This window comes from Dromiciops gliroides, chromosome 4 (genome assembly GCF_019393635.1).
Source record: "Dromiciops gliroides isolate mDroGli1 chromosome 4, mDroGli1.pri, whole genome shotgun sequence".
Taxonomy (NCBI): domain Eukaryota; kingdom Metazoa; phylum Chordata; class Mammalia; order Microbiotheria; family Microbiotheriidae; genus Dromiciops; species Dromiciops gliroides.
The window spans coordinates 223,852,787-223,979,861 of record NC_057864.1 but is presented as its reverse complement, the minus strand read 5'-3'; the positions used below and the strand labels follow the sequence as shown (position 1 = coordinate 223,979,861).

Below are 127,075 nucleotides of genomic sequence, written 5' to 3'. Positions count from 1 at the left end.
TAATTGATATGCTTTCGCTTGCCTTCTCAATAGGTGGGGGAAGGATGAAGGGAGATAAAGAATTCACAACTCAAGTTTAAAAATAATAGTAAAAATAAATAATAAATTGAAAAATTCTAGTCATGAATTTTCAAAAGTTATTTCCGTTATCTTACCCATAGTGTACTTTTTTAGGTCAATGATCAAGCTAAGTCAAAATTATGATTAAGTAAAAATAATTATAATGGTTTTGAAATTTAATTTAGGTATCAAAATCCAGATGGTTCAATTTCTTTAATTTCTCATAATAATAAACCAATATTTGTTACCAAATATATATATATATAAATGTAAATTAAGATAGAAAGCCAAACCTCTACCTAAGTGTTAAGAATTTTATAACTGAGAACTTAGAGCAATTGTGATTGTACTCAACTTTCCATTTTTAATGTAAACACCTTAAAGAAGCAGGGAAGAGAAATATGTAAATCATTATTTTTCCCCCTAATCTTAAAATAAGCTAATATTGTAAGAGTGTTTAAAAGTATGCTGGATTTTATGCCAGATGAACTGTGTTAAAATCTCAGTTTTGCCACTCTCGATCGTTGGTCAAGTTACTTAACATCTCTGACCCTCAATCTCCTTTATTTGTAAAACAGGTATTTTAGGCTAGATCACCTGTGAAGTCCTTTGTAGTTGAGGTTCAGTGCTGGGTTTTTAGGCATCTACTCTTCAGCCAACTATTTCTAGATGTAAATCTTCACATGCTCTTCAAAATTTTCCAGCCAATATAATTTTTTACAAAATGATATGAAAACTTTTGGCTTGAAATTTTTATCTTTATTTTTCATTTCTCCATGAAGGGCTAGGACAAAGAAACGAACTAGTCCAATAGCAGCCTGGAAGTGCAAGGAGGGCAAGGCAATGAGGGACTGAAGGAATGGAAAGCAAGAACATTCATCCTTAGATTTGTCCTCTAACTTTTCATGTGGCTCAGAAGAATGACTTGAATATGCACAGCATTTGACTTCACAGTCATTCTGACATTTGGCTCACATTACATTAGAAGCATGCTTCTCAAGCTGTGCCAGGTATTCACTCCTTTGCATTACTAAGGCTTTGAATGGCATTGCCATCCTTTACTTCAGATAAAAAAGTTCCTCCTTGGGATCTAAAAATACTTCCTATCCTTGGAACACAGCCTTATTTTTGCTTTTTGCCATCACTTGAGCTAGTTGCTTGACATGAAAAAAAAAAAAAACTGAAAAGCAAAACAAAACAATTTTGAGGAAGTGAGGATGTCTTGGAAGAGAGCCATAGAAAGGTCTTTTGAAAATTATCAATTTAAGATAATGGCTAGGAATATATTTGTCTCCTTTCTCCCAGCTAGGATAAGAGCAAAATATTTTGTTTTATAGTTGGAGATAAATAATTTATAGTAATACAATTTGACATTTGTAGCAGCTCTTTTAGTGGTGGTGAAAAATTCAAAATTGCAGGGGGGGGGGCGGTATGTCCATCAATTGGGGAATGGCCGAACAAATATTTATATATGATTGTGATGTAAGAAATGATAAGTGGGATAGATTCAGAAAAACTTGGAAATTATTATATGAATTGGTTCAAAGTGAAATGAGCAGAACCAGGAGAACATTGTATATAGTAAGAGCAATATTATATGATGATCAACTGTGAATGACTCAGCTGTTCTCAGCAATACCATGATGCAAGACTGAAGGACTTATGATGACAAATGCTATCCATCTCCAGAAAAAGAACTGATGAAGTCTGAATACAGATAGAAGCATTCTTTTTCTTTACCTTCTTTATTTTTCTTGTTTTTGTCTGTTTTCTTTCACAACATGACTGACACGGAAATATATTTATATGACTACACATTCATAACCTATATCACATTGCTTGCCTTCTCAATGAGGGAGGGAGGGGAGGGAAGAAGGGAGGGAATTGAAACTAATTTTTTTAAAATGTTACAATTGTTTTTATAAGTAATTGGGGAAAATAAAATATTAATTTTTTTAAATGGAGCTTGAAAGAGGCAGTATGATGTAGTGGAAAGAATATTAAACTTAGAGTCAGAAAATCTAGATTTGAATTTTAGCTCTCTTACTCTAGGATACCTTTTAGGTCCATGGAACCATTCCTTATAAGAAAAAGAGTATAGTTAAATAAAGCCTGAGGCCTTCCTCTATGCATATTAATATTTTTATAGGTACTACTGCAGACTTAGGCTATTTGTTATCTCTCACTCTTACTCCTTCTTTGTAAAAATGTGTTAATGATTTTCTGTCATTTGTTTTGCAAACAAGTCATGCTTGTAGTTGATATGCTGTACCCTACTTGAATTTTTGATGAGTCTCTCTTTTGCTCTTTTCATCCCTCTCAATTATTCTTTGAGATTATGATGTTCCTAAACAATGCTGACTTTCAAAAGATAGAATTTTGTGTAAGGCTTCTACTTATGATATTTTGGCAGTTATTTTGTATCTAGAAATGGGTTGATAAGAAAAAAATAACCCTCTTAAAATCTCTTGAAATAAAATGTCTAATAAGAATGTTAAAAATATTGAATGTCTCCTCAAAAAAAACTGTGAAAGGATTTTAGGGCTTTGTGAAGTAATATTATTTAAATGCAAAGCTAGTAATTGGTATTAATGTCATTATTCCAATAGTTTTACTTAAGAGATTTTATTTTATTTGTAATTTCACCATTTTGGAGAACTCTCTGGTATGAAAATTCCTTTCATTTTTGATAGAATTTTGATAATTTTTGTTCTTAGACAAAAGCAAAATAAAACTATCTTTCAGAGGTATGGAAATATGCATTTAGATTTTTTTCAACTCAAGCAATTTGTACTGGCAGATTTTTAAAATGTATATATAATAAAATGAACATATTATTCTTTTGCTTGGAAGGATGGTTTTGCATTTCATCTGCATTCCCAGTGTTCAGTGAAGTTCCATAATAGTAAGTGTTTGATAAGTGCATAATGTCAGTCTTTCAGTTGAAATCTAATTTAATTCTTACTATGAATCTTATTAAATTAGTTGTATTCATTTCTGGCCATTGAATATCAAAATGACAATGAGCTCATATTCCAATATCAAAGCATCTAATAAATTCCAGTGTGCAAAATTTTAGAAAATATAAATCCACCTGGGATTATATACTTTTTTCCTGAATGTAAGCGTAAATTCAATGCCCTTTAAAAAAATTGCTGCAATGGTGAGCAGATAAAGCATCTGCCCTGGATTCAGGAGGACCTGAGTTCAAATCCAGCCTCAGATACTTGACACTTTAGCTGTGTGACCTGGGGCAAGTCATTTAACCCTCATTGTTCATTGAAAAATAAGCCTATCTCTAGTAGAGAGGTATCTTTCTTTTAACTGTTTGCCTTTAGTCTTTCTTCTCATTCTTCTTTTAATATTAATTTTTACAGCAAAAAAAGGCAAAAGTTTTTTACCTAAGTAAACTTGTTCTTGTATATATTCATTAACTCCTGGAACTTACTTTGATATTGTAATCCATCCACAACTTCTTATCCTGTGCAATGCTTGTCCTTGGCCTTCCCTAAATCCTCCATTGTTGATCTTACCCAACATGATCAAGAGCATCTTATAGGCCTATTAATATTTCAGGGAAATCAATGCAGACTTCGACTATGTATCCTTCACTCTTGCTGATCTTGGTTTGGCTCCTTTTCTGTTCATACATTTCATTAATGATACCCTTTCTGCAATTTCTTGCACACATCATACCTGTAGTTATGTTGTTATTTACTTAAACTTATCATGAGTATCATCATTGACCTTTTGGTCACTTTAAATTTTTATTTTTTGGAGATCATGATGTTCTGTTATTCATGATTCATGCAATGACCAGGAGAATATTTTTTTCAAAAGATGGGACTTTGTATAATTAAACCCCCAACTTTGAAAGTGCTTTAAAAAATGAAATCTAGTCCTCTGTCTTCTTCCTGTGAAATTCTAGACCCAGCTCATCATTTTTCTGTAGTATGTGTGGTGAACTAATTGAGTGGAATGTTCATGTAGCAATTGGGGAAATATAAGGACTTGATCCATTTGGTTTTCCAAATGGTTTTACAATCACTAAGTTTATCTCTTTTGAGTGATTATAGATTTCACTGAGGATTCCCTAAAGTATTCTAGGATTTGATGTCATTATTGTAATGTCATCTGCAAATGGGAACAACTGAAGGGTTTTACCATTTTCTTTTTTTGTTTGGACTTTGCACAAGGCATCCTTGGTCACACTTGGAAAGGCATTTGAATAACAAACATTACCCTTTCTTTACCTTGATTAACACTGATAATCAGTAGATCATTGAACAGCTATCTATAATTGCATCTATCAAGAAATCTTATAAAATCTGAACATATGCATGTTTTGAGTAGCTATTAGCTACCTTGTCTCCTCTCAACATAGTCTTAGAAACCTACATGGAGATATTCTCATTTTTCAGGACAGGCTGGAAATTGCTGGAGTTTGTCAATTCAGCTCCAGGGTCTCAGACATTAAGGAATCGACTCCATGTTGATTTTCTTCCCCCTCTTCCCCACCTCCAATTCTTACTGCAGCCTACAGTTTCCTTCACCATCCCCACTTATTCCTGTCTTTTTCACTGACCATTTCAGATTATAGGCATAAACAAAGACCCATAGGGGCCTGACCTTCTGAATCTTTGATTAAGGAAAAAAACAGCTCCCTTACCCGATCACTGTAGGTCTTTGAAGCCATGCTGTAGGATCCAAATTAATGTCATGGGCATGGAAGACATTTCATTAGAGTAGAACCTTTAGCCTTCATTTTCCCTTACACTTAGTAGGATATTGTTTTCTCTATAAATTTCAGTGAATTATGTGGCTGTGAATATGTAGTGTGTAATGGAGAAGCATTTACAAAAAGCCCGCTTGCTCTTTTTTCAAATTTTCATAGACTACCCTAGTTATATTAATAGGTTATTCTCAAAAACATTTTATGAAGATAAGAAAGCAGGCATATGGAGCTATAGTTGATGAATTTTCTAATTTGCTTTTTAAAAATAATATTGCATGTGTTTTTGTTATTTTTAAATTTTTCCATCTTTGAGAGACATTGAAAATTAATTTCTAAGCACTTAAAAAATTGTTACCATCAGAGCAGATTTCTTCTATAAGTCATTTCTGGCTGCTATTTCAAATTTATTTTCTTAAATGTCACTTCCACTGAGATGTTAGAGACCAAATGTAGTGATTTACTGTAAGTGATGATAACAATATACAGAAATGCTGACAAGCCCATTTATCAGTTAAGAACTTTGAAATTAGGATGACATAATTTCCTACAATGTCTTCTAATCTTTATCCTTTCTGCTGATTTAATTTTGATTTTTATCTTTCCCTAAGTCGTCAATAAGCTGATTGTACATGGATAGATGATTTAGAAGTCACTCATCTCCTTTGCTTTCTGCTTTAACAGCCAAGGTTTTCCTTTTGTGATGTGGTTTGTCATTCATGTCTAGAACCTTTTAATTGTCCTCTAGAAGAAAGCAATCATACACTGGCCTAAAGCTTCTGAGTAGCTGACCACCCTTTTCCTTCTTTCACCTTTTTTTTTTTTGTGAGGCAATTGGGGTTAAGTGACTTGCCCAGGGTCACAGAACTAGTGTCAAGTGTCTGAGTCCAGATTTAAACTCAGGTCCTCCTTAATACGGGGCCAGTGCTCTATCCCCTGTGCCAACTAGCTGCCCCCCTTCTTTCACTTCTTGATCCTAAATCATATGTTTCCCCTTTAAAAAAAATCTGTCTTGCTTTTCCATTGATATCACTCAGTATCAAAGCAGCTGTTGACTTCCTGTCAAATTAATTAAACTCAACAAATATTTCTTTTCAAAATACATTTTATTCATATCTCCTTATTTTTTTTGGCAGGGCAATGAGGGTTAAGTGACTTACCCAGGGTCACACAGCTAGTTAAGTGTCAAATGTCTGAGCCCGGATTTGAACTCAGGTACTCCTGAATCCAGGGCCAGTGCTTTATCGACTATGCCACCTAGCTGCCCTTAATTGCCATATCTCCTTATAATACTTAAGTTTTCTATACATCTCTTCTTCTCTCCCTTTCCAGAGAATCATTCCATACAACAACAACAACAACAACAACAACAACAACAACAACAAATGTAAGAAGAAAGGAGAATAGGAGGAAGAAAAAAAAACAACAGCAAAACTGTTCAATGTGTCAAAAAATCTGAAAACAGGTGTAATAGTCCAGACCCATGTATATACCTTCTCTGCACAGGAGTTTGGGAAGATGAGTTTTCATATCTTTCCTTTGTCCTTTGCAATTTTGGAACATTCATTTTTTAAATTTGTTTTGGTTGTTTAGTCCTTTTATATTGTTGTAGTCACTGCATATGTTGTATTATTGGCTCCACATACTTCGCTCTGCTTCAGTTCATACAAATCTTTCTTTGCTTCTTTGTATTCATCAAACTCATCATTTATGTAGTATTTCATTACTTTAATGTAACATTTTGTTTTGTTATTCCCCAATTAAAGGTCAACTACTTTTTTCCAATTCTTTGCTACCACAAAAAGTGATGCTATAAATATTTTGTTGTGTATGTGAGGATTTTCATTTTATAAGTGACTTTCTTGGGGTATATGCCTAGCACTACAATCAAAGTATTTGGAAATTTTAGTCACTTTGTTTGCAAAATTCCACATTGTTTTCCAGAATGATTGTATGAATAAATAGCTCTACCAGCAATGAGCTATTGTTTCTGTCTGTTCATTACCATCCCAATATTTTGTCATCTTTGCCAAATGTCTGGGTGTGAAGCAAAATCCTCAGATTAACAAATATTTCTTAAGATCCTACTACATTCAAGGTACTATGTATTATAAGATCTGGAAATACAAAGCCAAGAACAAAAAGAGTTCCTGCCTTGAAGGGGCTTATACTCTCCAGGTTTGGGAAGAGCTTATGTGCTCCAAAGATATTTATCTTTATCTCTACTACTGACATTGGTGAATAAGCAAATGTTATTTCCATTGTGGTCCTTTTGCTTATGCTTCTTGTGAGAACTGTGAGATGGCCAAAGATTTCATGAAATGATGTTTCTGGTAGACTTTGGGTACACACCAAAATCAACTTCTTTATTTACCCTTTTGAAGCCATAATTCAATTTAGCTAAATATTCTTTATATCTTCTGGTTTCTTTTAGTTCCTCTAAATATCAGTACTGAAATGGTTTAATAATGTATCAGTTTTTTTAGTCATTGTACAAAGGCCTTATGTTAAAATAATAATAGTAATAATTGATAATAAAGTAATAATTCATGTTTTTAGATGGTCTGAATGCTATGTGATTCTTTCCACCTTCTAATTCTCTTTTTTGCCAGACCACCATCTGCACTATCAAGGTAGAAGGAATCTTAAATAAGACCAAAGTTCATTTAATATTTTTCTTTATTTCAAAGGTAGCCATGTCCAAAAAATTCATTTCCTAGTAGCCAGCCTTCTAGTGATGAGCATTCTGTAATGAGCTAAATTGGTCCCTAAAATATGCCAAAGTTTATATTCCACTGACAGCTTTTAAGAACTTAGGGTTACCTCTATATCCCAGTTAAATTTTAGAGAAAGATGTTAATGAATATGTACTATCCAGTTTTAGACTGCATCATGAAGGTGTCCAGAATAAAGGACAGGATTCTCTACTTTCTGCTTTCATTAGTAAATATCTGAAGGATTATATAAATTTCTGGGCAACATGCTTTTAGATAGATATTGGCAACATTTGGAACATTTCCAAAAAAGGGAAACCAATGAGGAGTCTGAAGACTATGCCATATGAGTATCAGTTCAAGTTGGAGGAAGTGGAGATGTTTAGTTTGAAGACTTATGAGGGACATGATAGAGTGTCATGGACCGCCTTGGAAGGTGATGGATTGCCCCTCACTAGAGATCTTCAAGAAAATGTTGGTTGTCAGTCAATCAATAAATATTTATTAAGTACCCACTACGTGCCAGGTACTGCGTTAAGCACTGAGGATTCAAAAAGAAGCAAAAGATAGTTCTTATTCTCAAGGAGCTTACAATATAATGGGAAAGACAACATGCAAACAAATATATAATATATAAATATAAAAATATATAATATATAAATATATAAAGCAAGACATATACTTAATTAATAGGAAATAATTAACATAGAGAAGGCACTAGAATTAAGAGGAGTTAGGAAATGCAAAGATAGAATGTAAAAGATTGAATTTTAAGTTGTAAATTAAAGGAAGCCAGGGAAGTCAGTAGGCAGAGTTGAGGAGCAAGAGTATTTCAGGTATGGGAAACAGTCAGAGAATATGTCAGGATCCAAGAGATGGAGTGTCTTGTCCATGAACCTCAAGGAAGCCAATGTCACTGGATTGAAGAGTATGTGTCAGGGAGAAAGTTGTAAGAAGACTGAAAAGGCAGGAAGGGGCTAGGTTATGAAAGACTTTAAATGCCACAGGATTTTGTATCTGATCTTGGGGACAATAGGGAGCAGAGGAGAGGAGTGGTTGGACCTGAACTTTAGGAAAATCATTTTGGAGGATGAATGGAGTGTAGATTGGAGTGGAGAGAGACTTGAAGCACTCAAACTCACCAGCAGCATATGCAGTAAACTGAGCATTAGGTGATGAAGGTCTGCATTGGAGTAGTGGCAATGTCAGAAAAGAGAAAGGGGTGTGTATGAGAGATGTTGCAAAGATTAAATCAACATGGCTGAGCAACAGACTAGATATGGAAGGCAACAGATTGTAAAAAGCCAAGGATAACTCCTATGTTGTGAGCCTGAGGTACTGGGATGATGGTGTTGTCTTCTATAGTAATTTGTGGATTGGGGGGAGAGTTTGGGGGAGAGATAATGAACCCTATTTTGAATATGTCTAGTTTAAGACATCCACAAAACATACAGTTATGTTATTAGGTGCAATCCAATTACTGCAGACACCTCCAAAATCATTTGCTTTTAGAAGTCACTCGGGTGCCTTGAACAGGATTGTAACATAAATTTCATTCAAAAGATCCATAACAGCTGTAAGAATTCATAAGCACTCTTAAGTAGTAGTGGTGATATGACATTCTGACCATACATAGCCAACTGTAGGCAGCTGGGTGGTGTGATGGATAGAGTATTGGGCCTGGAGTCAGGAAGATTCATCTTCCTGAGTTCAAATTCTGCTTCAGACATTTACTAGCTGTGTGGCCCTGGGCCTCAGTTTCCTCATCTGTAAATGAGCTTGAGAAGGAAATGGCAAACCATTCCAGTATCTTTGCCAAGAAAACCCAAAAAGGGATAACAAAGAACCTGGATAACCTGGATAACCTGACTGAAAACAACAAAGCAACAACTCTCCTTCACCTTCCGTTTCATATATCCCATACTCTAGCAAAACTCAATCGTTCCCTATTCCTGTTAGATGTTCTGAATTTTCTTGCCTCTATGCCTCTATACTATCCTCTTTGCCTGAAATGCCCTTCCCTCCTTCTCTGCTTGTCTAAATCTTACCTGTTCTTCAAGGTCCCCATCAAATGACAGCCACCTCATGAAGCCCTCCCCTATCTCCCCTAGTCAGAGGCAATCATTCCATCATCTGAATTCTAGTTGCATTTTGTATTCCTATCACAGTTATTTGTGGACTTGTCTTATTTCCACTACTGGAGTGCAAACTCCTTGAGACTGGGAATTATGTCTTAGTTATTTTTTTATCTTCCCTTAGAGTTATCCCTGTATATGGGTTAATGTGGGTATGTAATATATGTATATAATAAAGTATAAATAAAATCTGTATTTAATTATACATGAATTATATAGAAATATGTGTGTATGCATGTGCATGGGTGTGGGCGTGTGTAGGTATGGGTGCGGGGGGTGGGGAAGAGAGAGAGAGAGAATTTCTTTGTTTTTGAGATTGCATCACTCTATCTCATCGAAGCTGGAAGTACAATAACCACTCGTGATCCTAATCCCAATATTGAGTTGTGGAATCTTCACTCCTTCAGCCTCCCCTCTTCCAGGAGCTCCCCCTATTTGTTCCATACATAGTGAGGACACCCAATGGGCTAATAAAACTGAGCTCAGAATTCTCGAGCTCAAGTGATAGAGCAGCTTCAGCCTCCCCTACCTAGTAGAAGACATTATAGACATGTGCCATCATTCCAGGATGGAATGAATGAATGAACCATAGACTGGAGATCAGGGGTGGAGCAAACTTGTGCAGGGACATTCTTGGGAGGCTTGTGAAGGGATGAGAATATTTGGCTTCATTCAAGAGAGAACCAACAAATGGAGGAGTGTTTTTTCTCCCCCAAATCTTGTCCAGCTGTAAACAGGAAGGCAGACTGATAAACATCAATCTTGCAAAGGACATTTAAAAAATACACCTTGCCAACACAATGCTGAAGATGCCAATGTAACACAAATTTAGATTAAATGGCATACCTAAAGAAATCTGGTAAGATAGTAGCAAAATTGTTTATAAAAGCTGGTTATCTTGGTCCCATATTTACTTCTTTACTCACCACACTGCTTCCTCCTTTCATATCATCCTCTCAAATTATTCAGAGGAGATTTATTCACATACCCAATAAGAAAAATATGTCTAATTATATCCAAACATGCTTAATATGAATGGGAATTATGCTTGGACTCTCGATTGCCAAAACAAGCTTTGCCAAACAATTTTTTCGACTTAAGAAAGGACAGGCAGCTGCATTGTTTCCATATCTATCCTTATAAAAGAGTTCTTGGAATAAGACTGACTCGTCTTGCTTTAAAAAGCTCCAAGGTAAGAGTGGCAAGGACCTGGATTTACAGAGAGGGTAAGCAAAGGGACCACACAGCCACACATCCCAGTTTCAGCTGTAGCACTGATAGAATTGCTACCTATCTTGTCTCTAGATTTTTTATTTTGGTTTTATTTTGGCATTCTTGTGTCCTTAGCCACCTTGGATTCATACATGCAAAAAGGAGATTTTATGACAATATAATATAATTCCTTTATCTTTTACAGCATTGCCCTGCTTCAAGTTTGCATCTTCTTTCCTAACATAAGAGGTAAGATCTTGATTTACTAATCACTGGAAGGATATTAAAAGAGACTCCCAGATGGGATTTATGTAACTTAGCAACCTTCTAGAAAGCACTTGTCTCAGTAACTCTGTCTTCCAACTTGTGCTTCAGGCAAGTTACTAGAAAGTGGATCTTTTCTTTCTAGCAGGGCGCTTAGGTGGTTGATGAAACAAGATATCATCTGGGCAAAAAGAGAATAGAATTTGCGGCATATTAGCTAAAGAACAGATGCATGCTAAAATTCTCCTGAGGAAGAATATTCATTTAATTCAAAAGTGCCTTAATCAATTTTACTTCAGATCAGACTGTACTTAGAAACATAATTTTATTTACTTATTCCAGTGAATGGAAGATGACAGTAGAAAATCTATAAAGGATCTTCCAGATTTAAAAATTTATGATCTTGTGATCTTTTGATGAATGCCTGATAAATTTTTGTTGTACACGGTCCATTCATTAATCACAAAAAACTATTAGGACATTGTGAATAATTTTCATATTCAAAAGAAGACGTTATTGGGCAAATGAGTTAAATATGTTTCAAGTACTTCTGTTATAGAAAGGATGTGGTAGTATTCTTCCTCAAAAGACCCATGCTTGAATTTCAGCTCTATCAATTATTAGCTCTGTAATAGTAAGCAAGTCCATTCACTGAGTCAGTCTTCTCAATAATAAAAGGGAGATAGCATTACTTATAATACCTACCTTAGAGTATTGGTCTGAGGATCAAAGAAGATAGATATGTAAAGTATTTTGTAACCACGATGTGTCATATAAAAGTAAGCAATCTTTATTACTAGAAAGCCAAAAGAAGCTTTGGAAGTAGATTGATCTCAGTTCAAATACTGCCTAACTCTGATACAGACCAGTTGTATGACTTAGGATAAGTCATGTAAGTGACTCAGTGTCCAGGTAACTTTCTAGGAATAAATATTTTAGGACCAGTATTGAATTGCATTGGTAGAGGGAATTTCCTCATGATAAAACTCTCTACAATGATGAAATCATAGGTCCAGGGCAAAACAAACAAACAAACAAACCATTATTGTAATTTACAGAGAAATGGAAACCAAAGAACACTGTGAATGTCCTGCTAGGAAGATCCTCTATAGGGGGAATGCTAAGTAGATGAAGGCAGGTTATGTCAAGGAGCAATTCACCTGACATACAACCACCCCAGGGATAAAGCTAAGCTCAATTGTTTCTATGTTGCTGAAGGGCTACAAAAATTGTTAGCACCCTCTAAATTACTGTGCCTTAGGGCAAGGCCCTGGTTGTCCTGTCTTAATAATAGTTCTGCTCACAGGCAGGGGATGTGGGAAGATAAGTTATGTAACATGAAAATGTGAGTTATATTAATTTTTTCCAGTAGTTAGAACAGTATAGTTGACTGTTATTCCCCAGCTGGGAACAAAGCAATTATTGATCACAAACAAAAATTACTGAATGAATAAAAATATGTGTATGTTCATGCAGATCATGAATGATGACTTTTATGTATCTTCTTTCCGTTAAGCCTTGTGGCTAACATACTATAGCCATGAGTTCAGACAATGAAATGGCCGTTTTTGGGGAAGCGGCCCCTTACTTACGAAAGTCTGAAAAGGAACGTATTGAGGCTCAGAACAAGCCTTTTGATGCGAAAACATCAGTCTTTGTGGTGGAACCTAAGGAATCTTTTGTAAAAAGCACCATCCAAAGCCGGGAAGGAGGAAAGGTGACCGTAAAAACAGAATCTGGAGCAGTAAGTAAACATCTTACCACCCTGAATTGACATCCAATATATTCTTTTTCCTAATCTACATGAATCTGTGCCTTTCTTACTTTCCAGACACTAACAGTGCGGGAAGATCAAATCTTCCCCATGAACCCTCCCAAATATGACAAGATCGAGGACATGGCCATGATGACTCACCTGCACGAGCCTGCTGTCCTGTATAACCTCAAAGAGCGTTATGCAGCCTGGATGATCTATGTGAGTATATCTCAAAGTATCTGTAGTTTAGGACACATATTACTTAGCCCCAATTCGAAATTCATTCAAGTGACCTTCCAAATACAGTTTAAAGAAAGGCCTCACTATAGCTCTCAAGATGTTAAGTAGCTGGTAATTAGATCTGTATGTGGAATAATTTTAAAAGAGTCAGCAAGTAAGGATGTAACTTATATCTGGAGATCCCCAAATGGGATAGTTTCCAAATACTCTCTCAAGGTTCTAACTCTGTTCATGATGGCTTTTGGAAGCCCATAACACCACCCTCAACCTGTCCAACACCTCTCCACAACTGTCTCATTAACAAAAGGCAAGAAAGTCTGCTCTGGTTTGCTAAAGATCACATAAATAGGCATTTGAACAGCTGCTAATTGCCAACTGAACTGAACATGAAAGTTGTTTGAGGATTTTTTTCTTCCTCTTTCTAATTAGGGAAACTCAGTGCTTACATCAGTTTCTTAGAGCACTGGATAATGGTATATATTACATGTTTATCAAATTTGCAGATGAAAACTAGCTAGGATCAACAGATGACTTGGTGGCAGACAGTGAAGAGTGGAAAGATCTCAGCAGCTAAAGCATTGGAATGAATCTAATAAGATAAAATCCAATGGAAACAAAAGTAAACTCTTAAATGCATTTTAAAATGCAACTTCAAGAGTATAAGATGTGGTAGGTGTAGCTTGACAGCACATCAACCAGAAAACATTGGTATTTTAGTGGACTACGCATGCAATATAAATTATTAGTATTAGATGATTAGATGAAAACCAAAAAAGCTAATGCAATCTTGGATTGTGTTGAGAGAGGCATAGTATCCAGGACTAGAGAGGAGATAATCCTGCTGTACACACAATACTAACAGATGACATCTGGGGTTTTGCATTCAGTTCTGGTGAGTCATTTTAGGAAGGGCATTGGTTAACTGAAGGGCATCCAGAGAAGAATAATCAGATTGGTGAAGGGCTTTCCTCTAATGCATACATGCATGAGGACTAGCTAAAAGTAGAGGGTGTATTTAACCTGGACAAATTATGGTTTATGGAAGACTGTGAGGTCTGTCTTCTAGTGTTGGAAAGGTTATCATGTAAAAGAGGGATTAAATTTATTTCAGTTGACCCCAGATGGTGATACAAGGATTAATGGATCAATGGATATGTTAAAAAAGGGAAAAATCTAGGCTTGATGTCAGGAAAAACATATTAATGGAGTCATTTAAAAATGGAATGGGCTGCCTCCAGAGGTAACAGAGCTTTTCAGGCTAAGGTTTGATGACCATAGAAGGGATTCTTGTGCATTGAATCATGGGTTTAGAGATGGAATGGACATTTGAGAATACCTAGTCCAGCTCTCTCATTTTAAATATGAGAGACTGAAGCCTATGGAGGTTAAGTAACTCTTCCAAGGTCACATAGGTAGTAAGTAATAGAGCTGATGTTCAGATCTAGGTCCTCCTATTCAAAACCCAGTCCTTATGTGTGAGTTGGGCTTTCCCACTTTGAAAATCTGTAATTCTATGGTTTTTAGGGGCAAAAGGGAGAAGCTACACTTTCTATATATGATGCTTCTACTAAAAGGCATACCCCATCTATTGCCTCAAACATAGTATCAATCTTTAAGTATTTAAGACTTGCAGAGTTCCAAAGGAACTCCAAATATTCTTAACAGGAATTATCGATGGGCAAATACGAACTATATTTAAGGCACAGTGCTGAGAACTATTAGAGATATGAAGATTTTTAAACATGTTCTTTACTCTGTTAGCTCATAATATAGTTAAAATATTCATGCCTTGAAAAACTCTCCTTTTAAAGTTTCATTTAATAAATATTGATAAGATTACTGTCTCTTCTTTCTTCATACAGACCTACTCAGGGCTCTTCTGTGTCACTGTCAATCCCTACAAGTGGCTGCCAGTGTACAACCCAGAGGTCGTGGCTGCCTACAGGGGCAAAAAGCGTCAGGAGGCCCCACCCCATATCTTCTCCATCTCTGACAATGCCTATCAGTTCATGTTAACTGGTGAGTGGGTCAATATTTCTTAAGTACCTATGGAATACCAGGAAATTCCTATTTCAAAAATGATTCAGATTGTGCTCTATGAGCAAAGCAGAATTGCAGTAGCTCAAAAGAATGAGAAATAGCAGATTTAGAGAATCTACCCCCAATATTCACATGGATTATTTGTGCCCAGCTATGGAAGGGCATTCTGAGCTCATATTGATCTCATTAGCCACAGTCAGACACGATGTAACTTGTCTCTAATGTAGTTATGTCATTTTGGTCCTCTCTGAGAGCAAAGGACAACAAGCAGAGCAGAGCCAAGGAGTAAGTGCTTAGAAACAAAACATACCTATGAGGACATGGAAACTGAAGCAATAAATAATGAGGCAATATATCTTCAGTAAAGGACAGCTAGAGAGTTGGGCCTAGAATCAGGAAGCCTCATCTTCCTGAGTTCATATCTCACCTCAGATACTAGCTGTGTGACCCTGGGAAAGTCACTTCACCCTGTTTTCCTCAGTTTCCTCATCTGTAAAATGAGCTGGAGAAGGAAATGGCAAACCACTCCAGTATCTTTGTCAAGAAAATCCCAAATGGGATCACAGGAGTCAGACATGACTGAAAACAACTGAACAGCAAAAAATATTTTCAATAAAATACACCAGCCTCCAAGATTAGGGGAGCTTCACTCAAATTACTGCACTAATGTTTAAATTACTTGGAATAAAATTTATTAATTTACTAGAATAGCAATAGCCCATCAAGATTTTGAAAATCTGGGTTAGAGCCTAGGCTCAAATGCAATAGCCGTTCGTTCCAGAGCACATAAATATTGAATCTCGGTTTTCTAATTTGGAAATTGGGGATAATACCACTTCTCTCATATGGGACTGATAAATGAAGCTCCCTGCAAACCTTAAAACATCTTTGAAAGTGCTTAGCATAGCACCTGGCACATAAATGCCTTATAAAGATTTATTTATTAATTGAAATAGGAGTGGATATTAAAAACAACTCAAAAACATGCTTGAAATCTAACCCCTGAATTTCAATTCTACCAGAAGAGATTAAACACCTAAAATTAAATTTATCCTGTTGAAAAATTAAGACTCTAGGAATTTTGACAATACCACAATACCACCAATTCAAGAAAAACTTCAATGTACCTCTATTACTTGGGGACCTAGGGTAGGCTAATCCTTAGCCTGGCATCTAAAAATCTGGTGCTGGCCTATTTGCCAGATTATTAGTACATGACTCCCTTTCATTTTTTAATATTTTTTAAAATTTTAATTTATGGAATAAAACAAGCCATTCTATAACATAGTATAATAAAACAGATGATTGCATATGAAATAGCAAATCTATTATGTATAACTTGCTATTCCTTTTAAATATATAATAACATTATCATTACTCCTTTTCACATACCTTATGTTCCAGACAAACTTGCTGTTCTACAAATACACTTCATCCACTGTTTCTGTGCCTTTGCATGAGTTGTTCCCCATGCCCAGAATGTACTCCCACCTCACCACCACCTCAGAGAATCCTCTCTTTTCCTTTAAGTCTTACCTCATGTACTATCTCCAACACCCCAGTGTTGTTCCATTAACCACAGGTTATTACATATACTGACATCTTGTATCTTTAGGTAGAATGTGAACTCCTTGTAAGATAGGGACTGTTTTTGTTTGGTTTGGTTTGTTTTTTTTTCATTCTGTCCCCAGTGTCGTCTTCTTCTTCTCCTCCTCCTCCTTCTTCTCCTTCTTCTTCTTCTTTTTTTTTGGGGGGGGGGGCGGGGCAGGGCAATGAGGGTGAAGTGACTTGCCCAGGGTCACACAGGTAATAAGTGTTAAGTGTCTGAGGCTGCATTTGAACTCAGGTCCTCCTGACTCCAGGGCTGGTGCTCTATCCACTGTACCACCTAGCTGCACCCCCACCCAGTGTCTTCTAATATACCTCTAGCAATCTGGTGGGCATGAACTAAATGCTTGTTGGATTGGAGGAAAGCCAAGAGATATGATATAAGGAACCCCAAGCATTGATTGAATTTAATACTAATACATGTTTTAAATAATTAATTTAAAATTTTAATAATTTTAAATAATTAAAATAATAATTAATCACATGATTTATTTGTTAATTACCTTAATGTAGCTCATTAGTATTTTTTAAAATCAGAGTTAACGTTTCAATAAGAGAAACACTTTAAAATGTCCTCTTCACAAGACATTGTTTTGGGTGCTAGTGACACAAAGACTAAAAGGAAAGGGCTCTTGCCCTCAAGTGACTTTACATTTTATTAGTTCAGTAGGTAGTTGAATGAAACATAAAACTATGTTCTTCACTATCATCATTTGTGTCCTATGAATAGTAATAGACTTTTCCTGATGTAGCAGAAATCATGGCACAATCAATAGGTCACATGAGAAGTAAACATGGCCTCTGCCGAGGGATGTATCTTATTGTCTTCCTCCTCTTAAAGGTCATTTTATGAAAGGAAGAACACCACAAAAATTCATGATACCTGTTCTTGGTGGTTTCCTTTTACGGAAATATGCTACTTCATTTTGAAAGTCAAATTTATTTTTAAAACGTTCCTTTGTTTTCTCTTTCACAGATCGGGAGAACCAGTCAATCTTGATCACGTATGTAGATGTCATGCTGGGGGGTGATCATTGAGTTGCTTACAATTGTTTGAGAGTCTGACTATTTTTTTTCTTTGGATTTGGCAGTGGAGAATCTGGTGCTGGAAAGACTGTCAACACCAAGCGTGTCATTCAGTACTTTGCAACAATTGCAGTTACTGGAGAGAAGAAGAAGGAAGAACCTGGAAAGATGCAGGTGGGGCTAGGAATCAAGTCAGAGTCAAGTTTCCTGCTGATGTTCTTTGGTGTTTTTGTGGAATCTCTGATGTGAGGACCAGCTTGTTGTTTTTGCTGTTGTTTTAGGGGACACTAGAAGATCAAATCATCAGTGCAAACCCCCTGTTGGAAGCTTTTGGCAATGCCAAGACTGTGAGGAATGACAACTCTTCTCGCTTTGTAAGTGCCTTTGGGAAAACTAATGAATATTATAAATGTGAGCCCTGTGACTATAGTGCCCAGAACCTTCCATCAATATGGTCCTTAGTTCCATAAATGCATTCCCTCTCCCTCTAATGATGGAATAATATGGGCTGATGGGAGTTACTATCCTGATATTAACATGGGCCAACCAGTAAAACTTTTGTCTTGGTTTTACCCTTGACTTGCTTTATAAGCTCCATAATGTTAGAATATTTAATGTTGTTGTTTAGTCATTCAGTTCTGTCCAACTATTTGTGACTCCAAGGACCATACTGTCCTTGGGATTTTCTTGGCAAAGATACCAGAGTGGTTTGTTATTTCCTTCTCAAATGGATTAAGGCAAACAGAGGTTAAGTAATCTGCCCAAGGTCACAAAGCTAGTAAAGTGTCTGAGGTAAAATTTGAACTCAGGTCTTCCTGACTTTAAACCTAATGCTCTATCTAGTCATTATCTGAGCCACCTAGCTTCTGCTTCACAATGTTTAATACCTATGTTTAAATACAAACTTTCCAAATGGGGGATAGTAAGATTTTTCCTACAGTATGAGGGTATTCATGGAATTGATCACATATATCATGGGTTTTGAGTTACTCAGAGATGAATGCTACATAAAGACAAAGTCATATTCTTTTTCCTTTCCAGGGTAAGTTCATTAGGATCCACTTCAGTACCACAGGGAAACTGGCTTCAGCAGACATTGAAACATGTAAGTGACCAAGATCTACTAATCATAAAGTGATTTTATATATCTATATCTATATCTATATCTTTATCCATCAAAATCTTTTCCATTTGCTATGTCTATGGATTTTTGTTGGAAAATTAAGCTTTGTATCTTACTTTTAAAATCTGACTAATTACATTTTACCTATCTCTTCAGATCTGCTAGAGAAGTCAAGAGTTACTTTCCAGCTAAAGGCTGAAAGAAGCTACCACATTTTTTATCAGATCACATCAAACAAGAAACCAGAACTAATTGGTAAGACATTTCATGATTCCCTTCATTAAATCAAATAACAGAATTGATGAACTTGTTTAGACCAAAGGCCTGTCTGGGTAAAGATTCAGTCTCTTCAGTAGAGAGAAGTGGAGAAGGAGTAATCTTCTTACATCACCCTCAATGTGTTTGGGTTGTCTTCTCAGCCATCCTTATTTTTTCATTAATTGCTTTTTGTGGTTCTGGTTATATCAATTGTGTATATATGTTGGATTTTTTATGAGAAGGGTAATTCTGTCAATTCTTTTTCATCAGAAATGCTTCTAATTACCACCAACCCATATGATTATCCATTTGTCAGTCAAGGAGAGATCACTGTTGCCAGCATTAATGACCAAGAGGAGCTGATGGCTACTGATGTAAGTATTTAAGAAACTAAGTAGTTCCATATTGGGTGAGATCTCCACTCCACCAAATTAAGTATTCTTTCTCTGACTATAACAGCAAGAGATGGCTCAAACATGAGTATTGCTATTCTTCTTATTGTCAGCCTCAAAAGGTTGAGGAAAACATCACCCCCTTCCCCTTGCCAAGCTAATCCCCAAAAGAAAACAAACTAATAGCAGTATTCATTCAGAACCAAATCTGACATTTACCTCATTGATTCTATTGACAGAGTGCAATTGATATTTTGGGCTTCACAGCTGAAGAAAAGGTGGCCATTTACAAGCTGACTGGGGCTGTCATGCATTATGGGAACATGAAATTCAAACAAAAGCAGCGAGAGGAACAAGCTGAACCAGATGGCACCGAAGGTATTCACTGGTTCCTCTTAAGTTGCTTGATTATATAACTGAAATCAAATCTGGTTCTTGTCTCCTATTATCCTTGAGCTTGGAGAGAAGCACCATAGTGTCAGTGCTAATCTTCACTGGTGTGCATACATATATATATGTATATGTATATGTATATTTATATTTATATATATATATATACACAAATATATATTTATATTTATAGATGTGTGTTTGTATGTATACATGGGTATAGGTACATATATATTTACACATATATATTTATACACACAAATATATACATATATATATGCATACATATATATTTATAATTTCCCCTCTTATCTTGTCCCCACAGTGGCTGACAAAGCTGCCTATCTCCAGAGTCTGAATTCCGCAGACCTGCTCAAAGCATTGTGCTATCCTCGGGTGAAAGTTGGCAATGAATATGTCACCAAAGGCCAGACTGTAGAGCAAGTATGTGCCTGACTTAAGTTAATTACAAATGATTTGGGCATCCTTTACATTTTCCCAATAACTACAGGCATTACATTTTTGTACTTTAAGGTAACTAATGCTGTAGGTGCTCTGGCTAAAGCTATGTATGAGAAGATGTTCCTGTGGATGGTTACTCGTATCAACCAGCAGCTGGACACCAAGCAGCCCAGACAGTACTTCATTGGAGTCTTGGACATCGCTGGTTTCGAGATCTTTGATGTGAGTTGGCAGCAAGTTAGTAGAGGGGAATTTTATGGCAATAAATTCAGAAACAGAGACTACTGTGCCCTTCTCTTGTGATTTCCCCAATTATGATTTAAAAGAAAATGATTAGATAATTTCAAGAAATGCTATATTCTACAAGTTCCTATATGTTCAGAAGAAAGCTGAGTAAGGTTTGGTCAGGTACTATAGTTGAATCTGAAACTCTCAGTGCAAGATAAGGCTGACATTTTAAAAATATCCAAGCATACTTTTTTTATAAGACAGCACATCCCAGAATAGATACAGGGAAATACATCATCAGGGAGGTAAGGACTAAGGTGCAACAGGATAATTTTGAGGTCATAGGTCAGAACTACAATCAATTTGTGAATCTGCACTATGGCTAGCAAAAAGATAAAAAGAAAACTGATTTCTAGTTAGTGAAGAAATGCCTGGAATTGTGTGGCCTGTTAACCTGGAAATTAAGGAAATAATCAATATAGGAGAAATAAGGTCTTTAATCCAGGCAGAAGATTTGTGGTATCACAAAGCTTGGAAGCTAGGAATACCCAAAGATGGGAACTGAGGACAGGGTTTTTATGAGGTAACAGAACAGAGGGAGCTATGAAACTACCCTTGGGAAAAGTAAATTTCTCACAGACAGAAACTATTTTATGTAAATGAATCTTTTTACATAATAACCTAAAGTCCAGGAAGTAAGCCTGCGAATCTTTGGGAGGGGATAATTTGTTTGGGGGAAGGTCCATAAGTCCATCAAGAGTCTGGAAATGACAAAGACTGGTCAGCCCAACAAGGCAATTCATTTGTCTGGGAAAAAGGGGACTGGGTGAAGAATCAGTTCACAGTAAATTTTGCAGTTCTGAGGCCCTTTGTAACAAATCAATTCGATGCAATTCACTGAGCATTTCTTACTACGTGCCAAGTACTTTCTAATCACTGGCAATACAGTGAAAAGCATGCTATAGTCCCTGCCTTCAAGGAGTCAGTTGATGGTCGAAAACAAATTGTTGTCCCATTCCTTTTGCACCTCTCTGCCATAGTCACTGTGGAAGTGAAAGGGGGCTACAAAAGACTGAAGGCCATTTAAATTTTTCCTTTGTTTCATGGGTTAGTGTGGATAAAAAAAGTTATATCACCCTGTGGCCAATCTACTGGTGATGTGCCTCCTCTTAATAACAAGACTAATCCTCAGAAAACTGATTCAGCCGCCAAAACAAAACAAAACAACAACAACAACAACAACAACAAAAAATCCCTGATTCAGCCTATTCATGGAGCCCCACTAAAAGCTGTTCTAGTCAGGTAACCTCTCAGTGATCCCAACCACTTTATTTTGTTTTTGTTTTTGTTTTTGTTTTTTTGAGGGGCAATTGGGGTTAAGTGACCCTCCCAGGGTCACACAGCCAGTAAGTGTTAAGTGTCTGAGGCCGGATTTGAACTCAGGTACTCCTGACTCCAGGGCCGGTGCTCTATCCACTGCGCCATCTAGCTGCCCCAATCCCAACCACTTTAAAACTATAAATTTCCTTCAATATGGAAGGGAATCTCAATACTGGGAGGTCCCTCATGTCAATGAAATCATAGGCTATGAAATCATAGGCTTGGACTATATAAATAAGTAGAATTGTATTGACTAAATATCTACTTTATAAATTAGAATACAAGTGCCTATAAGTGGTATAAAGTGCTATAATCAACCCAAGAAGGGTAGAGGGAACACTTTTTGCCATGGGAATCAGGAAAATGATCTTCATGTGGAAGATAGTCTTTGATTTAGTCCTTAAAGGTAGTGTGGGGTTAGTAATAATAATCACTGACATATATGGTGCTTTACATTTTGCAAATTGTTTTGCATACTCTATCCCTTTGCTCCTCCAATCTTCATTATGTAAGTATTATAGGTATTATTGCCCCCATTTTACAATGGAAAAAATAGAAACTCATAGAGGTTAGGCTGCATGCCCATAGTCACATAGCTAGTGAACGTGTAAAGGGAAACCTGATCTCTTTAAACTCCAACTCCAGGGCTCTCTTCACAATCCCATGTAATCCTTCTTACATGATGCTGCTTCTCATATAAAAAAGAGGTCTGAAATCACAAGCTCTGACGTCAAATTCTGATTTGCACGTTTTAAAAAACTTTTGCAAAACCTTTTACATGTTACTTTACCTTTATAATCCTCAGTTTCCTCTTCTATGAAATGTGGGCCTAGGATTAGAGAAGGTCTAATGGTTCTTCTCAGCTTTAAATCTTATGTTTCTACAATTTCTCTATTTAGTTCAATAGCCTGGAGCAGCTGTGTATCAACTTCACTAATGAGAAACTGCAACAGTTCTTCAACCACCACATGTTTGTACTGGAGCAGGAGGAGTACAAGAAGGAAGGCATTGAGTGGGAGTTCATTGACTTTGGGATGGACCTGGCTGCCTGCATTGAGCTCATTGAGAAGGTATGTTTCGATTTTTAGACATTAAAAATAACTTGAAAATTTCCATGATTGAATATCATTTAAATTTTATGGTTAGAATGAATTCTCTATATCACATAATCATTATATATTTGCTGCCTTCCCTTCAGCCAATGGGCATCTTCTCCATCCTTGAAGAAGAGTGTATGTTCCCCAAGGCAACAGACACTTCTTTCAAGAACAAGCTGTATGAGCAGCATCTTGGAAAGTCCGCCAACTTCCAGAAACCCAAGGTTGTCAAAGGGAAAGCTGAGGCCCACTTCTCTCTGATACACTACGCTGGTACTGTGGACTACAACATTGCTGGCTGGCTAGACAAGAATAAGGACCCCCTGAATGAGACTGTGGTTGGGCTGTACCAGAAGTCCTCAATGAAAACTCTAGCTTATCTCTTCTCTGGGACTCAGACTGCTGAAGCAGGTAATGTGTGAAAGATAGTGCACACTCATTACTACAAGCTGGAGAGGGTACTGTTCTTCTGGTGACTTCAGCAATTGTGTCTGGAGGTTTAGAGAGCAAATAGTTGTTCCTTTAGTTTCTCTTCTAATGACCTATTCATGACCTTTTCCAACACTGATATCACCCTGGTGCCAAATGGACATGAGAAAACATAAAATTTTCTACAGACAGTGTGTTCTCATTTGCTATGTTTTATTCCATGGTACATGGTACTAGGTTTTTGTTTGTTTGTTTTTTTGGTTTTTGTGGGGCAATGGGGGTTAATTGACTTGCCCAGGGTCACACAGCTAGTAAGTGTCAAGTGTCTGAGGTCGTATTTGAACTCAGGTCCTCCTGACTCCAGGGTCGGTGCTTTATCCACTGCGCCACCTAGCTGCGCCCCATGGTACTACTAGTAAACAAGGCCTGCTAATAAGGCCAAGAGGACATTGTTGAATTTCCATAGTCAGATGGTCACCCCCATCAGTCCTCTATAAAAGTACCTGCCAGTCTCCTGCTCGAGGAGATTGGTATCTCAGAGCCACGCTCTATGCCTTTCTCCCCATGAGAAGTCCAAGGATTTCTCTCATGGTTTCCCTTCCCTTCCCCCTCCCTTCCCTTGCCCCTAAATTAATTATTATCTTATTCTAACTGCTTTTGTGCGCAAGAGGATGTAATTCTTTGAAGAGGAATTCCTAAGGACCCCAAACCCCTACCCCTACCCCAACCCCTACCCCAAACCCCATACCCCATTTCCCCCATGACAAGAGCAATGTTTCCACAATTTTTCCCCCTTTTGGTATAAGACTATGATTTCATCAAAGTGGGAAGTTCCTGGTGTAAAAACACTCTCCACCTATGTAATCAGCAACTCCCTCAGAGCTTATGGTCTTGGAGAATTACCCGAGGGAATAAGCTGTATCAGAGGAAAGACATGAATGTTTTTCTTTCTGGGTCCTGAATTTTTTATTTACTCTATCCACTATGCCACATTTCCTCACCACAGTTTTAATAGTATATTTAGCATTTCATTCAGTAGGGGGCATTGAGGTCTACTCAAATTTAGTAATGTATTTCTATTGAGACAAAATTCTAACTCTGATGAAAGAGTGAGAAGGACAAATAGCAGTCTTAAATCCATTTGAGAAAGATGAGAAAGGAGCAAAGGGGCAACAAGGAACATGGATGAATCAAAGCTATGTTTAAATTGTGTACTTTCTCTTTTCTTCAGAGGCTAGTGGTGGAGCTGCCAAGAAAGGTTCTAAGAAGAAGGGTTCTTCTTTCCAGACAGTATCGGCTCTTTTCAGGGTAAGGCAAGAAATCAGTTGAGGTTTAAGTACTAAGTACTAGCACTAAATACTAATTTGGTACCTGATTTTTCAAAATAAATCCCCAAACCACTTGGTTAAGGCAATCTTAATCAATGAGACATCCTTCTTCTCCCTTCCAGTATAACTCCTTAACTTTACCTCAGGATGAAGGACTTTAAATTGCCTAGAATCATTCTTATTCTTCATGTCGTGCTAGAGAAAAGAGCCATTTTTTTTTGGAGGGTTTCTAACATGTTATATTCCACAATTTCACTTAAACAAGCAGCAAAGCACGGTCAGGATCTAAAAGAAGTCATAGCAACTAATGAATATAAAGCAGGAGGCCTAAAAGAAACTTAGTCTGGCTCTCATCCATGCTCATAATTCTTGATTATCCATGGTCATTTCACTCATCCTGTAGATAATGTGGAAAACAGCCCACATAGTAAAGAAATCCATGTTTATCAGGCGACCTAGGGAATTCAGCACTGGCAGATGCAAATATTTTCTTAGAGTAATATGAAATTTGGTAGAATGAAGAGTAAATGTGTAGCAGGGGAGTGGAGGGGAAGGCATGATGGAAAGTGAGTGCCTAAAAGAAATGCAGTTTTTTGAGCTGAATGTAATTCTGTTTTCAACTGAGTTTTGACAATTCTACTTGAAATTAATTTGTTTGGGTGCTTCACGTCAGGATAAAAAGAGAAGTGTGTTCTGTGGAGAAAATTCTAGCTTCTGGAAAGATGATATGCTTCAAAGTTCAGCTTAGGTCTCATCTTTTATGTGATGCTTTTCCTGATCCTTCTAGCTAATAGTGCCTCTTTGACCCACCCCAGGAAATCGCCTTATACAATATTCATTTTGTATATGTGTGTGTGTGTGTGTGTGTGTGTGTGTGTGTGTTGTCTCTCCTGATAGATTTTAAGCTACTTGAGGGTAGTCTCTGATTGTATTTTTTGTCTTTACATTCTCAATAACTAGCACATTAGTAGGCACTAAATAAATGTGTGAATTGATTTTAAAATGTCCTTAATCTGACATTCCAATAAAAGTTTCTGCTTAAGTTACACAAGTATCAGTCCTTTGGATTAGGTTTCATACTTTTAATGAGTCTTCTCATGTGTTCTCCTAGGAGAATTTAAACAAGCTGATGACCAACCTGAGGAGCACTCACCCTCATTTTGTAAGGTGTATCATTCCCAATGAAACCAAAACTCCTGGTAAGATATTCTCAGATTAAAATACATGGTAAATTCTTTATTTTGTAATATGGTAACCACTTAACATTTATTGCTTCAGGTGCCATGGAACATGAACTTGTCCTGCACCAGCTGAGGTGTAACGGTGTGCTAGAAGGCATCAGAATCTGCCGGAAAGGATTCCCAAGCAGAATCCTTTATGCTGACTTCAAACAGAGGTCAGCCTCTCTACATTTTTTTTTTGGCTACACTTTACATAATACTTTAAGGTTTGCAAATTTCTATACATATATTATCTCACCGTAATCCTCATAATAATCTTTTGAGGATTTTGGTCTTTGGTTTAATATAATCTCATGAATATTTCTGAATTCATTAGAGCTCTTTGTAAAAGAAAAAGACAAAAATAATATCACAATCTTGAAAATAGGTTAAAAAATTAAAGTTCAATTTTTATGTGACAAAGGCTCTTTTATTTCCTTCTAGTGAGAAGGAGGCACCCTAGTGTGTAGCTAGTGGGTGCCAAGAAAGGGGGTTCATAGGCCCTGTTTTTTCAACAAACATTTATTTTATTTTCCATTTACAAGTAAGGGTAGTTTTCAACATTCATTTTCATAAGATTTAGAGTTCCAAATTTTTCTCCCTCCCTCCCTTTCCTCCCCCCTCCACAAGATCACAATCAGGTTATATATGTACAATCCACAAGTGTTCTTTTTATCAGTTCTTTCTATAGGGTTGCATAGTAAGCTTCCTCATTAGTTCCTTGGGATTGTCTTGGATCATTGCACTGCTGAGAGGTGCACAATTACAATTACTCATTGAATAATACTGCTGTCACTATGCACAATGTCTTCTCAGCTCTGTTCACTTCGCTATACATTGATGTTCATTTGTCTTTCAAGGTTTTTCGGGGATCATCCTGTTTGTCATTTCCTGTAGCACAAGACCATTCCACTACAATCATATAACACATCTTTTTTCCATCATTCCTCAATTGATGGACATTCCCTTGATTCTCAATTCTTAGCCTCCACTAAGAGTTGCTATAAATATTTTTTTGTAAAATTTTTCCCCCTTTTCTCTTTTTCATGATTACTATTGTTAACTGTTTCCCTTTCATGCTATTCCCTTCCCCATGATATTTATTCTATTCTCCATCTTCTTTCATCCTATCACTCTTCAAAGGGGATTTGCTTCTGTCTGTCCCCTCCCCCACTCTGCCCTTCCTTCTTTTGCCCCTCTCTCTTTATCCCTTTCCCCTCCTATTTTCCTGCAGGGTTATAGAGATTACTCCACCCAATTGAGTGTGTACTTTATTCCCTCCTTGAGCCAATTCTAATGAGATTGAGGTCTTTGAGCCAATTCTGATGAGTGTTAGGCTCATTTACTGCCCAGATTAAATAGGTGGCTCCACCCAGTTGGGTGTGCCTTGAGGCAGCTCTGATGAGTTTAAGATCTTTGAGCCTTTTCTGATGAGTGTAAAATTCATTTACTGCCCTGCTCCTCTCCCATCTCTTCCCCCACTCCATAAGCCTTTTCCTGTTACTTTCATGTAGGATTTCACTTCTGCCCTTCCCCCTCCCCCAATGAATTCCCTTCACCCCTCAATTTAACCCTAAAGATGTTATCATCTAGCTAAGTGACACAGTGGACAAATCATCACCCCTGGACCCAGGGGGATCCCAGTCAAAACCCAGCCTCAGACACAAGACAGTCACCCATTGTGCGACCCCAGGTATGTCCCCCAGCTCCAATTTTTTTTTTTAATGGTTCTCTAGGGTCTTGTATTTGAAAGTCAAATTTGCCATTCAGTTCAGGTCTTTTCATCACAAACATCTGAAAGTCTTCTGTTTCATTAAAATCCCATTTTTTCCACTGAAAGATAATGCTGAGTTTTGCTGGGTAGGTGATTCTTGGTTGTAATCCCATTTCCTTTGCCCTTTGGAATATCATATTCCATGCCCTCCGGTCCTTTAATGTAGAAGCTGCTAGATCTTGTGCTATCCTGACTGGGGCTCCACAGTACTTGAATTCTTTCTTTTTGGCAGTTTGCAATATTTTCTCCTTGACCTGAGAGCTCTGGAATTTGGCTATAATATTCCTAGGAGTTTTCTTTTTGGGATCTCTTTCTCGAGGTGATCGGTGGATTCTCTCAATTTCTATTTTAACTTCTTCTTCTAGAATTTCAGGGCAATTTTCCCTGAGAATATCTTGGAAGATGGTATCTAAGCTCTTTCCTTGATCATGGTTTTTAGGTAGACCAATAATTTTTAAATTATCTATCCTGGGTCTATTTTCCAGGTCAGCAGTTTTTCCCAGAAGATATTTCACATTGCCCTCTATTTTTTTATTCATTTGGATTTGCTTTATTGTGTCTTGGTTTCTCATAAAGTCACTGGCTTCCATTTGTTCAATCCTAATTCTTAGGCAATTATTTTCATCAGAGAGCTTTTTTACCTCCTTTTCCATTTGACTTTTCAAGCTGTTGACTTTTTCTCATGTCTTTCCCGCATCACCCTCATTTCTCTTTCCATTTTTTCCTCTACTTCTCTAATCTTATCTTCAACGTCCTTTTTGAGCACCCCTGTGGCCTGAGACCAATTCATATTTTTCTTGGAAGCTTTAGGTATAGGGGCCCTGATGTTGACATCTTCCTCTGAAAGTGGCCCTTGGTCTTCCTTGTTACTGAAGAAACTTTCTTTGGTCCTTACCTTTCTCTGTTGGCTCATCTGGCCTTTCTTTTACTAGACTTTTAGCTCCTTAAAGTGGGGCACTGTTTCCAGGCTACAGTATCCCAAACTTAAGAAGTCTTAGGTGGTATGATTTAAGGAGAATCAGGTTCTTCATTTGCCAGGCCTGTTTCCTGGTCCTAGATGACCCCAGACCAACTTGCCAATCAACCAGCTTTGTGCGTTGTGGTTGTCAGCTCTGATGAGCCGATGCCCCTCCCCGACCTGGGCCACTTCTACTTGAGCCTACCTCCTGGTTCTCAGCAGGGGTGTAAAATCCAAGTTCTGCCTTAGCACCAGCATAGACCCCTGTAGTCTCCCTCCTGCCCAGGGCTCAGCCCACTCACCAGACTGTGAGCTTAGTTCCAGATGACACTGGTGCTTCAGCTGATTCAGAGGCTCTGGGGGTCTCCTTCTCTTTTGAGAACTTCCTGAGACTGGATCTGTGTCAGGGTGACTGTGGGGTTTGGCTTGACTCCTGTATCAGGACAGCAGCTCCCTCCTTTTGACCTTCCAAGCCGTTCTTAGTTAGAAGATGATTTCAGCACATTCTTCTGTGAGTTTTGCTGCTCTGGGCATTTTCCTATGACATTATTTGGATTTTTTTTGGAGCGATCATGTCATGAGTTCGCAAAGTTCAATTTTTAAACACTTTGTAGAATTTGCATTGGACTGCTGACATATAATTAGGCAATTGAACAATCAAACAACAGATATTTATTGAGTACCTAAAATATGAAAGTTTTGTGGGCATTACGGAGAAGCAGAAAATATAATTCTTGCCTTCATGAAACTTGCAGTCTTATAGTTGAGACAGCTATATACATGATGGTAATTAATAATACAAGGCACAAAATGGTAAGACTTTCATCAGAAGGCACAAAATGGCATGACATCATGATGATGTTATGGCTTGCTAGGTGGTGCTGGGTCAATCATTCTGAATAAATAAAGTTGTCTCATTTCACCAAGAATGTGTGTGTGTGTGTGTGTGTGTGTGTGTGTGTGTGTGTGTGTACGTACTGATAGAGAAATAGACAGAGAGGGACAGAGAAAGAGGAATATGCATTGTTTAGGAATGTATAGGAAATTTATATATGTGTATATATACATATATATTCTAAATGTATAGAACATGCATTGTTTCTTCATGGACTTTTATTTTTAGTTACCATTAATAAATCATCAGAAAGATCACTTAAATGGCATTTTTTCTATCTCAATAGATACAAGGTTTTAAATGCAAGTGCTATTCCTGAAGGACAATTTATTGATAGCAAGAAGGCTTCTGAGAAACTTCTGGCATCTATTGATATTGATCACACCCAGTATAAATTTGGCCATACGAAGGTAATGACCTTATCAAAGCCCTACCCATTCATATTTCTGGTAGAATGAAGCCAGTGATCTGTAATCTCTCTCCTATGCAGGTCTTTTTCAAAGCTGGTCTTTTGGGTCTCCTGGAAGAGATGAGAGATGACAAGTTAGCACAGCTTATCACCCGAACTCAAGCCATGTGCCGGGGTTTCTTAGCAAGGGTAGAGTACCAGAAGATGGTAGAAAGAAGGTATGAATCCAATTAAAGAGAGGCTTCAAAATATTTTCATTGGGACCAAAAATGTATCTTGTCTACAAAGTTTATTTTCATTACTTATATAGCTTTAAATGCACATTAATTTAATATGTTAATAGGGAATCCATCTTCTGCATCCAATACAATATTCGGGCCTTCATGAATGTTAAACATTGGCCTTGGATGAAACTATTTTTTAAGATCAAGCCTTTACTGAAAAGTGCTGAGACTGAAAAGGAGATGGCCACAATGAAGGAAGAATTCCAGAAAACTAAAGATGAACTTGCCAAATCTGAAGCGAAAAGGAAAGAATTGGAGGAAAAAATGGTATCCTTGTTGAAAGAGAAAAATGACCTGCAACTCCAAGTCCAATCTGTAAGTAGTATGTATTCTTTCTCTCTTCAGTAGTCAGAGTGGGTAGTTTTTTTTTATTTGCCCCATTATCTACTTTATATTAAATTTATCTTGGCAAATGTCATTCCCATTCCCTGGTAGAATACAGGGTGGATCTTCAGCACATAACAGTGCCTGGGACAGAGTAGGACCTCAAAAATAATTCTTTCCTTCTTATTCAAGGAAGCTGAAAGTTTGGCTGATGCTGAGGAAAGATGTGACCAGCTAATCAAAACCAAAATCCAACTTGAGGCTAAAATCAAAGAGGTGACTGAAAGGGCTGAGGATGAGGAGGAGATCAATGCAGAACTGACAGCCAAGAAGAGGAAACTGGAAGATGAATGTTCAGAGCTCAAGAAAGACATTGATGACCTTGAGCTAACACTGGCCAAAGTAGAAAAGGAGAAACATGCTACTGAGAACAAGGTATGAATATAACCATTATGAAATAGGTTACAAGAGACCTAGGAAACCTATGCCTATACTTCCTTAGAGTATAAATTTAGTGCTCAGTGAACAATAATCTATTTAAGGAAAATAATTTTTACTTATAAAGGTGAAAAACCTCACAGAAGAGATGGCAGGGCTGGATGAAACCATTGCTAAGCTCACCAAAGAGAAGAAAGCCCTCCAAGAGGCCCACCAGCAGACCTTAGATGACCTGCAGGCAGAAGAGGACAAAGTGAATACACTGACCAAAGCTAAAATCAAGCTGGAACAGCAAGTGGATGATGTAAGTGTGAAATTATAAAGGAAATACAGTTCTTTTATGAGAGCAAATTGGAAGTTGTGTTCTTCCTAGAAGTTCATTTATGGTATTGTTAACTTTTAGCTTGAAGGGTCCCTGGAGCAAGAGAAGAAGCTCCGCATGGACCTGGAGAGAGCAAAGAGAAAACTTGAAGGTGACCTGAAGTTGGCTCAAGAATCAATCATGGATCTTGAAAATGAGAAACAACAGCTTGATGAAAAATTTAAAAAGTAAGTACAGGAGAGTTTTTTCTGAAATTAACTATGGATTTTGGTGAACACTAAAATGTCTCCTTATACTTTTAACAAAGGAAAGAGTTTGAAATTAGCAACTTGCAAAGCAAAATTGAAGATGAGCAAGTACTTGGGGTTCAGTTGCAGAAGAAGATCAAGGAGTTGCAGGTAAAGTAATCACTTCTTGGGTTCCAGGCTCTTTGGAAACATTCACTGACAGAAAGGAGCTGATGGATGTGTTTCCCCCTATTCCCAGGCCCGCATTGAGGAACTGGAGGAGGAAATTGAGGCAGAACGTGCCTCTCGGGCGAAAGCAGAGAAACAGCGCTCTGATCTCTCCAGGGAACTTGAGGAGATCAGTGAGCGTCTGGAAGAAGCTGGTGGGGCGACTTCAGCTCAGATTGAGATGAATAAAAAGAGAGAGGCTGAATTCCAGAAGATGCGCAGGGACCTTGAAGAGGCTACCCTGCAGCATGAAGCCACAGCGGCCACTCTGAGGAAGAAGCATGCAGATAGTGTGGCTGAGCTTGGGGAACAGATTGACAACCTGCAGAGGGTCAAACAGAAACTGGAGAAGGAGAAGAGTGAAATGAAGATGGAGATTGATGACCTTGCCAGCAATGTAGAAACTATTTCTAAAGCCAAGGTACTATGAATTGTAGGAAATATCCTGCTTTTAAAACTGTATCATGTACAAGTGATGAAATATCTGTACATTTCTTGTACCATTCTTTTACAAGTTGAATTAAGAAAATATTCACTATTTAAAAGATGGAGGGGGATGGAACTAGGTGGTGCTAAGACAGTTAGGTGGCACAGTGGATAAAGCACAAGCCTTGGATTCAGGAGGACCTGAGTTCAAATCAGGCCTCAGACAATTAACACTTACTAGCTGTGTAACCCTGGGCAAATCACTTAACCCTCATTACCCTGGAAAAAAGAAGAAGAAGAAGAAGAAGAAGAAGAAGAAGAAGAAGAAGAAGAAGAAGAAGAAGAAGAAGAAGAAGAAGAAGAAGAAGAAGAAAGGGTACTTTAAAGGCAGATTTGAATAACACTTTAATGCAAATTAATGCACCTATTGTTTCCACTGATTAGCTTCTGGAGGGAAGGAATTATTTCATTTTTGATTTTGTATCCCTAGTGCTTAGCACACGATGCCTGGCACATAGTAGGTACTTAGTAAATGTTTGTTGATAGCTTAATTCATACTGTTAACAAAAATCACAAAAATGTCCTTTGACAAAGTTTAAGGTGGTTAAGAGAAATATTCTTCTCTGATATATTTTTTGTTTCCATTTTAAAGGTATCTATGCAATTCTGGAATCATGTTTTTAAATGTTATGTTTTCCATGTCTTCCTTTTTACATGTAGGGCAACCTTGAAAAAATGTGTCGCACCCTGGAGGATCAAGTTAGTGAGCTTAAATCAAAGGAAGAGGAACAACAGCGCCTAATCAATGACCTGACAACTCAGAGAGGGCGCTTACAGACTGAATCTGGTAGGTTCTTTTCCCCTGTTTGTGTTAATGATAATAGATTTGCAGTTTCATGTGCAATTGTGTTTTTATTATATTATATTATATTATGGAAATGCTTTTTTTTAATTCCATAAATAAAAATAAAATCTTTTAAAAACCAAGGCATGAGATTTTGGCAAGTAATAGTCAGAGAGCAACCTCTCAGCCCAACTCGAGAGGTCTGTTTGAGACAACCTAGTGATAATAGTTTCATGCTGTACAGAATTGTAGACTGCAATGATTTCGACTAATCCTAGAAAGTATTTAAATACTGGACCTATCTTGAGTCACTTGGGGATTTGGGTACATTTCAAAATATATCTAATAACTCTCAGTTTAGTTTAGTTCTCTTTGTTCAACCCTGGACTAAATGAAAAAAGTCTAAACCCTTAAAATGGCCATGGAACAAACCAAGACTTCCAAATGTCCACTACCTTAGATAAAATTAGAGAAGAAAATCTGACCCTGTCCTAGTTCAGACTCACATATTTTGCATCATGTCACATCAATCTGAAAAGATATAAAGTTTAGATAAAAAGATAGAATGCAAGTTATAGTTTCTTACTCAACTTAATTCATATTAGTTCCTACTGTATCATATAGAAATCTTTTATAGACTATATGGATTTTAATACTGAAAAATTTCATCCTACCTTTAATACAGTTAGATTTGAGGAGAAATAATTGTTACAATTAATTCTCAACATAACCCTTAAAAACACACAAAAAATTGACTTCCAAGATGGTCTTTCAGTACTATTGGTAATTTTCTCTTTTTTGTGTGTTTCTGCATGTGTGTGTACACATCTACCTATATACATATGTATCTATTACAGGTGAATACTCACGTCAGCTGGATGAAAAAGATGCTTTAGTTTCTCAGTTGTCAAGAGGAAAACAAGCATTTACGCAGCAAATTGAGGAATTAAAAAGGCAACTTGAAGAAGAGACCAAGGTATCGCAAAATGTTTCCCCTGACTTCATGATTAAAATTACTTTCAGCCTCATTTCTTCAGGATTTTCTTGCTTTGTATTATTTAATAAATATCACAAAATTAACTCAGATATCTTGATGCCCACAGGCCAAAAATGCACTAGCCCATGCCCTTCAATCATCCCGCCATGACTGTGACTTATTAAGGGAGCAATATGAAGAGGAACAAGAATCTAAGGCTGAGCTACAGAGGGCACTGTCCAAGGCCAATAGTGAGGTTGCCCAATGGAGAACCAAATATGAGACAGATGCCATTCAGCGCACAGAAGAACTGGAAGAGGCCAAGTATGTACGGGGATCTTATTGAGTAAAGGAAAACTATACATATTAAATGGGGGAGAAATAACTAAATTCTGGATAGATTCTAGATGGATTCTAAAAGACCTATAGCAATTGCATATTTTAAGTAGAGCTGAATGAATATTGATACCTAAATAAAATACTGCCTTGTAGGTCCAACATTGGGACATATAAGAGGTTGCCCATAAAGTGATCCCTTTGGCATATGGCATCTATCCATCTATCCATCTATCTATCTACCTATCTATCTCTCTATCTCTCTATCTCTCTATCTTTCTATCTATCATCTATTTATCATCTATCTATCTATTATCCACCCATCTATCTATCAATTTATCATCTATGTATATATGTATATATACATGTCCTTATATACATATGTCACACATCATGGACTCCTTTCAAAGGCATGTGTGTATATATTTGGCAGAGGTGAGGGTGGGTTTCTATTAAACTGCCTTAATGGTCTCCTGTGGCAACAATATTGTTTTGGTTGTTTGAGATTTGTAATTCACTGGTGTGGGAACTCTAAATATGGAAAATTTCTCCACTGATACAGATCAGCAGCTTTCCTATAATATATAATCTTATAGTTACCAGGAGTAAGGAGAAGCTAAGTGATTTGCTCAGTTTTCAGAGACAGAGTTTGAATCCATGTTTTCCTACTTAAAGACTGGAAATTTGTCCATATTGACACACAACATCTCTAAGTATATATGCATGTACATAAAGATGTTTGTGTGTGTATATAAATATATATATTCACCTTATACCAAATTCTACTTTCATTCTATAATGACCAGTTCTAAAAACATGCTTCCTCTTGATAATTATTATTCTTATTTAAATTATTCATTTCCTGAAACATCTATAATCCTTCAGGAAGAAACTGGCCCAGCGTCTACAGGATGCTGAGGAACATGTAGAAGCTGTAAATGCCAAATGTGCTTCCCTTGAAAAGACCAAGCAGCGGCTTCAGAATGAAGTGGAGGACCTCATGCTTGACGTGGAAAGGACAAATGCAGCCTGTGCAGCCCTGGATAAAAAGCAAAGGAATTTTGATAAGGTATCTTATGCTATAGTTTATTTTTTATGCCTTTAATTTCTCTTCATTACTCTATTTGCAGTAGACTGACTGTGTTTGTTCTTTAGATCTTGGCAGAATGGAAACAGAAATATGAGGAAACTCACGCTGAATTGGAAGCTTCCCAGAAAGAGTCTCGCTCCCTCAGCACAGAGCTGTTCAAGATGAAGAATGCCTATGAGGAATCCTTGGACCACCTTGAAACCCTCAAGAGAGAAAACAAGAACTTGCAGCGTGAGTACCCTTCACTTGCTCTATTAACAGTGACTTGGCAGACACTTCCATTTTTCCACCTCTCTCACCTAATCTTTCCCTACCCATCCACCCATAGAGGAGATTTCTGACCTGACTGAGCAGATTGCAGAGGGAGGAAAACGTATCCATGAGCTGGAGAAAATAAAGAAACAAATTGAGCAAGAAAAAAGTGAACTTCAGGCTGCTTTGGAAGAAGCTGAGGTACATACAGCATTGTAGACTAATACATTGAGAAAGGAGTTAGGCTTGACTCTGGGTTAGTAATAAACCTGAAGGAAAGCTCTTCAGGATCTCCAGTTACTAGGGCACAATGTTCTTCCATTCTGTTTCTCACTTAATTGTTGGCTTTCATTAAGGCATCTCTTGAACATGAAGAAGGGAAAATCCTGCGCATCCAACTTGAGTTGAATCAAGTTAAGTCTGAAATTGACAGGAAAATTGCTGAGAAAGATGAAGAAATTGATCAGCTGAAGAGAAACCACATTCGTGTTGTGGAGTCCATGCAGAGCACACTGGATGCTGAGATCAGAAGCAGGAATGATGCTATCAGGATCAAGAAGAAGATGGAGGGAGATCTGAATGAAATGGAAATCCAGCTGAATCATGCCAACAGGATGGCTGCAGAGGCCCTCAGGAACTACAGAAACACCCAAGGAATACTTAAGGTAAATGGAGCCAAGCATTTAGCTCTCCCTGAATGGCTCATTTTAGCTGAGCCCTGACTGAGAACATGCTGTATAATGGTCTTTGTTGGCTGTCCCCAGGACACCCAGATCCACCTGGATGATGCCCTCCGAGGCCAGGAGGACCTGAAAGAGCAGCTGGCAATGGTGGAGCGCAGAGCCAACCTACTGCAGGCTGAGATTGAAGAGCTGAGGGCAACTCTGGAGCAGACTGAGAGGAGCAGGAAGATAGCAGAACAAGAGCTTCTGGATGCCAGCGAGCGTGTACAGCTCCTACACACCCAGGTAAGCACAATTGCAACACAGTGTGTATTGGAGAATGGAAAAAAGGAAAAGTTCAAATCAGATTCTGCATTAAGCTTATCTTGCTACTTGTCAAAAACTCTATTAAGGAACTTCTATAGGGCAATAAAGTTTTAAAAATATTTAGCATTATAATAATAATGGTAGCAAGTGTTTTTATGCACATTGAACATTTTATCTTACATAATTTCTACAACAACCCTGTGAAGTGTGTGTTATTTTCCCCATTTTATTTATGAGGAAACTAAGGCTGATAAAGGCTATTGGCAGCAGTTTAAATGACTTACCATATCACATATTAGTAATTATCTGAGTCAGGATTCACACTCAGTTCCTCCCTGAATACAAGTCTAATGTTGTATTTATGGCACCATCTAGCTACATTATTACTACACAATATCCATATACATGAAGACTATCTCCACTTGGTTATCCTTCAAGTATCTAAACTGTAGCTTGTTTAAAACCAGATTTACTCTCTTCTTCCATCTGTTCTTTTTGACATCCCCATTTTTATATTAATGTTGCCCCCATCTTTCCTGTCACTTTGGCTCAACATCTTGGTGTTATCTTTCCTCTGTTTCACACCTGTCAGAGTCTCATCCATCCTTCAAAGCCTACTTCAAATCCACCTAAAGTCTTTCCTGTTTTCCTTTAATTAAATTGATCCCTTCTTCCTCTCTACCCTTTTAGCATTTTTTACATTTGTCATGAAACTTACACCATTCAGCTTTGTCTTATGCTCTATTAGAATATAAATTCCATGATGAAAATGTCTATCTTCTATTCATCTTTTCCATACCACACAGTGGCCTAGTATAAGTATAATATAAGGCAGCCACACCATAAATATTTATTGAATTGAATTGAATCCCCACTAGGAATGTCACCTTTAATGTTTAAGAATTTATTATATAAACAATAATGGGCTTTATAATTATTTTAGGCATATATTCTCTGAGAGGCAGCATGGCACAGTGGATAGATGGTTAGCCTTGGAGTCAAGAAGATCTAACTTTGAAATTCTCAGTACCTCCACACACACCCCCTAACACTCTAAATTACAGCTGATTTGCATGGATTACAGGGAGTTTCCTCTTGAATTCTTCTCACTGATGAAATCATAGGTCCAGATCTTCTCCTTCTACTCTTTCCCAAAGATTATCATCTCCTGTAGTTATCTGGGAAAGAAGGAAAACTGCTATTTGGTTTTTATTTTTTACCCAGAACACCAGTTTGATCAACACCAAGAAGAAGCTGGAAACAGACATTGCCCAAATCCAGGGTGAGATGGAAGACATGGTTCAGGAAGCCCGGAATGCAGAAGAGAAGGCCAAGAAGGCCATCACTGATGTGAGCAGAAAACACATTGATTTCCCTCCTTGATATATTTGTATGACTACTTGACATTTACAGTTGTCTTGGTTTTCTTGCTCACCAGGCAGCCATGATGGCTGAGGAGCTGAAGAAGGAGCAGGACACCAGTGCCCACTTGGAGCGAATGAAGAAGAACATGGAGCAGACCGTGAAGGATTTGCAGCACCGCCTGGATGAGGCTGAGCAGCTGGCCCTGAAAGGAGGAAAGAAGCAGATCCAGAAACTGGAGGCCAGAGTACGTATCCTAAATCTTTGCTTTGTTGTCTTGTCCTGTTTAGTGGCTGTAGCAAAGATCGTAAAACAAACCTAATGTTTTATGGCAGGTTCGTGAGCTTGAAGGAGAAGTTGAAAGTGAACAGAAACGCAATGTTGACACTGTGAAGAGTCTACGTAAACATGAGAGGAGAGTGAAGGAGCTCACTTACCAGGTAAGAGGAACAGTCTTTCCAGGGTAATCACCTAGAAAAATAAATAAAAAGCAAGGTATGGTAAACAGGGGACTTGGAGTTAAGATTTAAATTCAGATTTTTCCTCTGTCACTTAGTACCCATGTGACCTTATATGACTAATTCTCTGGCCATTATTTTCCTCTTTGGTTAAATGAGGGATTAGCCTGGATGTTTCTAAGATTTCTTCCAGCCCTACATTCGTGATCCCTTTTAGTATCTGGATCAAGTTAATGTTGCTATCAGCAAAGGGTTAGCAGTCATTTATCTTTAATTTGTCTCTACCTATCTACAATATTCCAGACTGAAGAAGATCGTAAGAACGTCCTCAGACTTCAGGACTTAGTGGATAAACTCCAGGCGAAAGTGAAATCTTACAAGAGACAAGCTGAAGAGGCTGTAAGTATCTCTACTATGTTATGGAAATGCTTGTTTTATTTCATAAATTAAAAAGAAAATAGATAATTTATCAGGGCTTGAAATCCTAATAAAAAAATCATAAGGTTTATACCATTGATGGTATCCTGTGTATGTGCCCCTATAACTCTGAGTACTCACATGCCAGTTTTAAAAATCCTTCAGAATGCTGCCATCTTTAAAAATAAAATAATATCCAATAATTTCTTTCTGTTTCTCCAATATTCCCACCTAAGGTACAAAGTAAATGAAGCTTCTTTCTTCCAGGAAAAGACTGGGTGATCTTTGTTTCATGTTAAAAGATTTTGGGCAACAGCAATAAATCTGAGGTCAGAGGACTTGGGTTCAAACTTTGTCTCTGATTCTAACTACTTGTGTAACCTTGGGCAAATCATTTAATCTCCCCAGGCCTTTATCTCCTCATCTATAAAAATGAAGGGGACAAACTAGATGGCTTCTGACACTCCTTCCAGCTTTAGTTCTATCATGCTATAATATACCTGATGGTACTAAAATTTTCCATTGACTTGTAAGTATTTATGCCTTGTGAAGTGGCAGAAAATAGTCACTTTTGTCTAGTTGTAGAAAAGTGACAGTAAGTTACCACCTGAAAGTTTCATAGTGTGAAGAGCTTAGATAAGATTCATTTTCTCTAAGTTTCTTGGGTAAGTTATTTTCTGTCATGTTTTGCTCATAAAAGTAGGTGTACAAATATTTATGAAAAATAAAACTTCACATTACAAAAATTAATCTTAAAGGTAAGAAAACATCTTCATTATTGGTCAACTCACTTTTTTTTTGGTGAGGCAATTGGGGTTAAGTGACTTGCCCAGGGTCACACAGCCAGTAAGTGTTAAGTGTCTGAGGCCGGTTTTGAACTCAGGTACTCCTGACTCCAGGGCCAGTGCTCTATCCACTGCGCCACCTAGCTGCCCCCAAAATTTAATTAATTAATTAATTTCTTTTTGGTGGGGCAATGAGGGTTAAGTGACTTGCCCAGGGTCACACAGCTAGTAAGTGTCAAGTGTCGGAGGCCGGATTTGAACTCAAGTCCTCCTGACTCCAGGGCCAGTGCTTTATCCACTGTGCCACCTAGCTGCCCCTGTCAACTCACTTTTAAAGTTTCCAGTAAATTATTTTAAAGGATCAAAAAATATTAGGGTATTTCCCACCTAGGACCAGAAACACATGTCCTTTGTTACTGACAAATCCCTTCCTTTCATCAGGAGGAACAGTCCAACACAAACCTCTCCAAATTCCGCAAGATCCAGCATGAGCTGGAGGAGGCCGAGGAGCGGGCCGACATTGCTGAGTCTCAGGTCAACAAACTGCGGGTAAAGAGCAGGGAGGTTCACACGAAGATCGTGAGTGAAGAGTAGTCATGGCCTGGTGCTTCAAGGTGGCCGAAGAAATACACATAATGTGAAGTTCCTGGTCACTTTACCCTGTAATTATTGTCAATGATGCCTTTCATGTTAAGGAAATAAAAATTGTAGGATGTTTTGCAAAGAAAATATCCTAGACTGGACATTAATTTTTTAAAATTATTTGTCCTGAAATAGTGTAAAACATGTGTTCTATCATAACAACATTAAGCAGTCAATTTGCTGTTGAGTAGGAAATACACTATCCATTTTAGTGCCATTGTTAATATAACAAGATAGTAAGGGCAAAATTTAAGAGAATGTAAAGTATGCCTGACTGACCTCAAACCTTAATTGGAATTTGTTTTACTTCTCTTCATCTTTTTTTCACATAATTCAGTTTAGCTGATAAACGGAACTGGGGCTTCCCATCCATCATGGATGCCCAGAACTCCAAATCTATACATAGTCTGGCTGTATTTAAGTGCACACAGAGGTTGATCTATATCCATTCTTCACAATGATTCTCTCTTCTCTTGATAACTTTCATTAAGTACGCAAATCCAAGGCATTCTCATTTGGATAATAAACAGTTTTGTCATAATTAAACATTAGCTGCATGGCCACCATGGTTGCCTAGATCCTACTACCCAGCTTCATTAGAATATGTAGGATCTGTCTGCTTCCAGAGGTTAGAATTAAGCAGTGAGGGAAACTAATGAATGTCAACCTCAACTATAAACTCAAAAAACCAGTAGTATGAAAGTACTCATTCAACCTGGATATAGATTAATCAGTGATGTTTTTAGAAGAAAGAAGATTTTAAACTGTATTCAATAGAGCTACAGGTCTAGGGAGTTGAAGGAGTGAGCTAACTTCAACTTTTCCACGTCCATATATAAAAGGAAAGAGGAATTTGGGTTTAGTTGGCACCATTTAAGATAAAGATAAACTTATAATAGACTACTGAACCAGACAACAAAATACCTATTTCTAAACTTGCAAGTGGTATAGGGGGTGGGAAATGGAAAGTCATGTTGTGCCGAAGTTGGTGGTGCTGTTATTAATTCACTATGTGACCTTGGGCAAGTCACTTTTACTCTATGTAGTTGGACTAGAATAGTATCTACATTCTATTACTAACATTCTATGGCTTACATTTGCAACCAGTGTTTCCAGGCATCTAATTTCAGATGTCATCAGGATGTATAACCTATGAAGAATAGGTCTGATTATATTTCCCAGGACTTTATTTCTCATGAGACTGTGTGTCTGTATACAGGGTGATTATGTCATGAAGCATCAACTTTCATTTGTATGTAGAGACTTTACAAAAGGAGGGGGAGCTATGATCATGTTAGTACCTTGTATAGAAGGGAGTACAGCAGCAGTGCAGCCAAACTAATGGTTATTGAGATAAAATAAGGAGAGTTGTAAGAGTATTTCCATCTTTGGAAGAAATGGAAGAAAACAGCAGATGTTAGTGGAGAGATCCAGATGCTGCATCAACTCCATATCCTCCCCCTGACCAACCTTCATTCCAGCTACTATAGCTATGTAAGCAGCAAGGTAGCACAGTGGTAAAACATTGGACCTGAGTTCAAATCTTACCTCAGACACTTCCTAACTGTGAAACCTGATAAGTCACTTAATCTCAGCTTTCTCATTTGTAAATTAGTGATAACAACATCTACTTTTCTGGGCTTTTTGTGAGGATAAAATTGGATAATATTTATAAAGCACTTTACAAACCTTAAAGCACTATATAAATGCTAGCTATTATGTATACACACAATGCTCTTTCCCATACCTGAGCATGAGACTTAGAAAAGATCCTTTCTCCTTTGATAGGTGTTTCAGTCCTGATTAAATGATTTACTTTAAGATGCATGTTTTTTGTGTAGACTGTTAGCTTGATACAAAGTGAGTTTAGATGATCTTGGAGGTTTCCAGAAAAGTCAAATGAGGTACATTTATTATTCCATATTCAACCAAGAGCTATGCACTGTATTAAGTAATTAAATGGGTGCTCTATTCTAATCAAGTTAAGCAGACGTGGTCCCTACTTTAGACAGACAACACTAACATGAGCAGTCATAATGAATATATAAACAATACAACAAACATTTTAAAAATTAAATGCAGATATCAATTACATATAAAAATAAATAACCAATAAATTTAACCACAGTAGTAATAAGATGGAGAAAGCATATTATTTGATGTAGGGAGAAGGGAGGGAGGGTCATGGATATTGCACACTTCAACAAAGAAATATAGAAGTAAATTCTAACTCAGGGCTTATACAAGTCATATTTTTCAAGCTACTTGGTTGATGAAAAGCAAACAGCAATTGGTGATCTTACTGGGAGAGCACTGCAAGCATCGAAGACAACTCTAAAGAAAGACTGCAAATGGGAATGAAATGATTATACAATAGGGTTAGGCAACTTTGTCTAAAAAGAATCAGGGACAGGCTTAGGGGTAGGAGATGAAAGAAATGAGGTCTATATTAACTAATTTTTTTTCTGAAACTTCTATGAATCTTATAAATAAGCAAAATAATTTTTATAAAGTCTATGCCTTCAAGGGAAAATTATATATTTTACCAGTAAAGAATACAAGCTTTCCCCTCAAATATATTTGCAATTATTTAGAAAGTTTTGGTCTGAAAAAGAGAACACAGTGAGTTGAGAACAGTAGGCAACAAAATCCAGAGAGCTTAATCCTTGACCAAGTTCTCTGTTAGACAACACCTACATTATAACAACATACTCTCAGATCACTTTCAGATTGCTCCCTTCCCAAATTATTTATAGGAGATTGATTCACATACTTACTCAATATGGGATATAATATTTCTAATTATATCCAAACATCTTTAATATGAATGAGAATTATGCTAGGAGACTAGATTGCCAAAAAAAGTTTTGCCAACAATGTTTTGACTTAAGAAAGAGGAGGAGGTTACATATTTTCCATATTTGATCCTATAAAAGTGCCTTGTGAAATGAGAATGACTTGTCCTTCCACATCAAGCTTCAAGGTAAGTGTGTCTGAGGGAGGATAGCTCTGTGTCTGCAAGGGATGGGAATCAGGGGAGGCATGTCTGGCTGTCCACTTGCATGCCACTCATCCTTGTTCCTGCTCCTTCTGGCAGTCCTTTCACCACAATATCAACTTGATCTGTAGGGATTTTAATTAGGCATTTTAATGTTCCCAGTCATTTTCAAAGGTTCTCATTTGAAAGTTAGGCAATTGCTGGAGCCCGAATAAGTCATTCAAAAAGAACTTCTTTCTCTCACAGTTCTGTTCCCCTTGAAGCTTGCATCTTCTTCAACTGTGAAACAAAAGGTAAGATCCTATTTCTATTTCCTGGGTTCAGAGAGGTTGGCTTTTTTTTTTTTTGAGGTTGGCTTTTTAATGTGTTTTATTATGCCCCTTCTACACATGTGGAAACTAGGAGTGGGATCCCCTACAGTGGAATGTAAAGGGGGTAACTTGTTCATAGTAAATGCATTTTCTTCTGCATCCTTTAGTGCCTGATGCTGCTGCATCTAAACACACGGATTTTTATTATGAATATGTACTAGTTATAACTTGAAAAGGCAACTATTGCCTCTGGCAAAGTTTCTCATCCAACCCCAAATTTTTCCCCATGAGCAAACATTTTCTTAGATCTTTAGATAGCATGCATTTTTGTTCCTATCATGAAGGCAACACTTGATACAATATTCTCTTGAGGTTCAAATTACAATGAGCAGGAAACTGCTGTATTCCGGAATGCTGTTCTTTACTTGTAGAGGAAATGTTCGTATAACTGGCATTTTATATAGTTTTGGTCAAAAGTGCATTATGTCAAAATATATAATTTGAACTTAAATTTCTAGAGATAAAGTCTAGCAGATGAGCACACAATGCCGAATTATCTCCAGCAATCTTGCAAAATATAAATTAAACCTATTTATTCTCTGCCACTAAAATGTAGCTAAACATATTTGTTAAGTTTAAGTAGGTGACAAACCATTTTAATCTTATTATCATCCTCACAGTAATCTGTTTAGCATCAATGAGATGACATTATCAAGTCCTTAAGAAAATTACTCTGGAGAAATAATTGCAATATTACTTTTCTATTATTACCAAATCTATAGTGATGTTTAAAAAAAAAAGAATTGATGAATGGTACTCAAAGTTGAAAGGGAGAGGAGTCTTTTTAAGAAAATGGGCATACTGGAAGCAATAGCAGGATAGTGAATCCTGGAACAAAGTATTGTAATAATTCTTTAAGTAACTAGTATAAAGGACATCGAAAGAAGAGGCAGTGGAGTTCAGTAGAAAGGATGCTGTTCTTGGAGTCAAAGCTTGAGGTACCAGCCTGGATTTCCATACTTGCTGGCTATCTTACTAGTCATTTAAGATTTTCTGAACCTATTTCCACACCTGTAACATGGGAGTAATAACACATTCAACAACAACAACAATAATAACAATAACCACCACCTCTCTGAGTCCTACTTTCTTTCTTTGCCTTCCCAAATTTTCCTAGAAAGCTTTGTCTGGATCTTTTCCTTACTCATATTACATTCTACCTTAGACCTTAGCATATAGATTTAGACCTAGATGGAACCATGTAGTCCAGTATATATTTATAAAAATGCCGAATAAACCCATATATCCATGTGTACATGTATATTTACATATATATTCTAAACATATCACTTCATGAGGTTATTGTGAGGCAAATGCTTTAAAAAGTATAATGTGCTACATAAAAGTGAGCTATCCAAACATGAGAAAACTACTTAATAAAGTTTTCTAAACAATGGAAAAAACATAGTAATCTTTCTGTAAACATTATACCCTTTCACAAACAATTATTTTAATGAAAGAGCTTTCATTTGTTACAAAATAACTGCTATTTTTATTTTTTTTAATTTTCAATTCACAAAATATATATTGAGAGTATAGTAGGTACCCAGCACTATGCTGTGATCTATGGAAGATAGAAAAAAAGAAAAGAAAGAAAATGGAAAGCATAGCCCCTGCCCTCAAGGAACTTACAGTCTACCTGAGAACACAAGCAAACTTGAAAAAGCTAGAGAAAGAGAACTTAGAGAAATATCTTGTTTTTTTTTTTTTCAATATAAGTTCCTGAAAAAGCAGCTGCTCCCATGCTGGGGCACCCCATGCAACCACAGTTATGAAGTGATGCTGTGACAAATGAGGCAGGGAAGGCAGTTTAAAAATGTCACAGTAGGTGAGCCAAAATTCACTGTCTCATTCCAAAGGCATGACTGGTTTCTGACCCCATATGCAAATGGCACCTGGGATTAGCATTTCATCTGAAACAAAACCAGGGGATTGCACATGAACAACATTATGATTAGAGATAAATTGGTAAAGAGAATAAAGTCCAAATCCTGAATTTTCACTGTTTTCACTGTTGTCTTTTTTTTTTTTTTTTACCCCCCCTCTCAAAGTCCTCTTTTGTGGAATCACAAATCATCCGCAACCATGAGTTCGGATTCTGAAATGGCCATCTTTGGGGAGGCTGCTCCTTTCCTCCGGAAGTCTGAAAAGGAAAGGATCGAGGCCCAGAACAAGCCTTTTGATGCTAAGTCATCTGTCTTTGTGGCGGATCCTAAAGAGTCATTTGTAAAGGCTGTGGTTCAGAGCCGAGAATCTGGAAAGGTGACGGCAAAGACGGAAGGAGGAGCGGTGAGTGAGCTCTCTGTAAGGTTATCCGACCTGTTTTGTATTTGTTTCATTTATTTCATACTTATGTTTCTATTTTCCCTAACAGACCGTGACTGTCAAAGATGATCAGGTGTATCCCATGAACCCTCCCAAATATGACAAGATCGAGGACATGGCTATGATGACTCACCTGCACGAGCCTGCTGTCCTGTATAACCTCAAAGAGCGTTATGCAGCCTGGATGATCTATGTGAGTAAATTTTCGAGTTACTTTTCATTTATATCCTTGGGGGGGGGGGGAAATCATTTTGTTTAGTTACTTAATTGGTCGTTTGTTATGTGTTTCTAATCCCCTCCTTTTTTTTTTTTTTCATGAAGACCTATTCAGGGCTCTTCTGTGTCACTGTCAATCCCTACAAGTGGCTACCAGTGTATAATGCAGAAGTGGTGGCTGCCTACAGGGGCAAAAAGCGTCAGGAGGCACCTCCCCACATCTTCTCCATCTCTGACAATGCCTATCAGTTCATGTTAACTGGTGAGTGATTCAGGTCTCTGTAATACTGGTTATGGCATCAATTACCACATAGTAGATATTTGAGGCTTTTATTTCTTATTCGTAGTGTCTCTAAAATTGTCTCTGCAAAGAAATTTAAACAATGGATTCGGAGTAAGAAGAAACCCATACTATTAGAGTAGAATCAGTTTTATTTAAGCCAAATCTCTTGAGAGTCTGTCACTTATTTGTCATCAATTTTCAGAAATTTAAGAGTTCTTAAAGGGTGCTACATGCTATATTACATGAATTTTCAAAAGGGCATAATCTTTTCATTGCTTTCCAATAGTGGTGATGCATAGTACTAATCCATCCTTTACCTCTCATTTGCTCTTCTTTTTGACCCAAAGACTTTTGTGAAATGATTGACCAGGGCCTGGGTTATATAGTCTGTAGCTAGGGAATAGAATTTCCTCCCACTTCCTCTGGGAAGCTAATTGGTCTATGTGGAAATAAAATTCCCAATCTTAGTCTCATGAATTAGCGCCACATTTTGCTGAGCACCAGCAACTAAGCTAACTAGCTCAAACACGTCTTAGTTATCTTATCACCTAATTAGTCAAGGACATGTAGTAGAAAGAGCCCTAGATTTTCAGTCAGAGTCCGGGATTCCAATTTCCATTCTGCCATTCATCACACAGTTCTACCTGCATGATCTTGGGAGAATAATTTCTTTTCTCTAGGTTTTACTTTCTACATCCATAAAATATAGAGGTTAAATAAGATTATCTCTAAGGACTTTTTTCTTTTAGCTCTGATGCCTAGGGTCTTCCTAATATTCTTAACTGTCCATATTAACTGGGGAGTGGAGAAGAATGTGTAATTTAAGCTTGCAAGTGACAACTAGGGAACAATTCTGATGATCTCATATGTAATTACACACAATTAAACTGAAGTGAACTAGTTTGTGTATGTGTGTGTGTAAGGAGATAACTGTTTTATACTTTTTTCACCATAAACACACGAGCGTGTGTAGATTTGTGAGAGGGTAGAAGTAAAATTAATTACATCATAGGCTTCCATCTATTAAAAGAAAAAGATAATTTAAACTCTCTCCAAGAGCCTGAAATATTCATATTGATGAGAGCAGATTAATACTTTCAATTAAATTCATAGAATGATAGAATCAAAGAATTTTTGAGTTGGAAGGGAAACTCAGTAACCATCTGGTCCAACCCATATACCCCAAAGAATCATTACTATAACATGCCTATCAAATCTTTGAGGCAATTCCTTCTACTTTTGGACAGTTCTAATTATCAGGAAGGTTTCTCTGATATCAGTTTTAAATTTCTCTTTTTTTTTTGTACTTCCTTTTGTTGTTTGGTCTGATTCTTTGTGACCCCATTTGGGGTTTTCTTGGCAAAGATTCTGGAGTGGTTTACTATTTTCTTCTCCAGCTCATTTTACAGATGAGGAAACTGAGGCAAACAGGCTGAAGTGACTTATCCAGGGTCACACTGCTAGGAAGTAAGTGTCTGAGGCTGGTTTTGAACTTAGATCTTCCTGACTCTGGGCCTAGCACTCTCTCTGCTGGGCCACCAAGCTTCCCCTTTTGTACTTCCATTGCACCTTAAATATGTGACTGGGAAGTTTGTATTTTTGAGGAAGGAAGAGATATGGTTAAATACATGACTGGTAGATTATTTTCACATGTACATGGTGAGGCAACAAGAGTAAGATCAAGAAGTCTAATTAAAAAGAAGGCTAGAGGGCAGCTAGGTGGCACAGTGGATAAAACACTGGCCTTGGATTCAGGAGGACCTGAGTTCAAATCCGGCCTCAGACACTTGACACTTACTAGCCATGTGACCCTGGGCAAATCACTTAACCCTCATTGCCCTGAAAAAAAGGTTACCTCAGAATCTCTGATAGAAAAAGAATTAGGGTATGAAATAGAACTAGGGTCAGAAACAGAACCATGCTTAAGGAGCTCCTGCAGCTTCCTATCACATCTAGGTCTAAATACAAGCTGCTTTATTCTGCTCTTTATGACTCAACCCTTTCCTCCCCTGTTTGTCTTCATAGACTGTGCTCTAGCAACTCTAGCCCATTTGCTATTCCTAAAACAACACCCCCATCTCTTCTCTGCAGCTGTCTTGCTTGCTTAGAAGGTTCTAATTTCCTAACTCCTACCCCTTAGTTCCCCTGACTTCCTTCAAGACTCATCTCAAATCTCACCTACCCCAGGAGGCCTTCCTTTGGTTCATCATGCTCCTCCACCTAAGCTTCTAATACTGTCTTCTCTCAGAGTGCCTTCTATCTACTCTGTTTAGATCTTGTATATACCAAGCTACCAAGAAACATAAGCTTCCTGAGTAAGGGGCTGTGTTTTTGCCTTTCTTTGTAGTTCCAACACTTAGTGGTGTCTGGCATATAGCCAGTGCTTAATAGATGCTTGTTGACTAACTACTACAATAGTCCAGGAGAATAACTCAAAGGTATGAGTGTTTTCAAATTTAGATATTCAGATGCTAACACTGAGATCCAATACACCACTTAATTGGCAGTCAAAAATCTCTGTTTGCCAGCCTCTTAGTATATGTGGGTTATGCACTTACTAAATGTCTCTCACTTTCTTGTATCTTTCAGATAGGGAGAATCAGTCTATCTTAATCACGTAAGTATTTTAACACCAATGAGGCATTTCAGCAATTATGAAAATGAGATAGAAGAGAAGTAGCAAATTTCTCCAGTTGTTTAAGCAAAGCAGAGGCAGAATCAGAACAGGTCTACACAGCAATTTTTGTTTTCATCGAAGTTGTAGACTTTATCTGAATGTAAAATTGTGGTCAGAGGGCAGAGAGAGAGAGAGAGAGAATTTCACATGCTGACACAGAACATAGTCAATAACCCGGAGAACTCCCAGCCTAATGTCTTGGCCCATTGGCTGCTAAGAACAAGGGGAGAAGCTGAGTTTGATCTGAAATAATAATAACAACAACTTGCATTTATATAGCACTTAACTGTCTACTAAATACTTTCCTCACAAAAGCCTGGTAAGGTAGGTAGTTCAAATATTAAGAGCTGCATTTTACTGAGGCTGAACAATTAATGGTCATGCTGCCATCACCAAAGCTAGGATTTGAAACCAGAGCTCCTAAGTTCTAAGTCCTTAGACCATGAGTCTTCTCCTAAAGGCACAGGCATAAAAAGAGACTGTGAGTACTAGAAGGACAGAAGTTTTAAGTCACATGAAACCTGTGTTTTTGTTTTTGTTTTAGCCTGTCTATTCCAGAGAGGGGACTCTCTTACCTCTCACAGCACTTACTAGTGACTAGAAGGCATCACATTTTTTAAGCATTCCCAGATCAATGTACAATACAGAAAACTTCTTGCTGCTTTCTGAACACATAGATATATGAAAATACCATCAAAGACAGTAAGGAAAGTTATTATCAGGCTCTACTCAAGGTATCCTCATCCCTCTATTTCATCCCTAGATTCTAAGCTTCATGGGAACAAGAAATGTCTTGTTTAAATCTTCCTATCTCTCAGCACCTAGAACAGTGCTGTGGACAGAGGTGCCCAAGTTTTGAAAAATTGTTAAAGTGGCTTAATTTCCTCTCTCAGAAAAAGTTCCCAGTGCATAGCACAATGCCTCCAGAGCTTAGCCCTTAGTAGATACTTTTAAAATGCTAGTTGACTGAATTATTGACCAGAATTTAGCTTTATATTTAACTTTAATATTCTGGTTTCTTTTTCAACAATAATTTATTGAATGGTATATATATTATAGAAGCTTGTGAAAAATGGGATGGAGAAAGGTAGAGAAGAGAAAATAAAGGAAATAAAAGGCATGGTGGCCTCTGCTCTTTGGAAGCTTATAGGCTTGTTAGAAAGATAAGAATATATATATATATATGTATATAAACTAACAATTTTTTAACAATGTAAAGCAGTATATGAACTAGGTCTAAAATGACAGCAAGGTAGCACGGTGGATAGAGATTTGGAGGCAGGAAGATCGGAGTTCAAATACTGCTTCAGACACTTTACCTGGGCAAGTTACCTCATCTTTGTATGCCTCTGATTTTTTCAGTAAAATGGGGATAATTATATTTGCTTCCTAGGGTTGTTGTGAGGATAAAACAAGACAATGCTTGTTAAGCACTTTGCACTCCCTTAAGTGCTACATAAATGCTAGCTATTTTTATTATGAGTGGCACAGATAAATTCTATGGGAATTTTGTGAAAGGAGAGAATATGACATACTTAAGGACCATAAGCAGGGTAAGTGACACATATCTCATACATCTCTCTTTCCCTCCTTGGCCAAAACCACCACTAGTTCCACATTTTCTACTTCCAATAAGCATGAAGCTGGAAGAATGTCAGGTGCTCAGGCAGCAAGTCCTGGGGAAAGTAGGATCATAGGTTTAGAGTTGGAATCCAACGTTTCTGGTTTTGTCCACTAGTAGGAAGATGAATAAAATGTTGGTTCTAGTATAGGGTGACTCTATTGTTTCTCTCACTGAAGTTCTTGAAGGCCTTATATTTACCATGATTCCTATTTGGCAGTGGAGAATCTGGTGCTGGAAAGACTGTCAACACCAAGCGTGTCATTCAGTACTTTGCAACAATTGCAGTGACTGGAGAGAAGAAGAAGGAAGAATCTGGAAAGATGAAAGTGAGTCCATCACCAGAGTTAGAATGAACCCTCTTCTTTTGGTGTATGTACAAAGTCCCCTAATATAATAATTTGTTCCTATATAGGGGACGCTAGAAGATCAAATCATTAGTGCCAATCCACTGCTAGAGGCTTTTGGCAATGCCAAGACCGTGAGGAATGACAACTCTTCTCGATTTGTAAGTTTTTTGGTCCCTTATAAATTACTATAGATCTAGCTTTGGTATTTATTACCACTGGCATAGATAAACAATTTGATAAATACATTTGTTTGCCTTCCGTGTTTTCATGGCTATATATTTTTTTCATTTCAAGGGTAAATTTATTAGGATCCATTTTGGTACTACTGGGAAACTGGCTTCAGCTGACATTGAAACATGTAAGTAATTAGAATGAATAAAAGTATATTTTAACAACTGTGCACTAGGTTAGGTGAATTTCAGCCAATGACAACTGTTTGCTTGAATTCCCTGACAGATTCTACTGCTTTAAATAATGAAATTTGCAAATTTGTGTGATCTGAACTTCTTTATTAATTTCTGATTTTGTTAATTACACTTTCTCTTTCAGATCTGCTTGAGAAGTCTAGGGTTACCTTCCAGCTAAAGGCTGAAAGAAGCTACCACATATTTTATCAGATCATGTCAAACAAGAAACCAGAACTGATTGGTAATTAATAAGGGAGAAAGAGAAGGTTTTTTTAACAACATTTTAATGTTTTCCAGTGTTTTAAGACAAAGATTCTTCCTTTCCTACAGAGATGCTACTGATCACCACCAACCCATATGACTATGCTTTTGTCAGTCAAGGGGAGATCACCGTTCCTAGCATCGATGACCAAGAAGAGCTAATCGCTACTGATGTGAGTAAATGACATGGAGCAAAATGAACTAATTTTCTAGTATATGGTCTTCACAGAATTCAATGTCTTGCAGAGTGCTGTTGATATCCTGGGCTTCTCTGCTGATGAAAAAGTATCCATTTACAAGCTGACGGGGGCTGTCATGCATTATGGAAACATGAAATTCAAGCAAAAGCAACGAGAGGAGCAAGCTGAGCCAGATGGCACTGAAGGTAATAACTAAATCCTCATCTACTTTTTTTTGGTAAGGCAATTGGGGTTAAGTGACTTGCCCAGGCTCACACAGCTAGTAAGTGTCAAGTATCTGAGGCCAGATTTGAACTCAGGTCCTCTTGAATCCAGGGCCAGTGCTCTATCCACTGTGCCCCTTAGCTGTCCCTTCATCTACTTTTAAGTGACTGTAAATATAATTTTAAAAAAGAATATTATCGTTAACTTATGTTACCCTTGAGATTGTACACTTAAAATTTCCCCTAGGGCAAAGAAAGACATAATCAAAAAACACTAATTATCTAGTCTATGGAGAACTCTATGATGGAAACTGGTAGATAATAGAAAATATAATACATGGTATCTAATCCCAAGGAGTTTTCAATCTAGTTAGAGAGACAGAATAAACATAGATAAAAACATAGGTTCAAAGTAATGTGCTTAATTAGTGATACTACCAACTACTAGAAAAGCTCAGAGGGTTAAAGACATCATGGAGGATGTCAAACTTCCAGCCTTAAAATTGGTGTTTAATAATTTAAAATTCAAGTATTTAAGAATTATTGATGAATTTGTTATCCCCCAGATGACATGAACTCAAAAGGTACATCATATTATATTAGAAAGAGCAGTGAATTTGGAACCTGGATTCAAATCTTGGCTCTGCCCTTACTCCTTGTGTGACCTTGAACATGTCTTCATCTATAAAATAAGGAGTTTAGAGTAGATGTTCTTTTTTTTCTTGGAGGCAATCAAGGTTAAGTGACTTGCCCAGGGTCACAGAGCTAGTAAGCATCTGAGGCCAGATTTGAACTCATCCTCCTGACTCCAAGACTAATGTTCTATCCACTGTGCCACCTAGCTTCTTCAGACTAAAGGTTCTTTAAGATTTCTTCCAACTCTAAAATCCTGTGATTCCCATGAAAATCCATCTGTGCAAGTATATTTGAATTAGTGACAAAATTGGTCAGTTTTTGAAAGGCTCTATTTAAACCATTGCAGGCCTTGTTATGATGTTTTAAAAGACCAATACTTCAATGACTCAGGTAATCTAAAACTGCATTGGTATGAGTGCTCCCTCATATCACACAGATCTAATAATAATTAACTATTATTTTTTGGCTGGACTTGCCAAGGGTATATGTGTGGGACTTGAACCAAGATCTTTTTGACTCTGATACCAGCTATCTACCATGTGAAACAACCTCCCAGTATTAACAATAACAAAAAATTAAATAGTACTTCAATAATTACATAACTCTTTATATTATCTCATTTGACTTAGTAGATATTCATAAAGTCAATAAGCTTTTATTAAGGACCTACTATGTGCCAAGCACTCTAATAAACACTGGGGAAAAAAAGAAAAGTAAAAACAGTTCCTGGGGGCAGCTAGGTGGCACAATGGTAAAGTCCTGGATTCAGGAAGACCTGAGTTCAAATCAGACCTCAGTTACCTGACACTTACTAGCTGTGTGACCCTGGGCAAGTCACTTAACCCTCATTGCCCTGCCAAAAAACAAAACAAACAAAAAAACTTAAACAAACAAAAAAACCAGTTCCTGCCCTGAAGGAGCTTACAATTTAATGGGGGAGATAATTATGTACAAGAGAGATATAAAGGATAAATTGGAAAGAAACTTAGAGCAAAGGCACTAGCATAAGGGGACCAGGAAATACTTCTTCCAGAAAGTAAGATTTTCACTGGGACTTGAAGGAAGCCAGGGAAGCCAGGGAAGATTAGGAGTAAGAATTTCAGGCTTGGGGAACAGCCAGTGAAAATGTAGAGCTGGAAAATAGAATGTCTTGTGCCATGAAATACAAGGGGGGCAGAGTCACTGGATCATGGCGTACATGGAGGAGAGTAAGGCATAGGAATACTGGAATGGTACAAGGGGACTACTCTATGAAGGACTTTAAAAGGAAGCACTTATGATTATAAATATTGAATAAATTGTAGTATATGATTTTGATGGAATAGTACTCTGCTATAAGAAATGATGATCTTGATACTCTTTGAAAAGTATGGATAGATACATGAAATAATGAAGAGCAAAAGGAGCAGAATGAAGAGAATATTACATCCAATAACAACAACATTGTTTCAAGAATGACTTTGAGTGATTAAGTCATTTTGACTATTATAAATACCCAAATTAACTACAAAGGACCTATGAAGGAAGACATTATCTTCATTCAGAGAAAGAATTGATAAATAGAAGTATATATAGAATGGTTTAACATCTATTTGTGTGTTACGGTAGCCATCTCTGGGGCAGGGGGGATGGGTAGGGAAGGGAAGAAAAAAAGAAACTTTATTATATATTTAAAAGGAATAGCAAGTTGTTCAGAATAAATTCATGTACAATCACCTTTTTTCTATTCTATTATGTTATGTAAATGCTTGTTTTATTTCTTAAGTTCAGAATAAAATTAAACAATTTAAAAGAAAATAGAGGGATTTATATTTGACCCTAGAGTTAATAAGGATTTAAGCAAATAGGTTAGTGACATGGTCAGACCTGGACTTTAGGAAGGTCACTTTAGCAGCTGAATGGAGAATGGACTGGAGTGAGAAGAGACTTAAAGAAGAGAGACCAACTAGAAGTCTATTATAATAATCCAGGCATGGGTGGTGGCAATGTCAGAGGAGAGAAGGTGGCATCTATGAGAGATGTTACAAAGGTAGAATCCAAGGTACTTAGCAATGAATTGTATAAGGAGAATGAAAGAGAATAAGAAGTCAAGGATGATACAAAAGCCTAGATGACAGAGAGAATGGCAGTGTTCTAAACAGTAAAAGGGAAGTTAGGAAGAAAGGAGGGTTTGGGGAAAAATATAGAGCTCAGTCTTGGATATGTTGAGTCTACACAAGAATTCTACAGAACATCCAGTTCAAGATATTCAATAGGCAGTTGGAAATGCAAGGCTGGAGGTCAGAAGAGAGATAAGTTAGATAACTAGTTCTTTGTATCATATACATAGAGATGATAATTGAGTCTAAGGATGTTGATAAGATTACCAAGAAAAATAGTTGGGAGGGAAATGAAAAGAGATCCCAGGACACAGCCTTGGGGGATACCCATTCCTAACAAGGGTAACCTGGATGAAAAAAAGGGATACCAAGAAGAAATGGTCAAACAGGTAGGAAAAGAACCAGGAGAGAGCAGTATCATGAAAACTTAGAGAGAAGTGAATATCAAGAGGTAAAATATGACTGGGTATTGAAGGCTACAGAAAGGTTAAGAAGGAGGAGGATTTATAAAAAGCCATGATATTTGGCAATTTAGAGATCACTGGAAAGTTTGCCCAATGAGTTCAGAAACCAGAATACAGAGAATTAATAAAAGAGTGAGAATAAAGGAAGTGGAGGCTCAAATCATAAATGATTTTCTAAAGTTTAGCCACAAAATATATACGATGATACCTGGTAGGGACTGATTGATCACATGAGGGTTTTTGAGGATGGGCAAACATGGGCACATGCATAGGCAGCTGGGAAGCAGCTAATAGAAAAAGATTGAAGATTAGTGAGAGTAGAGGCAATCTCCTAGATGTAGAGAGTTTCCTTTAGTAAAAAGAAGATAGTGGAGAAGGAAAAGATAGTGGCAAAAGACATTTGGATAATATGAGATTAGGAGGAGGGGTAAAGAGGATGCTCTCAGTGAATTTTTTTCAGCGAATTATGATACAAGAGTCTAAACTGAGATGGTTGGGGGAGGGGAGCTACAAGAAGCTTGAAGAGCAATGAACAAGTTCAGGAAAGTGATTGTGGTGAGTGGTTAGTGAGTCATTTAGAAAGATGTTAAAGTGTTGCCTTGCTGCAATGAGGGACTAGTTGAGATTATGTAAAAAAGTAATGTGACAGATCCAGTCAGCACAGTTTAATGTTTTTCTCCAGCCATGTTCAGAAACATGCGAATAGGAGCAAAAGCAGCACAGTGTAGAAGTAATCTAAGCCTTGGGTTTTGGCAGGGCAAATTGGTGGTCAGATAAGGAAGTAAAAACTGAGGAGAAAAGGATAGTGTGTAGAGTTGAAATGGTTCACCAACTGGTCAAAATGGGGAAGGAGGGAAGAGTATAAGCATTGCAGGAGAGATGGACTGAGAGGTGGAGACATTGGAGGTGGTTGTGGTATGAACAAAGAAGTTAGTTATGCTGGTTTTCAAATAAAAGATATGAAACTTTATATATATGTATCCATATATAATACAATACATGCAATATACCATATACCTTGTATTTGAAGTTTGGTCAGACCCACCAGATCTTGGCATACATAGACTTTGATAGTCATAGTTATACTGTGATAAGGATTTAGAGGTCTAAAAAGTTTGTTTTAATAAATGAGTTTCTTTGGCATGTCATATTTCTCATTACTGTCTTTTTTCACCCACAGTGGCTGACAAGGCTGCCTATCTCCAAAATCTAAATTCTGCTGACCTCCTCAAAGCTCTATGCTATCCCAGAGTGAAGGTCGGCAATGAATATGTCACCAAAGGCCAAACTGTGCAGCAGGTAAAATAGTTTCTTATCTAGAGATATGTTATCAATCAGTTAATACATACTTATTAATCCCCTACTATATATCAGGCAGGGAAGTGGATAGAGTGCCTGGCCTAGAGTCAGGCACCACCTCACTACCTCAGTGAAATTCCTCCTCAGTGAAAATCTTGCCTCAGAAACATACTAGCTGTGTCACCCTGGGAAAATTGCTTAACCCTGTTTGCCTAAGTTTCAGTAAAATGATCTGGAGAAGGAAATGGCAAACCAGTCTAGTACCTTTGCCAAGAAAACCCCAAATGGGGTCACAAAGAGTTGGACGTGACTGAAAAATGACTGAACAACTGCAAATATATCAGACACTTTACTAGGTGCTGAAAAGGATGAAAATGAGAACTTATAAACTATTGTTAGAGATAATGTGCACATATATTGAGAGATAAAAAATAAATCTTGATTGACTTATCTGTACTTCAGGTGGTCAATTCTGTGGGTGCTCTGGCTAAAGCTGTCTATGAGAAGATGTTCCTGTGGATGGTCACCCGTATCAATCAGCAGCTGGACACCAAGCAGCCCAGACAATACTTCATTGGAGTCTTGGACATTGCCGGCTTTGAGATCTTTGATGTGAGTTAGGAATAATTTAGAAATTTATAGATTATGGAGATTGTTCTCCACAAGATGACTGTGCCCTAAACTAAACTGGGATTGAGAAAGGATGGAAAGTGACACAGGTATTGGCCATACGTTTTAGTGACAAATCTAGTTTCAAATCTTGTCTGGGTAGAAGAAAGTTGAGCAATAATTGGCTGAGATTTGATGAAATCTGAGAAGCCATCTGGTTAGGCAGGATGGTGACATAACAAAACCATCCAAGCACATTGGTAGAAGAAATAAAAGTAATGTAGAATGACTTCAGAAGAAAGATTTCAATAGTTCTTGTTGTATTTTTTAAGAAAAGTGTTGAGCACCTGAGTTCACATCCGGCCTCAGACACTTGAGACTGACTAGCTGTGTGACCCTGGGCAAGTCACTTAACCCCAATTGCCTCACCAAAAAAAATTTTTAGTTGATTCAAAGATTTCAGGAGTTGAAAGTGTAATTCAGAGGGCAGATAATATAACTGAGAAAGCTATCACATTACTTAAAAATAATTCACTGACAGTGAGTGAGAAGCTAAGGGAAAAGTTCCCTGAGTTGTTTGAACACATGTTAGTGAAAGTTTCTAAGCAGTGGAAAATGAGTGACCAGTCAATGACCAGAGGAATGCTACAGGGTGAGCAATCCTGATTTTGCATCATCTGGGAGAAATGCAGCAGTGGATCCTTTATTAAAGTATATTTGGGCATAACCAAAAATGACAAATATTATTTTGACTTTTCCCCACTGGGATATGGCTCAATCATGGTAATAAAGCTATGTCATCATTTTTAACTTTAGGGATGTTGACTACAAAACGAAAGCTGTTTTGTAATTGAGAAATTATAGTAGCACTTACCTCACTTATAAATAGGTTATTAATCAGAGAACTTCAGTTATCTACAAAACAAAGCCTTTGATATTGAGAGCTGGAAGGTACCTCATCCAAACTCCTATTCCATTTTACAGATTAAGAAACTGAGGACCCTGGAGATTAAGGAAGTTGACAAATGTATCTAGGTGGTAACTAAGTAGGAATTCCTCAAAGCTCATATCCTAAAGTTCATATATAAGAAAATCTCTCACTCTTATTCATGTTCTACTTTTACTTAAAAATAATTACAATAACTTTGGTTATCTGGTTCCAAACACATAATGGATTAGAAGGATAGGTTTATTAGAATCAGGCATGGTAACAGAAACAAGAAATGACAGCTGAGGGCCTGACAGACAGGAAAAACTAAAAAACAGGTGCAAGAGCTCAAGAAGCATAGTAGTCGTTGAGCATGAAGATTGACAGCCTTGCATATTTCAAAGGCATAAATGGGCATCACAGTATAGTTATGATATATTAGAACTCATGTTGCACATGATTTTGAATTCATGTTCCATTTTATCTTCATAATGATGAATAAATTATCAAGAAGAAGTTGAACTATGTTCAATTTGTTCTGTTTAAGAAGTCAGGGAAGTGCTGATACAATTTAGAATTATTTCTATCCCAAAGAGTTAAAATACATAAGTTTTGATCTGCAGGTTAATGTGGAAAATGGCACCTATGTGTATGGGTGGAAAACATTCTCTAATGATACCAAATAAACGAGATATTTCTATGCATCTCTTCATTCAGTTCAACAGCCTGGAGCAACTCTGTATCAACTTCACCAATGAGAAACTGCAACAGTTCTTCAACCACCACATGTTCGTGCTGGAGCAGGAAGAGTACAAGAAAGAAGGCATTGAGTGGGAGTTCATTGACTTTGGGATGGACCTGGCTGCCTGCATCGAGCTCATTGAGAAGGTGTGCTTGGCCATTGATTAAACTGAAGACTTAAAGGCCTTCCATTCAAAACTGCCTATGGCCTTTGAAAGAGAAACATGTGGTTAAAGTTTTGCTTTTTTCCCTTGACAAAGGAAATATAAATGAAAACAGCGAAAAAATCTTTATTCTAGTGATCCCTAGATTTGAATATCACAGACAAGCTAGGTATCTATAAAGATACATAGATATAGGGGGCAGCTAAGTGGATAAAGCACTGGCCCTGGATTCAGGAGGACCCGAGTTCAAATCTGACCTCAGATACTTGACACTTACTAGCTGTGTGACCCTGGGCAAGTCACTTAACCCTCATTGCCCTGCAAAAAAAGAAGATACATAGATATACACATATACATAATATTTTACATATGTACATACATATACAATATATGTGTGTGTATGTAGATATATTTAGACTTAAACTGTGCTTAAACTGTGACATAGTATGCAGAATTCCCAGTTGAGGGAACTCCCTGTACTAAAAGACATTTATACCTCCTCTATTTTAGAGAGCTCTCTAGAGCCCTAAGAGGTTAAATGACTTGTCCAGGGTCCTGTAGTATTGTAATAGGAGCGATGACTCGAACCCAAGTTTTCCTGACTCTCAGACCAGCTCTCCATCATTTACACTACAATACCTCACATATATAACATGGGTTCGAGTCGTGGATCTGCCACTTGGTCTAGGTGACCTAGAGAAATTTGTTTTTCTAAACCTTGGTTATTTATAAACAAATTCATACTTTCTAGGTATGTATATATGTGTATATGCGTGTATGTGTGTATGTATGTATATACATACATTGTATAAATGTGTATTCTAGAGGAAGCTAGGTGGCAATGTGGGTAGAGAAATGGGCCAGGAGTCAGGAAGACCTGAGTTCAAATCCAGCTTCAGACATCTATTAGATGTGTGAACCTGAGCAAGTCATTTAACCTCTGTTTGTCTCAGTTTCTTCAGCTGTAAAATGAAGAAAAGAATAGCCTTTACTTACCAGGGTTGTGAGGATCAAATGAGATAATAACTGTAAAGTGCTTAGCACAGTGCCTGGCACATATTAAGCACTAAATAAATGTAAACATTTATTTTTAGCTATTAATGTAATCTTCAAATACTTAAATGTATGTGTATGTGTTGATAGACAGACTTTCTTTTCTCTAATATTAGGCTTTACTGTATTTTTGGGCAGATAAGAAGTTTTTTTAATATTAGGTCAACTTTTAATGGAAATTAGGGGATGTAGACCTTGTACTCTGAGGCATTTCAATAAGTTTATAATAAGCAGATCCTTGGAACCTCACCCAAACACATTAAGGAAAAAATACATTGATTAACATCATTGAACTTACAATAATATTTTCATATACATACCAAATCAGAGATTTAGGACTAGAAGGGACATCGAAGATCAGAGGCCACATAGTCCAACAGATGAGATAAGGAAACTGAAGTGCAGCAAAGTTGAATGGTCTATCAAAGGTCATACAGCATAAAAATACAAGAGGTAGGATTTGAACTAAGGTCTTCTCAATACAAGCGTAGTGTTCTTGACATTGTACCATGCTGTCTGTATCTTTTACCTCAACTTTAACTCAGACCATAATCATGTCCCTAATTGTCCTCCTTTCAGCCAATGGGCATTTTCTCCATCCTAGAAGAAGAGTGTATGTTCCCCAAGGCAACAGATACTTCTTTCAAGAACAAGCTGTATGAGCAGCATCTTGGCAAGTCCGCCAACTTCCAGAAACCCAAGGTTGTCAAAGGGAAGGTTGAGGCTCATTTCTCCCTGGTGCACTATGCTGGCACTGTGGACTACAACATTTCTGGTTGGCTAGAGAAGAACAAGGACCCCCTGAATGAGACTGTGGTGGGGTTGTACCAGAAATCCTCAATGAAAACTTTGGCCTACCTCTTTTCTGGGGCAGCTGCTGCTGCTGAAGGTAATTTTCTGTGTCATTAATATTTTTTTAATTTATATGATCTGAACTATAATTACCTAGGAAGAAGAAGTACGCTTTAATTACCTGTATTTTCTTTTTCCTCAGAGGCCAGTGGAGGAAAGAAAGCTAGCAAGAAAAAGGGTTCATCTTTCCAGACTGTGTCAGCTCTTTTCAGGGTATATAATCTTCATTTGCTCTATATAATGTTTCAAAGAATTAAAAATTACCACATAGTTGGTGGGAAAATAAATTCCTTGAAAGGAGTATTTAGAGGACAAGAATATATGTAGATATAGGTAGTGTATGGGAGTATGTGTGTTAAGTATCTACACAGTGTCTAGTACATGATAGGCAGCTAATGAATGACTTTTAATTGACTAATTAGGTAAAAAGACTGGATGCAGTGGAAGTCAGAAGAGAGGTCAACAGATAAAGATAATAGGGTTAACATACTTTATAAAGTATTGATACTTAATCAAGAGTAGGATTCTGTGGAAATTTGGGGAGAATAGAGCTCTGCAGATACAAGAATAGGTTGAAGTCACAAGGAAATGGAAAGAGAATATTTCAGGAGGAGCAGCTAGGTGGCACAGTGGATAAAGCACAAGCACTGGAATCAGGAGGACCTGAGTTCAAATTTACCCTTAGACACTTGACACGTACTGGCTGTGTGACCCTGGACAAGTCACTTAACCGTCATTGCCCCACCCCACCCCCCAAAAAAGAGAATATTTCAGCAGTGAGAAATAAAAGATGGGAAATCATTGAAGAACTAGCAGTCAGTAAATGAACAAAGGTGATTATATTCTTTATAATTCAATAGACATTGATAAAGCTCCCAGTATACATCCCTGCACCACTGGGATACAAAGCATTTTTTAAATAGCATAATCCATACTCACAAGGAGGTTTACATTTCATAAGAAATTTGATATAGTGCTAAAATTTGGTTGTTGCAGGAATGTTAAGTGGTATAGTAACATCTTACCTTAAGAGCTTCAATGGGTCTTAAATATCATTATCCCCTCATTTTTCAAATGAGAGAACTGAGACCCAGAAAGATGATTATTAAAAAAATTGAAATTATTCGAAAACAAGATTGTATAATTCTTAGTAAATGTGGGGATAGAAAAGGAATATAGAGAATACAAGATTCATAGGATCAGACTTAGAGATGTAAGGAATCTTACAGGCTACTGATCCAACTTCCTTATTTTCAGATGAGGAGACAGACCCAGAGATATAAAGTGACTTGTCAAATGGGTTTTATAGGTAGAAAATGATGGAAGTCATATTGAATTGAATCACTTTGGACACAATTTTTGGACATTTTTCTTCATATTAATCTATGTCACAGGTCATGATAACTACTTATGATAATTGCATATAAATAAAATGATATATTAATTGTGTTGATTCAATTATCCTTATTATATGGCATCCTAGGAGAATTTAAACAAGCTGATGAGCAACCTGAGGAGCACTCACCCTCATTTTGTACGGTGTATCATTCCCAATGAAACCAAAACTCCTGGTAAGGGACTCTACAACTAAAATGCACAGCTTGACTTTTAGTTTTTTTCTTTTGTGGTTTGGTAACCACATGAGTTTGGATTGTTTCAGGTGCCATGGAACATGAACTTGTCCTGCATCAGCTGAGGTGTAACGGTGTGCTAGAAGGCATCAGAATCTGCCGGAAAGGATTCCCAAGCAGAATCATTTATGCTGACTTCAAACAGAGGTCAGCCTCTTTCCATTCTGAATTACCCTAAAGTACTTTTTATTTACCAATATACTTTTACTGTTTAAAGAAAAACATAGTACTGAAAACACTGGCTTTGGCTTCAGAGGAGCTAGATTTGAGTCTTGACTACCTTTGTGACTTTTTGTTAAGTCATTTTTCAGTCATGTCTGAAAGTTCGTGACCCTTTTTAGGATTTTCTTGGGAAAGATACTGGAGTGGTTTGCCATTTTCTTCTTCAGTTCATTTTGCAGATGAGGAAACTGAGGCAAACAGTGTTAGTTAAGTGACTTATCCAGGGTCACACAGCTTTTTAATAAATGTCTGAAGCTGGATTTGAACTCTGAGAGATGAGTCTTCCTGGCATTCTACCCACTGTACCATCTAGCTGCCTCTTTTTGTGACTATGGATAGGCCATTTTCTCTCTGGGCTTTACTTTCCCTTCTAGTTCTAAATTTAGAACTAGAAAAAGGCCATGGCTTTCTGATTTTATGGCAGAAGAGAGAACTCAAAATAATATGATAACAAATGTCACTCAGTAAATCTAGAGATCTAAAGTAACTTTTATATGTAACAAAAACCGTAAGTAGGAGAATACTATTATTGTATAACCATACTGCCTAACATCTGCTCCATCTTTTACAGTGGGATGGGGAAAGAACATCCATCAGTTAATGACAACAGCTTATTTTTTTTTTTACTTCATCAGATACAAAGTTTTAAATGCAAGTGCTATTCCTGAAGGACAATTCATTGACAGCAAGAAGGCTTCTGAGAAGCTTCTTGGGTCTATAGACATTGACCATACCCAGTACAAATTTGGCCACACCAAGGTAGTAACTCTGTTAAATCTACCTGAGTCAGATCCAGTCAAATTCTACCTTTTATTGAATGAAACAAATGATCTGTAATGACTCCTTCATGCAGGTCTTTTTCAAGGCTGGTCTTCTGGGTCTCCTAGAGGAGATGAGAGATGAAAAGTTGGCACAGCTTATTACCCGAACTCAAGCCATGTGCCGTGGTTTCTTAGCAAGAGTGGAATACCAGAAGATGGTGGAAAGAAGGTAAATGAGTTTATTGATTTAACCCAATGGGCACAAGTCTTAAAATTGGTCTGCTGCTCTATTTTAACCTTGGGCTTAATATGCATTTTATTTTTAAAATATACTTTATTGACTTTTTTACATCACCCCAATTTTTCCCTGTCTGCCTTTCATGTGTCATCTCAGAAAGCTATTCCATCTAACAAAAACCATATGCATTTTCATCATATCACAGAGAATCCATCTTCTGCATCCAGTACAATGTCCGTTCCTTCATGAATGTCAAGCACTGGCCCTGGATGAAGCTTTATTTCAAAATCAAACCCCTGCTCAAGAGTGCTGAGACAGAGAAGGAGATGGCCAACATGAAAGAAGAGTTTGAGAAAACAAAAGAAAACCTTGCAAAGGCAGAGGCAAAAAGGAAAGAGCTCGAAGAAAAACTGGTAGCTCTGATGCAAGAGAAAAATGATTTGCAGCTACAAGTTCAATCTGTGAGTGTTCAGTTTTCAATTCAGGAATCTTTAAAAAAGAAATCTAATGTTTCTTTCTGTATTGCTACTTCTTAAATATTTAATTGTCAAATCTCCTGCAGTCATAATTCTTCTCATATTCAGCACCATTTCTTTCCTTAAAGAAAAAGTGGGCTAGTATTTTTGTTCAGAAGGATCTGGTTTAACCATGATTCTCAGAGACAACATGATGTGCTGTAAAAGATATTGGAGTTTGGCTCCACCACTTACTACCACTGACAACCCTATCACTGAGTTTGGTCTCTCTGAGTCTCCATTTCTGAGGGAGCTAGGTGGAACTGTGGATAGAGCACTGAATCTGAAAAGAGGATATACCTGAGTTCAAATTCATCCTCAGACACCAACTGTGTGACCTTGGGCAAGTCACTTAACCTCTGCCTTAATTTCTTCTTTTGTAAAATAGAAATAATAATACTACCTACCTCCCAGGGTTACTATGAGGATAAAATGAAACAGTATTTGTAATGTGCTTTGTGAGCACTTTATCGAGAGTTAAAGCTTATAGTTATATAAGATTTTAATATTTGCAAAGGGTTTTACATATATTATCTCATTTCATTAGCACAATAGCCCTTTAAGGTAGATGCTATTATTATTATTCCTATTTTTCCAGATTAGGAAATCATCTTAGAGGGATTAGGTGGTTTGCTGATATCACATAACTGGTAAATTCCTGAAACAGAATTTGATCCTAGGTCAACCTAATTCCAAAACCATGAAGCAAATTCTTATGCTTCTTAGCCCACAGGGTTGTTGTGTGGAAGGCACTTTGTAAACTTTAATGAGCCATAGAAATATTGACTTTCATTAATGCTGTCTACATTCACAGAAGTTCTTATGGGAATCAAATGAGATAATGTATAGGAATATTCTTAAGCTCAGCTTTACCCCTTTTGTTTTACCCAGAGGTGAGTACAGGCAATGCACTCTCAATAAATTTACAATTGACAAGTTTGTTTAACAAAAAATTATGGCTAATAGAGCTGAAGGGAGAAGATCTTGTTAACAAGTGAGTTCTCTGGCTAGATAGTTGTTTTTAATTCTGGTCTCACATAATAATGATTATGATAATTAAAAAAGAAGTGTACATTTACATGGTGCTTTAAATACATATTCTAATTTGATCTTCAGAACAATCGAGTCCCTTCACTTTAACTCTATGCAAGCAGATTTTAGCATGCTTCTCCTCCACAATAACACACATACTATTTGTCCCAAACCTTTATCCCTCTTCCTGAGTAACAAGTAGACTATTTTCAGTGTGACCTTGCTGGTTCTATTCCTTCTCTCTTGGGTACCCATATGCCATTTCCAGAAAACACATTCTAATACAAACCTCCCCTGTCCCTTAGTTGTATCAATCACCTCGTCTGATACTTGCTTGTTGCTTTACCCCACCCTAGAGAAAAATAAAGACATCTGCACAATCCCAATGTCAAAGAAAGTCATCTGCTACTTTTTTTCTAAAAATAAATATGAAACAAGGAGAGATGTTGCTAATGATTTAAAAAAACTTTTGTTGTTGTTGTTAATGATTAAATTTAAGAACACTGAAATAAAGTTCTAGAATTTTTAATAATTCCTAATCTAAGTTGCCCATGAACAGTTCAGAAATGGATCATGCTTAGGGAAATAATGTGAGATTATATGTTTCTCTGTCTCCACTCCCCAATGCCTTGTAAATAGTAAGGATTTAATTTATTTGTATGTGTATAAACTGAGGCAAAATCAAGTAAACTAATGAACAGAAAATATATTATTGGCATAATCTTAAACATCAAAAAAAATCTAATATCCTTTTCAGGAAGCAGATAGTTTGGCTGATGCTGAGGAAAGATGTGACCAGCTAATCAAAACCAAAATCCAACTTGAGGCTAAAATCAAAGAAGTGACTGAAAGAGCTGAAGATGAGGAGGAAATCAATGCAGAACTGACAGCCAAGAAGAGGAAACTGGAGGATGAATGTTCAGAGCTCAAGAAAGACATTGATGACCTTGAGCTGACACTGGCCAAAGTAGAAAAGGAGAAACATGCCACTGAGAACAAGGTACAAATAATACCCTTTAAAATGAAATAATTTATATCATGCATATGGTATGTGTAAGTATAATACAAAATTCACAATAATACAAAAGGATTTTCCCTCACAAAGGTAAAAAACCTCACAGAGGAGATGGCAGGGCTGGATGAAACCATTGCTAAGCTCACCAAAGAGAAGAAAGCCCTCCAAGAGGCGCACCAGCAGACCCTGGATGACCTGCAGGCAGAGGAGGACAAAGTGAATACATTGACTAAAGCTAAAATCAAGCTGGAACAGCAAGTGGATGATGTAAGCCTGAAATTATAAAGAAAAAAGTTCTTTTTTGAGACAAACAGTATGAAATTGTGCTTACTTGACAATGTTTATCCATTGTCTACTGGTCCTCAGAAGTATTTTATACTTTTAATAATAAATTGTCAAATGAGAAAAATATATTGGGAGATCATATAGTTCTATCTTCTACCCAGAGGGTTTTTTTAAACTTTCTTATTGGGTTGTTATCCAGAACTGAAAGAGATTTGAGAGCTTATTTAGTCCAACTACTCCCCAAACTGTTCTACTGAAGGATGAGTAACTTGCTCAGAGTCACAGGACAGGTCATTTGTAAAGCTTGGACATTCTTGATATTTCTTCCATTGCACATCCAACAATGGTAGACATTTTGAGAAGCCTATAAAAGAAGCATAAAATAAATACCCACCCCCAAGGAATTTTTAATATTACAGAGGTAAGAAAGAAAGTATGTTATCAACTGTAAACTCCATGTCACAAATAGTAAGCTTAGAGCCAACGGAAGTTAAAGAAGTAAGAATCATTTATTTGTTATAGACCTTATCAGTTCTATCTCTCTATATAATCTTTCTCTTGTGAATCCCCTTCTCTTTACCATACAGTTGCCACCCTAGACCAGGACTTTGTCACTCTTGCCTGGACTATTGTAACAGTTCCTAATTAGCCTCAATGCTTCCAGTGTCTCTCCTCTGCAATTGATCTACCAAAATAATTTTGCTAAGGGATTGGGCTGACCTTGTCACTCCTTTGTGCAAAGACCTCTGGTGGTTTTACATTACCTATAAGTCCAAATACAAACTCCTAACCCTGACATTAAAGGTCTTTGTCATCTAGTTCCTTATAGCCTCATTTTATATGATTTCCCTTCCTGTACTCTATGGTTCAGACAAGCTGTACTACTAGATCTTCCCCAAACTTAACCCTTCATCTTAAGCCTCTATATAGTAAATACATTCCAGAATTGGCCATCCTTATATTTCTGGAATACACTTCTTTTTCATCTTCATCTTTCACAATGATAGTCCTTCAAGGTTCAGTTCACTTGCCACCTCCTCCATGAAACCTTCTTTGATCATCAACTCAATCCCATTTTTAGTGCTTTCTCCAGCCTTGATTTTATTGAGTTTATGCCTATTTGTGTATGAGTCAAAACCCAGATCTCATGAATAGAAGATCCTTGCAGTCAAGAGCACTATTTTGTTTTTGTCTCTCTATCCTCTGTATCTAGCTCAGTACCTTGAACATAATGGATATTTAGTATTAAAAATTATGGAATTGGTGCTCGCTTCAGCAGCACATATACTAAAATTGAAACAATACAGAGAAGATTAGCATGGCCCCTGAGCAAGGATGACACGCAAATTCATGAAGTGTTCCATATTTTTTTAATGGGAAAAAAATAAATAAAATACTTTATTAAAAAAAATTATGGAATTGAAGAGCTATTGTACACGTAAGGTGAGAGATAGTGCAAAGGATGAATCAGTAGAACTTGGTGAATGACTGCACAGGAAGGAACCAAAAAATGCAAGAAAGAGGAAAAGATGACTCCAGAACTTTTAGACTAAGGCTAGAGGACTTAGAAGTTAGGAGAATGGAGCAATTAGCAGGAATTACCACATATTCTTTAATTATTCACCTTTAGCTTGAAGGCTCTTTGGAGCAAGAAAAGAAAATTCGCATGGATCTGGAGAGAGCAAAGAGAAAACTTGAAGGAGACTTAAAATTGGCCCAGGAATCCATCATGGATGTAGAAAATGACAAACTGCAGCTTGATGAAAAGTTCAAAAAGTAAATGGTTGAGGAACATTGTTTCTTGGGTGGGGGGGAGAAACTTCTAAAACTTTAGTTTTCAGTATCAATGCAAAATACAAAACATGTATTGCTTTTCTAAAAGGAAAGAGTTTGAAATGAGCAACCTGCAAAGCAAGATCGAAGATGAACAAGCACTGGGTATGCAGTTGCAGAAGAAGATCAAGGAGTTGCAGGTAAAGTCATCACTTCCTTGGGTTCCAGGCCCCATGGGAACATTCATTGACAGGAAGGGGCTGAAGGATGTGTTTCCCCCTATTCCCAGGCCCGCATTGAGGAACTGGAGGAGGAAATTGAGGCAGAACGTGCCTCTCGGGCGAAAGCAGAGAAACAGCGCTCTGATCTCTCCAGGGAACTTGAGGAGATCAGTGAGCGCCTGGAAGAAGCTGGTGGGGCAACTTCAGCTCAGATTGAGATGAACAAGAAGAGAGAGGCTGAATTCCAGAAGATGCGCAGGGACCTTGAAGAGGCCACCCTGCAGCATGAAGCCACAGCGGCCACCCTGAGGAAGAAGCATGCAGATAGTGTGGCTGAGCTTGGGGAACAGATTGACAACCTGCAGAGGGTCAAACAGAAACTGGAGAAGGAGAAGAGTGAAATGAAGATGGAGATTGATGACCTGGCTAGTAACATGGAGACTGTCTCCAAAGCTAAGGTAGGTCCCTGAATTTACTTTAAGCTTTAAAATAAGCAATGCAAGGTCTCACAATACCCGTAGTTCTATAATTTAAAATCATTCCTTTGGGGATAAATAATGCTACTTAGCCCCTGGGGGAAAGTAAATTTTACAGTGAATTAATTTATTGTTTGTTTTTCCCTGACAGGGAGATTTTAGCTATCTATGAAGACGAGGGAAACACTGGGGAAGTCACTTCAATTTCCTGAGCCTCAGTTTCCTTATCTGTAAAATGAAGGATTTTGCTGAGTTCCCTCTCAATTCTAAGTAAATGTGCAATTTCCTGAATAGTAGATTCATCATGTTTTTAAAATACAATTCTACTCAATTTCTATTAATTGTTTCTATTTACAAAGTACTAATAGGCTACATTTTATGAAATTTTAAAATTGTAAAGCTATTTCCTTACAATTATGTCTTTGATCTTAACAACATCTCTGTTAGAGATGCAAGGCCATATTATAATCTCTATTTTTCAGATAAGAAAACCAAGACAGTGAGAGATGAGTTAGGAAGGAAACCATAGGAGAAGCTAGGTGGTACAGTGGATAGAGCACTGGCATTAGAATCTGGAGAACCCAAGTTCAAATCAAGTCTCAGACATTTACTAGTTGTGTGACCCTGGACAAGTCACTTAACCCTGATTGCCTCAAAAAAAAAAAAGGTGAAAAAAAGAGAGAAGGATGCCTTGTCCATCTATTTCCCGGTTGCTGAGTTTAGTTCTCTTTCAACCTACGCTGGCTCCCTTGTCACAGTGCCACAGTGTGATTGGGCCTGCAATTTCCCTATTTTAGGGAACTCCTACAACAACCTTCATTAGGGTCAAGAAACTCCCTGTAGAGATTTGGCATATTCTCTTCAACTTACAGGGTTGCATAGAGCCCTGTGAATTTAAGGGACTTGCCCAGTGTCAGAGACAGAATTGACCTCAGGTTTTCCTGACTTCAAGGTATGCTATCTATTTATACCATATTTTATTCTTCCAACAAATAAATGCTGTGTCTGCTCCAAAAATTGTAGATAAGCATACTTTTATTTTATTTAAATGTTTTTAAGATGCAGCCCAATCCCCTTATTTTTATAGATGAGGAAACTGAGGCCCAGAGATGAAATGGCTTTTCCAAGTTAGTAAGTAGTAGAGCTGGTCATCAAACCCAAGTCCTTAGACTCAAAAGTCCATCCCTCTACTACATCACAATTCCTTCTATAATTTTGCATCCAGGGCAACCTTGAAAAAATGTGCCGTACTCTAGAAGATCAACTTAGTGAACTTAAATCAAAAGAAGAGGAACAGCAGCGCCTGATCAATGACCTGACTACTCAGAAAGGGCGCTTACAGACAGAATCTGGTAGGTCATTTACTAGTGCCCACCTTGGACTATTTGTTCCAGATTGTTTTAAAAGTTTGATACTTTAAATTAATTGAATAAATATTAGCAGTTAAAATGTGCAATATACATTGTGCTAGGCACTGGCAATAAATAGATGAAACAAGGAGCTTACAATCTAGTGGAGTGTGTTGGGGGAGTGGAACAAAATCTATGATAAGTGATATGAGAAGGAAAGATGACACGTCTAGAAGGATCAAATTCTATTAATAAAAACCCTTACATATTTTTTCACAAGAACTTCTAGCTGTGCCTTTCCCATCTTTAACTTTGGTAACTGATTTTTTGAACCCAAGTACAGGACTTTACCTTTATTACTATGCAGTTTCATCTTTCAGGTGGCCTACCATTCTAGGCCATTGAGAACTTTGAAATTCTGACTCTGAGCAATATTTGGGAAGTTCTTCTTCCTATCTGTACAAATTTGATAAACTTTCATATCTTTATCCAAGTTACAATGTCATAAATTAAAATTAAACACACACACACACACACACAGCCAAGCACAGAGCCCTGTGACTCCACTAGAAACTGCTAAGATATCATTAAAGAAATGACTATTCATTGTTTGGTCATTCAGATCTGTAACCATTCAATTGTACTCTCATCTTGCCTATATCTCCATCATGTTCGTAAGTATAGCATGAAAGATTTTTGTCAAAAATGCAAGTAGGATTAGTCTGTTATGGCCTATATTCTTAATGAAATCATACTTTATGATCACTAGTTCCTTTTCTTCATTGATCAGAATTTTGGTAAAAACCAAAGTCAAGTCCATTATCGTAGACTCCATTATTTTCCTATTTTTGGAAAATTGGGACAACAATCCAGTAACCCTTAGGATAGGTGCTAGTGATATAAATACCAAAACTTAAATAAACCCTATTCTCAGAGAGCTTGTGGTCTTAAGTGTGATCTCCAGACTACTAGTGTACCTAAATTAAGCAGATTTTGGTTTCAGTCTTTCTCTACCAATTATTCACATAATGTCCTATCAAAAATCAGATGTTGTATGGGCCACATTTAGTATGGGGAGAGTTCATTGGGTGGCTTGCCATTATGTTGGGGTTCAGGAAATAATGGGAGACTTTTATGTCCAGAGTTTCCTGTCTTCCAAACTGCCTTTTTTAAGTTATTTTACTAAGACTGATGAGAAAGGAAATTAACAGCCTCTTTTCCACAAACAAATCAGGTTTTATTAATGGGAACAAATCTACAACACAGGTGAAATTAATAGAGCCAGGGACAATGAGAAAGGGAATAGGGGAAGGGAAAGATACAACCTACTTCCCAGATGATTAGAATCTAAATCTCTAGGGTAAAAAGGCCCCCAGGTACCTTAAACAAGCTCTGCTGGAGCAGCTAGGTGGCGCAGTGGATAGAGCACCAGCCCTGGACTCAGGAGTACCTGAGTTCAAATCCAGCCTCAGACACTCAACACTTACTAGCTGTGTGACCCTGGGCAAGTGACTTAATCCCAATTGCCTCACTAAAAAATTAATTAATTAATTAAAAAAGAAAAAACAAGCTCTGCTTCCTCAGCTACCCAGAACAGCCAGCCTCACTTCAATAACAAACTCACTACCACCTGGAATCTGTAGTTCCAAGGAGAATCCGCTGTGCAGTGTCTCCCTATTCAGTCCAAAGGTCAACCACCACCAGTTCCTCTCCCTTTCTCTTCCTTTTCTTTCCCCATCCCTCTCTGAGTTCTCTCTTCCCCTTCCTACCTCTTCCACAAGAAGGGGAGGTTCTTAGCCATGCTGAGTCTCCAATTAGTTCAACATACCCCCTGGGCTGTCCCCATTATAATGTGGCCAGGCCCATGTAGGTGTGCGGGTATCCAGCATGAGGTCAGCGTGCACAGGCATGCCAGGGTTTCTAATTTTAGCCAAGATGCCATCATAGAAACCCCAAATCACAATTAATTTCTTACAGAGCTCAGTAGATGTCCATAGGCCAGAGTTTGAGAACCACTATACTTCCTTGTATAGGATCCCATGATCCACAGCTGTCAGACAACTTGAAGGTCATTTAGTACAAACTGCTCATTTTACAAAAGACAAAAACTAAGTCCTAATGAGGTAAAAGAGCACAGGTAGTAAGTACTAAGATCTGAATCTGCATTTTACTAATTCCAAATCTCATGTTCTTTTTTACTACATCACTACTACCTCCCAATAGAAAGAAACTCAATGCAAAATCTTCCCCTTTAAAATGTTATGTGGGTAGTCCATGTAGATTGTGAAAAAATAGTTATGTGAATGACATTGGCATAGTGCTTTAAACATTGTAGGGACTTAATAAGATTTTACTCCTAAAACCACATCTACCTCCATTAATTTGATATATATGGGAAGTAAGAATGAGATTTATGATTCACAAATCCTTGTGGACCATGTTGCTCATTCAAAAAAAGGGGCATTAAAAGGTGTTTTTATTCTGTTATCTGGTTTTTAATTTAAAATGTAAATATTGCCAGGCTGTTTAAATTGTTCCCTCCCCTCACTCCCCCAGGTGAATATTCCCGTCAGCTTGATGAAAAAGAATCATTAGTTTCTCAGCTATCGAGAGGCAAACAAGCATTTACTCAACAAATTGAGGAACTGAAGAGGCAGCTTGAAGAGGAGATAAAGGTAGGCTAAGTTTAGGGATTGTCTTTATTGCTGAGGAATCAGTAATCTTGATTCAAATATCCAATAAGCAAATGCAATAATGGCATTAAATTCACTATTTCCACAGGCCAAGAATGCTCTGGCCCACGCCCTGCAGTCATCCCGCCATGACTGTGACTTACTACGGGAACAATATGAAGAGGAGCAGGAAGCCAAGGCAGAGCTACAAAGGGCAATGTCTAAGGCCAACAGTGAGGTTGCCCAGTGGAGGACCAAATATGAGACAGATGCTATTCAGCGCACAGAAGAACTGGAAGAAGCCAAGTATGATTGCTAGAATTAGTGGGAAGGAGAAAATGGTGTTTTGTTTTGTTTTGTTTTGTTTTATTTTGAGGGTAGTGAGGGTTAAGTGACTTGTCCAGGGTCACACAGCTAGTATCAAGTGTCTGAGGCCGGATTTGAACTCAGGTCCTCCTGAATCCAGCACTGGCACCCTAACCACCTAGCTGCCCCATAATTTTTTTTTGAGAAAACATTAATAAATAGTGAAGATCTAATGACCTAATCCAGTTTATGGGTCAGGAAAGTAGCCTTCCACAGATTGACTGGCATCCCCTGGACAAAATAGAGTGGACATTCTATACTTTCACAGAGCCATAACTAGGAATTTTGACTTTTAGGACAAGCCACATAGAACACATCCCCAAATCAGTTTTGTAATTCATAACATGAAGATAATACAAGCAGTAAATAATACAGATTCAGTTTATTTAGAGTAGGAATTATGAGTATTATAGTATTAGAATTTTATAAGGGGAATTAATATAGCCTCTTAGATGGATGTTATTAATTAGTCCCATCTGATAGCTTCCTATTTTAACTATTTTTATTGTTTCTACTTTACTAAAGCAGTGAACTGTCAACATATAAATGAAAGAAACCCCCCCAAAATGTACAGTATCTTAAAATCTTTAGTATTCATTTTTGTGCTGCCTATATCTTAAAGCCTCATTGACCCATCTACCCAATCAATCACCCAATCAATCAATAAGCACTTGTTGAATATCAACTATATACCAGGTAATGTGCTAAATAGTAGGGATACAAATACAGAAGTCAGATAGTCCCTGCCCTTAAGTTACTTACATTCTACCCTAATTAGAACCCTTCCCTAGTTTTATATTAGGTGTGATAATGATAACTATCATTTGCATAATGCTTTTACATTTGCAAAGTTCTGTAAATATATTATCTTAATTGATTCTCATGATGATCCTGTGAGGTAAGTTCTATTTAACTGATGAAGAAATTAAGGCTAAGGGAAATTGTGACTTGCCCAGCATCACATAGTAAATGTCCAAGGGAAGATTTGAATTTAAGTCTTTTTATTATAATTCTGATATAATTATATCAACTATATCATGCTACCACTTTAATAAAATCTGATTCTTAACTTGTTATGGCTTTAAAGTAGATGTAGTCCTTGGGGAATTGAAAAATTATTATTCTTACATTTTTCTTCATTTCTTCTATTTTTTTTCTTCAAATCATGTCCACACATTTGTCCTAATTTATACAACTATTCTTGCTACTGAATGCATGACCACTCCAAACAACTCCAAGTTTGGTAGTCAAGTACAGTTCTTGTGAGACAGAAGATAGATAGATGATAGATAGATAGATAGATAGATAGATAGATAGATAGATAGATAGATAGATAGATAGATAGATAGATAAATAGATAGATAGATAGATAGATAAACTTTCCATAATTCCCCAATATTCCAAAACATATAGTTCTGCTTATGGTCATTAATAAGAACTGCAAACTTCCCTTTCCAGGAAGAAGCTGGCCCAGCGTCTACAGGATGCTGAGGAACATGTAGAAGCTGTGAATGCCAAATGTGCTTCCCTTGAAAAAACCAAGCAGCGGCTGCAGAATGAAGTGGAGGACCTCATGATTGATGTGGAGAGGACAAATGCAGCCTGTGCAGCCCTAGATAAAAAACAAAGGAATTTTGATAAGGTATTTCCCACTAAGTTTTGTGCTTCTTCATATAGTCAATTTCCTATTATCCACATCAAGATTATGTGTTTGGGTTCCAGGGGTATGCTGGATTTCTGTTCCTATGGGCTCTTGAGCAATGATTATTAAATTTTCAGTGGGAACATTTATACCTTGGAAATCTACAAACCTACAAACCAGGCCTTAATTTATGGTTCTTTTTTATTGTCAAGAGAAAGTGATGGGGAAAATGTTAATAATATAAGTTAAACATTAAAGTATGTTATGTGTACTCCTTTTTGCCCACCCCTCACTAGTTCTTCTGCATTTACAAGCACATACCTGTTTATATACTTATGAGCTATCCTTAAGGCTGATTGAGGTGGTTCATGGCTACAGAGCTATTTGAGTTTGGACCATCTACTTCCATAAATACAAAACACGTGGATGGTAGGGAATGCCGCGCTCTCTCTCTGTGTTCATTTAAGAAATGTGCAAGGAACAGATGAGATTGATAACACCAGGTGACATAGCAGCGAGAAATCCTAAAATCGTGTATTACTCCACACAACTTAAAGGGGAGAACTGTAGGTTTCTATTATCGAATGTTGTTTACTATATATATCTTTCCAAGTCAATTGGAGTTGTTTATATAAATGAACCCAGGATCCTTCTAACCTCCTCCCTTGAATTGGCTGATAATTCTTTATTCTTCTTTAGATCTTGGCAGAATGGAAACAGAAATATGAGGAAACTCACGCTGAATTGGAAGCTTCCCAGAAAGAGTCTCGCTCCCTCAGCACAGAGCTGTTCAAGATTAAGAATGCCTATGAGGAATCCTTGGACCACCTTGAAACCCTCAAGAGAGAAAACAAGAACTTGCAGCGTGAGTACCCTTCACTTGCTCTATTAACAGTGACTTGGCAGACACTTCCATTTTTCCACCTTTCTCACCTAATCTTTCCCTACCCATCCACCCATAGAGGAGATTTCTGACCTGACTGAGCAGATTGCCGAGGGAGGAAAACGTATCCATGAGCTGGAGAAAATAAAGAAACAAATTGAGCAAGAAAAAAGTGAACTTCAGGCTGCTTTGGAAGAAGCTGAGGTACATACAGCATTGTAGACTAATACATTGAGAAAGGAGTTAGGCTTGACTCTGGGTTAGTAATAAACCTGAAGAAAAGCTCTTCAGGATCTCCAGTTACTAGGGTACAATGTTCTTCCATTCTGTTTCTCACTTAATTGTTGGCTTTCATTAAGGCATCTCTTGAACATGAAGAAGGGAAAATCCTGCGCATCCAACTTGAGTTGAATCAAGTTAAGTCTGAAATTGACAGGAAAATTGCTGAGAAAGATGAAGAAATTGATCAGCTGAAGAGAAACCACATTCGTGTTGTGGAGTCCATGCAGAGCACACTGGATGCTGAGATCAGAAGCAGGAATGATGCTATCAGGATCAAGAAGAAGATGGAGGGAGATCTGAATGAAATGGAAATCCAGCTGAACCATGCCAATAGGATGGCTGCAGAGGCCCTCAGGAACTACAGAAACACCCAAGGAATACTTAAGGTAAATGGAGCCAAGCATTTAGCTCTCCCTGAATGGTTCATTTTAGCTGAGCCCTGACTGAGAACATGCTGTATAATGGTCTTTGTTGGCTGTCCCCAGGACACCCAGATCCACCTGGATGATGCCCTCCGAGGCCAGGAGGACCTGAAAGAGCAGCTGGCAATGGTGGAGCGCAGAGCCAACCTACTGCAGGCTGAGATTGAGGAGCTGAGGGCAACTCTGGAGCAGACTGAGAGGAGCAGGAAGATAGCAGAACAAGAGCTTCTGGATGCCAGCGAGCGTGTACAGCTCCTACACACCCAGGTAAGCACAATTGCAACACAGTGTGTATTGGGATCTATCCATTGGTAGGTAAAATACTGGAACTGAAATTTAAATATAATATTGATGGTATTAATTGGAAAATACCCCAATGTTGCAAAAGATTGAAGGCAAAAAGAAAAGGGAACAGCAGAGGATGAGATGGATAGATAGTGTCATGGAAGGAAAGAATATGAGCTTGGACAGACTTCGGGAGATAGTGGAGGGCTTGGCAGGCTATGTTCCATGGAGTCACAAAGAATGCAATGTGACCAAACAACTGAAAAACAACAACAATCTACTGGAAAAAGAAACAAAAGAGGAAAAATTAAAATTAAATCCTGCTTAAATATATCTAGATGGGTCAAAACTTAGATTTTTTATTATCAGTATCTAATCACCAAATATCTAACCGACATCTCCACTTCTATGTCCTTCAAGTACCTAAAACTCAACATGTTCAAAATCAAACTCATTCTTGTCACCTACATCTATATTCTTATTTCCCCATTTCTGTTCATGTCTCTATCATCTTTCCAGAAACCTTGGCTCAACATCTCATGACACCTTTGACTCTTTCTTCTGCCTTATCCTCTCAGTATTATTTAATCCCTTCTTGTAGTGCCTCTATGTATCTGACTTTAATAATCAATAACTGACTTTATGAAGTATCTTAAGCATTGTAATTATAGTATCTGAGAGGTAGCATGGCATAGTAATAGATGGCCAGTCTTGGAGTCAGGAAGACCTGACTTTAACACTGAGAGGCTATGTGACCCTGGGCAAGGTGCTTAACCTTCTCAATAGCCCCAGGCTCCCTGCTACAGCTGATTTTCTAATATGCATGGATATAGGGAGTTTGCCCTTGAAGTTCTTCTCACTGATGAAATCACTGATGAAACCTCTTCCTTTCCCTCTTCCCAAAGATTATGATCTCCTGTAGTTATTTGGGAAAGAAGGAAAACTGCTATTTGGTTTTCATTTTTTACTCAGAACACCAGCTTGATCAACACCAAGAAGAAGCTGGAAACAGACATTTCCCAGATCCAGGGTGAGATGGAAGACATGGTTCAGGAAGCCCGGAATGCAGAAGAGAAGGCCAAGAAGGCTATCACTGATGTGAGCAGAAAACACATTGATTTCCCTCCTTGATATATTTGTATGACTACTTGACATTTACAGTTGTCTTGATTTTCTTGATAACCAGGCAGCCATGATGGCTGAGGAGCTGAAGAAGGAGCAGGACACCAGTGCCCACTTGGAGAGAATGAAGAAGAACCTGGATCAGACTGTAAAGGACTTGCAGCACCGCCTGGATGAGGCTGAGCAGCTTGCCCTGAAGGGAGGAAAGAAGCAGATCCAGAAACTGGAGGCCAGAGTACGTATTCCTGATTCCTGGACTTTTTGTGTGCTGTTTCAATCACAGCAAAAGATTTTTTTTAAAGACATCCCTGGGGCAGCTAGGTGGCACAGTGAATAGAGCACCAGCCCTGGATTCAAGAGGACCTGAGTTCAAATCTGGCCTCAGACCAGACCCTTGACACTTACTGTGTGACCCTGGGCAAGTCAACCCCAATTGCCTCACCAAAAAAAAAAAAAAAAGACATCCCCAAAACAAAACAAAATGGAACAAAGAGCACCTGGCAATGGTTGAACACTGAGCCAAGATCCTCTCTCCCTTCTCAGGTGCGTGAGCTTGAAGGGGAGGTTGAAAGTGAACAGAAACGCAATGTTGAAACTGTGAAGAGTCTACGCAAGCATGAAAGGAGAGTGAAGGAGCTCACTTACCAGGTAAGAGGAAGAGACTTTTGGGGCTCCAACACAGTCTACAATGCAATTCCAAATATTTCAACTTGTAAAAATAAACCACTTATTTACAAAATCTTTCAGACTGAAGAAGACCGTAAGAATGTTCTCAGGCTTCAGGATCTGGTGGACAAACTGCAGTCTAAAGTGAAAGCCTACAAGAGACAAGCAGAGGAAGCTGTGAGTACAGATTTGCTTATAATAATGATGTCTTTTATTTGTACAGTTCTAAGTTTTATCAAGGATTTTATATAAGCCATCTTATTTGAGCTTCACAATAACCTTGTGAGAGAGGGATAGTTATTATTAAACCTCCCCCTCCCATTTTATAGATGAAAAAACGGGAGCACAAAAAATATCAATGACTTGTCCAAAGTCACCCATCTATTAAGTGGAAGGGCCAGGACTGAAAACTTAGTCTTCTGACATTAAATTCAATACCGGGGCAGCTAGGTGGCAAAAATCCACCAACCCTGGATTCAGGACCACTTGAGTTCAAATCAGGCCTCAGACATGACACTGACTAGTTGTGTGACTCTGGGCAAGTCACTTAATCCTCATTGCCCTACCCCCCAAAAGTCAATACCAATTCAATAATGCCACACAACTTTTCAGATTGAGGATATGTACAAAGCCCCCTGTTCCCCTGTACTTCCAGGCTCAGTTCAATTCCAGAGTTAAACAAAAAGAAAGAAGAAATAAAGGAGGTCAAGGAAGGAAGGGAAAGAAATAGACAAAGGGAGAAAGGGAAGACTATTGCCAGCAAAGCAGTCACATCAAAAAGCCAAAAAGTCCTCCCATTGCCCCGCAAAAAAAAAAAAAAAAGCCAAAAAGTGATTTGATCCCTGGCTTAGAACTCTTATCCTCAAGGTTTCCACTCAGACGTAATATAAATCTAACTTTTTTTGTAGATGTCACAAAGCAATTTCTCTACTTGCCATATTTTTTTTCTGAACTCATACTATCTTATGGACAATTTTAGGAAATTCACGCAAAAATTTTCATTTGAGGATAACTATGGATGAATAGAATAGTTACTGTCTTGCATATAGTAAATATTTGTTAAGTTAAACTGTTGTATTCACAGATGTAGACAGTGTAAAGTGGCAGTAATGTATAATCAAGACTTAAATGAGATAAGAAAAATCAGATCACGTAGCTAGTAAGCATTTTTTATTTTTTTTCCTTTAGCTGGTTCCCATTTTGCATCTCATAAAAACAAGTGTAGGGACTTGGAATTATTTACTTGGATGTCAAATTTACATCCTGTTAAATTTTTCCTTTAATGAAAATTGCCAATTGGTGGCTTAAAAATCAAATAAGATAATAGATGGAGAACTGAAGGTACCTTAAAGGTCAACTATTCCTTATTTTATAAATGACAAGGTGGCACAGGGGATAGAATGTTGGATCTGGAGTTAGGAAAACCTGAGTTCAAATCCAGTCTCAGAAACTTACTAGCTGTGTGACCCTGAACAAGTCCCTTAACCTCTATCTGCCTCAATATTTTCATCTATAAAATGAGGGTAATAATTGCACCTATCGGGGGCAGCTAGGTGGCGCAGTAGATAGAGCACTGGCCCTGGATTCAGGAGGACCTGAGTTCAAATCCAGCCTCCGACACTTGACACTTACTAGCTGTATGACCCTGGGCAAGTCACTTAACCCAATTGCCTCACCAAAAAAAAATAATAATAATAATAATTGCACCTATCTCCCAGAGTTGTTGTGAGGATAAAATGAGAAATGTATAAGGTACTTTGTAAACCTTAAAACACTACATAAACTATTATTATTATTATTATTTTAGACAAGTTACCTAAGGACATAGATATCAGTGTCTGAGATGGACTTCAAAGCCTTGTTCCTCTGACTCCAGAGGAGTCCCTTATGCCAATCATTATTACATGTTGAGTCAGTTTGAAAAGTATCATGGAAATCAATCATAATATTTTAAAGATGAGTGCTATAGAAGACTTAATGGTTCTTCTAAAACGCAAAACATAAAAATGAGGTAAACTGAGAGGTTCAGGCCCTATCTGATTTTGGATTCAAGAAGAATCAGAATATCAAGAGTTCTAGATCTAGAATTTATCTCGCCTCATTTTATACTTTCAAAACCTGAGGTCCAGAGGGGTTAGATGACTTCCTCATGGTCACATGGGTCATAAGTTACAGAGCTAGATCTGAGTCCACATCCTCAGGCTCCAAATCAGAGTCTTTCTTTTTTTTTCTTTTTTTTTTTTTTTAGTGAGGCAATTGGGGGTAAGTGACTTGCCCAGGGTCACACAGCTAGTAAGTGTTAAGTGTCTGAGGCCGGATTTGAACTCAGGTACTCCTGACTCCAGGGCCGGTGCTCTATCCACTGTGCCACCTAGCTGCCCCTCAAATCAGAGTCTTTCATTCTCTCACAAATTCTTTTCTATTCTCAGGAGGAACAGTCTAATGTCAACCTCTCCAAATTCCGCAAGATCCAGCATGAGCTGGAGGAAGCTGAGGAGCGTGCTGATATTGCTGAGTCCCAGGTCAACAAGCTCCGGGTGAAGAGTAGGGAGGTCCATACTAAGATTATAAGTGAGGAATAATCCTGATTCTTCTGGGTGACTGAAGAAACACAGAATGTGAAAATCTTTGTCACTCTGTTTTGTACAAATTTTTCTAGAAGATAAAGACTCTAGGGAAACTGCAGAGAACTCTCTTGTCTGTCTTTTTCTTTTACTACACCTACTCATCAGTTATGTGCTTTGAGAAAGGACTATGGATGTCTTATGCAAAATTCACAATATTCATAATCTTAGTCACTCAGGGATCGATAAAGAATAATTGATCTCCTAGGCCCAGTCTCCAGAGGGTATAAGTGTGGGGAGAGGGGGGGGTGTAGGATAGTTTGTTTTTCTGGTACATTTACATCTGTTCTTTGTTCCATATGCACCTCAGTGTTCTTATGTATAGGCTGCTCAGAACCTGTAGAACCCCCATGACGGTCCTCCACAATCCTAAATTATCTTCTTTCCATGTATAACAGAGCTCACTTTGGCCTCCACTATCTAGAAGATAAGTGTGTTACATTTTACCTCTCTCCCATGGTTTTCCAGTATCCTTAAGAAGGTTGCAGGTAAGGGGCAGCTAGGTGGCACAGTGAATAGAGCACTGATCCTGGAGTCAGGAGGACCTGAGTTCAAATCCAGCCTCAGAGAGCTGTGTGACCCTGGGCAATTCACTTAACCCCAATTGCCACACACACACACACACACACACACACACACAAGAAGTTTGGAGGTATCTAGTCTCTCTGCCATTGGCTGTAGCCGCTACAAATTTTGTCTCCCAATTTTAAGGGGTAAGTCTTGTACCTCAATTCCATTTAAAAGTCAGATTAGGTTTTATAAAATAATATTTACTTCAAAATAATAGGAAGAGGAAACATATAAATGTTTGCAGCCACCCACCATATGGGTTCTTAATCCCCCCAACCCCATACACATACAAGTACCACCTCTCTTCAAAGAGGAGGCCAATTAGGTTCACAGTTTAACTTAGTTCCTATAAAGCCTAGTCCTACCAAATTCTAAATCTAAAGCCACCGTTGGACTTAAGTCCTGGGTATCTTGATTTCTAAGGACTTCCCTGATATACTGGTTATGAATCTGGATTGAAATCTTGACTCCTTTAAGATCACTATGGCTCAAGTTGAGGTATGCTTATGCCCAGAACAGAAAAGAGCAAATGAAATGGACTAGACCAAAACCCCAAGCCTGATTCTCAAAAATAGAGTCTAAATAAGAGGAGGGAAGGTAGTTCATCCCCTCAATTAGCTCAATTCATGGTGCCCATGCCTTCACCCTTTGGATAGAGCCAGAAAGAGAGAGACTGAGTCGGGTAGTTATAAAATGTAGTTTTTTCTGGTTATGCAGGCAGTGCTCCTACCCATGTGATAGAGGAACACAATGTCTTCCCCCAGAAGCAGGTCCCTGTCATCTCACATTGTTAGATAATCTAGATACCACTTACTCAAACTCCCATTCTCACTGTACTTTAATCTTGACTGGTTGTCAAGAGAAAAGTACTTGATAGTGTCAATTTGTACTAGAGGGTTAATGACTTATCTTAAACTTCCTGAGGGAGTTTGTATTTCAACATGTAGCTTAATTACCCAAACCAATTGATTTCCAATGGAAGAAAAATGTAATTAGATCAATTTTACAGAAAGTATCCTTTCAGATATTGACCATTGACCGAAGTTGACCATCTTTTATGGGTATACCTAAGGTCTATCATGCAGAATAATAATTAGAATGGGAAAAAAAAAACATTTGTAGGTGCTTGCTTGTGCTACACCCTGGGATCAAAACAGAAAAGTGAGTCTGTCTCTGTTCTTGAACTCATTCTAATTGGAAGAGGCAACATACATAAGAAAGTTCAGCTTCAGTCCAGGTACTAGACCCATGGATTCTTGGTCTATGCAGTTGGGAATGAGAGAGCCTGGCTAGGATATGAGGTAGGGCTGTTTGTGTAATATTTCTGATCTCCATCACCTTGTGGTGGTCTCAAGTTGTTAAGCTTGGTTCTCCCTACTGTCTCCAGAAGAGCAGTTTATATGAAATTCATCAAATGGTGTCTGCAGGCACAGAAAGGATAGCCACTATGGATTTACCTAACTTTACAAAACATTGAAAAGTTGGCCTAAAATTAATTTCTGGTCAAAGGATTATATTTTCCTATTGACTTTTATTACAGAATTGGAGATAACCCTCCTACAAGAAAACTTTTGTCCTCAAGACTAAATAAAAATTGGTTAACCTTAGGAAGCTATAAACACAAAATGAAGACAATTTTCCAGGAAAACATTATTTATAAGATTCACAATACAAATTCTGCCCCCAAACCACAAGTACTATGTAAGATATTACATTCTCTTGGAATCTGATCTCCATTGAAAGAGAGGTACCCTTTAAGTGTGGGAATATGTTTAGCTCTTCATTTCCTGATGGATCTCAAGGGATAATTTGATTTAATTAAATTCTATAGAACTTATTAAGTTCCAGCTGTTTGTAAAGCAACTGTGCTAGGCACTAGGGACACAAAGACTACACCAAACCAGTGCTTGCCTTCAAAACATTGACATTCTAATTTATGATTTGAATTCCTACATGTTAGCTTTCATGATACTGTCATAAGTTCACAAATCCTGCATATTGTGAATGGCCCCTTGTCTCCTAACAAAGAGAAGTATATGAAAGTGACCTACAACCCTGTAATATGCATGTTACCATCTAGCTCCAAGTCTTACTTTTGTTAACAGATAATAAAAAATGGGCGCTAACAGAATAAGACAGAGCCTTTGAGAAGCTGATGGGTATGTTGGTTGAGAGTAAACTGCTGAGGCAGCTGGAACTCTTTGCTTCTTCCCTTTCTACTAATGGAAACCACTTAAAAACTTTATCTCCGTTATCATCTAAGAGATGATTACTTCTTGTTCCTTCCAGGAATAGAAGGATGAGAGAGAGGAAGAGAGACAAGCTATTTGTCCCTCCCAGGCTGCTAGTCAAAAATGGCCCATATCTACATGTTCCTTATTATCCCTTTAGATTCTTATATCTTTACATTTGTATGGCTTAAAAAGTGATGATTGCTTAAATCCTCCTGGGTTAATGTGTTTTATTTCCTGGGGTGTGGGGGTACTGCAGCAAAGAGGTTTTTGTCCTCACAGAGATGGTAGGGATGGCCCTCTGCCCAAAGGAGAGAGAGAGAAGTTTATGTATTAATACCTTCCTCTAGACCCATTTAGAGAAATATCTTAAGCAAACATGAAATAAAACCCAAAGCTAGGTGAAGGTTAGGTAATCTGTGATTGAAGCTGATGGAGTTTTCTGCTATTTGGGCCTAAGACATAATTTCCACGGCTGTTGATTCAGCACTGAGGATACTTGGCTGTGGTACTGCTGAGTCCATGTGGTGCCTTCTGCTTTCCCCCTGGTATTGGAAGGATTATTGCCACTAAACTAAATTCAAAACCAGAGAATGTGTGTGTGTGTGTGTGTGTTCATCTCACTTCCATAAAGACATTTGATAGTTTCTTTTTATTGTTGTTGTTGTTTTTTGTTTTTTGTTTGTTTGTTTCTTTTAATAAAGTTTCCAATGATATGTTTTTCTCCAAGACAGATAAATGTAGACTGGCTTGGAATTCTCATTCTGCTACTTACTGTGTTAAATTGGGCAGAATACTTCTCTCTTTCTCTCATACTTCATTTTCCCATCTGTAAAATGAGGGGATTCCATATATGTAAATATGTAGATAGAGATATATACATGCACATATAAAGATATATACATATCTATACACATGTATTGTTATCATTAATTATATCATTATTATTCCTAGGGTCATAATCATTACAAATGAACCCTATTATAAGTAGGAGGGTTTTTTAATATTAAAAAGGAAGTAGCAATAAACCATACGGTCTCAAATATCTATCAAAAATACACAAAATTTGGGTAACAAATTATGTGAACTAAAGAAGATAAGGAAAAAAGGTATCACTCGGATTTGATGGGATGGGACTCATGATTGAATAGGGTTATGGAAAGGTATGCCTTATTCAAAAAGAAGAGGATAGGAAAAAGGAAGAGCAACAAATAGCAATATTTATAAAGAAGATAGATACATGGGGAAATGCAAGAACCAAAGAGGAAGGCAGGTTAGATAGCATTCATTTAAGAATCAAGAGAGATACAGATTGAACAGATAATGCAGTGTACTAAGTAATATGCTGAAGTCCACTTGTACTAAAAGTGGAAATGAATGAGAAGTACAGAAAAAGAGTTCATTAATCTGACAAGGAAGCATGATATAGTAATGACTGGAGACTTCAAGTATCCAAACATCAACTGGATCTCTCCCTCTTTGTCAAAATAATAGCTTATAATTTTTTGCCCCACTTAAATTATACTTTTGTATTTCAAAAGTAAACAAATCAGGGAGCAACTAGGTGGCACAGTGGATAAAACACAAGCCCTGGATTCAGGAGGACCTGAGTTCAAATCCAACCTCAGACACTTGACACTTACTAGCTGTGTGACCCTGGGCAAGTCACTTAACCCTCATTGCCCCACCAAAACAAAAAACAAAAGTTTAAAAAAAGTCAACAAAGGGGAGAGTTTCTATTCTGGTCCTGACTTTCATAAACAAAGAGGAACTGTTGGCTGAATTTTTTCTTAGGGAAAAGTGACCTCATCATTAGAAAATTTATGATAGATGAGAAGAAAGCCAGAGATAGTTTGGCATGCACTTTAGCTATGGAGAGAATACATTTCAAAGAAATACACAAAATATGGGTTCAGAGAAAGACTAGATAACATCTCATGGCCTAAAATGCTACAGGGAAAGATTAAAATAAGTGATAACAAACTTATATTTTCTTTTTCAATGCAATTAAAAAGAATTATAAATTACTTAATTATAAACAAAAATTATGTCTATATAAATTATTAAAATTCCACAATGATGCTTCATTGTGGCATAGAGGTGACCTTGGGATCTTGAAGTACTAGTGGATTATAAGCTCTGATAGGATTTACCAATTTGGAAAGGATTTAACTATGGCCCCAGTAATTAACATGTCTAGCACTGTTCAGTATGTCTGTCATCCACAGATTAGTATAGCCAAATCTGAACAAGTTGACTAACAAGTTTGCCACCGAGTGATGATTTTTTTTCAGTCACAGAAAGTCTCAAAGACTATTTATAAAATTGTAGAAGGATTGCAATCTGCATCAGAGTATTACTCAGAGTAATAAAATCATAGACCCTTGAAGAGATGATAGGAGAAGAGGAATATATATATATATATATATATATATATATATATATATATATATATATATATATATATATAGACATTTCATAAAGATACTTGATAAACTTTTCCTCAAAACAGAGGACCTAGGTTGGGATTGTGGGTCTGTGTGACATTGGGCAAAATATTTCCCCCTCTCTGGTTCTTAGTTTTCTCACCTGTAAAATGAGGGGGTTGCATTCGATGATTTCTAAGTTCCTGTCTAGTCCTAAATTCTACAAGAATATGATCCTACCCCACAACCTGAAACTTGGCTCTAGATTGCCTCAAAATTTACTTTCTTTGCTCTGTCTCCCATGCTTTTCAATCCTACTGAAGAAAGTCAGGCAACAAGGCTAACAGGAGCCAATACAAATTTCTGTTACCTAATCTTGATAGTGCCCTTAGTGCTACATAAGAGTTCTTTTATTGTTCTCTGCTTGACTTTCTCTCATACTCCCCACAGGGATTGTTGCAAGTCTTCTCTCTCTTCAAGTTCATTGTTGAACACCTAAGACTTAAATTATGGGAATTAGGAACAATGGATGGAAGCTGGAGGGGAGAAAATTTCTACTCAACCTAAGAAAGAGCTATTTAATACTTACTATGCATCAGACTTTGTCTTAAGCACCAGGGAAACAAGAGAAAAAGAGAATGTCTTCACTCAAAGAATTTCACCTTCTAATAAGGGAGATAATAATATGAAAATTGCCATGTATATATAAGATATATAGAGCTGATTAAAGGTAATCTCAGTGGGATGGCCTTAACAGAGAGGAGGATCTGAGGAAGGACCATCAGGGAGTCTCCTGCAGAAGACAGAGTTTGATCTGAGCGTTGAAGGAAGTCAAAGAAATAGAAGTAAGGAAAAGAAGCATTCTAGGCCTGGGAGGCCAGTCAACAAAAAGGCAAAGTTAGGAGGTCAAGTCCTACTAGAGAAGGCCAGTGCTGGGGCAGCTAGATGGCGCAGTGGATAGAGCACTGGCCCTGGAGTCAGGAGTACCTGAGTTCAAATCCAGTCTCAGACACTTAATACTTAACTAGCTGTGTGACCCTGGGCAAGTCACTTAACCCCAATTGCCTCACTAAAAAAAAAAAATGAAAGAGAAGGCCACTGTTGCTGGATGATGGAAAGTGTTGAAGGGAGTCAAGTATAAAAAGACTACGAAAATGGGGCAGCTAGGTGGCGCAGTGGATAGAGCACCAGCCCTGGATTCAGGAGGACCTGAGTTCAAATATGATTTCAGATACTTGACACTTACTAACTGTGTGACCCTGGGCAAGTCACTTAACCCTCATTGCCCTGCCCAAGGGGGAAAAAAACTAGAAAAACAAGAAAGGTCAAGGTCATGAAGGGCTTTAAATGCTGAACAGCGGATTTAATATTTGATCTGGCAAGTAATGAAAAATTACTAGAGTTTGTTGTTGAGGGGGAGGGTGATACAATCAAACGAGCAGGTGAGTAGAGAATGAAAAATGATGAGTACAAGGAAGATCTTGATGAAGGATTCCAGGTCAAAAAAAAAAAGAATAGTAATAATTACAATTATAAGAACAATAATAATAAGTATTAGAATTTGTAATATTTATTGTAATTAATAATAATAGCTATCTTTAAGGTTTGCAAGTCTCCTTACAAATATTATCTCATTTATCATTGCAATCACCCTGAGAACTGCCTCATAGCCATTAGATTGATATTTCCCTATTACTTTCTTAGGCCCAGACAATCAACAAAAACAATCAATCGAGCCCTGATTTGTAATATTTGTCATTTCCAAGATGTAAATGCTCACACTGAAAATTTAACAATGGCACTCACTCAAGCCTGTATCAACTGGCTCCAGCACACCTCTGAGTGAAACCTCAGGTTTGTTTTGATGGAAATTTATCTTGTTATTAGTCATCTGATCGGAGTATTCTTTCATATAGATGTTAATAGTTTGCAATTGTTCTTTTAAAAAACATTTGTTCCCATTTTTTGACCAATTTACCACTGGGGAATGGCTTTCAGCTTAATATTTAAATAAATAAAGAAGAAAAAACTCCCTGAGTTGTACAGATTAAGAAAACCAATTTTTCTTCTTTGCCTCAGAACAAATTACTTGTCCTAATGTATTAATCATAAAATCCCAATAAACAATATCTGAGTTAATGGGTATCTTAAGACTGTGGACTATAGGTCAAAATGCAGTGGTACATCTGATATACATATTTAGTTTAGGTGTATTCTCTTTGTCTTATTACAGCTGTATATTACAGGTGTCTGTAAAGAAGCCCGCAGTTTATACTAATAACTTGCAGTTCTATATGCCTTTCAGGTTTAAGAAATATTTCTGTAGGGGGACGCTAGGTGGCACAGTAGATAAAGCACCGGCCCTGGATTAAGGAGGACCTGAGTTCAAATCGGGCGTCAGACACTTGACACTTACTAGCTGTGTGACCCTGGGCAAATCACTTAACCCTCATTGCCCCACAAAAACAAAACAAAACAAAACAAAACAAAATACCAATAACCTTCTGTTAACCCTGTGAGGTAAATTTTGTGAATATTTTCCCTATTTTGAATATGTAGAAACCAAAGCTCAGAAGCAATTTCTCCAGTCATATGGAGAATGAACATTGAAGCTGGAGCTCAAATCCAGGTCTCCTGACTGCAGAACTCATTCCACTCTATTGCATTGAGTATGTATAAGTGGCCTGCCTCCTTATACGTCAGTGACCTGCGAGACTTGTCACTTCCTATAAATATTGGGTGAAAAGTCAAGGTGTGCTCCCTAATAGGTTTTTACCTACTCACAGGGATTTGCCATCTACTCATAGGCATTTGTTGTGGATCACATAGAGTATTCTTGAGTATCATAAGCTATATATAGTACAAGTTATATGTTATATAACATATAGGTTATATACTATAATATATAACAATATATGTTATGTATAACATAATGTAGGGGAAACTAGGTGGCACAGTGGATAGAGTGCTGGCCCTGAAGTCAGGAGGACCTGAGTTCAAATCTGGCCTCAGATGTGTGAGCCTGGGCAAATCACTTAAACCTGTTTGCCTCAGTTCCTTATCTGTAAAATGAGCTGGAAAAGAAATTGGCAAACCACTCCAGTATCTTTGCCAAGAAAACTCCAGGGGAAGCTAGGTGGCTCAGTGGATAGAACACCAGCCCTGGATTCAGGAGGACTTGAGTTCAAATCTGGCCTCAGACACTTGACACCTATTAGCTGTGTAATCCTGGGCAAGTCACTTAACCCCAACTGCCTCACCAAAAAGAAAAAAAAAAGAAAAGCCCAAATGGGGTCACAAAGAGTCAGACACAACTGAAAATGATTGAACACACATAATACAAGCTATATAATATTACATATAATCTGAACTCATCTCTCCTTTCTTTGGCCCTAATACAATAACTCTCCTCTCCATCATTCTCTACTCCCTTACACTTTCCAAGTTTCTGTCATTATCCTTATAAATTGAAAGCTCCAGGAGAGAATTTTTGCCTTATAATCATCAGTGAAACAGTTTTGTCTGATGCAAGTGCTCTCATCCTGGTGTCTGTGAACTTAAAAAAAATAATTTCCATAATGATTTCTAAAATCAGTTTCCTTGGTCATCTTATATATTTTATTTTATGTTTATAAAACATTATTCTGACATTTCCTGTTTATTTGAGGTTATTTGATCTCTCTCTCTTGGTTTATAAGAAGAGACCTCATCAATCAATCAATCAAACGCAAAATAACCCCCAGTTTAGAGGATAAAGAGCTGACCTTGGAGTCAGGAAAAGCTGATGTATATAGGCTATATGACTGTAAGAAAGTTACTTAAGCTTTCTTAAAGTCTCCTTGGCAAGTCACAGAACAGATGCTGATCTGCATCTGTAAAGCAGAATGCCATCACCCTTTACCAATGAAATCAGAAATCCAATTTCCATCCCTCCCCCCAAAAGTGCATAACTCCGTACCCCCAAGTGAATTACTTGAAGCCATTCTACAATGAAACATTTGAATCCTTTTAAGAGCTAATAAATGACATTGTAAAATCCTCCATGCAATTAGCTGGTCTTTTTCTATCTATTTTAGAGGTGCTAATCTAATAAGAAACTGGTTGAGAATTGCAGGATGAGTTGATACAATAGGAGAGCTGGGAAAAAAAACATCTAGAAGCCCTGAATCCCCCACCTCTTATTTAATGCCTATACAGAGCCCCAGATCACCCCCTGTCAGATTATTTATAGGAGATTGATTCACTTGCTTAATGTGACAAGAAATATTTCTAATTATATCCATTCACAGCTACAGTCGTTGCATATTAAGCCAGGAGATTGCCAGAAATGTTTTGCCAAAAATGTTTTGAGCAACGAAAGCAGAGGAGGCTGCTGTGTTTGCAGATTGGTCTCTATAAAAGTGCTGCTGGGGCAGCTCAGTCCTGTCCTTCCTCAAAATCTTTCCAGGTATGTGCCCACATGCATTTGCATGTCTAGAAGTGTCCATACTTGTGGGAACAGGGGAAAATGAGATATTAACTTCCCATGAAGCATCCTCCCCCATCTGAGAGTTATAATCCCTGTGGATACTGTACTGACACATCACTGAATTGCAACAGTTATTTCCTGGAATTTTAATGTTGCATTCCTAATGATCCTGGTGCTTTAATGATCTAGCTAGCTCCTAACTGACAATCACAGCATCACTAGGTAGCATCTTGTGATTAAAATAAACCATGTTTTCTTTCTCCCTGCCCATCCCCTGTAGTGATCTGCCTTGAACCTGCATCTTCTTCATCTGGTAACACAAGAGGTAAGAGCCTAATTTAATCATACCGTATAATAATAGTAATAAGAATAACAATAATAATGTTTTGCATTGGAAGAATATTGTTCATAGCGTTTTCACATTCTTCGTCTTATTTGACCTTTGCAATAGCTCTTTGAGGTAGGCAGGGCCAGAATTACTCTCCTATCTTATAGATGAAAACACTGAGACCCACAGAACTGAAGTGGCTTGTCGAACATATCCCAGCTCTCTGAATAAAAGAGCAATGATACTGTTGTTTATTAATGAGTAACTTTTTATATAGTAGCATTAAAAATATATAAAGATATCAGAAGCAAATGATCTTTTGAAATAGCTACTCTGATTTACTTTAGGGATAAGCCGTTTGGGGAGAATAAGAAATCATGAAAGAACTCTCATATTTATTATCACTTCAGAAAGGATATAGTCTTTCACATTTTTATCCACAGCAAAGTTCTTGACCTTTTTGCATCGTAGACTCTTTTGGCAGTCTTTGGCAGACCTAGACCCCTCCAGAATGTGTTTTTAAATGCATGACATAAAATACATTGGATTACAAAGGAAACCAATTCTAGTGGATTTCATTTATTAAAATGTTTTTAAATTCAGAAACTACAGGTTAAAGATTCCTGAATTCTAGAGGCTTACCCTAATTGTTGTAGCAATTAATAGAAGTAATAAAGTATTTATGGAATGATCAATCATAATAATAATAATTCAATTTTTTAAAGTGCTGTCAGATTCACAAAGTGTTTTCCTCACAACAAACCTATGACTAAAATTATTTTCCTTTCAAATAGGCTAAAAGCTTCTTGAGGACAGGGACTATTTCAGCTTGGTCTTTGTGTCCTGAGTGCCTGACACAGTGTCTGGCACACAGTAGGTACTTTATAGATGTTTATTGATGAGGAAACTAGCAGTCAAGATCACTGAGTGCTAATCCTTACATTTTTATTAACTGGCTACTTAAGGATCAGTTGACCTCTCTCTTGGTTTACTAGTCATAAAATGGGAACTGTATATATCTCTTTCCTATTCCCCAAAGTAGTTGGGAAGCTGTATTAGTAATGGAATTCATAATTGCCAAGCAGCCAAAAACATTAGCAACAGACAGAATGGCCCTTTCTTTTCTAGAGAAAGCCACTAGCCCCTACATAGGTTCAAAAAATCTGCCTTCTGTCAGTTTTTCAAATTTGTTTGCCATCATATCAATGAGTTGCTTTGAGATCTACAGAGTAATCCAGGGTACACTTGATGTGCTGTGAGAAATTTGGGGTCTGGTGACACATAAGTAAAGTCATTGGACACTTTGCAGAGATGTTGATTATTCTAACATAGGAAGGAGAAACAAGAAATTGGCTTTAAGAGTCAATCTCTGTTTCACTTATCACTTAATGCCCCTGCAGTCCTTAAATCTTTGTGAAACATGCTTAGGTAGGTAAATTGAAGGCTTAATTTGCTTTGATACTTTAGACCAGCTATACTTTTCAGGTCAGGGGAGAGAAAGGTAATTCTATTTAGAGAACTAAAAAAATAAGCTAAACAATAAATAAATAAAAACATGAACACAAAATAATTTTAATGTAATCAAAAGAGAAAGCCAAAATCTAAATTAAGTTAAAAAGCTCTGGGCTAGGATTTAGAAGTCTTAGGTTCCACTTGCAATTCTGCTGACATGTGTCCTTGGGTAAAGCACTTTCCCTAATTAGGCCTCCCCTATAAAATGAGAAAATTGGACTAGATGTTCACAAAAGTCACTTTCCTCTCTAAAAATTTATGAACCTACCCCAGACAACTCTCTAAATCTACAAGTTGCTAAATGCCCAACCACATTGATAGGGGGAGTTTACTCACCAGGAGTTCTCCATACTGAATCACAGCTACAGACCAAAAAGAAAAAAAAAATCATATTCAAAACTCCACAGGCACCATGAAAATGGGTAAAAATTTCTGATGGTAGTAATCTTTTCTTCACCCATGAGCCAACTCAAGAAACATAATTATGCCAAACAGAAAATAATTATAGTCTTGGCACTATTGACTGAATTTTCACATTGAGTAAAATGAACTAAGCCTTCATTAATCATTTTCTTCCCTTTATCCAGATTGTACTCTGTCTGTATTCAAGGTAGTTTCTATAAGTTAGCTATTTCTTAGAAATAATTAGAAGCATGAATATACCGTTAGTTATATAGTTAACTTATGATAATGCCCCAGAATGGCTTGGGTCACAAGAGAATCCACTTCATTTGGGTTCTTTGAACGTTCCCCTTTTAGACTCATTAGCTTCTTGAAGGCAATGAGTTTTTAGTTTTTATCCCTGTAGTGTCTGTTTCATGGTTTTGCATATACCAGGTGCTCAAAAAGTTGTGTTGACTGAAATTTCAATTCCCTTGCACTTTCAACTGAGAGCTCAAAATACACAACATGGGTTGGGACTTAACATGTCATAAAAAACTAAGCTGTTAAAATATGAGGCTCCAAAATCAGTGATCTGATCTCCTTGTCAAGCATATCTAGTAGTATACAGGAGTCATCGCTGAACTAAAGCCAGTAAGGGGAAGGAAACCTGACAAATGGTCAGCCTGAGGCTAACTCAGCAAGACTATTTTCCATACCAAATGGAATCACCCTTTCAACAACTGGCATGAGCTACGCAATGAACTTGCTGTATCACCTTTCACATTTTTGTTGTTGTTGCTTTTTTTTTTTTAAGTCTTCCTCTTTTTCTCCTCCTCCTATTGTTTCATCTGTGTAAGGTACTCCTGGTATAGAAATTTCCTCCACCAATGCAGATTGGCAAAGTTATCTGCAACCATCTTAGAGAGTTATGGAAGTACTGAAAGATTAAGTGATTTGTCCATGGACACACTATCAACCCCTTGTCAGAGGAAGACTGAGGTTATAAAGATATAAATCAAATAATGACTGCCTTCAAGAAACTTATGTTCTACATATAAGTCCATATAAAAATATGTATATTATGGACCAGACCTGTGGTATCATTGTTATAGGGAACTCCCAGTTAGAAAACTCCCTCTTCCAAGCAAATCAATGCCTGTTCTGCAGTTTATGGTTTTCAAGAATTGGCTAGGTCCCTGAGACTTTAAATGACTTGCCCAGGGTCACATAGCCAATATAGATCAAAGGTAACAGGTTTTGTGGCTCCAAGGCAATGTCTCAAATAGCTATGCCATTCTATCTCTCATATATCTACAAAATAAATCCAATGAAAAATATTCAAAGTGGTACAGAGGCCTTGGGGAGATATTTGCACGGACAGGGGTCATCTTAAGAAAGACCTTCTATAGGAGGTGGAAAGTCATTTTCTGACTCTACCCTTCAGGTTTCTTCTCTGGAAAATGAAGGGGTTCAGTGACAAAGTTAAGTGATCTTGAAGTTTCCCCCTCACCTCAAAAATCTCCTGATTCTATATTTATTCTTCTTCAGGTCTCTGAACTGTGCTGTCATCAATAAACAGCAGCCATGAGTTCAGACGCTGAGATGGCTGTTTTTGGGGAGGCCGCTCCTTACCTCAGGAAGTCTGAGAAGGAGCGGATTGAGGCCCAGAACAAGCCTTTTGATGCGAAGAACTCTGTCTTCGTTGTGGAGCCCAAGGAATCCTATGTGAAAAGTACTGTTCAGAGTAGGGAAGGAGGGAAGGTGACAGTGAAGACTGAAGCTGGAGCGGTGAGTAAGAGGAGATAGAAAGAGAGACAGAGACACAGACAGAGGGGAGGTAAGGGGAAAGGAAAGAAGGAAGGAAGGAAGGAAGGAAGGAAGGAAGGAAGGAAGGAAGGAAGGAAGGAAGGAAGGAAGGAAGGAAGGAAGGAAGGAAGGAAGGAAGGAAGGAAGGAAGGAAGAAAGGAAGGGAGGGAGGGAGGAAGGAAGAAAGGAAGGAAGGAAGGAAGGAAGGAAGGAAGGAAGGAAGGAAGGAAGGAAGGAAGGAAGGAAGGAAGGAAGGAAGGAAGGAAGGAAAGAAGATGAACAGACAGTAGACAGAGACAGAAATGGAGACAAGAGACAAGAGACTGAAACAGAAATAGAGATATACAGAAAGAGATACAACAGAGACAGAGACAACAGAGAGAAAGACATAGAGGAAAAGAAGGAAAAGAGGAGGAGGAGGAGGGAGGGAGAGGGGGGGAAGAGATTTTTTTCATCAGCTTAGTTGATACAAATTTGTTTTCTGTTTTAAGAGTTGGGTTTTTTTTTAATTTTTGGACAGACTCTGACAGTAAAGGAAGATCAAGTTTTCTCCATGAACCCTCCCAAATATGACAAAATTGAGGACATGGCCATGATGACTCACCTGCACGAGCCTGCTGTCCTGTATAACCTCAAAGAGCGTTATGCAGCCTGGATGATCTATGTGAGTGTGCACCTGTATTCTGTAGCAATTCATTCAAGAGTGGCATTAACTGAAATTTAAAGGACCTTTATTTTAAAATACTAATAATAGGTTCTAGGGATATAAATACAACATTAAAATCAGCCCTGACTTCAAGGAACTTACAGTCTTAGTGTGAAAGCATAAACAAAATTATATATTCAAGTTACTGAAGTTTATGAAACATGCCACCAGGTCACCCAGATCAGTAATATCCTGGTTAATTAAAGAGGGGAAACTGATGAGCTAAAAATGCATTGTGTAATTATTTCCTTTCTTCATACAGACCTACTCAGGGCTCTTCTGTGTCACTGTCAATCCCTACAAGTGGCTGCCAGTGTACAACCCAGAGGTAGTGGCTGCCTACAGGGGCAAAAAGCGTCAGGAGGCCCCACCCCACATCTTCTCCATCTCTGACAACGCCTATCAGTTCATGTTAACTGGTGAGTGATTCAATGTTAACCAATCACCCTAAATTATACAAGAAATTTAATAAAAACAACAGCAATAATAACAATATTCTAGCAATGAAGAGCACAGCCACGGCCAGTCCCTTGGAAGTAAAACATCCCTGCAAAAGGAGAATAAATCAACAATTAACCCTTGGGAAATGTGTTCAGGATAAAATTCAGTTCCAAAGATGAATAAAGAGAACATTTCTTAAATAACTCTCCTAATGCTCTAGTCAACTATAGCTTAACTCAATTTAGCTAACTTAATTGAACCTGCAATCTGCTTTTCAATTATGCCAAAATATATGAAATACCTATGATAAGCTTTACCTTTGCCAAAAGTAAAGTTTCAAGAAAGCCGATAGATGGATTATAGAGACAATTTTACTTAAGAACTTTCAAGTATTATAGAATGAGATTGGCAGGTGGTTGAATGAAATATGAAACTGGCATTTTTTACTACGGTCATTTGGATTTCCATTACATATCACAAATTATGCCACACTCAATAGTTTATATGAGTATAAACTTCACCCACTGAGGAATGTTTTATGATCTAGTCACTCTTAGAATTTTGTGAAACAAAGAAAACTCAAAATCACATGACATAGGCTGTCATTTTAAGGAAACAACTATTTTGGCTCAAGTTTAAAACTCTTGTTTTCTTTTTCACAGACCGGGAGAACCAGTCAATCTTGATCACGTATGTAGATATCATACCGGGAGCACAGGGGATGTTAAACATTGCGTTGCTTATAATCGTTTGAGAGTCTGACCATTTTTTTCTATGGATTTGGCAGTGGAGAATCTGGTGCTGGAAAGACTGTCAACACCAAGCGTGTCATCCAGTACTTTGCAACAATTGCAGTGACTGGGGAAAAGAAGAAGGAAGAACAAACTTCAGGAAAGATGCAGGTAAGCCCTTCCTGACACCAAAACCAACAATGATATGAAACTAGCATTGTAGAGTATAAGCAAAGGTCTGAGGATGATCTTTCAAAAATGTAGCCATTAGTTGCAGCAGCCAGGGTAGCAGAAGGAAAAAACTAAAACTGTAAGGCTAGGACCAGTAAATAGACATATTCAACAGAAAGGGTCCCACTTCTAGTATTCTTTTATTTACTCATTCATAAAATTAAATTTATTCAATAAACATTTATTTATAATATTTTCTTGTGTAAAACATTGTTCTCATCTCAGAAAAGATATAAAATTTAGTTAAAATACTTTCCTTAACCACACTGACATTACAATCTAGTAATGGGATAGACAGCAATCCAGATAACACAAGGTAGAATGATAAATGAAGTAGCAAGATAAAGGGCAGTACTGGCAGAAGGTATCAGTGAGTAAGACAAAAATGTAGCCCAGTTAAGAGTTTCCCTTCCCACTCCTTCTTAGAATCATTAGAAACATTAAGCTAGATTAGAAGGCTAAAGTAAGAGACCAGGTGAGTCATTTCAGCAGATTACCAAAGTTTTCCCCTAAAGACACTCATCTGTTACTCTATTTATTTTAAGGGGACCCTTGAAGATCAAATCATCAGCGCCAATCCCCTGCTGGAGGCCTTTGGCAATGCCAAGACAGTGAGGAATGACAATTCTTCTCGCTTTGTAAGTTTTCACCTGTTCTTTCTCACTTATCAAGTATTAGGACTTGCATCTATGTGACATGTCAGTATCCTTTAATATAGCTCTCAAGCATAAATACATTCTATATTCCCATTGATACGTACAACAACAACAAATCTCTTATTTTTCCCTTCAAAGGGTAAATTCATTAGGATTCATTTTGGCACCACAGGGAAACTGGCTTCTGCTGATATTGAAACATGTAAGTGCTTTGAAAAGCAGAATCTAGTCCTTTTTTTTTCTTTAAAGCATTAAATTAAAAAATCAGTTTCTTGTCTATTTTTAATATCTTTTTGTTTTCAATATTTATATTGACATTTTAATTTTTTTCCTTTCAAACACACTTTAGATCTATTAGAGAAGTCCAGAGTTACCTTCCAGCTCAAGGCTGAAAGAAGTTATCATATCTTTTATCAGATCATGTCCAACAAGAAGCCAGAGCTTATTGGTGAATAAATCTTTTTTGATCTATATGCTAGAAGTGAATAACTGTTCAAATAATTTCTCATGTGATGTTTTATATGAAGAAAATAATTCTGTATACATGTGTCCATTTGTGCAGAGATGCTTTTGATCACCACCAACCCATATGACTTTGCATTTGTCAGTCAAGGGGAGATCACTGTTCCTAGCATTGATGACCAAGAAGAGTTAATGGCTACTGATGTAAGTAACACAATGTGGAAAACAAAAGAATCGTTTCTATGCAATATGCTCAACTTTCATTTGTCAACCTATTTAAAAGGAATAACAAGTTATATATAATAGCTCTGAAGTTTCATGCAAAATTATTATTATTGATGTTGTTGTTGTTATGCTATGTTATGGAAATGCTTGTTTTACCCAATAAATTTAAAATAAAGAAAAAAGTTTAAAATAGTAAAACAGTTAATTGGCCTCACACTCAGGGACACCTAGGTTCAAGGTCCACTTCTGACACCTACTATAGCTATGTGGAGGTGGGGAAGTTGCTTAACAGAGGTTAACTCTTAACCCAGGCAATTCTTTAAATGCATAATGTTATAGAGGAAGAGCTGATCTTCGTTGTTCACTGGAGTTTCCTCATAAGTTCACAATATCAACGAAATCACCGGAATGGGACAAAACCAAAAATAAACAATAGGCATTTTTTTTTCTTTTTCTTTACCAGACCAGTAATTTCATCAGTATAGGGAATATCACTTGAGGAAACTCCCTATTCCAATATAAGATGTTATCTACTTTACAATTTTCAATCTTAGAGAGTTTCCTGAGGCACAAAAAGATTAGGTTGGCTCAAGTTAAGTGGAGTCACTGAGCTAAACCCTGGGGAGACAAAGGAAGACAAATATATAGTCTCTGCCTTCAGAGAGCTTACATTGGGGCTACGTAATGAAGAGCTTTGAATGCCTTAGAGTGGGATAATAGAGAGGAAGAAAAACTAAACAACAGGAGGTTTTTTGTTTGTTTGTTTGTTTGTTTTTTTAGTGAAGCAATTGGGGTTAAGTGACTTGCCCAGGCTCACACAACTAGTAAGTGTCAAGTGTCTGAGGCCGGATTTGAACTCAGGTACTCCTGACTCCAAGGCCGGTGCTCTATCCACTGCGCCACCTAGCTGCCCCACAACAGGAGATTTTTATGAATGAAAGAGAGAAGCAAGGAAAATAATGGGGAAACAGAGAAGCATTGTCTGTCATTATTCAAGGAATCTTCAGGATTAGTTAGGTGATGGAGTGATCCTTCCACCACAGCAATGAGGAGCATCTACAACTTTGACAATTTCCTTCATACATATCACAATAACCTTGTTTTACAGTTATTTGGGTTACATGTTCAGCCCCCTTATTTAATTGTAGGTGCTTTGAATATGGGTCTGTCTTATTCATCTGGTGCCTAGCCCAGTGCCTCACCTGCTTAATAAATGTTTGTTAAATAGGTTTGAAGACAATTTGCTTGTGGATAAATGAGATTAGGGAATTTATTGTATTAAATTTTTTGTCAGAGTGCTGTTGATATCCTGGGTTTCAGTAATGATGAAAAGGTGGCCATTTACAAGCTAACAGGAGCTGTCATGCATTATGGTAACATGAAATTCAAGCAAAAACAACGAGAGGAACAGGCTGAGCCAGATGGCACAGAAGGTATCAATAATCCTAAATTGCATTTTTGAATGATAAACTTGTCTAATAATAATCTAATTGTGTCATAGAAATATATCTTGTCTTTGTATACACTGTAGTGATAAGTATAGAGAAGTCATAATAAATATCTGTTAATGGAATAACAGTGTTCCAGCGCCATAGCCAAGGATCAGTCCTTATAATACATATCACATAGAGTGAATGATGTATCCAGACACATTCAATTCTCTCCACTGTCCTTTAATTTCCCTCTGACTCTAGCCTTGTATATAGCAATATGGTCCAAACTAGTTATCTCCCCAGACATCATATTGCTCACCTATAAAATGAGGGTATCAGACTTGATTATTTCTAAAGCACTTTCTAGTTATATAAAATTTTATGAGTCTATGATTAGAATGGAAAACAATCATAGGGCATCTGACAAAAGGGAGGTATGCCCATTCAGACCCCAAAATATGGCATACACCCTCCTCTGAGCACTGAAGATCCAGATATGCAGGCATTGAACCTGTCAACTGTACATGCCTACTATTTTTCATGCAGTTGAGTCTTTTTCTGGAGTATGTGGGTATAAAGTACACAAGACATAACAAGTCACTTCCATGATGTCACATTAGTATTTCTCAAAATATGTCCATTTCTTCATGTTGTAAAAGTGTACAGTAAGTTAGGAAAGGAGCAGGAATAAATAAATTTCCCATTATAATAACTCTCCCTCTAATTTATAAGGTCATCTTCTATGTCATTAGGGGAAAACATATCAGAAAGGGGTTGGGGAAAAGGAGGAAAGCTATGCATCATTTTTTCATAGTCTTTATAGTGCAAGTGAGCACTTTATCCTATGTACTATGTTCGTGTGTGTGTGTGTGTGTGGTACATGTATGTGTATACACGTGTTAATGTGCAAAATTCCCATGTACTGGTTGCTATTACTGTTAATTGGTGGTCAAGCATTAACCAATCTAGATTAATTTGATTAAAACACTCAAGACGGGGGCAGCTAGGTGGCGCAGTGGATAGAGCACCGGCCCTGGAGTCAGAAGTACATGAGTTCAAATCCAGCCTCCGACACTTAACACTTACTAGCTGTGTGACCCTGGGCAAGTCACTTAACCCAAATTGCCTCACCAAAAAAACAAAAAAAAACAAAACAAAACCACTCAAGACATCCCCTTTAACAAATGAGTTTTAAAAATGAACTAAACAAATTTGCCTGAGAGCTAGTTCATTAAAATCAAAATCCCCTGAACTTTTATGTCACTCAATGTTCACAATGACAACAACAGCAAACATATACTGTGTTTATTGCACAAAAAGCAGTATGCTAGGTGTTGGAGGAAATACAAAAATTGGATTAGACACTGTAACAGTTCTGGCCCTCATTGCCTCTAATATGGATTATTTAAATCAATAGCCCCTGAATTGATCTGGCTTCAACTACTTCTCTAGTCCACTCAATCCATCCTCTACATTGCTACCATTTTGTTTTGTTTTGTTTTTAAGAATAGAGATGACCACATCACTTCCATGTGAAATACCTTTAGAATAGAATTTTTTTTTTTTGGCGGGGTAATGGGGGTTAAGTGACTTGCCCAGGGTCACACAGCTAGTAAGTGTCAAGTGTCTGAGGCTGGATTTGAACTCAGGTACTCCTGAATCCAGGGCCAGCGCTTTAACCACTGTGCCATCTAGCTGCCCTTAGAATAGAATTTGAAGTCCTCTGTTTAGCTCTTATCATTCTTTTTTTTTTTTTTTTTTGGTGAGGCAATTGAGGTGAAGTGACTTGCCCAAGGTCACACAGCTGGTAAGGGTTAAGTGTCTGAGGCTGGCTTTGAACACAGGTCCTCCTGACTCCAGGGCCAGTGCTCTATCCACTGCGCCACCTAGCTGCCCCCTCTCATCATTCTTTACAACCTTGTCCCAACCTGTCTTTCCACACACTGAAAATGACTCCCCTTCTACACTCTACTATCCAATCCAACTGACTTCCTCTCTGTTCCTCACACACTGCACTCCATGTCCTATCTTTGCATATTTGCCTCCCATTCTGGAATGTATTACCTGTTAGACTTTCTACCTTCCTTCCAAGTTCAGTTTAAGTACCACTTTCTACATAAGGCTTTCTATGGTCCCTAGCTGTTGGCTCTACTCCCAACTCCCCACCCCCATCTAAAATGACCAAATGTATAAGTATTTTGTGTACTCATGCATGTGCGTAAAATATTCATTGTTTCCTCTAATATACAAGTTCTTAAAGGGCTGGGATGATTTCATTTCTATCTTTGCATCTTCAGTGTTTAGCAAATTGCTTGTCAGATAATAAGTTCTTTTAGGCAACTAAGTGGCACAATGGATAGAAGGCCAGCCCTGGAGTCAGGAATACCTGAATTCAAATGTGGCCTCAGACACTTATTAGCTGTGTGACCTTGGGCAAGTCGCTTAACCTGTTTCCCTCAGTTACCTCATCTGTAAAATGAGCTGAAGAAGGAAATGGTAAACTACTCCAGTATCTTTGCCAAACCACCACAAAAAAAACAAATGGGGTCATGAAGACTCAGACATGACTAATCAACTAAACAACAACAAGAAAAGGTGCTTTAAAAATGCTTGTTAATTGACCGATAGATATAGTTCCTTTCCTGTGAAACTTACAAGCTAGTAAGGGAACAAGACACTAACAAAGCTAATGTATCATAGTAGAACACCCACATTTTTGGTCTATAGATCACATTCATAGGTAAAAAGAATTTTCAAACCACATGCTCCAAATTTCCACTGCAAAAATTAATCAATAAAATTCATAATACTAAATTGTTAATGAGAAAACATCTTTGTAAATGAAATTCTTGTCAGAATCAAAAGGATAGGGATTCTGAAATTAGAAACATCAATATCACAAGATATCATGTTGTAAGCTACTCTTGGAGAGTCACGGTTTGTAAGCCCCATATTTCTCTCAAAAATTTTAGATCAGTTTGGTTTTTCCGAGCTCTAACTCCCTTGTTCTTCTCTCTGTTATAGTTGCTGACAAGGCTGCCTACCTCCAAAGTCTGAATTCTGCCGACCTCCTTAAAGCTCTTTGCTACCCTAGAGTAAAGGTCGGCAATGAATATGTCACCAAAGGCCAGACTGTGCAGCAGGTAAATATGGTTAAAAGTCACTTAATTCAAATCAACCAAAGGAAACTCAAGGGTTTGTTCTTTTCTCTGACTTCAGGAACTGTACTCTTTTTCTTAAAGGTATATAATTCTGTGGGTGCTCTGGCAAAAGCTATCTATGAGAAGATGTTCTTGTGGATGGTCACTCGTATCAATCAGCAGCTGGACACCAAGCAGCCCAGACAGTACTTCATTGGCGTCTTGGACATTGCTGGCTTTGAGATCTTCGATGTAAGTTGTTAAAGGAAACCAAACACTAAATGGAGAAGTCAACATAATTTGCTTTTCTTCAACTTCCATTGTTTTTCCAATCACTCAGAGTATTTTGTATTTGGCACACTCAGTTCAACAGCCTGGAGCAGCTATGCATCAACTTCACCAATGAGAAATTGCAACAGTTTTTCAACCACCACATGTTTGTACTGGAGCAGGAAGAGTACAAGAAGGAAGGCATTGAGTGGGAGTTCATTGACTTTGGAATGGACCTGGCTGCCTGCATTGAGCTCATTGAGAAGGTGTGTATACATTTTCTGCTACTTGAAATGCTACAGAAAAGTTTAATTTTTGTTCAAGAATTTTCAACACTCCTAAAATTAATTGATTCCTCCCCTCTTGGAGTAAGAAACCTTTATATTTTACTCTCTGTGTGAGTTTATTATTATATTTAAAGCATTCATGCCTTTAGGTCATTTACAAATAAATTGATCTCAGCATTGATGGCTAGGAAATCTTTCATTCATACATCTAAGAAAATGCCCTTTTATTCCTTTTTTAATTCAAAGAAGTACCCTCAGTTTCCTATTTCTAAGTTTATATATAACTAAGCAAAATAAAACATTTTCTCAATTTGAAAAAAGCCTTTGGTGTAGGATATTGCCAATTTTCTTAAAAATCTAAATAAATTAAAAATTTCCCCTTTTGTAAAAATGTTATTACTCCTCAAAATATTGATTACATTAGTAAAGAATCACTTCTCCTCACCTAAACAATGCTGTCGTTCTCCCAAAGAGTATATTCAATGATCTCTCCTTTGTATATATTCTAACAACTAGTATGGAATTGACATTTACCACTTAACAATTCTCAGATTCCTTTATGAAACTACTTTTAGATGAGAATCATTCCTAATAATTAATATCTCGAACCAGGGACTGTTAATAATGAAAGGTTATGTATTTTAGCTGTCATAATTTTATCCTTGGATTCCTTGGGTATTATCTATTTCTGTTTCATTATCTTAAAAGAATTGACTATATTTGCATGAGTTTTTTGTTTCATTTTGTTTTTTGGTGAGAAAATTGGGGTTAAATGACTTGCCCAGGGTCACACAGCTAGTAGGTGTCAAGAGTCTGAGGCCAGATTTGAACTCAGGTTCTCCTGAATCCAGGGCCGGTGCTCTATCCACTGTGCCACCTAGCTGCCCCTGTATGAGTTTTTTACCTGTTGAAATGGATTAAATTAAATTACATTGTGTACACACACACACACACACACACACACACATATATATATATATATATATATATATATATTTATTTTCCTTTTTTTACCTTGATAAAATGAGAGTATCAGAGTACCTGTAAAAACTCAAGCACAAACAGTATTCTGAGGTGAAACCTCTCTTCTCTGCTTAAGCACTATTGTTGTAGGTATTTGTTCTAAATTCAGTACCCTCTAGTTTAGGTTTGATGTTGAGACAAAATGATATATTCACAAGTCATTGAATACCTAATAAAGGAGGAAGTTTACTTTGCCATAACACAGCAAGGATATGCAAAGAGAATACAATGGCAGTTATCTTCTGTAGAAGTTAAGCAGCCCCCATTATCTCCACTTGGAAACGAGTCAGGTCACTTAGTCATTGGTGCATAGACTGGTGGATGATACCATAGCTGTGTACTTTGGTAATATAAGAACATCAATTTTCATGAATTAAGTAATGTTTTATATCTTTCTTTTTTTTTTTTGGTGGGATAATGAGGGTTAAGTGACTTGTCCAGGGTCACACAGCTAGTACATGTCAAGTGTTTGAGGCTGGATTTGAACTCAGGTTCTCCTGAATCCAAGGCTGGTGCTTTATCCACTGCACCACCTAGCTGCCCTGTTTTATATCTTTTTGAAGACCCTCCTGGTTTTTAAAACCAAAAGAGAGATAATTTTATTATAACCATTAACATATGTTTCTTTTGATATCGTATTTTCAATCTGTCATGTAGTTTAATATTTTAATTTGAAGAGAAAACTAAAAAACAAGACAAATCACAATCATATGTTTCACAATGTGGAGTCATAGTTCCATAGGCATATTTTTTTTCAATAGCATAAGATGTACTTTCATATTAGAAAAGGTAGCTATCACCATATAATTTCTTTTTCTTTTATGATTTTGGCATCTCACTATTGTTATTATGGCCAGAATGGAACATGGTATTTATATATATATAAATTTGCATAATAATGAGAGTTTCACTAGGAAACAGTATTTACATCATCCCAACTTCATTTCGAATGTGAAGTTTGTTGTATGAGAATATATTACATATCTCTTTGTAACACCAAAAAATCTTTAGAGAAAACATATTTCCAGCATATCCCTAGCATCTATAGTGATTATTTCATGTTTCAGCATTTAAAGTTTCAAAGTAAAGACAGTTTCATTTATTTATTATTACATATATACTTCTGAAAATTGTATTTTCTGGGCTGTAAAATTTCCATATACACTTGTAGTACCATTTCCTGGGAGACTATAACTATATATCTTTTCCCTATCTTCAGCCAATGGGCATTTTCTCCATCCTGGAAGAAGAGTGCATGTTCCCCAAGGCAACTGACACTTCTTTCAAGAACAAACTGTATGAGCAACATTTGGGCAAATCCAACAACTTCCAGAAACCCAAGCCTGCCAAAGGAAAGGCTGAGGCCCACTTTTCTCTGGTGCACTACGCTGGCACTGTGGACTACAACATTGCAGGCTGGCTAGACAAGAACAAGGATCCCCTAAATGAAACTGTCGTTGGGCTATACCAGAAATCTGCAATGAAAACTCTGGCCTTCCTCTTTGCTGGAGGAGCTGCCGCTGAAGCAGGTAATTTTTCCTAGTGTCAGAGATTCTTAACTGTTTCTTTGGCAGTCTGGTGAAATATATGGTCCCTTTTGAGAATATTTTAAGTCCACAGAATACATAGAACTACAATGGAAACTATATTTAAATAATTATCAAAATATTTTCAGCAGCAACAAGTTCATGAACTCTAATTAAGAACCCCTTATGTGGGGAGTTGGGTATCTGCACACTATCCCTAAATACTACCTCCAAGAAACAGGACTATTTTGCTCAGGGTAGGGAGGTCCATCCCTTCTCTATGCCTCTTCTTCTTATAATTGTGTTTCAATTTATTTATCTTAGGAATCTCTTTTGGGTGAAATTGTATTCTCTTGGCCTACTGATATGAATAATAATTGAAAGACATGGGGCATGAATACTAAAAGTCAGAGTGGCGGTGCAAATAAGGACAGATTTTAAGGGCAAAAATGACTTTGTACAGGAATAATTTTTTAAATTATAAACGATAATATGTAATTAATTTTATTTTTTTTTATTTCTCAGAGAGTGGTGGCGGTGGAAAGAAGGGTGGAAAGAAGAAGGGTTCTTCTTTCCAGACAGTGTCAGCTCTTTTTAGGGTAAGATATAATTTTTATATCTATAGTAAGATGCAAAACCAGTTACGCATTAACAGATCTAGAAAGTCTCTAAGGGAAAATGTTACTTAAATATATCCCAAAGAATTAATCAATCCACAAATATTTATTGTTACCTTCTCAGTATATCCTACAAATATAATATAACAAAAGACAAATTAACGTAAAACTTCAAGTACCTTCTCATCTCATAGTTATTGAAGGAATTCAAGATTAAACTAGGGGCAGCTAGGTGGCACAGTGGATAGAGCACTGGCCCTGAAGTCTGGAGGACCTGAGTTCAGATCCAGCCTCAGACACTTAACACTTACTAGCTGTGTGACCCTAGGCAAGTCACTTGACCCCAATTGCCTCACCAAAAAACAAAAAACAACAACAACAACAACAACAACAACAAAAAAGATTAAACTAAAACCTACTTTCAGACCAAACTTCTTCACTTAGTTATGTCAGTTACAAACAATCAAAGGCTTAATTCAAATTTTCTCCAGATGACAGTACTTGGGATAAACTTCACCTAGAGACTTAAAGAAGGAACACATTATTAAACTGCAGCCTGTCTGTTTTCATTTCCTTATTTTTTAATTTTTTTAAGGTTAGTTATCTTTATTATCAACAAGCCTAAAAGTCTAAACAGAGTCCCAAATTCCTTTTCACATTTTTGCTTCCTCTTGCTTAATAGCTTTTCTTGCCAACATGGATGCAATAAATTTTCAAATAGTTCTATAAAGTTACAGTGTGTGGGGGGGCAGCTAGGTGGCGCAGTCGATAGAGCACCGGCCCTGGAGTCAGGAGGACCTGAGTTCAAATCCAGCCTCAGACACTTAACACTTACTAGCTGTGTGACCCTAGGCAAGTCACTTGACCCCAATTGCCTCACCAAAAAACAAACAAACAAACAAAAAGTTACAGTGAGGGGTCATCAAAAATATTTACTGCCTTCTGAACATCTACAAGTGGATGGTCCTGTTGGCATCATAAACTTACAATGTCTAAAACCAAACTTGATATCTTTTACCCCAAACCATCCCCTCTTCCAAACTTCCCCACTATTCCACTTATAACCAAGGCTCAGAACCTTGATATCATCTGCAACTCCTCACAGTCATTCCACACATCAATCCATTGATAAATCTTATTTCTACCTTTACATCTCTCTTTTGTTTCTCCTCTCCACTCACATAGACATTATCCTAGTTCAGATACTTATCACCTTACTATTGCAATAGGTTTCTAACTGATCTTCTGAACTCATATTTCTTCTCACTCCTATCCATTCTCCAAATAGCTGCCAAAGTGATTTTCGAAAGTGTAGGTCTGACTATGTCACTTATCTACTTTAAAAAAAGGCTCCTTATCAGCTCCAGTATCAAATATAAAATTCTCTGATAAAAGTTCTTCAAAACTCGTCTTCTTGCTATACTTCCAGTCTTCTTAGACTTTACTTCCTTCCATGCACTCCATGTTCCAAAGACACTGATGTACTTGCTATTTCTAGCATATGACAGATCTATCTCTCATCTTCATGTCTTTTCACTGGCTGTCCCCCCATGCCTGGAGCTCTCTCCCTCCATATCTGTCTCTTGGTTTCTTTTACATATTACTTAACATCTTCTGCAAGAAGCCTTTTCCAGTTCCCTCCAATATTAGTATCTTCCCTCTGATATTTGCTCAAATTTACTCCATATTTTTCTTGTTTGTACATAGTTGTTTGTGTGTTGCTTCTCCCATTAGACCATAATTTCCTTTGGAACAAAGACTGGTTTTGTCTCTTTGTATCCCTAGCATAGGGCCTAGCACATAGTAATGGCTTAATAAATGCTTGTTGAATGACTGATACATTGATATTACATCCTAGCATAGAGGTGATCCCCTTCTCTAGAAGACTATGCCAATAAAGCTCAAGCTCTGTCAGGTCCTATCTAACATAAAAAAGGACTATGTACCTGTTGCTTGAGGACCAGTCTATGTAAATTTAATGATTCTCATTAGTAGAAGATTGGCTCCCATCTGATTCTTTGGCCTCTAACTCATAAAGACCTTCCACTAAAGCATGGAAGCATTGAAATCTACTTTGGTAGAGGAAGAATCCACACCAAATAGAATCCCAGACTTTGTGAGGTATTGAAATAAAATAGGACACTGATAAAGTTTTCAAGTAGCAACAAGAGGCAATTATTAACATCTTTTCATATGGTTTTATAGGAGAATTTAAATAAGCTGATGACCAACCTTAGAAGCACTCACCCTCATTTTGTACGCTGCCTCATTCCCAATGAAACCAAAACACCTGGTAAGAAACTGGTGAAGTTCAAGTAGGTGCCACTGTTTTTACCTTGATTTTTAAGTACAATTTATGAGCTTTGGTATTGTTTTTTTCAGGTGCCATGGAACATGAACTTGTCCTGCATCAGCTGAGGTGTAACGGTGTGCTAGAAGGCATCAGAATCTGCCGGAAAGGATTCCCAAGCAGAATCATTTATGCTGACTTCAAACAACGGTAAAGCCCTCCCTATTATCATCATTTTCACCTTTAAATATGATATCATCTCTCTTCTACACAACTATTATTTTCAATGCTTCAATAACAAAGCATTAAATATTATCAGTTGAAAAGTCATCTGAAAAGAGTCTGGGTAATAGCAGAAGAAATTTATCCTTCTTGCTACTTGGTACACCATTTGATGGGAAATCATACTAGGTTTGTTCATTCATTGATTCATTTATTCAGTTATCTCTTTATCCACATATTCATTTGTTCACTAGTTTATTTATTTATTTTTGAGACTGAGTCTCCCTATCTTGGACAGTCTGTAAGTGCAGCAGCTATCACAAGCTCAATTTCACTACTGATTGGCATAGGACTTTTGACATTCTCTATTTCTAGCCTACACTGGTTCACCCTGCCTTTTAAACAGCCTGGTGGCTCTGTGCCAGAATCCTGATTAGCTTAGCCAAATTCTGATCAGAAATCCTGAACTCAAGTAATCTACCAGTCTCAGCCTCTACCAATACCAGAGCCTAGCCTGGCTTAATTTTTGTAATCAGTATCTTTTGTTTATATGCTGTCTCCATTTCCCAGTATATCCCTTTCTCCTCCAAAACACAGAGAGCCATTAATTATAACAAAGAATAAAAAAGAGGAAGAAGTAGTTTATCAAATCTAGCATATCAACTAAGTCCAATAATATATGCAGTGTTCTCTGCCCACAGCCTTTCACCTCTGCAAAGAGGGCAGGGGATGCATTCTTAGATCTCTTCTTTAGGGTTGAGCTTGGTTATTGCAATTAAAATGTTTAGTTTTTATTTTCTTGTATTCATATAATTTGTGATCTTTTTGATGAGGCTGAAATTGTTATATCGCCTTTTTAATGAAGAAAATTTCTTGATATTATTTTATTCTAATAGATACAAGGTTTTAAATGCCAGCGCTATTCCAGAGGGACAGTTTATTGACAGCAAGAAGGCTTCTGAGAAACTTCTTGGGTCCATTGACATTGACCACACCCAGTATAAATTTGGGCACACAAAGGTACGACTAACCACAATTTCCACCCTGGACAATTACTTTCCATTTGAAATTTCTACTGAAAATCATCAAATTTGACTTTTCCTTTGCTAAGGTCTTCTTTAAAGCTGGTCTGCTGGGTACCCTAGAGGAGATGCGAGATGAAAAACTAGCTCAACTCATCACACGCACTCAAGCCATATGCCGAGGCTACCTGATGAGAGTAGAATTCAGGAAAATGATGGAGAGGAGGTGAGGCCTGATTAGTATTTCACAGTGTCTATATTTCCTTTCCTTTTAACTGAATGCTATTATTCAATCTGTTAACTATATCTTTAACCAATCTATAGGTATTTATTAAATGTCTATTTTTTTCCAGGAACTATAGTAGGTACTGAGGATACAACTACAGAAGTGAGACAGTCTCTATGTTCAAGGCAATTACATTCTATTTTTCATAAACCTCATTACTTTTTAATGCACTTTCATTTACAGAGAATCCATCTTCTGCATCCAGTACAACATCCGTGCCTTCATGAATGTCAAGCACTGGCCCTGGATGAATCTATTCTTCAAGATCAAGCCCCTGCTCAAGAGTGCAGAGACAGAAAAGGAAATGGCCAACATGAAGGAAGAGTTTGAGAAAGCTAAGGAAGATCTTGCCAAGTCTGAGGCTAAGAGAAAGGAGCTGGAAGAGAAGATGGTGGCTCTGACACAAGAGAAAAATGACCTCCTCCTGCAAGTGCAATCTGTGAGTATCCTGCAATAGTCATTCTGCAACAATCGGTTTAATAATAACAATTATTTAGTCTTTGCCAAATGTTCAGTATCGGTTGTTATCCTACCACTACCATCTAAGATATGAGATGGTTTTTTTAATTTAGAAAGCTATAAACTTTATTGTATAGTGTACAGGAAAATGCATTGGTTATAGAATCAGAAGGTGTGAGTTTGGTCCCAGTCTCTGGTATTTACTAATTTGTTACTCTGACAAAAAAAAAAAATCACCCCATGACTCAGTTTTCTCATCTGTAAAATGGAGATAATAATTGCATTACCTACCTCACAAAGATTTCTGTGGAAAAAATTTTGTAAACCTTACAGTTTTACGTGAATTATTAGTAATATTAATTATTATTTCAGTCCCATTTTCTTTTTTTGTTTGTTTTGTTTTGTTTTATGGGGCAATGGCAGTTAAGTGACTTGCCTAGGGTCGTCAAACAGCTAGTAAGTGTCAGGTGTCTGAGGCCAGATTTGAACTCAGGTCCTCCTGAATCCAGGGCCAGTGCTTTATGCACTGTGCCACCTAGCTGCCCCCTTCAGTCCCATCTTCAAAAACACCTGGAATGACCCTAAAAAGCAAAAGATAGACATTTCCTAAATCATTTTTACACACCTGTATACTGTTCATTCAATGTAAATTAACAATGTCAATTTACTAATACATCTACATATCCATAAAAATCTATTTAAAAATCAAGGTATATGTGTGTGTGTGTGCATATATATGTATATGCATACAAAAATTTATACATATACCACAATCAAGGAATGTATATATGTGTATATACATACATACATATATATGTATGGGTTTTTTTCATCCTATCTTCCTAGAACCTGCTGTTAGGCTGAACTGAAGTTTTCTTAGGGATTTTTTTTTTTGTAGTTTGTACTTTATCCTCATCAGGACAAAAAATGAGCTAAAAGAAGAACTACAGGACAGCTAGGTGACACAGTAGATAAAGCACCAGCCCTGGATTCTGGAGGTCCTGAGTTCAAATTTGACCTCAGACACTTGATAATAATTATCTCTGTGACCCTGCACAAGTCACTTAACCCTCATTGCCCCACAACACAAAAGCAAAATAAAACAAGAACTACACATATCACTCTTAACACTGACTAATTGGAGAAGAGGGAATTAGTATCTGTTCTTCTATAGCCACTGAGTTTTCTTTCTTACCCCTTTTCATCTCCTTTCCAGTTTCTTAGGGTATTGTCATTGATGTTCCATCAATAGTTAACGGTTAGGGCAGCTAGGTGGCACAGTGGATAAAGCATGGGCCCTGGATTCAGTAGTACCTGAGTTCCAATTCAGCCTCAGACACTTACTAGCTGTTTGACCCTGGGCAAGTCACTTAACCCTCATTGCCCCGCCAAAAAAATTAGTTAATGGTGGTATCCACAATATAATAAGTTTAACTTATATACAAGGTGCCTCCAACATACAAGGAATTGCTGGATCTGGATCAATAGTTGCTGCCTGCTTCTTCTTCCCTTTTAATAGATATACTTAAAGCCTAAATCCTAGACTTGAAGAGAAAAGAAAACACCTAGAGTTTCCAATGCATTCTCCCTGCAAATTAAGGATGCTAGGAGCCAGATGACAGAAAGGATCATATATTGTTTACATTTCCTAAGGACCTAATTCATATTTAAAATATTTGGGGAAATGTGAATAAATATGGTAGCTTATGTGTTCCTCAAAAATCTATATTCTTTATTTAGGGCCTATTTTGAGGAAAACTTTAAAATAAGTGAATTTTGGTTTTGTTATACACCTGCTTTACTGTCTGGCTGCTTTTCCCCCTCCCAGGTCATATCTTCCACAAACCAAGGCTGTCATGAGACTAATACCAGATAACTGACATTAAAGGAATTTTAAAATAATAAAAGCATAATAGAACTGCAGGGTCCTATTACACAAAATGAACTGGTAGATTAATTTTTAACCAGTTAACTGGATGAATCAGTCAATCTACTTAGCACATATAAGTCCCAAAATTGGTTCATTTTTGGCCTTCTCTAACTTTTGGACAAGTTGCTCTGTGTAGAAGTATAGACAGCTTTAGAAAATGGATTTTTTTTGTATCATAGGAAGCAGAAGGTTTGGCTGATGCTGAGGAGAGATGTGACCAGCTAATCAAAACCAAAATCCAACTTGAGGCTAAAATCAAAGAGGTGACTGAAAGGGCTGAGGATGAGGAGGAGATCAATGCAGAACTGACAGCCAAGAAGAGGAAACTGGAAGATGAATGTTCAGAGCTCAAGAAAGACATTGATGACCTTGAGCTGACACTGGCCAAAGTGGAAAAGGAGAAACATGCCACTGAGAACAAGGTACAACTAGCACCCATGAAAATGAAATAATTTATAGTATGCATACGTTATATACAAGTTTGACACAATGTAAAATAATACAAAATCATTTTCTCTCATAAAGGTGAAAAACCTCACAGAAGAGATGGCAGGGCTGGATGAAAGCATTGCTAAGCTCACCAAAGAGAAGAAAGCTCTCCAAGAGGCCCACCAGCAGACCCTGGATGACCTACAGGCAGAGGAGGACAAAGTGAATACATTGACAAAAGCCAAAACCAAGCTAGAACAACAAGTAGATGATGTAAGTGTAAAAACACATAAACTCATAGGTTTTGGGGTATTCATTGACTCATAGAATTTTAAAACTAGAAATTAAAAAAATATCATTTCCTTCTTTAACACAAAATAAACTGGTTTTTATATTAAAGTAATAATGGTACCATATTTATGGAATTTTTAACATAACTGATTTTTCGACTAATGATTTCTATTATTATAAAAATCAGTGTCAGGGCGGCTAGGTGGCGCAGTGGATAAAGCACCGGCCCTGGATTCAGGAGTACCTGAGTTCAAATCCAGCCTCAGACACTTAACACTTACTAGCTGTGTGACCCTGGGCAAGTCACTTAACCCCAATTGCCTCACTAAAAAAAAAAAAAATCGGTGTCACTTAAAATTTTCCATCTCACTACCTATGGATTGGTGACAAAGGATTCATGCTTTAAGAAATCAGATTAATTAAATGCATTTAAAAATTCAGCTTGAAGGATCTTTGGAACAAGAAAAGAAACTCCGCATGGACCTAGAGAGAGCAAAGAGGAAACTAGAAGGTGACCTAAAGTTGGCCCAAGAATCCACAATGGATATAGAAAATGACAAAGCACAGCTTGATGAAAAATTTAAAAAGTAAGTACACCATGATTCCATTACTAAGTTGGTTGAGATAAAACATTGGTGAAAAAAATCAATTTATCAATTTATTAATATTATTAATTATTAATATTTAATTAAAATATTAGAATTAAAATAGACACTAGAAAAGGGTTATAGGGCACAACTGGCTTAGAAGGTATATTAACCTTGTTTTCCAAAATCAGAATTACAGAGGGATTCTAATGTTTAATTTTTTAAAAAGGGAAACTTCTGGAATTATGGTTTCTAACATGTATTACTTTTCTAAAAGGAAAGAGTTTGAAATGAGCAACCTGCAAAGCAAGATTGAAGATGAACAAGCACTGGGTATGCAGTTGCAGAAGAAGATCAAGGAGTTGCAGGTAAAGTCATCACTTCCTTGGGTTCCAGGCCCCATGGGAACATTCATTGACAGGAAGGGGCTGAAGGATGTGTTTCCCCTATTCCCAGGCCCGCATTGAGGAACTGGAGGAGGAAATTGAGGCAGAACGTGCCTCTCGGGCGAAAGCAGAGAAACAGCGCTCTGATCTCTCCAGGGAACTTGAGGAGATCAGTGAGCGTCTGGAAGAAGCTGGTGGAGCAACTTCAGCTCAGATTGAGATGAATAAAAAGAGAGAGGCTGAATTCCAGAAGATGCGCAGGGACCTTGAAGAGGCCACCCTGCAGCATGAATCCACTGCTGCTGCCCTCCGCAAGAAGCATGCAGATAGTGTGGCTGAGCTTGGGGAACAGATTGACAACCTGCAGAGGGTCAAACAAAAACTGGAGAAAGAGAAGAGTGAATTGAAGATGGAGATTGATGACCTGGCTAGTAACATGGAGACTGTCTCCAAAGCCAAGGTACTATGGTGTGCTGTAAAATCATCCATTTACTTTTGTTTGCAAGGAAAAAAATGAAAACAAAAGTCTATTTTCGACAATACTGACTATTAAAACTTTAGGAATATAAGAGACCCTAGAGAGCATCTAGACCAACCTACTCATTTGATACACAGGAAAATGTGATTTCGCTGACTATGCAATGCCGGTATGAAGAAGAAAAACCTAAGGCTGAACTCCAGCCAAAACTCACAGTTGACTAGTGTTTGACAGAAGATAAAGCATTATCTCTAATAGCAGCCATTGTCTATGTATCTTAATTGGAATTACTTTATTAGAAAGGATTACAGTCTTCTCACTTATTCAGTTTAATGATACAAAATTACTTTAAGTTTTTTTTTACCTATGTATAAGGTATGATAGCAAAATAAGTCTCATGGGAAAATAAGCCTCATGACTTTAGGCCCACCCCTTCTAGTACATTTTTTAGTGATGCAAAAAAGCCTAAACCAGCTTTGAATTTTCTTTGCTTTCAGACACACAAACTAAATTATAATTCTTTTTTTTTTTTGGCTTCCTTATTTCACAGGCAAATTTTGAAAAAATGTGCCGTACCCTGGAAGACCAGCTTAGTGAAGTAAAAACCAAGGAGGAAGAGCAACAGCGTCTAATAAATGACCTCTCTACTCAAAGGGCACGTTTACAGACAGAGTCAGGTAATCACATACCAAAACCTGTGCAAAGTGTGTTGGACTTCTTGTAGTCAGCAGGACTGGAATCAAATCCTGGCTCAGCCACTTACCCCTTATATCGTATTGGGCAAATTATTTGATTTCTCTGGACCTCAGTTTCTTCAACTCTTCAATAAGAGGGTTGAACTGTTTGCCATGACTACTCATGTATAATTTATGTTGAATTGTTTGAGTTCTTGGGGTAGGGGTGGGAGGGGAGGGAGGAAGAGAAGTTGGAACACAAAGTTTTAAAAAAAATTGATGTCAAAATTTGCTTTTACATGCAATTTGGAAAATAAAAGTCTTAAAAAAAAGGTTGAATAAGACAACCTCCTAAATTCTAACTGTGATCTTTCTTTAGATGTACAGAAGGGGAAGAAAATATCTTCTCTCTTTGCTATTTCTATCAAATGCCAAATACCACTCAGTCAGCTCTGTACCTATTTCCTCCATATTCTTCTTCAAGTTAATTGGGAATGGTAAAATATGAAGCTTATAAGTGACAAATATTCTCTATAATCAATCAATTAAAAGCATTTAGTAAGCGCCTACTATGTGTCAGATATTGTACTTGGTGTACAACTACAAAAGTGAAACAGTCCTTGTACCCAGGGAGTTCATATTCCCCTAGAAGGATATGATATGCTCATAGATAAAATAAATACAGCATATAAATAAAATAAATACATAAGTAATTAGGAATAGGAAGGTATCACTAACTGAGAGATCAAGAAAAGCTTCTTGAAGAAGGTAGAGCTTGTCTTTTTTCTTTTTTTTTCTTTTTTTGCAGGGCAATGAGGGTTAAGTCACTTGCCCAGGGTCACACAGCTAGTAAGTGTCAAGTGTCTGAGGCCAGATTTGACCTCAGGTCCTCCTGAATCCAGGGCCGGTGCTTTATCCACTGCACCACTTAGTTGTCACCTAGCTGCCCCCTAAGAAAGTAGAACTTGAGGTGAATCTTAAAAGGGGATTAAGGTTCCAAAGGCTGCATGGAACAAAAGCTCTGGAAAGGCACAGAGATGTGTGAACAGTATTTGTGATATGTAACTTATTATCTCAGTGCAAGGTAAAAAAACAGACCTCTAGAAATTAAATAAGCACAGTAGACCTTTTAAGAACTAAGTCTATTATTCCAAATCTCCCAACATCAAAGCAAAATTTCTCATATGTCGGGTTTCTGCAGGTGAATTTTCACGTCAGCTTGATGAGAAAGACTCATTAGTTTCTCAGCTGTCAAGAGGCAAACAAGCATTTACCCAACAAATTGAGGAACTGAAGAGGCAGCTTGAAGAGGAGACTAAGGTGAAAATTTCATAGCTGAGGTTTTAAAATAAGCCATCTCATTGAAGCAAATGATGGAAATAGCATTGTTCAGGGTAAACATCACAAATCTTTTTGTTTGCATAGGCCAAGAATGCTCTGGCCCACGCCCTGCAGTCATCCCGCCATGACTGTGACTTACTACGGGAACAATATGAAGAAGAGCAAGAAGCCAAGGCAGAGCTACAGAGGGCAATGTCCAAGGCCAACAGCGAGGTCGCCCAGTGGAGGACCAAATATGAGACAGATGCCATTCAGCGCACAGAGGAACTGGAGGAAGCCAAGTATGGGCTCTTGGTTAAGGGGCAAGAAATGGCAAAGATTAGGAAAGCATAAGGGAAAAATAAATGATTTAGAATTTAGAAGAGCTCAAAATGCTTTAATATTCATGACTTTGAGCAATTCATATAATTTCTGTAGGTCCCAGTTTCCTCATCTCTAGAATAGGGGATTGGACTAGATCAATTCTAAAACCTCTTTCAATGTTACATCCTAGGGTCTTACATACTTTTTAGTGGGACAAAATCAGAGGTCATTAACAGGTCTCATTCACAATGGAATTACAGGAAGACCACATTACTCTCTCACAGACATTTCTAAAAGGGAAGAGGGTATATCTAGATCCGGATCACTCCCTCCCACTCAACAATTTCTTCCTCCTTCAGATCACAATTAAAGGTTTTATCCTCCACATGCACACACACACACACACACACACACACATGTATATGGGCACTCAAATATCCACACAAATACAAAGATCTCAGGGCTTTGAAGAAATAAAAGCTTAGCCCTCATAATATTGGATTCCCTGGTACTATATATGAAGAAAGAAGTACAATGGTAAGAAAGGAATTCTGAGGGACAGATTGTCTTGAGGGAAATTGTTTTAAAAATCTATTCATTTTGAGAAAATTATAGGAAAATAAATATTTTAAGAATAGCCTTGTAAAATTAAATTTCATAACTCACTCTTTTCTTGATCATTCACCTTATTAAAACATGGATCTTTTCAGAAAGAAATTGGCCCAGCGTCTACAGGACGCTGAGGAACATGTGGAAGCTGTGAATTCCAAATGCGCTTCCCTTGAAAAGACCAAGCAGCGGCTACAGAATGAAGTAGAGGACCTGATGATTGACGTAGAGCGGTCCAATGCTGCCTGCGCAGCTCTCGATAAAAAGCAAAGGAATTTTGACAAGGTATTTCATAGAGAATTTTCTATCTTTGGGGAAAGGGGCAAAACGCATTTTTCTTGACAACAGAGAATAATTATTGATTGCTCTTTCAGATATTGTCAGAATGGAAACAGAAATATGAGGAAACTCAGGCTGAGCTTGAAGCTTCCCAGAAGGAGTCCCGGGCTCTCAGCACAGAGCTATTCAAGATGAAGAATGCCTATGAGGAATCCTTGGATCATCTGGAAACCCTGAAGCGAGAGAACAAGAATTTGCAGCGTGTGTGCCTTTCGTATCTTTTACCACTAAAATGCTACAGTGAAATCCTTTTCCTTTTTAAAATTCTTACTCAATTGAATTTCTGTTTTATTAACCAACAGAGGAGATTTCCGACTTAACTGAGCAGATCGCCACAGGTGGGAAGCAGATCCATGAACTGGAGAAAATAAAGAAACAAATTGAGCAAGAAAAGGGGGAACTCCAGGCTGCTCTGGAAGAAGCCGAGGTACGTGTCAATCAATTAAGCAAACAAGCAATTATTAAACACCTACTTTGTACCAGTTGCTGTGTGATACAAATATAAAAATGAGCTGATCCCTTTTTTATTATGCTATGTTATGGAAATGTTTCTTTTATTCCATAAATTAAAAATAAAATGTTTTTTTAAAGAAACTTGCATTATACTAGAATAGAGAAATACAACAAATGTTGTTTTCCCCCATCTATTTAATAATCAACTAAAAAAGTCAGTGAAATTTAGCTCTACCATATATTTTTCCCTTTTAAAAAGAAAAAAGTGGCAATGAGAGTTAAGTGACTTGCTCAAGGTAACACAGCTAGTACATACATGTTTAGTGTTTGAATCCAGATTTGAACTCCGGTCCTCCTGAATCCAGGCCCGGTGCTTTATTCACTGTGCACCTAGCTGCCCCTCTATCATATATTTTTTAAAAATACCTTTAAGGGGTGCTTCATATATGTCAGAAGCATGGTCACAAAACTCTCCAGAATAATAAAAATAAAATCACTACATTAAGATATATAGAGGTAATAACTGTTTCTTTTTCAAAAACCATTACAATGTTTAGAGAATAACTTTTTGCTCAACTAATTGCTTTTCCCATTAAGGCTTCACTTGAACATGAAGAAGGAAAAATTCTGCGCATCCAACTTGAGTTAAACCAGGTGAAATCTGAAATTGATAGGAAGATTGCTGAGAAGGATGAGGAAATTGATCAGCTAAAGAGGAACCATCTCAGAGTTGTGGAGTCTATGCAGAGCACACTGGATGCTGAGATCAGAAGCAGGAATGATGCCCTGAGGATAAAGAAGAAAATGGAAGGGGATCTGAATGAAATGGAGATCCAGTTGAACCATGCCAACCGCCAAGCTGCAGAGGCCCTAAGGAATCTGAGGAACACACAAGGTATCCTGAAGGTAAGTTGGGTTAAGTGTATGAGATCTTTCATAAAGTCCTCTGTGCAGTTTTAAAATGTTAAGTTTTAATTTTTTAATTTTATAAAGTTAATGTGTAAATATGATCTTTAATGCAGTAATGATGGGTGGTTTTAAGACACAATCTATTTGACTATAGTTTTCCTTTTTCTGTGGTCCTAGGGCCTGAAGGAAAACCATTGAGTCCATTTTGTACAATGTGGTTGTCCTAACCAGATTTAATTTCAAATTGGATTTGTAACTCATTTCTTTCATACTTGGAATCTAGGTTAGAAAAGATTCTATGTACATGAGATTCTAAGTACATAAAGTAAAAAATGCTACATTTGCCTTAGCTTCACTTTGATATGCAAATACAACCTGGATGAGATGTCTAAAAGTGATTTTCCTTTGACATCCAGGACACCCAACTGCATTTGGATGATGCCATTAGAGGCCAAGATGACCTTAAGGAGCAGTTGGCAATGGTTGAGCGGAGAGCTAACTTGATGCAGGCTGAGATTGAAGAGTTAAGAGCTTCTCTGGAGCAGACTGAGAGGAGCAGGAAGGTGGCTGAACAAGAACTTCTGGATGCCAGTGAAAGAGTGCAACTTCTACACACGCAGGTGAGATTCATTGTTATCAATTGATCGACAAACATTTATTAAGCACCTAGTACCTAACAGACTCTGTTCAAGGCATTGGAGATAAAAAGACAATAATTAAATGGCCCCCACCTTTAAGGGCCTAACATTATATTAGAGATTAGAAACATTTCCTCAAGACTGCAACAATTTTAGAAGTTATATCTAGGGGCAGCTAGGTTGTGCAGTGGATAGAGCACCGGCCCTGGAGTCAGGAGTACCTGAGTTCAAATCCGGCCTCAGACACTTAACACTTACTAGCTGTGTGACCCTGGGCAAGTCACTTAACCCCAATTGCCTCACTAAAAAAAAAAGAAGTTATATCTAGCACCTGGTAGGACACAACCTTTGACTTTTCTAAAGTTCTAGAAAGAATGCAGAACTGATGTAATGATACTTACCTGAGTTTCAGGTGCATTTAGTCACCCCTTATGATTTCAAACTACATGACAGGTAATTTAATTAGAATCTGGAGTGTTGACTGATTCTAGGAATTATTTAGTTTTAGAAACAAGCCAAAGAAAACCTTTGCCAACCACTTTAAAATTCTCAAATAATTTTTTAAAATATATTTTAAAATATAGACCCAGGTGACTGAAGATGCTAAGAGGCAAACTGAGAATTTAGTCCTACTTTGGTCTACATTCCAAAATGTATGCCTATTATCTCTGTTATGAATATTTATCGGGGGCAGCTGGGTGGCACAGTGAATAAAGCATCAGCCCCAGATTCAGGAGAACCTGAGTTCAAATCCTGCCTCAGACACTTGACACTTACTAGTTATGTGACACTGGGCAGGTCACTCAACCCTCATTGCCCCACAAAAACAAAAACAAACAAAAAAAGGAATATTTATCAACTATATATGCACAGACTAATTTTAATTATGTTATCAAAATCACTAATTGTGCTATATTTTTAAAATATTATAACCAGAACACTAGCCTGATCAACACCAAGAAGAAGCTGGAAACAGACATTTCCCAGATCCAGGGTGAGATGGAAGACATGGTTCAGGAAGCCCGGAATGCAGAAGAGAAGGCCAAGAAGGCTATCACTGATGTGAGCAGAAAATACATTGATTTCCCTCCTTGATATATTTACATGACAACTTGACATTTACAGTTATCTTGGTTTTCTTGCTAACCAGGCAGCCATGATGGCTGAGGAGCTGAAGAAGGAGCAGGACACCAGTGCCCACTTGGAGAGAATGAAGAAGAACATGGAGCAGACTGTGAAGGACTTGCAGCACCGCCTGGATGAGGCCGAGCAACTGGCCCTGAAAGGGGGAAAGAAGCAGATCCAGAAACTGGAGGCCAGAGTATGTATCCTAAATATTAGATCTTTTCCAGCCTATTCTTCTGATTGGTTTCAGCAAAAACTGTTGAAAACTGAATCAAATTAAACTGTCTTTTTCTAGGTCCGTGAGCTTGAAAATGAGGTTGAAAATGAACAGAAACGTAACGCTGAAGTTGTGAAGGGCCTGCGCAAACATGAAAGACGAGTGAAGGAGCTCACTTATCAGGTGAAGATATCTACCATTGCATATAACTATCTTCTCCCTTCTCTTCCCCCTCACCATGGAAATGAAAGAGAAAAATAGCTACTGAGGTTCAAATAATGAAATTATCTACTCATCAACTCTTTCAGACTGAGGAAGATCGCAAGAATGTTCTCAGGCTTCAGGACCTGGTGGACAAATTACAAACCAAAGTGAAAGCATACAAGAGACAAGCCGAAGAGGCGGTGAGTATAGATCCTTGGCCATCATTTGACTAAAGAAAATGTTCCTTTTTTTTTCTTCTACTATCCTCCAGTGGTTGCCACATGATAATTCCCCATACTCAACACATTGCTTCCAAGAAACTAAGCAGGATTTAGGTCTGTGCTCCTTTTCTTGCCCTGATGGAAATATAACAGATCTTAAATTTGGGAAGGAAGAGAGAAAAATAACAAGATGAGGGGGACGTAGTCATCTGAATTGGTCCATAACCCCACACTCTTTATTGCCAACAACCAGCAATATTTTCCTTCTTCCCCAAGAAAGAGAACCTGACCAATATTTTGTATCCTCAGGAGGAGCAGTCCAATGTCAACCTTGCCAAATTCCGCAAGATCCAGCACGAGCTGGAGGAGGCTGAAGAACGGGCTGACATTGCAGAGTCCCAGGTCAACAAACTTCGGGTTAAGAGTCGGGAAGTTCACACAAAGATTATAAGTGAAGAGTGAGCACATCCTGATGCTTCAATGTGACTGAAGAAATGAACATAATGTGAAATTCTTGGTCACTTGACTCTGTAATTATTGTCTACCCTGTCTTTAATGTCAAGGTAATAAAACCTAAAGAGAAATTTGCAAACCAAAGTTGTTTTGGTCTTCTTATAATAATATCACTCCAGTAATATTAGGGATAATAATAGCTCTCATTTATTTGGTGCCTTAAATTTGGAAAGCATTTCAATATTATATCATTTGAACCAATGACCTTACAATATAAGGGCTATTATTATTCCCATTTTTATAGATTAAGATACTAAGGCTCAGAGAGATTAAGTGACTTGTGTTGCGAATATTTGAAGTTTCAAATCCAAGTCTTCCTGACTCCAACTCTAACACTATCAAATATGCTATAGTGTTTTGGTTAAATCTCCATATTTCTGTGTCATGTTTTAGCTCCTTCTCTGGGGAATTATTTACCGACTCTCTCTCCTCCTAAGAAGATAATATAGTTTTTATTAAACTAGGTCTTACTGTCATCCTGAGGGGTTTTTCCCTTACTTTTTATTACCACTCAGAATTATAAGACTCAGAATTGAAAGAGACTTTAGTCAGGCAATAAACATTTATCAAGTGCCTTCTATAAAAGACACAAAAGACAGTTATTGCCCTTAAGGAGGTTGCAATTTAATGGGGAAGACAGCAAGTAAACAAATATGTACAAATAAGCTATAAACAGGAAAACCAGAAAATAATTGAAAGAAGGCACTAGAATTAAGAGGGGTTGGGAAAGGTTTCCCATAGAAGATGGGATTCCATTTGAGACTTGAAGGAAGCCAGGAAAGCCAGCAGGTAAAGATGAAGAGAGAAAGTATTCCCGACATGGAGGACAGCCAGAGAAAATGCCTACAGCCAAGAAATGGAGTATCTTGTTCATGGAATAGCAAGGAAGATAATGTCACTGGATCTAAGAGTAGGGAGTGGGAAATAAAGAATAAGAATCCTGGAAAGGTATGAGGGGGTTAGGTTATGAAGATCTTTGAATGCAAAGTAGAGTTTTTTGTTTCTTATCCTGGAGGCAATAGGGAACCATTGGAGTACATGGGGGTGGGGAACATGATCACACCTATGCTTTAGAAACATCACTTTGGTGGATGAATGAAGGATTGGAGTAGAGAGAGACTTAAGGCAGGAAGGCCCATCTGAAGTCTATTGCAATAGTCCAAATATGAGGTGATGAAGGCCTACACCAAAATGTTGGTATCAGAGGAGAGAAAGGGGCATATGCAAGAGATGTTGCAAAGATAAAATAGACAGCCCTTGGCTACAGATTAGATATTGGGGGTGGGTCGAAGAGATGTAAAGATTGACATCTAAGTTGCAAGCCTGAGGGACTGGAATGTGGGACTATAGTTTTGTTTTGTTTTGGTTTTGTTTTGTTTTGTGTTTTGTGGGGCAATGAGTGACGTGCCCAGGATCACACAGCTAGTATGTGTCAAGTGTCTGAGGCTGGATTTGAACTCAGGTCCTCCTGAATCCAGGGCCAGTGCTCTATCCACTGCACCACCTAGCTTCCCCTGAGGCTGTTGTTTTGCCTGACAATAATAGGGAAGTTAGGAGCAGGAGAGGATTTAGAGGTAAAAAAAAATTCCATTTTGGATGTGTTTAAAATGTCTACTGGATATTCAGCTCAAGATATTGGAAAGGCAGTTGAAATTTTGAGACTGGCAGTCAGGAGAGAGAATTGGGCAGGATAGGTGGATGTGAGAATCAATGATATAGAGATGATATTTAAATCCATGGGAGTTGATGAGATTACAAAGTGAATTATTAGATAGAAAGAAGAGGGCCCAAGACAGAACCTTGTGGGACACCTATAGCTAGAGGACATGATCCAGAAGAAAATGTAGTAAAGGTGACTGAGAAGGAGAAGTCTAATAAGTAGAAGTAGGAGAGAGTAGTGTTCTGAAAACCTAGAGGGAAGAGAATGTCAAGAAGAAGAGGGTGATTAACAGAGGGTACAGAGAGGTCAAGAAATATGAGGATTGAGGAAAAGCCACTGGATTTGTCAACTAAGAGATGACTGGTAACATTAGAGAGAAGCGTCTTGGTGGAATGATGAGATCAGAAGTCAGGATTATAAGAGGGTGAGAGAAAATGGAGTTTAGCCACAAAGATCAGAAGAGATATAAGATGAAAGTATAGATGGAAGGATAAAATAAGGATTTTTTTTTTTTTAGTATGGGAGAGAGATTGGAATGTTTGTAGGCAATAGGGAAAGAACAAGTAGACAGGGAGAGATTGAAGATAAGATAAGAGTCGGGTATCAGAGGGAGCAGTCTGTTAGAGGAGACAGAATGAAATAAGATCACTTTAGGGATCATCTAATTCAACTCCCAACTTTGAAACATCCATTCAAATAGCTCAGAATTATTCCAAAGTCATGAGAAATCAGAAAAAGAAATGGTATAGTATATCCAAAGGACAAAAAAGCTCAAGATAAAACCCAAAATAACATACTCTGCCTGACTTTGCCTAATAATAACTGAAAAAAAGACTGACCTTCAGAAGAAGAGAAGTATTTTGAGAGTCTCCTAGAAAAAACAAATAAAACATAGTTTATAGAACTAAACTTTAAAATAAAATTGCCAAGGGGAAAAAACTAATCAAATAAATTCCCTCGTTTTTCTAAGTAATTAAAAATAGAAATCAGATTGAGGAGTAAAAAAAATGAACCAAGAGGGACTATTAAGAAAGAATAAATATCTAATGGGATCTTAAAGAGTTAAGAGAAAAGGAGGAAAAGTTAATTTAAAAATCTATAGATTAGGTTTTACATTCACCCAGAAGAGGACAGAAAGATGGGAAATATTCAATTAATCATAGCTATAAATGTGAATGGGATGAAAAAATCTATTAAATAAGAAGATAGTAGAATAGATTAGAAAACAATGCAACAATATTTTGCTTATGAGAAATGTACTGGAAACACAATGATTCACAAAGGGCAAAATGACAGACTGAAGCACAGTCTATTATGCATCAGAATGAACTCAAAAAAGCAGGGGCAGCAGTCATAATTTCAGATAATAGATAAGATAAAAAGAGATAAGCAAGGAACTGCATTATACTTAAAGACATTTATATAATTAGTAAACATCAATACTTAACACATATGCACCAAAAACTGAGGTAAAGAACAAAGAGGACCTAACCGCCTTATCCAAGAGTACATGACTAAAGAAACCCTGACCCTCACACAAAACCCAAATCAAGAACCAAGTTGCATATATGGATAAATAAATAGAAAACAACACATACTACAAAGAAATTTGTCCAAAAATACCTAAGAAGTAAATCTAGGGGCAGCTAGATGGCGCATTGGATAGAGCACTGGCCCCGGAGTCAGGAGTACCTGAGTACAAATCCGGCCTTAGACACTTAACACTTACTAGCTGTGTGACCCTGGGCAAGTCACTTAACCCCAATTGCCTCACTGAAAAAAAAAAAAAGGAAGTAAATCTAGAAGAAGGGAGCAACTCCAGCACAACTCCAAACACAGCCTCAGAGAAAAATATGGCTTAGCAGAAGCAGAAGCAGCAGCAGAAGAAGAAGAAGAGGAGGAGGAGGAAGGGGGAGGAGGAGGAAAAGGAGGAAGAAGGAGGAGGGGGAATATGAAGAAGTGAAGGAGGAGGAGGATGAAGGAGAAGAAGGAGAAGAAAGAGAAGAAGGAGAAGAAGAAGAAGGAGAAGAAGAAGAAGGAGAAGAAGAAGAAGAAGAAGAAGAAGAAGAAGAAGAAGAAGAAGAAGAAGAAGAAGAAGAAGAAGAAGAAGAAGAAGAAGAAGAAGAAGAAGGAGAAGAAGAATTCAAATACCTAGAAACCACAATCAGGAATCCATAAAACTTGGCAGTGACCACTGTAAAAGAGAAAATCTTTGAATACAATATTCCGAAAGGTAATAGATAGTTT

At 37.5% G+C, this 127,075-nt stretch overlaps 3 protein-coding genes and 1 non-coding gene across 4 annotated transcripts; all 4 read left to right on the top strand.

The window, feature by feature from the left end:
• Positions 1-10,818: 10,818 nt before the first annotated feature.
• LOC122754400 (myosin-2) lies at positions 10,819-40,619 on the top strand. Its single transcript, XM_044002794.1, has 40 exons — positions 10,819-10,867; positions 11,059-11,102; positions 12,634-12,861; positions 12,949-13,092; positions 14,976-15,132; positions 17,738-17,765; positions 17,853-17,961; positions 18,069-18,161; positions 18,829-18,892; positions 19,067-19,165; positions 19,439-19,542; positions 19,800-19,938; positions 20,276-20,394; positions 20,485-20,634; positions 22,920-23,090; positions 23,219-23,528; positions 24,778-24,854; positions 25,986-26,073; positions 26,153-26,270; positions 30,008-30,131; positions 30,212-30,348; positions 30,474-30,729; positions 30,931-31,173; positions 31,304-31,480; positions 31,580-31,725; positions 31,806-31,896; positions 31,985-32,374; positions 33,100-33,226; positions 34,081-34,199; positions 34,327-34,523; positions 35,421-35,604; positions 35,691-35,856; positions 35,954-36,078; positions 36,234-36,542; positions 36,642-36,845; positions 38,091-38,216; positions 38,305-38,475; positions 38,564-38,668; positions 38,990-39,085; positions 40,330-40,619. The coding sequence occupies exons 3-40, from the start codon at positions 12,658-12,660 to the stop codon at positions 40,480-40,482; spliced, it is 5,820 nt and encodes a 1,939-aa protein (XP_043858729.1). The 5' UTR covers positions 10,819-10,867; positions 11,059-11,102; positions 12,634-12,657; the 3' UTR covers positions 40,483-40,619.
• A 2,814-nt stretch (positions 40,620-43,433) lies between these two features.
• LOC122754401 (myosin-1) lies at positions 43,434-81,835 on the top strand. Its single transcript, XM_044002795.1, has 40 exons — positions 43,434-43,513; positions 43,775-43,821; positions 45,951-46,188; positions 46,274-46,417; positions 46,546-46,702; positions 49,313-49,340; positions 51,242-51,350; positions 51,437-51,529; positions 51,666-51,729; positions 51,921-52,019; positions 52,109-52,212; positions 52,286-52,424; positions 56,822-56,940; positions 57,403-57,552; positions 59,195-59,365; positions 61,015-61,324; positions 61,430-61,500; positions 62,771-62,858; positions 62,948-63,065; positions 63,776-63,899; positions 63,994-64,130; positions 64,345-64,600; positions 66,444-66,686; positions 66,792-66,968; positions 68,617-68,762; positions 68,869-68,959; positions 69,049-69,438; positions 70,682-70,808; positions 73,362-73,480; positions 73,587-73,783; positions 75,302-75,485; positions 76,185-76,350; positions 76,448-76,572; positions 76,728-77,036; positions 77,136-77,339; positions 78,330-78,455; positions 78,544-78,714; positions 79,023-79,127; positions 79,227-79,322; positions 81,575-81,835. The coding sequence occupies exons 3-40, from the start codon at positions 45,985-45,987 to the stop codon at positions 81,725-81,727; spliced, it is 5,814 nt and encodes a 1,937-aa protein (XP_043858730.1). The 5' UTR covers positions 43,434-43,513; positions 43,775-43,821; positions 45,951-45,984; the 3' UTR covers positions 81,728-81,835.
• On the top strand, positions 68,250-68,356 carry LOC122726859. Its single transcript, XR_006352853.1, has one exon. It is a non-coding gene; the product is annotated as a U6 spliceosomal RNA (small nuclear RNA).
• A 9,500-nt stretch (positions 81,836-91,335) lies between the features above and the next one.
• On the top strand, positions 91,336-123,252 carry LOC122754399 (myosin-4). Its single transcript, XM_044002793.1, has 40 exons — positions 91,336-91,443; positions 91,745-91,789; positions 95,237-95,476; positions 96,015-96,158; positions 96,463-96,619; positions 97,304-97,331; positions 97,429-97,543; positions 98,149-98,241; positions 98,398-98,461; positions 98,609-98,707; positions 98,822-98,925; positions 100,241-100,379; positions 103,404-103,522; positions 103,622-103,771; positions 103,885-104,055; positions 106,319-106,628; positions 107,151-107,224; positions 109,448-109,535; positions 109,625-109,742; positions 110,651-110,774; positions 110,866-111,002; positions 111,246-111,501; positions 113,631-113,873; positions 113,977-114,153; positions 114,613-114,758; positions 115,036-115,126; positions 115,215-115,604; positions 116,173-116,299; positions 117,498-117,616; positions 117,722-117,918; positions 118,651-118,834; positions 118,924-119,089; positions 119,191-119,315; positions 119,939-120,247; positions 120,667-120,870; positions 121,825-121,950; positions 122,039-122,209; positions 122,309-122,413; positions 122,539-122,634; positions 122,965-123,252. Exons 3-40 carry the CDS (start codon positions 95,273-95,275, stop codon positions 123,115-123,117), a joined length of 5,823 nt encoding a protein of 1,940 aa, XP_043858728.1. The 5' UTR covers positions 91,336-91,443; positions 91,745-91,789; positions 95,237-95,272; the 3' UTR covers positions 123,118-123,252.
• Positions 123,253-127,075: the final 3,823 nt, after the last annotated feature.

Bases quoted from the DNA above. Each gene is read 5' to 3' on its own strand.
- LOC122754400 (XM_044002794.1), top strand. From the start codon at position 12,658: ATGAGTTCAGACAATGAAATGGCCGTTTTTGGGGAAGCGGCCCCTTAC. The intron at 15,133-17,737 runs GTGAGTGGGTCA...TCTCTTTCACAG, and splicing joins CTATCAGTTCATGTTAACTG to ATCGGGAGAACCAGTCAATC. The intron at 31,897-31,984 runs GTAAAGTAATCA...CCCTATTCCCAG, and splicing joins AGAAGATCAAGGAGTTGCAG to GCCCGCATTGAGGAACTGGA.
- LOC122754401 (XM_044002795.1), top strand. From the start codon at position 45,985: ATGAGTTCGGATTCTGAAATGGCCATCTTTGGGGAGGCTGCTCCTTTC. The intron at 63,900-63,993 runs GTAGTAACTCTG...TCCTTCATGCAG, and splicing joins ACAAATTTGGCCACACCAAG to GTCTTTTTCAAGGCTGGTCT. The intron at 77,340-78,329 runs GTAAGCACAATT...TTTTTTACTCAG, and splicing joins TACAGCTCCTACACACCCAG to AACACCAGCTTGATCAACAC.
- LOC122754399 (XM_044002793.1), top strand. From the start codon at position 95,273: ATGAGTTCAGACGCTGAGATGGCTGTTTTTGGGGAGGCCGCTCCTTAC. The intron at 98,708-98,821 runs GTGAATAAATCT...CCATTTGTGCAG, and splicing joins CAAGAAGCCAGAGCTTATTG to AGATGCTTTTGATCACCACC. The intron at 107,225-109,447 runs GTAAGATATAAT...ATGGTTTTATAG, and splicing joins CAGTGTCAGCTCTTTTTAGG to GAGAATTTAAATAAGCTGAT.